At 39.0% G+C, this 121,896-nt stretch overlaps 4 protein-coding genes, 1 non-coding gene and 2 pseudogenes across 5 annotated transcripts in view; 3 read left to right on the forward strand and 4 right to left on the reverse strand.

Moving 5' to 3' along the window:
* The window catches only part of LOC143853120 (U1 small nuclear ribonucleoprotein C-like), a 10,661-nt gene extending 5,898 nt beyond the window's left edge, over positions 1 to 4,763 (reverse strand). Inside the window, exons 1-5 of the mRNA XM_077362844.1 lie at positions 4,511 to 4,763; positions 4,355 to 4,413; positions 4,204 to 4,246; positions 1,271 to 1,312; positions 890 to 1,178 (exon numbers count right to left, since the gene is read on the reverse strand). Of these exons, the coding sequence (XP_077218959.1) occupies positions 890 to 1,178; positions 1,271 to 1,312; positions 4,204 to 4,246; positions 4,355 to 4,362 (382 nt within the window). The 5' untranslated portion in view covers positions 4,363 to 4,413; positions 4,511 to 4,763. The remainder of the gene's footprint in view (positions 1 to 889; positions 1,179 to 1,270; positions 1,313 to 4,203; positions 4,247 to 4,354; positions 4,414 to 4,510) is intronic.
* A 16,547-nt stretch (positions 4,764 to 21,310) lies between these two features.
* LOC143853297 (Rho GTPase activating protein with PAK-box/P21-Rho-binding domain-containing protein) lies at positions 21,311 to 26,711 on the reverse strand. Its single transcript, XM_077363014.1, has 5 exons — positions 26,274 to 26,711; positions 23,528 to 23,648; positions 23,284 to 23,403; positions 22,295 to 22,525; positions 21,311 to 22,207 (listed from the first exon to the last, which is right to left on the reverse strand). The coding sequence occupies exons 1-5, from the start codon at positions 26,582 to 26,584 to the stop codon at positions 21,584 to 21,586; spliced, it is 1,407 nt and encodes a 468-aa protein (XP_077219129.1). The 5' UTR covers positions 26,585 to 26,711; the 3' UTR covers positions 21,311 to 21,583.
* Positions 26,712 to 55,348: 28,637 nt separating this feature from the next.
* On the forward strand, positions 55,349 to 56,578 carry LOC143853209 (peroxidase 3 pseudogene; annotated as a pseudogene).
* Positions 56,579 to 58,851: 2,273 nt separating this feature from the next.
* LOC143853210 (uncharacterized) lies at positions 58,852 to 86,777 on the forward strand. The gene is made up of 11 exons (XM_077362949.1): positions 58,852 to 59,195; positions 59,829 to 60,020; positions 60,325 to 60,490; positions 61,108 to 61,541; positions 68,049 to 68,249; positions 68,526 to 68,946; positions 69,028 to 69,175; positions 83,853 to 84,072; positions 84,382 to 84,573; positions 85,241 to 85,406; positions 86,271 to 86,777. Exons 1-11 carry the CDS (start codon positions 58,986 to 58,988, stop codon positions 86,675 to 86,677), a joined length of 2,757 nt encoding a protein of 918 aa, XP_077219064.1. The 5' UTR covers positions 58,852 to 58,985; the 3' UTR covers positions 86,678 to 86,777.
* Positions 67,092 to 67,198, reverse strand: LOC143853654 (small nucleolar RNA R71). The gene has a single exon (XR_013237264.1). It is a non-coding gene; the product is annotated as a small nucleolar RNA R71 (small nucleolar RNA).
* Positions 86,778 to 89,785: 3,008 nt separating the features above from the next.
* LOC143853211 (uncharacterized) lies at positions 89,786 to 116,653 on the forward strand. The gene is given in 13 exon segments (XM_077362950.1): positions 89,786 to 90,088; positions 90,555 to 90,746; positions 90,926 to 91,097; positions 94,112 to 94,299; positions 94,301 to 94,474; positions 97,408 to 97,472; positions 101,659 to 101,993; positions 102,104 to 102,551; positions 102,686 to 102,953; positions 113,358 to 113,567; positions 113,865 to 114,056; positions 115,077 to 115,242; positions 116,125 to 116,653. Coding segments are annotated over 13 exon segments (3,120 nt in total). The 3' UTR covers positions 116,532 to 116,653.
* On the reverse strand, positions 95,929 to 108,930 carry LOC143852735 (cyclin-L1-1-like; annotated as a pseudogene).
* Positions 116,654 to 121,896: the final 5,243 nt, after the last annotated feature.

The following is a 121,896-nucleotide window of genomic DNA, read 5'->3' on the forward strand; positions in this document are numbered from 1 at the left end:
CATCACGAAGTATGTTAGATCCGTCATCAGTAAATCAATCCTCTGACTCAAACCACCTAAGTACAACGAGTTCAAGCTCCTTCACAAGTGCGTCAAAGATGACGATGTTATATCTATATATTCTGCTTCAGGATCTGTTCTCCGTCGACTCTTTTGGCCAGCTGAAGAGGGTCACCATGGTCGAAGATCTAGGACATGCTCTGGTCTCAAACCCAAAAAAATCTACCCAGCAATGCATGTGCTTGAGGCACATGCCATAATGGCTGGGAAAAGGATATAGAAGAAGAGGCCTATTAAGAGAAAAACACGAAAAGGGGGTGAAATGGAAAGGAAAAAGGTATTAATAAGCATACTGGTAAATAGTAAAAAAATAATAAGCATAACGGCAATTTAAAAATAAGGGCTTTGTAATAATTTTAAGTATTATAAGGATTTAATTGCTATTAAATTGGTTTATGAGAGCTACATGATATTAAGAGGCCATAAAAATATGCTTAACCAAACATTTTTACTTACCATTCAGAAAAAAAAAAAAAAACATTTTTACTGTGTCACTTGTTGAGTGACTGCCTAGGTGACCAAGGGGAGGTTGCACACTTGGGCTATCTTTGGTGCTTTAACTACCTTGTTCAGACCACTTACATATTTCAGATATTTTTTCTTATTCCTTTTTGCGAATTCAGGTAATAAAAACTCCAAACCATGACAAATGTGAGTGCTAGTCACGTTCAAAGGAAGTCCGGTATCTCGCGCGGAAAAAAAAGGAAACAAATGGCTAAGCACGAACAAATGTGCATTTGTTTGGAAGCACCACACTCTCCACACAGATTAGCTATGACCAAAATAAAATATCAGTGAAGTAGTAAAGAGATCCACATAATTGATATACCTGGGCCACCAGCAATAGGCCGTGGCAAAACAGGGGGCCTCATTCCAGGCATTAGTGGTGAATTGAGAGGGGCCTGACCTGATACACCGATAGGCATACCAGTTGGCGGAAGGATGGGGAGACGGGGCCTCTGAGGGTTTGATTGTAGAGAAACAAGATGCTGGTGGAATGTTGCACCGACTTGCTGTTGGAATGCTGCGGTCTGCCCAAGGTGCTCTTTGATCCTTTGATCAATCAAACTTTGGGTTTGCTGCTCCTCAAATTGCTGATAGTACGTACGCACATTTGCCTAAGTGATGAAAAGGATCAGAAATCAAACCACAATGGTAATAACAAAGGTTAAAGGAAATTTGAAAGGGCTATATATATTTAACATAATACCTTGTGCTTGTAGCCAGCATTATGCTGCTTCCTAACAGAAGGCTGAAATAAGAAAATCGAAAAAGTTAGCAACATTAAAGACTGATTTGTGAATAAAGACTTTAAATTATATGATTGCTTGAGCAAGTGATAATTTTAGAATATTCAATAAAAATCAATTCATGGTAGCTAAACTAAAGTGTCTTCAACAAAATGAAATGAAACATTACTGATATATGCAAAGATAACAGAATGAGAAAATAAAACAAACAAACATGACAATTAAAGAATTTGGCAATCCAGATCCAGTGGGTATATATGAGGTTTTCAGGGATGCAAATGCTGCACTCCTTCATTCATATTCTGGTCCAATTGGTAGATTGGGTACTGTAAGTCCATCTCTTCACATCGGATTGTGAATCTTTGTGAGCAAGCTTGAAGGGAGCCTTATATAGGAGGATGACTCAGAAAAAATAATATAGTGAGGGAAAATAAGAAGAGTGTTGGCCCCTGAAGGGCCTCTTCTATTATTGTGGACCGGGTTAGATAATTGGAGGAAATGAGATTTGTTCTGATCACACCCCAAGGAGAGCGGACGACTTGAAGGATAGATTAGCCAAGGCTGGTATGTAGGGCAACATCTGCCAAAGCCCAAAGTTCTATGTAGTGGCTCTAAGTCCATGTGGCTTAGTTGCTAGTTGAAAAACTCTATATGATATTCTTACTCCTATTAAAATCATTAATTCAGTCAGTAGTGATGGGTAAAGTAGCATACTACTGAAGCTAGATCTGGAAAAAAAGGCATATGAGTGAAGTTCAGTTCTTATTGGTGTTTTTTCAACCATCTATGCGTGTAATGCAGGGTATGATTTTTGTCAGTTGTCATATGGTGCTACCCCAGTTTGAACCAAGCATGTGTCCTGTGACTCCTATCAGTTCATAATTTGTGGATTTTTCATTCTGTGGTGAAATTTAAGTGCAAACCAAATAATGTCATAAATTCTTCCTAGTGGGCAGAGCATTAGACAGAGGCATCTCCTGTCCCCTTCTAATTTATCCCCTTTGTAATATAATTGTTTTTTTTTTTTTTTTCAAGAAAGAAAGGTAGCATATTTCATCTTGCACGCATCCTATTCATACTTTGGGAAAATATCTTCCATTGTGAAGTTTTTTGCCCTTCTAAGTGCGTGTTTGGCGTACCGTTTAAAACACCGTTTGGCGTTTGAAACACCGTTTTGGGGCCATACGGCCGTTTGGGAGTGTTTGGGTGCGCAGCCACCGTTTGAAACGCCGTTTGAAACACCGTTTTGAACCCTCAAAACGGAGTTTTTGGGCTGTGGGTTTTTACATGTTTGCCTTCACCAAAACCCATTTTTACGTATATGCGCGCGATTTTATGCGTTACGTCAAATACCAAAAAAGTGGGGGTGTTAATATCATTCTTGAGGACACAAATTTGTTAAATTGTTAATATTTAATTCAAAACAAGGGGCTGCTAATATCATTATATGATCTCTTAATTTTGATTTTCTAAAGACAAAAGAATTAAAAGAAACCCTAGTTTCTTACTTTCTTCATCTACTTTGCAAAATTGCAAACCCTCTCACGCCTCACTGCCTCAGCGCCTCCACTCGTCCGTCAAATCAGGCAAATCCGGCTGTTGAGAAGAAGAAGGAGAAGAACCCCAAAGGTATAGCCATTTATTTTTTTGGCAATGATGTTTAATTTTAATAGTGTTTGAATGAGATCCTAATGACTTTTTAATATTGGGCCTAATGAGAGAGTAGTTGAGTTACATTGAGGCCAACCAAACAATGCCCTTTTTGGTCATTTTACCACTAAAACTCCGTTTTGGGGCATTTGCAACCAGACACACAATACCTCCGTTTGCCGTTTAAAACGCCGTTTTGATCTGGCCAACCAAATATGAAAATGCCGTTTGGCAAAACGCCGTTTTGAACCAAATGCCGTTTTACAAAACGGCGTTTTAAACGCTATTTCAAACGGTACGCCAAACACACCCTAAGTATTCTTGCTTGTTCTCACCCTTCAACATTTAAAAAATTGCGCAGCCCACAGCATTGCTAGTTATCATATGAAACTTCACCAACTCATTTCCTACGGCCAACTGTAATTAGACCCCACCCACATTTCATACATAGCCAATCGGCACGAATGGATAACTAAGGCCATGTTCGTTTCAGAATGTGACAAACGATGTCAAGGGCCCCAACCGATTATTGGCCCAAAATTATGTTGATTTTGGGCCAATAATCGGTTGGGCCCCTTACCATCGGTTGTCATAATATGAAACGAACAGGGCCTAATCTATAATAGCTGATTATGGGTCTCCAGTTTTGAAGCACTCTTTTATCGTCACTCTTTCTGGATAAATCGAACAATGCCATTGTTGATAAAACTCATAAAAGTCCCAGAGATCTCAACTATTGCTTGACCAGACTAATCCATACAAACGAAACAAAAACAAAAAAAAAACTAATGCTTTGTACATTGTGCAGCTAAAGAAGTTTTAACACAAATGGATTCAATTCCATTTTAATAACCACATTGGATGACAAATAACTTTAAGAAAGATCATCACAAAAGCCCCACCTTCTTTTTTGTATTTATAACCATGGTTTTAAATTTCGACCGAAATCCGAAATTTCGGACCGAAATCACCCAAAACCGAAATGGTCATATATTTTGGCCGAAATTTCGGTTTTTCCGAAATTTGACCCAAAAAATCTGTTTTTTTTTATAATTAATTTAACATTAAATTTTGACCGCTTTCGGCCGAAATTTAATAATTAATAAAATATTTGTTTCGATTTTTGTACCAGATTTCGACCGAAATTTCGAAATTTTAAACCTTGTTTATAACAACAAAGAACTAAAAATGCATAAAAAAAAATCAACTACACTGATGATATCATGGGAATTAGAAAACTCACGGAGTCGTGCGTCAAGTAAGTATCACAATAGTCACAATAATACCTGGATTCAACAGAGGAAAAAAAAAAACCCATCAATACTTCCAGACCAAAAAACAAAGAGTTAAACCCTAATGGAAGTATTCATATTGTTAGGGTTTGAATGACATACCGAGGCATGACTGGCCTAAATATCAATGAATTTACAAGAATTCCAAGTGCTTATAACTCCTGCAGGAAAAATAATAATAATAAAGAGTCAGTCCTAAATAGAGAAAATTAGAAAGAAGTTAGGGTTTCTCACCAAATTAAAAATGAAGAAATTTACCTGAGAGACGATGGGAATCAAGGAAATGTGAAGGAAGTGAGGATCAAATACTATTAAGAAAAGAAATTAAGAGATCACAAAGATGGGAGAGCAGAAATGAAATACAGAGAAAGTTGGGAAGCCCTAGTTTGGAGAGGAGAAATGTTTTGTTCTACAATTTCAACGGTCTCGATTGCACATATCATGTCCTTCTGTGGGACCCAGAATTTGTTTGTGCTGATGCTCCAGTTTTGTATCAGGGCGAAGCATTATTATGATGCACCTAGTCTGATGGATTTATTTATAATTGTTGTCCTCCCACGACGTAATGGCCACAGCTTTGACTGATCTGACCCGTCCATCTGAAAATCAATTACCCAAGATTTTGATTGGATTTATAGGAGTTATATCTAGGGCAGTGATAAATCGACCCCAAATATCTTAAATCGACCCCATATCTCTCTCCAAGGACTGCCCTATATGGGGGTCGATTTAAGATAAATGGGGATCGATTTACCACTGCACTATTCAAGATCACTATGGGGAAGTTTGGATAAGCGGATTTTAGAATCCATGGTTTAGTCTTAAAACAGTGTAAATGAGGGTTCATGATCAAGCTGTTGTATGCTGTCCTGACCCCACAACACGTTTTTTGGATTTTAAGTAAGAAATCTAGGTTATGAAAATTTCTCCCCCATCTTGAGATTTCAAAAAACCCTGAAACAAGGGACAATCACCTGCTCTTTTGCTGTCGGAAAGGGTGAGAAATAAAAAAATGACGTCCGGTCTCCTTTTTCCCATCTCCCACTCATGATTTTGATGAAATCCAAGATTCTAAAATCCGCGTATCCAAACGGCCCACTAGATGATTCCTTTTTAGGCTGAGTGTAGGGTGGGTGCAGCACCGTTGTAATTGCACTGCATAAAATAAGGTTTTCACCAATGAACTTTTACCCACGGTCATTAAAACTACCCTTGAATGCTGATATACATACATACACCAGCAGTTTCTGTTTAACCAGAAAACCCCTTGGCTCCAAACCGGTCTGGAGGTACCTCCTCGAACCACCTGCTAAAGTGCTAATAGCTCAAATAGCAAGGGGTGTGGAAATATCAATTCTTTCTTAAAGTAAAACAAGTAAGCATCGAATTTATATTTCCACACCCCTTGCTATTAGAGGGGTTGGAGGAAGTTCCTCCAGGCTGGTCTGGAGCATAGTTTTGTTCGTTTAACCACTCATATGAAGGCTTAGTATTGGGCAAAAAAATGGAACCGGAAAAATTGGAGTTTAATATGATATTTGTTAAAGAAATGGCAGCCAACAAATGGAAACACAAAAAAATGCTTTTAAAATTGGGAAGTGATAAATCGACCCCATATATCTTAAATCTACCCCATGTGTCTATCTCTCTCCCCTTTCTCTCTCTAACCCAGATGAGAGAGAAAGACACATAGGGAGTCGATTTAAGATATTTGGGGGTCGATTTATCATTGCCCTTAAAATTTTCTCATCTACAAAATATAGTGGGAAGTGATATTTACGCCCCGTTTGATCATGAGGGACACCTAGCGCTAGTGTACGTGGCAATCAAACCCACTAGATTCTTCTGACATCAAGTACATTTAGCCCCCCTATAGTCATTGATATACTGATGCTGGGTGTCCCTAGTAATCAAAAGGGGTGTAAATATCACTTCCCAATATAGTGGGGGTAAAGTTAGAAAGGTGGCCAAAAATGCATTTAATATGTCTAAAACGGTTTTTAAACGTGGTTAAAACATTCTCCCAAAAAGCTCTCGAAAAAGACGAGGTGAGTTAGAGCAATTATCAAACTATCGACGCTGGCAAATCCACTATAAAATCTAGGTCATTCTATAAAAGCCCGCAATAAAGGATAGCGTTGTCATATCCTTTTTCTAAAGGATTAGTAATTTGCCTGTATCTACAAAGATTTCAAAATCTTATTACATTTCCCATAAAGCTCTCGGTATTTAATTAAAAAAGAAAAGACAAGGTCAGTTAGTGCAATTATCAAGCTATTGAATTTTTATCCTATAAAAGGGATTGGTTGGAATGATTAATCTAAATTTTATAGGGGGGTTTGCTAGGGACCATCACGTAAGGCATTTCATGGACCGGCTTTTGCATGAGAGAGCAGCCACATAAGATGAATTAAAGCAATAAGACAAAAAGTGAGCCTATGTGGCTGCTCTCTCATGCAATAGCCAGTCCGCCAAAGGCCTTCTGCAATGGTCCCTAGCAAATCCCGCTATAAAAATTAAAATCATTCAATAAAAGCACACAATAAATGATAGCGTTGTCATATGCTTTTTCTAGATGCATGATTAGTAATTTGCCTTTATTCAAAGATTTCAAAATCTTACTACAAAAGCACGCAGAAGATTCTATACAAGTATAGACTATAGAGCTAACACATGAGCTGTCTCATGCATAGGGGTGTCAACGGATCCACCTATGTCACAGTCATGATCCATTCAAATTCCTTATCGGTCGGATCGGATTCAGATTGTTCTTCGGATCCTACTTTCCACGTCATGATCATGATCTATTTTAATTTGGACCGTCCATTGGAGTGTCCTATTATGTCCCACTAAGCTAAGTACACAATTAATTTGTTTTTTTTAAAAAAAGAGTTGGAATGCCAGTCTACTCTTAGTGTGTCCATATGCAGTTTCTTCAAATAAATTAAAAAATTATTTATGTTTAATCTATGAGTAAAATAATGCTTGTAAACAATAAAATTAATCTAAATTACATACACAAATATAATGTATAACAATTATCAAAGAATATAATGTATAATAATAACATTCAGTAATAACAAAATGATGAACTAATAATATATTCATGATAGCATATATGTTCAATAGACTAGCATAGTGAAAGCATAATTAAGGGTGTCAATTTTGGCTCGGGCTCAGAAGCTCGCTCGAGCTCGGCTCGAAAAAAGCTCGGCTCGAATCCTTAATGAGCCGAGCCGAGCCGGCTTGCTAGGCTCGTTAAGCTTAACAAGCCGAGCCCGAATTAGGCCAGGCTCGGCTCGGCTCGGCTCGTTAAGAAAAACAGTAATATATATATAAATATAATACAGTAGCAGCTGAGGCATAATCATGACTTTTTTCAGTAATTGTCATAACTACGTTGGTTGTATTTTTTGGTAATTGTCATAATTTCCTACTCTTTTTTGGTAATTTTTCATTTAAAACTATATACATTCAGATATTTACTTTTTCGTAATGATGACTTCTTTTTTATTATTTCGCTTTTGCTAGCAACCTTTGCTACCCACCTTGGCATGTGCGAATCTCGCACCTTGATAATCCAAACCGTGATAATCCACTGTGATAATCCAAACCGTGATAATCCAAACCGTCCATTTGATACGTATATTTCATAATATAACCCAAGCTCGATAGGCTCGCGAGCCTAGCCGAGCCTGACCGAGCCTGGTTCGAGCCGGAGCCTAGCCTTTGAGCTTAACGAGCCGAGCCGAGCCTGGCCAAGCTCGGCTCGGCTCGTTTACACCCCTAAGCATAATGGTGGTGCTGCGATTTTGAGGTGATTATGGAGCAGTGGCCGGGACTTAGAAGAGGTGGTGGAAGTGGCGTATGGGGGAATGGTGGAGGGGATCGTTGGTCGGAGGAGGAGCTCGAAATTTCTTCTTTTCCTCTCCTCTCTCTTCTTGAAATCTCACAATAAAAGAAAAAAATACCCTAAAACACGAGAGGCGAGAAGTCGCTTTTGAGTCGTGAAATCGCACTTCACTTCATTAATTAGAGGTATTGACGAAAATACCCTTCAAGGAATTATAAACATTATGAAAATTTGGATGGTATTTTGGTAAAACAGTTAGGATCGTGACTATAGAATGGATATCTGTTGCAAGCCCATATCCAATCCGAAAATTTTTGGATTCCACATTTGATGATCCAAAATAGGCCCATGGGTTCTATTGATATGTTTAGATCATGTTCATTAACGTTTGGATTCGGAAGATCCATCGGACCGTCTGAATCGATGGATCTTCCGAATCCATTGACACCCCTACTCATGCACCCAAATGGCTTTATAAATATTACCCTCCCAACTTGAGAGACAAAAATCATCAGTAACAAAAGAGGGAAAGAGAGATAGAATGGAGGAAAGCTGTGGAGGAGTACGATATCCATGGCCACCTTGTATTAGTGACCCTGGTGGTTATTCTGGTATAACTTTTTTTTACACTTCTTCTTTTAGGCCATGAAGGGTTTTATTTTTTTTTTCATAGAATATTGGTGGGAGAGGAAGAGAATTGAGAGGGCGTGAGTGAGGATAGGGTGAGAAGTGGCTCAAAAAGAAAAACTCTATTCAAAATATAGTTTTTATTTTCCTTATTTTCTCTTGCTATTTTGCATCATCTCCTCACTCATGCCCTCTCAATTCTACCCCACTACCACGCTCCCTACTCTTCTCTCAACACTTGGTAAGCTCATATCCCATGAAAAAAAATTTCATGGTTGCCAAACATGACATGGGCTTAGTATATCCTTTTTAAGATGCTTTTGGATAGGGGTGCAAGTTTGGCCCTGTTAGCCCTGACCCGCCTTGAGCCCGAACAGAGTCAGGGCTGGATTTTCCAACCCTGAGGGCGGGTCAGGGTGACTCAGGTCGGGTCAGGTTCTGGGTTAATGCCTCGGTCACCCTCACCCGGCCCGACCCTAAGTTTCTATTATAGAATTGATCCATCTGTGAATGTTTCTTTTGCTAATGTTTTCTATTATCTTGGATTGATGTTTCTTTAGATTATTATTATTAATTGTCTCTGTTGCCCTTCATGTTGTTGAATTCATATTGTCTAATTTTGTTCCCTTTCTATGTTTATTGATCATTTTGTTCTATATGATAAGTGGTTGCTTTATTTTTGGCACTCTTAACAGGTTTTGCACTAGGGTCAATTAGGGCTGGCCCGGCTCAATCAGGGCCAATCAGGGCGGGCCAGGACCAGCACTGAGCCCTGTAGGGCGGGCAATGGGTTGAGGTTTTTCGGCCTTGACTCTGGGTCAGGGCGGGTCAGGGCCGAGATAATGGGATCCAGGGTTGGGCTTGGGTTTTGAAAAACCCGACCCAACCCGACCTTGTTGCAGCCCTACTTTTGTACATGTATAGTTTGCTATAACTTTGGTAAGATATGGGTTTCTAAGAAATGCTATTTTGTTGTTGAAATGCAGGGTGTAAACTGCGTTGGCCAGAGCTGGTTGGGAAAAATGGAGAAGAAACAAAGGCGATAATTGAGAAAGAGAACCCATTTGTGAATCCAGTGTTCGTCCTGACATCTACAAGGATTATTGCACTAATCGAGTCTGGATTTGGGTCACTTCAATTAAGCCAATGGGTACTGTTGCCATCGTGCCAATTATTGGATAAAGAACAAAATTAGCCGTACATGATGTTGCATGCTGTTTATGACCATCTAAAATAAAACAGCTTTATTATGAGATTTTATATGCTCTGGGAGTGTAAATTGCATTATTTTTCAAAAAGTCATTGGGGCTGACTTCATAGGATGATCCAAACTGTTCATTTGCTGGGCCGCAACGTAAATAGGTTACACCACAAAAATCATCTCCGTAGGATGATCCTAACCCTCGGATCTATAGAGGTATCTATAATGTTGTGGGCCTCTTCAGATTAGATGGTTAGGATCATCCTATGAGCTATCTCCTCATATGTCTTGTATTTTTTAGTTTTAATTACAATAATGATGATTCAAAAAGTTTTTTCATACGATAATTAAATTCACATTTGGGACCACCAAAACTTTGATTATGCCTGTTTTGGGTCCAATTTATGGTAATAATTAATAACCATTACATGAGCTCCATTGTTGTTGGCTAATGTGGATGGGAGCAACCATCAAGCTGAATGAGAATGGTGAAGAATCAGATTTTCTGAAGCAAACATGCCACAATGCCATATGGATGGTAAATAACATATTCGTCCCCTTTTCTTCCCCTAATCACCCTCTTGCGGTGTAGAAAGAGTGGTCGTAAATAAATACACCTAGAGGGCTAGCCCAAGGAACAAAAGGGAGCGAATATATCACTTCTTTAGATATGGATTTTTGTTGATTAGTCCATGTAGACACCCCATTTTGACCGTATCCTAATCCCTCCATGTTTGAGCAAAACCCCATCAAATGATTGAATTAGAACCCCGAATTCTACGCTAAGCTAGGTTAGGATCCCACCAAGGTCCTTGCAAAATTTTGTTGAAATCCGTAGGCAAACGAGTCGAGGTAAGTGTCGTAGTGCAAGTACAAAAGGGGGGGTGGATTATCCTGGATGGGGCCGAACCTGGGCCAAATGGGGCAAAAGTTACGGGCGCGCCATATCAAATTTTCGCGCACCTATGAAAAATGGTAGTGCCAATATTGGCACCCGAAAATGCCTATAAATATCGATTTATCTTCTCATTTTTTGGAAAATCTCATTTTTTCTTTTTTCGTTGAAAAACAGAAATCAGAGAGAAAGAGAGAGACAGAGAGAGGGAGCAAAACCTTGATTTTTGTTTTCTTAGATCGCTCTTCACCTCCGATATTCTTCCGGCCAATTTTCCAGCCGGATCACCTTCTCCGGCGAGCTCAAGCTCTGGCCGATCCTTAAGATCATCCAATGCTTCGATTGTCTTCTTTCAAAACCTTCAGCCAACCCCAAATTTCGGTAAGATTCTATTAGATCTTGACATTGCTTCATCAGATCTGGTGAATCATTGTAATTTCTGGCAAGATTTGTCGGATTCCGGTCATCTTCTCCGACGAGCTCATCTTCTCCGGCGAGTACATCCTCGTCTGGATCTTCCGTTCATTTAGTTTTTTCTTTTGAATCATAGATCTTCTCCGTTTCTCTTCTTCTCAAACCCTAAGTCGAACAATTTTCTTTCCAAACCCTAGATCTGAGTTGAAACCCTAACCTCCTCTTCTTCTTCTTCGTTTGATTTTTTCCGGCAAATCTGCTGGAGTTCCGGCCAATAGCAACCTCGGATCAATTTCTTTGCTGTCTTCTTCTTCTCCAAATCTATTTTACTCTCAGCCATTACAAATCCTAGCTCAAGTTCCTAAAATTTTAGATCTGTAAAAAGGGGGAGCTCATTTTCTTATCAACATTAGAGAGAGAGAGAGAGAGAGAGAGAGAGAGGAAAAGCTTCATTCGAAACCCTAATTCTCATGCCAAACCCTAACTGACCTTCTTCTCCAGTCATTTTCCAATCCAATTCCGACAGGATTCTGGCAATTATCCGATCATCATCCTTCTATTTCCTGTTCCTCGAACCCTAAATCAAAGCTTAATCTCTTTCTTAGTGAAAGCTGGTCCCATTTTGCTTTGATTTACCAGAACATGCATTATTTTTACCTTCCTAATCAGTGTTACAGATTGATGTTTCGGATTTAAAAGTAGTTTTGTCATCATTCGATTTCTTTGGAAATTGAGGAAGAGAAAAGAAGATCAAATCATCAAGAGGTAAGTATTTTCTTATTAATTTTCTTTACGAGTTATGAAATTTATTAGTTTGTGAATTAGTTATGTGATTTCATGGGTCTTTGTGGTGCAATTCGTTTCATTATCTATTTCTTTATCAATTATATAGATGAATATGAGATCTATGTGTTTTCCTGGCACTTTGTAACCTGATCTGTAATTTTTCTTGTCCTACTCATTAATGTTCTTCTAAAAAAATCAATCATGAGATTCGCTCATTTGTGAAATAAGATGTGGTTCAATATAGTATGCTGTTATGATTCTCATCTCTGTTTTGTCAAAGTTTTAAGAAGATTAACAATAAAGAGATTCGACTTAGTAAAATTCTGAGATTTTACAGGTTTTATGGTCAATATTGTTAAGCATTTGGGGCTTTGATTTTGTCCTAACAAATTCATTCATGTTCTTCATCTTATGGGATGTCAATGGTTCCCCATTGTGGAGGTAGTTTGTAAATGCTTGTAATCTCCTCTGCCATTTTGTCATTTATATGCCCACTTTGCACTTCTAGCTATAGTTTCATCCTGTTGCTCCCATCTCTTCTCATTTTGCATTAATATCTTGAATGATAACTTACAGACCTTGGTTAGTTGTTCTTGTTTCATTCTTATCTCTAGAATACAATTGAGTTAGATGATTCAGTGGTTAAAGGGAGGGTTGAAAATTTGCCCTTACAGTTGTTTTGGCTTCATTAGCCTATTTGGAAATGTTGAAAAGATGACAGGCCATCATATCATATGGTATGACAGCTCCCTTATATAGATTGATTTTTAGTGGAATGCAATAGCAGCCCTTTTCTTAGGTATAGCAGCCCTCGCACCTTCTTGATGGTGACAGACTTTACACTCCTTGATATTTGCAGCCCTCATTGTGCTTTGACATGTGTAGTTTTTTTTTTTTTTTACTTTGATGTATGCAGTCTTCATTTTGCTTTTACGTGAGCAGCCCTCATGTGTCAGCTGAATCTTTTTGTAACAGGGTAGTGTGAAGGGTTTTAAGTGTTACAAGTGTTTAACATGTTTAGTATGCCATTTTTTTCTTCTTGAGATCATATTTTCCCAATTCACAACTGATGGACAAATTTGATAAAGGGACAAGGTTTAATCTCTATCAAACAATGCGCATCCAAATTTCATTCTTTTGATTTTCTATAGTTTAGCTCCCTATATGCTTGAACCGCTATAGATCATATGCATATTGTCCATTGAGTACATGTGCTGAATTGTTTTGAAGAGGACTATTTCAGACATATAGTAGTGAGGATTTATTTCTTGAAATCAACAGAATTTTTAGAGTAACAATTCTTGCCTGATTACTCGATTGCTTCGTGTACTATTATGAGCATTATATTCATTTCGGGGTAAGAGCAGGGAATGAAACTGATAATGTCATCTGTGAAATGTGGTAGTGATGATAGTGGTTTCCTATGTTTGAATGCTATTATGATTGGATAATTACACTGATTCAAGATTTTCTGAGAATTTAATTTAAGATAAGGTAAGTATTTAAATTAAGAAAAGCAAGCAACAATAGAATAAAAGAGGTTACTGACCATAATACTGTTTTGCTGCTTGCCAAGGGTCATCTCACACTTTGAAATTTGTTCTGAGTCATTCTCTTTGTAGACCTTGAAGATGATATTCCTTTTGCATTGCATTAGATTTGAAAGATTCACTCCATCGTGTAACTATATAGGGAATTTGGATACAGAGGTTTTGGTGGTTGCTTAGAGAAACCATGATAATTTTGGTGATTCGAGATAATGTTGTGGATGAAACATGATACATATTTTAATACTAAAGTTAAAGTATATTTGCTCAGCTTATCCCTTGCCTGTGTGGGTTAATTTGAAAGAACATTTAGATGATGTTGGGATAATTAAATATTCTCTAATGGTTAGAAGTCTATCTAGAAGAATACAATATCAAATAGTATCAATGATTACAATCTCTCTTGTTCTGGCATTTTCCATACCATAGTTCCTTGGTTATTTCTTTCTATCATTGCAAAAGGGCGATGAAGGCGTTAGCCCAAGCCTATCTTTAGAGAGACTTACCTAGTCGTGGTAGTGCTCCCTTCTTTCTTCTTTTCTCTCTATAGACTTGCATAGTCTTTAGAAACCTTTAGAATTTGTCCTTGTTCATTGCAAGGGCGATGAAAGAGTCATCTAGAGCCCTCTTTTAGGAGACAAGCTATGTCTCGTGCAGAAAAGTCAAACCTTTTTGAGACAGGCTTTGTCTCATTGGTCATAATATTCTCAGAGTTTAGGAGATTTGCCTAGTCTCGATGACACCCTTATTTGTCATCTCTTCTATAGGAGATATGTCATGTCTCATAAGCGTCAGCTGTCATTTTTCTTTTAAGAGACTAGCCCAGTCTCACTGGCATCGTTCTCCTTTTTTATAGAGCTATTGGTTTCGAGTCTCTCCTTAGCTAGAGAGTCAGTCCTTCGGTTTCAGGAGTCAGTCCTATCATCATAGGGGTTAGATTTTTCGTCCAACCTCTTATCAAATCATGTGATTTTTTATCCACTCTTGCAAGGTATAGGATGCTGTCAAACTCTTGCAGAGTCGTGATTCTGTCCAATTCCCCCGCAAAGCATAGGATGCTGTCCAACCTTTGCGGGATATCAGGAGTCTATCCCACCCTTATGATGATAGGATTCTGTCCTCTTGTGTCAAAAATTCAAAAACACTTGAAAAATATCTGAAAAACCAAAATTCCCAAAAATCTGAGTCATTAAGAGTAGTTAGGAAAATCTTTTCCGAACTACGTTGGCTTGATCCCTTTCAACAGGGTACGTAGTGCAGCGATCCCAAGTCCAGCCAAACATTTAAAAATAAACATTTCAAATCTTCAAAAAATATAAAATTCTTCAAAACTTTTTCGAAAAGATCTTCCCCTAGAGTTAGGAGTCTGTCCTAGCTATTTAGGGTGTTTTAGAGTTAGGAGGCTGTCCTGATTTGTATTGATATGGTGTGTCCTGTCGTGTGAGTGTCCCTAGAGTTAGGAGGCCTCGAGTCGATCGGTTAGATATTTAGTCGAACCGATGGCTAGACTAGGAAGCATATAATCAGCCCATGATTTTCATTAAGTTGCACAGCCTAGATACATATAGGATGTAGGGCCCACCTGCATTAGTTTAAGGCTAACCAACTTGCATTAGTTAGGGCATATAGAGAGTCCTAAAAATTACAATTCATTTGAATTTAAGCAAGCGTACAAAAAAGCTTTAAAAATCAGTTGAGTCTAGTGGATCGAGTCTAGGATAGCGGTTCTAGATGGTTAGGCATCGTAGTTTAGAATAGGTCATCGACCTACGTTGACTTCGATTCTTCTCGAGGCCGGGATACGTAGAGCAGCTGGGATGGACGGCCATCTTGGTCCGAGTCAAGTCTTGCATTAGAGTTTTAGGATTCGTCTTGTTCAGTCATGTATAGAATTGATTTGTGTTGTGTGTTTTGCTGTATTTTCTTACTTTCATGTACAGATCCTATACCTTTAGCTGTAGCATGCATGTGTTTGCACACCAGAATTTAGACACCAATTAGGTATGACACTCACAACCTAGCTATTCTTAGGCGGCACTTATTTCATTTTCTTTTATGTGTGCTTATTAATCATCTCCGAGACATGCATGATTAGCTAGACGTCTTCTCGGAGATATATGTTCCCATTTCACATGATTTTCGCCCAAAACTCTTCAAAATCAATAATAAATGGCATAAGAGATCATGTGCTTGCACTTGGACGGACGAGGTGCTCTTCGGACCTTCCAAATTCGTAACCAGGCACGAATCTTCTTTTTATATCTTTGGTTATCCGTTGCAACAGAGCATAGTATGTGATCCATGGCCCACTTCCTTGGATGATGACTCTTCTTTGTTTAAGGTACGCCTCGAATCTGGGCTAGTCCCCGAATCGAGAGGTATCTTACCTTATATCGCCACTCATGCTATGAGAGACACTTCTTTTGAGAGTTCCTTGGTAGAGCTCTCCATTCACGTGGATGATCCTGAGACTCACGTGAGGGCCCGTCCCCCGCCTCTCTCGGATAGGGGTCCACAGTCCCTATATGACAAAATAATTGCTTATTAGTCCCTAAGAAAAGCATATTAGCTGAACAGTCATACTTTAAGAAAATACTTGCTAAAAGGTCCCTAAAACTCAACAACTTCAATTTTCTCCATTTAAAAATTTAAAATGGCAAATTTACTCCAACCCATTTAATCGGTTTTAGCATTTTTTATTTCCCTTCCAATATTCTTGAAAAAAAACTAGGAAATAAGCAATAATATTATCTGTTCCAATATTGACTTTCTTCTCCTAAGATTAGAAGCCAAACCCTATTTATAATAGAGAAGATCAAAAAATAAAAAAACTGAGGAGGTTGATATTTTCACCCCCTGCAATACACATTCGCCTCCTTATAAGGTGAACAGTGAGCAACTTCAACGTTTTTTACGTCATATCACGTTATTTGGGAGGGGGGATTGGGCGATGATATTTTCACCCCCCCCTGTAATACGCATTCGCACCCTTATAACGTGAACACTGAACAGTGAGCAACTTGAATGTTTTTTTTGACGTCAAATCACTATTATATATTTTTCTTCTAGTTGGTAGGCGGAGGGGGAGAAGCGAAGGGGCACTTGGCAATTCATTAATAAAAATTCCACGTGAAGAACATGATCTTGAAAAAGTGTATCTCCTGTCCTGATGACTGATAGAAGAATTAGTAAAATAAAACTACCGACATGATGTCAGCATGATCTGGACTGTTCATCTAGTGGATCAACAGGTATTCAAACCTTCAAAGTTACACCCTTCACGCTGTCTTGACCATCCGATCAACAGACTTCAATCTGGACTATTACTAAACTTTATTTTATCTGATCCAGTCGCAATCCATGTTACCAGACGGTCGAGATGTCTCTCCCTCCCCCCCCCCCAATTCTCCTAAAGCATGTTTGGTTGTCATTTACACCTTTGACGACTAGACAACTTCTAGACATCATTATTGATTTTTATCCTAGTTGACGCCTACGTGGCGTGGCGGAGATGTCCCCCCCCAAATAATCTTTTTCCCTTTTTTCACCAAAATGGAGAAATTCTTATCTAATTTTTTCTCTCTCTTACTTTTCTCTCTCTTCCACCTATATTTTGATAATGACACCCTACATCTTCCGCTAATTTCCTCACACAACCAAGCACTCCTCGCAAATCTCCCTCATAATATTCTCCCCATCTTCCATTCTTGTCTAATTCTAACTTATTTTTCTCCTATTCTCCCAGCCTTCTGCAAGCAACCAAACATAGCATAAACTGGTGAAATCCAGTGGGGCCCATCAGTAAACTGTCTAGATAATGCACGCAAAACGCCAAATGGACGGTCGAGATAAACTCCCTGCTCATTTCCCTCGTGACCAATTTTCCTTCTAGAAGCTGATCATTTGCCCACCATTTTACATTGTTCTTATTATTCAACCATGAGAAGATTGGAATCCGTTAAAATTAGGTGGTCCTCTTGAAGAAGTTATAGTATATATATATATATTGAAATCATCTCCTTGTCAACCAAAATCCTCCTATTTTTCTACTTATTATCATTACTAAAAAGTTTCAAATCCAATGGATTCGAGACATTTTGATAGATATCCTCCCTTTGCTTTTGAAGCTACCGGAGATTCCAACCCCGACTCAGATATGATCGGTGAAGCTCGACATGACATGCCTTCCATGCCCATTATCATAGATGATGATGATGATGCTGAGTCATGCAGTGGTGACTCAAGGGGTATCATCTGTCCCAGTAAGTACTCAGATAAAGAAGATGCTTATATTGATGATGATGGTGGTGATGGTGATGGTGATGACGAGATATCGACGTGCCGGAATACGGGTTTTTCCGATCGGGCGTCCGGATCTGAGACTGAAGATCAGGAAGCTGGAAGTGGGGTTGTTAATGTGGTGGGAAGGGATGAGATTAATATGATGGAGGATAAAATTTTCTGGGAAACTTGTCTAGCAACTGGGTATTCATGATTTTACTGGCTTAGACTGCAAATGAATATTGAATGGTTTTTTTTTTTTTTTTTTTTTCCGAATCTGAGACTAGATTTTTTGTGTTCTATAGCACATTTTTGCAGATACTTGTCTGTTCTTGTGCAAGTTTTCTGTTGTTAGTAATGAATCAATGTAGTGGAATGTATTCACAAAGACTTTAATCTTGATTGATAAGATTCACACACATATGGGTGTTTCATAATTTGTTCCCCCTTGCATTTTATTATAGTGCATTTGCCCCCTGAGGAGCAAATGCCACTCTTTTGGTTTGAGAGATTGGTATTACTCTTTTGGTTTGAGAGATTGGTATTAGATCAATGCATCGTCTTAAACCCAAAGACATGTCATTAAATTCATTCCAACACCATAAGCATAACATCATTAATCTCTTGCAAGTTGCAATCTCCTTCCACATCAAGCAAACAAATTCATGCCCAATTCCTCCCCCCCCCCCAAAACCCTCACAATCATTTCTCTTCATCTGTATTTCCATTCTCACTTATGCCAACACATCGATATCCTCCCAAACGTTCGATTTATTTGCCACCCATATGTGCGACATTGTCCCCAACAATTTCACATTTCAGTTATCCTGAAGGTATCTTCTAGATCAAAACCCTCCATTCAACCCAGCCAAATCTATTCCGGCATTTCAAGGGATGCCCATCATATGTTCGATGAATTATCCCAACGAGATTTCTGTCTTGTTTAATTCTATGATTAGTGGGTTTGCCGAGTCAGAAGATATGGATGATGCATTTCAGCTTGTATTGCACAAATTCCTTCTCTGAATGTTGCCAATCGGACCACCGTGGTCCTTAGATTTTCAGGCAAAGGCGAGGTTTTGGCAGGTAGAAATTTTTTTGACAAGATGTTTTATACAGATTTGGTTTCTTGGAATGCCTTGATTTCAGCTTATGTGTACAACAGGCACCCTGTGGAGGCCTTGCAGTTAATTTTTCACATGAAGAGAGAATTTTCAAACCAATACCAGTCCCTGTTGCCAGTGCATTGTGAGCTTGCACAAGTATGGAAGTTTGGATCCTGGGATATGGATCCATGCCTTCCTTAACAAGATCCGTTTCCGGTTGGATCTATTATTGTATTCTGAGGCTTTGGAAGTATTTTGGAATTTGCTAGAAAAAATACGTGTATTTGGAATGCCATGATAAATGAGCTGGCCATGAACAGCCATGCCAAACAAGCCCTGGACTTGTTGAGTAAAATGCAGGCAGGTAGAAGCGTTAGACCACTCAAAGTCAGGTTTGTTGAGGTTTTCTTTTTTCTTTTTTGAAAATTAACAAAGAATTTCATTGAATCAGAAGGAGGGACAAGATGTCCTAGTACATAAGCAAAAAGAGAAATCTGTCAGTACAAAGCCTCCAATGACCCTGGATTTTCAATACAAATGACATTTGATCCCGTAACATACACCCCATCTTTGGCTAGAGTGTCCGCCACTGAATTGGCCGACGATCTCCTGTGAACAAGCTGCGGTCTTAGACATCTAACCAGATCTTGTATCTCGTCGATAGTGTTCTATAGTCTCCAAGGCCCTCCGCCTTGATTGGTAGCCCAAGTTATCACATTGGAGGAGTCCCCCTCCACAATCAGAGGGCCCAAATTGTTGGCAGAATACCACCGTAATCCAAATAGCAATCCCCTCGCCTCGGCTTCATTAACGTCACATGTTCCAGCTGATCCGGAGTATGACAATAAAGTTCTGCCATTATGATCGCGAAGCAACCCACCAAAACCAGCAGGCCCTGGATTACCCAATGAGCTGCCATCGAAGTTGAGTTTTAACCATCCCACCTCCGGAGCACTCCATTGCGGCGAGATTGAAGCCCGAGTCTTCCTTTTGCGCAGCACCACGTTCCATTTGCGTAGGGCAACCCCAGTGGAATATGGGAGTTTCCTTTTTGCCCTTGCTCACGTGATCAGGGATAGCTTTATATCCAGAGCTATGTGCCTCCAATTCTTAGCCTTTTCTGAAAATATCCTGTTATTCCGTTCCCTCCAGATGTGCCAAATTATCGTAACCGTTAGGGGTTTCCACAAAGCTTCACCCAAACATTCATGGAATGCCGTGTTCCAATTGAGGATAGCCTTGGATATTTCTCCCTGTATTACCCATTGTACCCCGAATGACCGAAACATGGCTTTCCATATAAAGTTTGTAAACGCCCAATGTATGAATAAATGATCAATGGTCTCCTCCGCGTCATGGCACAGGGAACGCCAGTTTGTTGAGGTTTTCTTGGCTTGGAGCCACGGTGGATTCGTAAAGGAATGAGGCATTTTTATTTAACTATGAAAGAGTATAGTGTGGACCACTAGTGGAACATTATGCTAGCATGATGAATCATCTTGGGTCGTGGGGGGGCTATTAAAGGATGCAGAAGAGATTATAAAATGTATGTTGATTACACCTGCTGTTGCTGTTTGGAGGGCTTTGCTTGGAGGTTGTAGTCTTCACAAGGATGTTGAACCGGGCATAGAGGGTTGTTCTAGAAATGGAAGCTCATGGTAGTGGGGACTGTGTGCGTCTATCAAACTATATGCGTCAATTGGAAGATGGGATGATGAGGAAGATCAAGAAGGATAGTGGGATTAAGAAGATACCTGGTTGCAGTTCAATTGAGGTCAACAACACCATCCATGAGTTTATTTCAGCAAATGTGCAGAAATTTATGAGAAGTTGTAGTTAGGAAGAGAGATGATCAGTAATGGTTATTTCGCAGAGACGGCTGCAATGTTGTACGATTTGTATGAGGAAGAGAGAGCAGCCACTTGGGCATCATAGTGAAAAGTTAGCCATTGGCTTTGGCCTCGTGAGCACGGCTTCCAGGACTACCCCTAGAATCGTAAAGAATCTTCATGTTCGTAACTACTGCCATAATGTGACAAAGTTAATATCAAAGATCTGCAAACAGGAGATATTGTGGTTTGTGATAGGATCAGGTTTCACCATTTCACAGATGGGATTTGTTCTTTCAAGGATTACTGGTAAGAGCCTGACATAAATCTCAAACAGATTGTTCTAGATGGAGAAAGTTAAACATGATAAATTTGTGCTGTTGATTCTTATCTGAAATTTGTTCACTTCTTCTAAGCTGAATGGCAATATTCATGTTCAAGAATTATATGATTATGGTTTTGGATGCCGGCACACTTCTCATTCTTGTTCATACTCCCAGAACTAATATCAGAAATCAATCATCACTGATACAAAAACAAGTACAAGTTCAGTTTGAAGCTGAACCTAAAATCAGAAATCAATCGTCACTGGTACAAAAAACAAGTACAAGTTCAGTGTCAATCTGAACCAGGTCATTCACAATCCACAACACACAACCAACCTCAAACCTAATTTCACCAAAGCCTGATTCAGCAAATCAATTTACAGACACACAGCTATAGCTATGGTTGTGAAACAAACCCAAAATGTGGAACTAAATATTTTTCAATCGTTAGGGAACTGAATATCTATTAATTAGCCAGATTCAAAAGCAAGTCAGGCAACGGGCCATTTAAAGACTCCTCCCGTGCTTCAAACACTTCCAGATCTCCGCCTTTTTCGCATCCTTTCAGAGGGCTTTTTATATTTGCATCTGCCACATCTCTCATAGCAACAACGCTTGTACCTGAGTCATCTCCATCGCTTGTGCTAAAGCTCTCATATTTACTGTCAGATATTGAAAGGCTAGATTCTACATTGAACTCTGAGCCATTCATTTGCTGTGCTGCTTGATAATCCCCACTGAGATTTCCACCCAAATCCTTGTGGTCGGCATTAGTGAGCTCTTCCTTCCCGTCTAATTGCCTCAAAAAACATTCTTCAATCTCATTCAAAGATTCATTTTCATCTCCACTTCCCTGACTGTAATTGCCATTGTCATCTTCCGAAGTATGGTCCCTCAATTCACTGCTCATGTCCACCTCTTGCTGGCTATCAAAATCGTCATCCGTTTGCTGATCTGACGAAGGAGATGAGCACGGCCAACATCCTCCCATTGCCGCCTCTTCACGTTCCCTCAGAGTTTTCAAGATAAGGGTCTTGAGCAAGTTCATTACTTGAACGGCGTGCATAAGAGCTGTCAATGGATCTGCCATCTGATAAATTGGATATGTTTCTTGCATTAGCATGGGCTTGATAACTACAAATGGTAGGAATAGGATGAGCTGTTTGATTTCAAATACCTGAGTCATGTTAGGAGCAAACACCATGGCAATGTTTCTTGCATTCATCTTGTTGGTTTCCTCCTCTTCAACAACATCAGCCATAAGATCAACAGCCCAGTTGAGTAGCGCAGACTGCATTGGAAGGAGCAGTTTCACAAGTTCAACACTCTCCTCCTCTGTGTTGCACTGAAGCACTTGTTCAGGGGAAAGACCATCAAGTACACCTGCTGGAAGCTCTCTGAACCATGCCTACAAGTGAGGAGAGAAATTATATCATTATCTCTAATCTGTCATAGTGGTTGGCTCAATGTAGGAGATCAATTTATGAAATTCTCTCTCTCTCTTTCTTGAATTTGATCTTAAAATTCTTAAAATGTTCTATTTAAGCGAAAGTCTTAAAGGATATGGTAAGGAGAATCATTTCTATTTTTCACACTAGATACCAATAAAATCATCAGACAGTTGTAGGGAAGTTAAAGGATGTGAAAAGGATAAATTGTATATGTCGCAACTGCATCGGATAGAAAGCTGTACTGCTGCATCAATGAGTTCTTCTGGAACAGTGGTGGTGTTGCAGGTGGGCCCACCACTATGCCCACAAGTAAATAATTGCCTTATCAAGTTTAACATTTCTACGGAAGGTCAAAAATTCAAAAAATGTATGAATATTACTATGACTTTGCAGATAAAATAGAATCTCCAACTCCTATAAAGCAATAGTCACTTCCCTATTGAAAATTGATTTAAACATGATCCTCTGAAAATCATTTGTAAAATGCTAACATTATTCTATTAGACATAAACCACAGGCTTGCTCATTGAATTATCCATCTTCAAACTTATGAGATTATTCAGTGTAATATTGAGTCATTCTTTTTACTCTTAAAAGGAACCTGTTGCACATTTCACAAAATTCCCGAAAAAATATTGAAAACAGCTAAAAATGATTTCCATGGATCAAACTATCTCACAAAAGATTTCTCGTTATCTTCCAAAAATGTCGATACCTTTATTAGACCTGCCAGACAGTGAACATCGATGTCATCTGGTACAATGCCCTTGTTCAACTGATTCCTAACATGCTCCTCTTGGCTGTTCTCCGGATTAATCCTAAATATTCCCTCTGCCTATGGACACAATGCAGGGAAAAAAGTTACAACATTTTTCTCAATACATATACATGGGACCCAGTACGAACTAATTTTTGCATCTAAACTGATATCTGTCTTGGGTGATAGAGAACATTTATACCTTTAGACCCCCTTGTGAGTATAACCGTTCCTGCATAAGCAAGAGAAGCGTGGGCACGCTGTTTCCTTTGGAATCATAAGAACATTGCATAGATTCTGGAGAGACACCAAACACACTAGCACTGCACAAAAGTAAAGTCCAAGCGTTAGCCTAAAACTCAGAAGACTGAAAAACAGATACATTAATGCCACCAATCAAACATGCCCTTCAGCAGTAAGATTACTTGTATTGGTAAATTATACACAAAAGAAAAATAAAACAACATACTGTGCATTGCTTAACATATTAGAAGCAGAAATGGTTTAAAAAATGAAGAAAATCAAAGAATATTTCTATGATGCTCATAGGGTTCATACACCCCATGTTTTTAAGAATTAGGCAATCTAAATGATGTGGTTTCTGTTGTGTCTTGAGACATATTGACAGGCCAGCTATGCTTAATGGTACCAAAACCTTATACATCAGATTAAGACAATTGACCCTAAATCACTGTTAAATTTATTATAACTCTTTTCTGCTGAATCTGACAGTGGATTGTCATGCTTGAAGTGTTCCGCCAGGTTTAGATTAACTAAAGGGCGATTAAGTGAAGAACTGAGAGTGAATGGAAAACAAGTTGTTGCATAATTTACAAAATGGACTTTTCTATTTACTTCATGGATATGTGTGAGGTTTCTAAAGAACTTGCACTCTTATAGTTCAATTCGAAGAAATGCTTCCATCTGCATTCTCAACTGAAAGAACTTCTATACGAAGGCTTGCCAACCAGCAGTCCTGACTAGAACTACCATCCGTTGATGTATAAATGATTAGATAACACCAACTTTAACAGCTTAAGTCTATGGAGTAATTGGATATTTCACATGGTATCGGAGCTAAGAAAAGAGGTGACACGCATGAGGGGGAGTGTTGAAGTATAACTAATTAAATAACACCAATGCTTAACATCTTAAGCTTTTGAAGTAATTGGTTGTTTCATCACTATACTTCAACACCCACTGTGAAACAACCAATTACTCCAAAAGATTAAGCTGTTGGAGAAGGCGTTATTTAATCTTTTGTACTTTGACATCCCCCTCACATGTGGCCCTCTTTTTAGGGTTGGCCTACACGTGGTACATATGCCCCTCTTTTGGGTTGGCCATTATATGTTGATTTTTTTATATCAAGGAGTTTTGAATCCAGGACCTTTGCTCTGGTACCATGTGAAACAACCAATTACTCCAAAAGCTTAAGCTGTTGGAGGTGTTATTATTTAGTGTTTTATACTTTAACACCCACTACCTCAAAAACTAACGAGAATTTATATGATGGGTGGCCGTGAAAACACGTGAAGTCTAAAAAAGTAGGTACGGCCCACTTTTTTTGATGATCTAAACCGTTCATCTGTTTGGGCACAACTTAAATAGGTTGTGCCCCAAAAATCAGTTCCATAGGATGATCCTAACCCTCCGATCTGAACTGATTTGAATATGGAGATTTCCAAAAATCACTTATGGAATCTTCTACAGATCGGAGGGTTAGGATCATCCTATGGAACTGATTTTTGGGGCACAACCTATTTCCGTTGTGCCCAAACAGATGAACGGTTTGGATCATCGAAAAATGTGGGCTGTACCTACTTTTTTTAGACTTCACGTGTTTTCACGGCCACCCATCATATAAATTCTCAAAACTAACTAGGTAATAAAGGAATATTCACTAAAGAAGGAAACAAGCCTTACAAAAATATCAAAGGACTCTCAGCTTTCAAACCCAAACGTCTACAACAGCCAAGTTTCTCATCTTCAGCTCCCAAAGCCAGTTATTTTTGAAGCTAGCAAAGCCAAAAAGGATTCATTTATTGATTTTTTTTACAGAGCCTGATCACATTTTTAATTTTTGAGAATTTCATGAGAATCTAGTCAGGTTTAGATGAATTGATGGGCAATTTAGTGAAGATTTGGGATTGGAAAATGTGAGTACTTTGCAATGTTGAGATTATATCACCTTTAAGGGTATCTGTAACGCATCCAAGAAATTTAAAAATTGCGAACTCATACAAAGATATTCCTCATATACATACTCAAATCAAAGAATTTTTTCCATTGGTAGGCTAGGAACCCAACAGTTCCTATTGGAGCTTTAGGTCTCACCGTGATGTAGGACGATTTCCTTCTCTTTTAGTCCCACTAGAATTAGGAGTTACAGTTATTTGATATTAAAATTCTTTTAATGAGAGCTATAGTTGTAATAGGAGTTATTATTATAGTTTTAGTAGGGTACGAAATCAAGCGAGAAGAAGATTTGAAAATCTATAAATATGGGTCCTATGGTATACATAGGATCGATCTTTCATCGAATAGTAAACACAGTTTAGGTTTTTTTCCCCTCTTATTTCCTTGTGGATTCAAGGGTTTTCATTGAAGAGAGACGGTGTTCTTCTTCAACAGGATGAAGAGGGCGATCTTTGCCTCCCTTTTACTAGCTTCCGGCGCGTGAAAAAAAAAAAAAAACTCAAATAAAGAAAGGGGTAAATGTAGTTCACTGGAAAGGAAACAAACCCTCCAAAAGTTTGAAGAGATCTTCAAAATTCCAACCAAAATGTGTAAGCTTTAGAACACCTAATTTTCTTTTCTAAATCTCTCAACTCACTTACTTTGATGCTAAAAAAGGCCAAAAAGACTCAATTTTCTTGCATTTTCAAGATAAACCCAGATCATACTATAAAAAAAATCCATGAGACAGAGAAAGGAAATATTTAAACCTGGCACTCGGTACTCGGCATGGGATCTCAAGCTCAAACTCGACTGGAAGGCCAAGAAATCCATTGAATCTGTCGAAGGTCACATGAGCCACATGCTGAACATTGGTGGGCCATCCAATCTCCATATTATGGACGGTGGATGAAACCTCTTCCCTTTGATCTACCCTACATGAGACCATTGATCTCCTTATAGCTGCTACAAGCAATGCAACAAGAGAGATTTGATTTTCCTCTTCAACTTCTCCTTTTCTTCTGCTTCCCCCACCATCCCCTTTGCACCCCCCTTTTGCAACCATCACTATTCCCGTCATTTTTTCACCCTCACAAACACACACTCTCTCTCTCTCAGATTCTCTATCTAATAACAGAAGAGAAGGGAGATATGCAGAGAAGGGTTTTTAATTTAAATCAGAAAGGTTTCTTTTTTTCTTTTTTTTTCGAATTGGGTTTGAACTTCGAAGTTCAAACGGCCACCCAATTCAAATTTAACGCTACTTTATCAACAACACCGTTGAAAAGTCTAAAGTGCCCCCTGTCTTTTTGTCTAAATATCGACTTCGCCTGCGTTCCTAAATTACCCTTTCTTCATTTCCGTTGAAAGGAAGGGTAACATTTGATATTTTACATGAAATGTTTGGGCTCTTTTACTTTTTTGGGGTTTTACTGTGTTTTGGGGGGCTGATGACGGGTGGCATTCTCGGTATTTCCTCGAGAGTCGTTGCTTTGTTTTTGATACATTCGATTTCGGTAGGTTCTAAGGAGGTCTTCCACGCTTCCTCGGTATTAGTCCAAATTATGCTTTTTCACCGGTCTCCAATGACCAAAATACCCCCATAAACATTTAATTTCTCAAGAAATAGTAGAATTTATTAGAGGGTACTGATGTTAGCGCCCAAATTTTGATAATTGCACTAACTCATCTTATCTTTTATTATTTAAACAAGACCGGGCTCTCCACATAACTCATAAGCCAACTAAAAAAGAAAAGACAATCTGAGTTTATGCAATTATTAAAACATGGTGGTACCAATATCAGTCGCCTATACTAGCACAAAAACAAGGGATTTAGAGTGGAGAATATAAATCGGCACTCCTCTCTTTTGATACGAGCACTCCTCACTTCAAGAACATTTTAGCTGCTACTTAGAAAATTATGAAATGGAAAATGATATGGTAACCTAAGGTATGACCAGGCTAAGTACCCGCGACCAACCGATCTCCCTAGATAGAGAAGTGTCATTATTAAAATAAGGGATACTAGAAGTCTTCCAGGGGGACCTACCATCCAGATGATATGGTGTCGAGTAATCCTATCACTTTGATTAAGGTACTTAAATGTGGACCCTGCAATTTCTTATTCGCACCCTGCAAGCACAAGGCCCCGCATAGTTTCAGGAAAAAAATGTTGGAAAAAGGGGTGGAAATATCATTTCTCTTGTCCAATAATACATCTGGGTGTTTAACTGATGTGTTAATACAAGGGTATTGTAGTAATTTAACAAAAACACAACCCAAGGACATGTTGGGGAAAGACAAGAGAGAGGAGCGGGGTAAAATGTCTTTCGCAATTATATATATTTTTTGTTTATTAAAGCGGTGGGCCCGGTAGGGGTTTGTGGCAGGCAAAGACAACATTCGAGCTTCCTTTTGTGGGTCCCACAACATCCCTCCCGTACTGTTTTGAAATTCAAACAGTTTTCCTCAATTTCCCCAGGAAAGTCGGGCCCACCCCTTCGTACTCTCTTTAAAGAGTCACATCGAGGGTCACGTGAGCTTTAAAGTCCAGCTTCGAAGTATTTTGACATGTTAGAGACCTTACCGTTTTACTGTTTGGACGCGTGAGATTTTCATCTTCGCGTCCCCTAAGTTCAGCGGCGAAAGTCATTTTTTATCTATTCCTTCTCATCCAGCAGGGTCGATTTATGATCTAAAATGGGGTTAAAACAAAATTTACACCCATTTTTAATTGAAAATTTGTGTTTTACACCCATTTTATATTGGGAAATGATATCAGCACAACCCTAATTTAATAATGGCACAAATGCAGCTTGTCTTTCCCTTTTTAATTGGTTTGTAAGAGCTTTTTAGGAACTGTAATAACCCTTGACGGCTTATTAAATGATAAAAGGCAAGATGAGTCATAGGGCTGGCAATTACACCCGAAAAAAACAGGGATCCGCCCCACCCTGCACGGGGCGGGGATTCCTGGATTTGAGAGGGATGGGGACTTAAAAAATTCCCCAGAGCGGGGATGGCCCCATCCCGCCCCTGTTCAATACCTTACATTACTCCATTATCAGTACATAATATGTATTTAAAAAAAAAATTATATTTTTAAAATTCTAAATATGCCCTTTGGCCTTTGCTTTTTACTGTGCGGAGCGGGGATGGGGATTAAATATCCCCCCTAGGGCGGGTGGCGAGGGATTCCCCGTCACCCCCGAAGCGGGGATGGGGAATTTTCCAAGAGGCGGGGATCGGACGGGGAATGCAACATCCCGCCCCGCCCTGCCCCATTGCCAGCCCTAATGAGTCAGTGCAGTTACCAAAACATGGTTCCCCTGGGTATCATTCGCCTTAGTATGGGAGAGAATTTGGAGGGCACTGGTGAAGAGAGCTTGAGAAATCGAAAAACAAAATAGTTAAAGAAAAATACACGGCTTTAAACTGGGTTTTTTCAACTCCCACCTTTCATTGGTTTCTAAACGTGCCCTTAGTAGTAAATTTGATACTACCATCCAAAATGTTTTTTTATCCATATTTTGTGATTTCATAACTCATCATTATATAACCAAGATAGAGGGCCAAGATGAGATGATCCCATCACTCAGATGAGTTGTGAGCCCCATCCGAGCCTACTCAGCACACACTACATGACCCCAGTTCAATAATGTGAAGAACCCTCAGCTAGTGTCCCTCCAGGGAATGACTTGGCTCCCTAAAACCCATCAAATCAATGGCCTCAATCACCAAATGTGGGTCCCATGTTTGGGCAACCCAAGGCATTCTTTGTGAAAGGACAATAACATATGATCCATTGCTTGGGCTATTGCCAGCAATATTAGTGTCACCACTAGTGAATCTTAGATCACTAAATGACATCCCGATTAGCACATAAACAGAGTATTCGTCGTATCATCTATTCAATATTATTGAATTATGATCTTAAAGTGCGAGACGAGTGAACTCAAATGGAACTTATTAGATGTGGGTCACAACTCAGTTAAGTTTTGGCAAAGGCGCCCTTCAGTTTAGTTTATCTTGAATAGATAATGATAGATAGAGAGTAGTATTCAAAAAATGGGATGTATTAACTAGGTGCAGTTGTGGTAAGGTTTTTGCACAGGTGCCTTCAGTTCAGCATTCCTCGTATAATATTGTGAAACGACCAATTACTTCAAAAGCTTAAGCTGTTGGGGTTTCATTATTTAACACTCCCCCTCATGTGTTGCCTCTCATTTTAGGGTTACCCTAAATGTGGCACATGTGGCCCCTCTTTTGGGTTTTAGCCATCACATGTGAATGTTTTTTTTAATATCAAAGAGTTTTGAACCCATGACCTTTGTTCTGATTAAATTCTGATTCCATAACAAATTACCCCAAAAAGCTTAAGCTGTTGGAGATGGTGTTATTTAATCTTTTATAACTAGTGGGACACCCGTGCGTTGCGCGGAGCGCTGAAAAAACATGTGTAAAAAGGACTGGAAACTATTATTTTTTGTTTTTTTGATGATTAACTGGAAACTATTATACTAATTAAATGTTAACGGAAATGATATTTCCACCTAGCATGATTGTCTTTTCCTAAAAAGAAAGAAAATTGTTTCATTTAACATAGAAGACAGTGGACATGGCAAATTGTAGAAGGGTGTATTTAAAGAGCTGGGCCAATTGGCACTAGTTTAAGAAGGAATCGAGGCACCATCTTTAGAAGCTATACAATATATGGCAAAAAGTAAAGAGGGAAATAGAGATTTCTAACTTTGTCCGGATTTGTGAACCTGAAGGGAATCGGGATAGAATTTGTTAGGAAAATGAATACAAAAAATACAATTTAGTGTAAAATGCAATGATACAAAGAAGATATGAGAGAAGTAACCAATCATTGAACTGTGTAGCAAAAAGATAAATATGGAAAAAGAAATCCATATATCTTCAACCAGATTTGCAGGCCCTAGAACGAATTGGGATATAACATATTTAAAACTGGGATATAACATATTTAAAACTTAGTAGGAAGAATCACCGCTTTAGCTTTCCTTCAAATATAGATTTAACAAATATACCCATTTATAGAGGGGTCCCTCAACGTGAGAAAGAATCACATTTAATATCTTATTTTCTAATAACCATTTGCGGGCCCCACTACAAGAGATATTGTTTTTACTGGCATACAATTACAGGCGCTTGCAGTCCACCTTACCAATCTTTTTTGGTAATTAAATGTGAAGCTCCACAACTTAAATGCTAGTTTAAGAGACAACTTAAATGCTAGTTTAAGAGGGAGAGAATCACTTTTAATTAGGGCTGTTCATTATTCGGGTTTAACCGAAATGACCGACCTAACCGAATTCGTTCGGTTATTTCGGTTCGGTTGGAAGATCAATCGGTTCGGTTTTCATGGATGCCAAATTTCGGTTTTCGGTTATCTCAAAAAACAATTCGGTTAACCGAAATAACCGAAATAATGATAAAAATCATTATTTTTTCAAAAAAAAAGTGTGATACGGGCACTCCAAAGGATGATCAAAACCGTCCATTTGATTGATCACAACTTAATTAGGTTGTGCTCCAAAAATCATTTTGATTGGATGATCCTAGCCCTCTGATCGAAACCAAGATTTTGCATTTTTCCCTCTTTTTTCCCCACTATTCGGTTTATTCGGTTATAACCGAATAACCGAATTTTTGATCGGTTCGGTTTCGAAAATTTTCGGTTTGGTTTCGGTTACCGAAATTTGATAACCGAAATTATTTCGGTTATTTCGGTTCGGTTATAACCGAATAACCACCCCTACTTTTAATATATTCACCTTGATTTTTCCTCTTCTTGTAATTTATATTTTTTTAGCCCATTTTCAATTATTTATTTGTTTTTGTCTAGTGATTCTTTCTCTATTATTCATTTGTGAGTGAATAAATATTTGTTTTCTATATGTGTTTTAGTAGATTCAAAAAGTTATTTATGTAGATTCTCAATGAATCTAATCCTAATCCATAATTACAATCTTATTAGGTGATTGGATTGTGACTAAAATTACCTGGGTTCGACTATGATAAGAATTCAATTTGACCTATGACGAAAGTGAAAATTAACATTTTCTATTTTCTTTTATTTTTCATTTCAAGCCATCTATTTTCTTCATTTTATCTATTATAATTTCTTAATCGCACGTGCATTTTTACTAGTACATCTATAAATACAAAAGCATTAGAAACAGGAAAAACAACCCTCGAATTAATGAGACTTTGGACTTATTTTTAAAAGCATTCATCTCCACAACCACCTAAAGCTATACGATACCATTCAAAGAAGAAAAACAAAATAAATTGAAAGAAATGGTTTGCCAAGTACTGATGGAAAGCACAGTCAAAGTATATTGATACGTACCTAGATGGGTCCCACTTAGTATTTAGCAATATCTAAATTAGCTTTTGATATTAATGTGATTCCTGGTAATATTTTTAGTAGTTATCTATATTTAGTAGGATATGGAGATTTGATATAACTCTTAGCATATTGGCTACTCTTAGAATAGAAAGATATTATTTAATTAGGTAGTAGATTTGGGTAGGATTCTTATTAAATGGGAAAGTTGAATAGGATCTATGGGTATGAAGAAAATTATCTTAGAATTGTGCTTCTGCACAATGGAGGATTGATCCTTCCCTCGAAGTAGATCAAAAGGCTGCTATTCCCTCTAAGAAGATTAATCACGTTACGAACCGATCCGGGTTTGTAAAAATTGGTATCAGAGAGGTACAGTTCATTATCATGTCGAAGCAAATCGAAGGAGCAATGGATCAACGGGATGAGAATATAAGAGAGATCCTAAGGCATCTAGCTTCTATGAATGCCATGTTCAACGAGATAGCATTATTTTTTGGTGTAAAGTCAGAAGAACCTCCATGTATGATGGAAGATTTGAGCGAGAGCACCGTCAAAAGCCTTACACAATAAAAAGGAAACGACGAAACAGGAAAAGAGGACAAAATAAGAAGAGCGAAAGAGATCATATAGAAGAGAAGAAGCCAAAAAAGAAAGTTGTCGTTGATTTTCAGTGCCGTCGAGTTCGTCGCCGGAAAATCCGCCATCCCTCTCAACATGTCCAACACCATCGAGAAGATCCTCATCCAAGACCATTCGTGCATCTAAATCTCAATTATTTAAAAAAAGCGTGGCAAAAGAGCTTTGATGAACGACATGATGTGATTCGTTTGAAGATGGAGCTGTCGTGACCCTTGATGACGGCATGCAAAATGATGACTAATTACAAGACAAATGGAGGAAGAAAGGGACGCAAGATCTCATTTTTCACCAACTGGTGCTTAATCTTCAACCTTGAGGACAAGGTTGATTTCAAGGCGAGTGGAATGTACGTACCTAGATGGGTCCCACTTAGTATTTAGCAATATCTAAATTAGCTTTTGATATTAATATGATTCCTGGCAATATTTTTAGTAGTTATCTATATTTAGTAAGATATGGGGATTTGATCTAACTCTTCGCATATTGGCTACTCTTAGAATAGGAAGATATTATTTAATTAGGAAGTAGATTTGGCTAGGATTCTTATTAAATAGGAAAGTTGAATAGGATCTATGGGTTATAAATAAGTTGTAATCTTCTATTTCATCAATGAAGAAAATTGTCTTAGAATTGTGTTTTTGCACAATGGAGGACTAATCCTTCCCTCGAAGTGGATCAAGAGGCTGATCTTCCCTCTAAAAAGATTAATCATGTTACGAACCGTTCCGGGTTCGTAACATATATCAAGAAACCATACCATCTCTTGCCCATAGATGAGGCTCGTGTCCGTGGAATTCTCGGAGATATATAGCGAATGTGGGATTCATGGCCGTTCATTCTTTATAATTCCTATGAACATATTTTCTAGATGAGTATTAAAAAAAAATAAAAAACCCCTACATGAGAAGTCCTAAGGATAAGGTAGCCTAAGAAAACCCACCATACAAAATCTGATTTCAATTGAAAAAACATTCAAACATAGAAGCAATGCTTTAGGGCCTCTTTGGATGCCTCTAAAAACTATTTGCATATAAAATTACAATCATCCTTTTATACCTCTGGTATATAAAAGGATGATTCAATTTTATCGCACTGGTATTAATGGGATGAAATCCAAATAAACGCACGAATGAAAGCCTAATCAATCCAAACATGAAACCCTAACCTCAAATAAAAGCAAAACCATGTAAAAAAAAAATTTGAGTTATTACCTGAATGCTGGGATCAATGGCTATTTCTAAGGTGGAAAGAAACCCCGGAGTAAAAAAACCCTAGAAACGAAGAACCCATACAGAAAAAATATAGAGATGTGAGGAGATGTGAGAGGGGCGAAAAACCCTAGGAACGTGGGATATGGGATGGAAAAATGAGAGAAGGAGAAAAACCTATTTCTAGCCTTGAAAAAATTCAGAATCTGAAAAAAATAATGCAATGAAGGGAAGATTTAGAGTTTACCTCAATATCAAATTTAGGAGCCTTCCTAGCAAAGCAAAGAGAGAGAAATGAAGATGTGGACCCCGATCCGGGACGGGGCGGAGGGACGTGCCCCCACGCGCGTCTCGGGATCATCCACGTGAAGGAGAGCTCCGCCAAGGAACTCTCGAAAGAGTGCCCCTCACAGCATGAGCGGCGATGTAAAGTGAGATACCTCTCGATTCGGGGACTAGCCCAGATTCGAGGCGCACCTTAAACAAAGAAGAGTCGCCATCCAAGGAAGTGGGCCCTGGATCCCATGCTGTGCTCTGTCGCAACAGATAACCAGAGATATAAAAGGTCCGTGCCTGATGACGAATGGGGAAGGGGTTAGGCGCCCCCAATTCGCCCAAGTGCGAGCACCTGGTCTCTTATGCCATTTATTATTAACTTTGAAGAATTTTGGGCGAAAATCATGTGAAATGGGAACGAGCATCCCCGAGAAAACGTCTATCTAAGCATGCATGACCCGGGGATGGGCAAAAGAAAATAGACATCAAAATCCTAACTCACCGCATCTACTCCTAACCCATCACATCTAGGAAAGCAGTAACATCCGCATGCACGGCTACAGCTAAACAAGCAATATCAGATATGGTAAGCAGAAAAGCAGTAAATAGCGCACAAAGAATAAGCAAGCTGAAAATAAACACACAAGGAACCAAATACAAACACACGATAAACTAAAAGATGCAAGGAAAGAAGGGATCGGAAAATAGACGGTATGCGCAAACCCAAAATGCCAGGTAAAAGAAAATGGGACATACGATAGGCTCAGAGGGCGATTCAAAGGAATCAAGCCCAGCGATCCTAATCTGCTGAAGATCGGATAAGTCTCGCGATCGTCATGACCTATCGTTGGGCTCAGCGAGGACAATCCCTGTAAAGGGGCCACGCTACGTCATCGCCCGTCCCAAAACCCGATAAAACGTCAGAAAACCGATGGAAACCGGAAAATCACGATGAAAACCGAAAATGGAATGAAAAGAGGGCTCCGAGTGACCTGGCAATCACCATCCTTGCCCATTTTTTTTTGTTTTTTGTATTTTTGGGAAAAGCTTGAAAGATATTTTCGGATATTGGAAATTTTTGGAAATTGTGGAAATATTTAAAAATGGTGAAGTGGTATAAAAAGAGTGGAAAAATAATGGTGACTGCACTCAGGATGCCAGCAGCACGCCTGAGCTGCCTACGTACCCCTCAGCTAGGGATCAAGCCATCCGTAGTTCGGACGGAAGGGTGAGAAATAATGGTAAAGTGGTGTGTAAAGGGTGAAAGAGTGTAAAAAATGGTGACTGAACTCAGGGTGCCAGCAGCACGCCTGAGCTGCCTACGTACCCCTCAGCTAGGGATCAAGCCATCCGTAGTTCGGAACAGATTTTCCTAACTACACTCTAATGACTCGAGATTTTTGAGATTTTTGATTTTTCAGATGTTTTTGATTTTTTTCGACACAAGAGGACAAAATCCTATCATCACAAGTGGAGGACAGACTCCTGATATCCCGCAAAGGTTGGACAGCATCCTATGCTTTGCGGGGGGGATGAACAGAATAACAACTCTGCAAGGGTTGGACAGCATCCTATACCTTGCAGGAGTGAATAAAATCACGTGATTGGATGAGGGGATGGACAGAATCCTAACCCCTATGATGATAGGACAGACCCCTGAAAGACTGAAGGACTGACTCCTATGCTGAAGACTGACTCTGAAAGATGGAAGGACGAAATCCTAAACTCTCTATGACAGACTCTAAAAAAAAAAAAAAAAAAAAAAAAAAAAGAAGAAGAAAACCACACAAACGGGCCCCACATCAGCGGGCCCCACATCAGCGGGCCCCACATAAACGGGTCCCACACACAGCGGGTCCCACACACAGCGGGCCCCACACATCAGCGGGCCCCACACACAGCGGGCCCCACACAGCAGCGGGCCCCACACAGCAGCGGGCCCCACACAGCAGCGGGCCCCACACATCAGCGGGCCCCACACGTCAGCGGGTCCCACACCAGCGGGCCCCACACACCAGCGGGCCCCACACACAGCGGGCCCCACACAGCAGTGGGCCCCACACGTCAGCGGGCCCCACACGTCAGCGGGCCCCACACATCAGCGGGCCCCACACACAGCGGGCCCCACACAGCAGCGGGCCCCACACATCAGCGGGTCCCACATCAGCGGGCCCACACGTCAGCGGGCCCCACACGTCAGCGGGCCCCACACCAGCGGGTCCCACACACAAACGGGTCCCACATCAGCGGGCCCCACACAAGCGGGTCCCACACAAATGGGCCCCACACAAACGGGCCCCACATCAGCGGGCCCCACATCAGCAGGCCCCACAAAAGCGGGTCCCACACAAGCGGGCCCCACATTCCCTTTTGCTCGGATTAATTTCATTCATTTTCTGCCTGACCTCGGGATTTTATTCGAATATGCAGGTTTAGGGCCTTGTCAAAATGGGGTGTCTACAGATGCCCCTCTTTGGCAGAGTGTGCTTGTCGCACGAAAGCCAAAGCCGAGCAGACAACACATTTTGACTGGCCCAAGATTTCGAACGGAAGTGATGCAAGAGGGTGACGAGATGGATCGACGAGACAGATTCTCGTCGAGAGGGAATGATAAGATGGATTGACGCGACGAGACAGATTCTCATCGAGAGGGAATGATAAGATGGATTGACGAGACAGAATCTCGAAAAGAAAACTGAGATGGACTCTCAAGGGGGAGTGAGACAGACTCTCACAAATTGCAGAATGAAATGATTAGACAGCATCTTGATCATTCCTGAATTGGGATCTGAGAAGACAGCATCTTAACAGATGAACACAGCGGAATGATTAGACAGCATCATGATCAAACCTGGATTGAGATCTGAGAAGACAGCATCTTGACAGACGAACGTTGCGGAATGATTAGACAGTTATCATGATCAAACCTGGGATCTGAGAAGACAGCATCTCGACAGATGAACGAAGCGGAATGATTAGACAGTTATCATGATCAAACCTGGATTGAGATCTGAGAAGACAACATCTTGACAGACGAACGTTGCGGAATGATTAGACAGTTATCATGATCAAACCTGAATTGGGATCTGAGAAGACAGCATCTTGACAGATGAACGAAGCGGAATGATTAGACAGTTATCATGATCAAACCTGGGATCTGAGAAGACAGCATCTTGACAGATGAACGAAGCGGAATGATTAGACAGTTATCATGATCAAACCGGGATTGAGATCTGAGAAGACAGCATCTTGACAGACGAACGTTGCGGAATGATTAGACAGTTATCATGATCAAACCTGAATTGGGATCTGAGAAGACAGCATCTTGACAGATGAACACAGCAGAATGATTAGACAGTTATCATGATCAAACCGGGATTGAGATCTGAGAAGACAGCATCTTGACAGACGAACGTTGCGGAATGATTAGACAGTTATCATGATCAAACCTGAATTGGGATCTGAGAAGACAGCATCTTGACAGATGAACACAGCAGAATGATTAGACAGCATCATGATCAAACCGAAATTGGGATCTGAAAAGACAGCATCTTGACAGATGAATATAGCGGAATGATTAGACAGCATCATGATCAAACCTGAATCGGGATCTGAGAAGACAGCATCTTGACAGATGAACACAGCGGAATGATTAGACAGCATCATGATCAAACCTGAATCGGGATCTGAGAAGACAGCATCTTGACAGATGAACATAGCGGAATGATTAGACAGCATCATGATCAAACCTGAATCGGGATCTGAGAAGACAGCATCTTGACAGATGAACATAGCGGAATGATTAGACAGCATCATGATCAAACCTGAATCGGGATCTGAGAAGACAGCATCTTGACAGATGAACACAGCGGAATGATTAGACAGCATCATGATCAAACCTGAATCGGGATCTGAGAAGACAGCATCTTGACAGATGAATATAGCGGAATGATTAGACAGCATCATGATCAAACCTGAATCGGGATCTGCAAAGACAGCATCTTGACAGATGAACACAGCGGAATGATTAGACAGCATCATGATCAAACCTGAATCGGGATCTGAAAAGACAGCATCTTGACAGATTGACAACAGCGGAATGGGTGCTCTAAGGGAGACTTTAGTGAGGTGCTCTCAGGGAGACTTTGGTTGGGTGCTCTCAGGGAGACTTTGGTGAGGTGCTCTCAGGGAGACTTTAGTGAGGTGCTCTCAGGGAGACTTTGGTTGAATGCTCTCAGGGAGACTTTGGGTGGGTGCTCTCAGGGAGACTTTGGGTGGGTGCTCTCAGGGAGACTTTAGTGAGGTGCTCTCAGGGAGACTTTGGTGAGGTGCTCTCAGGGAGACTTTAGTGCGGGTGCTCTCAGGGAGACTTTGGTTGGGTGCTCTCAGGGAGACTTTGGTGAGGTGCTCTCAGGGAGACTTTAGTGAGGTGCTCTCAGGGAGACTTTGGTTGGGTGCTCTCAGGGAGACTTTAGTGAGGTGCTCTCAGGGAGACTTTGGTGAGGTGCTCTCAGGGAGACTTTAGTGAGGTGCTCTCAGGGAGACTTTAGTGAGGTGCTCTCAGGGAGACTTTGGTTGGGTGCTCTCAGGGAGACTTTAGTGAGGTGCTCTCAGGGAGACTTTGGTTGGATGCTCTCAGGGAGACTTTAGTGCGGTGCTCTCAGGGAGACTTTAGTTGGGTGCTCTCAGGGAGACTTTGGTTGGGTGCTCTCAGGGAGACTTTAGTTGGGTGCTCTCAGGGAGACTTTGGTTGGGTGCTCTCAGGGAGACTTTAGTTGGGTGCTCTCAGGGAGACTTTAGTGAGGTGCTCTCAGGGAGACTTTGGTTGGGTGCTCTCAGGGAGACTTTAGTGAGGTGCTCTCAGGGAGACTTTGGTTGGATGCTCTCAGGGAGACTTTAGTGCGGTGCTCTCAGGGAGACTTTAGTTGGGTGCTCTCAGGGAGACTTTGGTTGGGTGCTCTCAGGGAGACTTTAGTTGGGTGCTCTCAGGGAGACTTTGGTTGGGTGCTCTCAGGGAGACTTTAGTGAGGTGCTCTCAGGGAGACTTTGGTGAGGTGCTCTCAGGGAGACTTTAGTGAGGTGCTCTCAGGGAGACTTTGGTTGGGTGCTCTCATGGGAGACTTTGGTTAGATGCTCTCAGGGAGACTTTAGTGAAGTGCTCTCAGGGAGACTTTGGTGAGGGTGCTCTCAGGGAGACTTTGGTTGGGTGCTCTCAGGGAGACTTTGGTTGGGTGCTCTCAGGGAGACTTTGGTTGGGTGCTCTCAGGGAGACTTTGGTTGGATGCTCTCAGGGAGACTTTGGTTGGATGCTCTCAGGGAGACTTTAGTGAGGTGCTCTCAGGGAGACTTTGGTTGGATGCTCTCAGGGAGACTTACACGGATGATGCCTCAGGGGTCTTACACAGATGGGATGCCTCAGGGGTCTTACACGGATAGGATGCCTCAGGGGTCTTACACAGATGATGCCTCAGGGGTCTTACACGGATGATGCCTCAGGGGTCTTACACGGATGATGCCTCAGGGGTCTTACATAGATGGGATGCCTCAGGGGTCTTACACGGATGGGATGCCTCAGGGGTCTTACACGGATGGAATGCCTCAGGGGTCTTACACGTATGGGATGCCTCAGGGGACTTTGGAAGGGATGGATATTTCTTTTGATTTTGATTGATTGATTTATTGATTCAGATTGATTCCTTTGAAATTTATTTTGTCTCTTGCCGAGAAAATGGGAGTGCGAGTTCTTTACTGAGGACCAGGCTCACATGATCTGCTGAGGTTCTGAGTATTGACCACTTCTTCTGAGAGAACTGAATTCTGCTGGAGATTGAAGGCTGCGTGAGCACATTCTAGACTTCGCTAGGGAAACTGATTTTCTTGGAGAATTGACTCTTCTGAAGAGTGGAATCAACTGAGGAGTTTAGAGGTTTGGCTTGAGATGTGCTCGTACCCCTCTTATCTTAACTTGCTGGAGGCCTTATTACTGATTGCCTTTGTGTGCTTGACATCTTTTATGACGCGAGTCATAAAAGATGCCCCTAGTATATTGTGTTTCCATGACAGGAGTTTTAAGGAGGCAGGACAATGATGGTTGAAGAAAAGATGTTTCATTTCATGAAGGCTTGAGGTTGCACAGTTTTTTTTTTTTTTGTATGGAGAGAGTAGGACAATCACCATGATGGCCGAGTCTGAGAATCCCTTCTTTCGTATTGCTAACTTTTGGAGGCTTAAGGTCTCTGGTAGGTTTGAATAAGATGTCTCTCGCCCCTTCTGATACCTAAACCAGGATTTACTCTGAATTTTCTTTGCATTTTGGAAGACACGCTCCCATTCTTCCAGCACCCGACAGTTTGGACTTTGCAAGGAAAGGGAACACAAATATGAAGGAGGAACAGATTTCTAAGGACTCAATCAAAGAAGACTCTTTTTGCTTTAAGGACTCGACTCGCTTTCGACTCACTCTTGGATCTGATGTGTTATTTTTCAAGGGTATGGCTTAGCCACTCTTAGAGTATTTCGAAGACCATGTCAAGAGGCACTACTCTCCTCTTTCGGTGTTTCCGTCATGGTTATTATCCCTTTCGGATTGCTCGGTTTCAATGCCCCTAGTTTAGAGGAATGTTAAAGTAATCTTGCTGGCACTACTTGGACTCCGAGATTTTGCCCTGGTTGAAGACTGTTTCTCCATCTTGATGATTCGCTTTTTCGTTGGAAGTCATTGCCATTGACCAGATTGCCTTTTCAGGTTTTCAATCTGACGGACCGCTTGCCCTAACTTTTGCCTGGTTCGCCCTTTCGGGTTTTCAATCCAGCGGGCTTGATACCCTAACTTTTGCCTAAGCTGACTTTTCAGTTGTCAACTTAGCGGGTGAATGACCCTAAATTTTGCCTAGACCGCCCTCTCGGGTTTTCAGCCTAGCGGGTCTTCAGACTCCGTCTCTTTTTCTTCTTGACTTTGAACCTCTGCTTGTTCACCAGAAGGACTTTTCTAGGTAGGCTTGGATTCAAAAGGGTTGGGTATTTCTTTTGGATTTCAAAGTTTCGACCGAACCTTGATCGGCCAGGTTGCCTAAAGTATCCCAAAAATGGAGGATCAGGTCCGCGTAGTTCGCTGGGGTTTGGAACACAATGATTTGGCTTTAAGCTCAAAGGTTGAAAGGGAATAATTTGACTTTTATTCCAAAGGTTGAAAGGGAATAATTTGACTTTTATTCCCAAGGTTGAAAGGGAATAATTTGACTTTTATTCCCAAGGTTGAAAGGGAATAATTTGACTTTTATTCCAAAGGTTGACCGAACCTGAATTGATCAGGTTGCCTACGTACCCTATAGAAAGGGATCAGGTCAGACGTAGTTCGAAAGGAACTACCCCTGGTTTGTGGGTGCTTGAAAATAATGTTTGATTTTGTTGAGGCTCGAAGGTGTTTGCAAAAGGATTTTTTTTTTTTAAAACTTGGGATTTTGGCATTTAAGGCTCAGGCGTCCAATGATGGCCTTCTGGTGTTTTGGCATACAAGCTTCTTGAATGGCTAAGGTTCGATGACTTTAAACTTTTTCTCTTGTCCCTTTTTTTTTTTTTGAGGAGTCTGGCGGCATTTCCTGGCAAAACTTCATCTGCACTGTGCAAGCTAGACTGATTGAATTCTCACTTTTTCTTTGGGATCTCGCACTGATATTCGGGATTCTACGACTCTGGGTCTTCTCTGAATGCTGAAGATTTTGAAATCTTTCAATCTATTTATCAGCTCTGCTTTTTGAGATTCTGACATTCTTGAGGATTTGACGTAGGGCATGCTCCCCTCTCCTTTCTTCTCTGGATTCTATCCTCCTTTTTTTATTGGATGTCGGGGAGGCCCCTACTCCTTGAATGCTCTAACTTGAAATTCCATCGAAATGTATAGCCCAAGTATTCTTTTTGGGGTTCATGTTCTATGCTCATGACTTTGTTGTCCGAAAGTCTTCTCTCAATTTTTCATTAACTTCACTTGATATCTGGTATTCTTCGTTTGAAATTTTTGCTCTTTTGACCTGATGTCTGAAGCTGAGGGTGACTCACGTTGAACAGTGTCAAGATACGCTTCCGGTTTATCCTCATAGGACCAAGCAACACTTATTTGAACCCTCTAAATAGGTTTATCGATTCTTTGCACTCTTCGGGAGATTTTGCCAATCCTTATTTCCCGAGTTTCGGATTTGGATACCACTATCCACGGTATCGATTTCATCTTCAAGTGGCTTTGCTCGACGCTCTTCCCCTCGTTTGATCAGCTTTCAAATCTCGAGGAGAATTTCATCGGCATCCTCGTCTGAGGAGGGTGTCTTAATTTGTTTATTAACATTAGATCCAAGAGTGAACATATACAAGAATACTGACGACACTGGAATCAAATGTTCGTTGCATTGAATGTTTGAAGTACATACATTGATTTTTGACGCGCCACGATAGGCTCTCCATCAAATTCAACAAAAGATTGGACATTGGTTCACAATGAGAGAGACCAATAAACACAACGTACGTAGAATTGATATTGACATGGTTAGGCTTACCAACTTTGACAGGAGGGTTGGTATACACACTTCAAAATAAATTTCAAAGATGAGACACTTCATCGGAGGCAAAGGATCGGCGTTGAAAGCTCAAGGACAACGTGCCTTCCTTAATGATGATAATGATTGGAGAGAGCAATCCTGGAGTTAGAATCTCATAAGGGAGGGCCTCTTCAGTTTCTGTTGACCCAGCTCAAATTGTTCTTTAGCACCTGACCATGGCAAGGGTTTCTCTGGTATGATGTTCTCAAGGAGTTCAAGCTCTGACATTTTTCTTTTCCCTTCCTAATCATTTTTAGCCCAGAGGTGGTACAGGTAAAGGTGGCGAGATCCATGAAGGGTTGAATGGGTGAAATGGTTCCCCTGGTGGGTGAAAGAGGTGCAACACGGTTTGGTGCAGGGTTCTCGGAAGCATTTGAGTTCAAGAAGAATGAGGGGATCCCTGTCTATCAGGTAGCGGGCTAGACCAAGCGAGTTCAGAGATGGAAGCTCTTTTTGGGGTTGATGGTAGACGAGTGACTAAGACTCCTGTCATGGACACCATAAACACTAGGCTCAATGAGAATTAATCGCATGACAATGTAATGTGCAAGTTGAAGCAAAAGGTAGCACAAACACATCCTTCCCCTGGATAAAATTCGACATCTTAACGGTTGTACATGAAGATGTGGTACGACTAGTACATGGTTTGTCAACAAGCCAAAAAGGATGATGACCACACTCAAGGTATTTGGAAAAAATTCGGCAGCATAACGGCTATACCAGGAGATGTGGTAAGGTAAGCACAAGTTTATCAATAACCCAAAAGGATAATGGTTACGCTTAAGGTTTTTGGAGAAAAATCCGGCAGCATAACGACTGTACAAGGAGGGTTCTCAGCAAGAACACACACTCTGGCAGCGATAATGGCAAGATAGACTCATAATCGACATGCGAAACACGGTCTGATCAGGATCAGTCAAAGGATCAGGCTCATGGGAGATAGATCATGGCTAAGAGAGCCAAGCATCTGATGATAATCCACAGAATGGATAGAGAAGAATAATTGATTAGATTATGAAGGAAAACTTAACTAGGAAGTAAACCCTAATCTAATAACAAATATGTATATATATATATATACATCCTAACCAGGGGCACCAACCCTAGTCTAATCTAGCGGAGCCAAGGAGGTCTCGACTCGTGACAGACTGATGAGTGTACTAGGACCGCGCTGTAGCCACGCAAGGTGAGCTACCCTAGTCTACAAATTGGACAAGGCTCCTAACTCTAGGCTTCACATGTGTAAGCAACATATGTTCGTCCTATATGAGTACAATATAGATGTATATAAACACGGGTACTTCCTAGTTGGTTTTCACTAAGCCAGTAGGTATATACATAGTATATAAAACAAAGTAGGGCTCCGAACTCAATCTATCGGGTACTATGCGTATAAAACATACTTAATATGTATAACTCAAGTGCACCGAGTGTTATACATAGTATGCTTCATTGCTCATCGGCTGCTGTAAACACAAGTGCACCGAGTGTTTTCGGCCGCAGCGCTGGCGCATAGCTTGGAAATAGATTCAACAGCACCATCAGGGTGTAATGACATCCCAGTCGGGCACGCATTGAATCTATCCCGTGGAGCCAATAATGAAAAACAAATAAAAAACAATGAAAGGAATAAAAAAATATGATAATGCATGATGTGTAGTGTGTGAATCCCATGTTTTAATTACGCACCTATCTGGTGCCCCTGGATTTCTAACGATAAAGTTCCCATTTAACTTGGTTTTGACCCAAATTTCCTCAAAATTAATTAGAAATGGCATTTTTACAGAGTTAGGCAATGTTTCAAAAATTCCCCAGCAGAGTCGCCAGCCTGTGGACCCCGATCCGGGACGGGGCGGAGGGACGTGCCCCCACGCGCGTCTCGGGATCATCCACGTGAAGGAGAGCTCCGCCAAGGAACTCTCGAAAGAGTGCCCCTCACAGCATGAGCGGCGATGTAAAGTGAGATACCTCTCGATTCGGGGACTAGCCCAGATTCGAGGCGCACCTTAAACAAAGAAGAGTCGCCATCCAAGGAAGTGGGCCCTGGATCCCATGCTGTGCTCTGTCGCAACAGATAACCAGAGATATAAAAGGTCCGTGCCTGATGACGAATGGGGAAGGGGTTAGGCGCCCCCAATTCGCCCAAGTGCGAGCACCTGGTCTCTTATGCCATTTATTATTAACTTTGAAGAATTTTGGGCGAAAATCATGTGAAATGGGAACGAGCATCCCCGAGAAAACGTCTATCTAAGCATGCATGACCCGGGGATGGGCAAAAGAAAATAGACATCAAAATCCTAACTCACCGCATCTACTCCTAACCCATCACATCTAGGAAAGCAGTAACATCCGCATGCACGGCTACAGCTAAACAAGCAATATCAGATATGGTAAGCAGAAAAGCAGTAAATAGCGCACAAAGAATAAGCAAGCTGAAAATAAACACACAAGGAACCAAATACAAACACACGATAAACTAAAAGATGCAAGGAAAGAAGGGATCGGAAAATAGACGGTATGCGCAAACCCAAAATGCCAGGTAAAAGAAAATGGGACATACGATAGGCTCAGAGGGCGATTCAAAGGAATCAAGCCCAGCGATCCTAATCTGCTGAAGATCGGATAAGTCTCGCGATCGTCATGACCTATCGTTGGGCTCAGCGAGGACAATCCCTGTAAAGGGGCCACGCTACGTCATCGCCCGTCCCAAAACCCGATAAAACGTCAGAAAACCGATGGAAACCGGAAAATCACGATGAAAACCGAAAATGGAATGAAAAGAGGGCTCCGAGTGACCTGGCAATCACCATCCTTGCCCATTTTTTTTTGTTTTTTGTATTTTTGGGAAAAGCTTGAAAGATATTTTCGGATATTGGAAATTTTTGGAAATTGTGGAAATATTTAAAAATGGTGAAGTGGTATAAAAAGAGTGGAAAAATAATGGTGACTGCACTCAGGATGCCAGCAGCACGCCTGAGCTGCCTACGTACCCCTCAGCTAGGGATCAAGCCATCCGTAGTTCGGACGGAAGGGTGAGAAATAATGGTAAAGTGGTGTGTAAAGGGTGAAAGAGTGTAAAAAATGGTGACTGAACTCAGGGTGCCAGCAGCACGCCTGAGCTGCCTACGTACCCCTCAGCTAGGGATCAAGCCATCCGTAGTTCGGAACAGATTTTCCTAACTACACTCTAATGACTCGAGATTTTTGAGATTTTTGATTTTTCAGATGTTTTTGATTTTTTTCGACACAAGAGGACAAAATCCTATCATCACAAGTGGAGGACAGACTCCTGATATCCCGCAAAGGTTGGACAGCATCCTATGCTTTGCGGGGGGGATGAACAGAATAACAACTCTGCAAGGGTTGGACAGCATCCTATACCTTGCAGGAGTGAATAAAATCACGTGATTGGATGAGGGGATGGACAGAATCCTAACCCCTATGATGATAGGACAGACCCCTGAAAGACTGAAGGACTGACTCCTATGCTGAAGACTGACTCTGAAAGATGGAAGGACGGAATCCTAAACTCTCTATGACAGACTCTAAAAAAAAAAAAAAAAAAAGAAAAAAAAAAAAAGAAGAAGAAAACCACACAAACGGGCCCCACATCAGCGGGCCCCACATAAACGGGTCCCACACACAGCGGGTCCCACACACAGCGGGCCCCACACATCAGCGGGCCCCACACACAGCGGGCCCCACACAGCAGCGGGCCCCACACACAGCGGGCCCCACACAGCAGCGGGCCCCACACATCAGCGGGCCCCACACGTCAGCGGGTCCCACACCAGCGGGCCCCACACACCAGCGGGCCCCACACACAGCGGGCCCCACACAGCAGCGGGCCCCACACGTCAGCGGGCCCCCCACACCAGCGGGCCCCACACATCAGCGGGCCCCACACACAGCGGGCCCCACACAGCAGCGGGCCCCACACATCAGCGGGTCCCACATCAGCGGGCCCCACACGTCAGCGGGTCCCACACCAGCGGGTCCCACACACAAACGGCTCACACATCAGCGGGCCCCACATCAGCGGGCCCCACACAAGCGGGTCCCACACAAATGGGCCCCACACAAACGGGCCCCACATCAGCGGGCCCCACATCAGCAGGCCCCACAAAAGCGGGTCCCACACAAGCGGGCCCCACATTCCCTTTTGCTCGGATTAATTTCATTCATTTTCTGCCTGACCTCGGGATTTTATTCGAATATGCAGGTTTAGGGCCTTGTCAAAATGGGGTGTCTACAGAAGATAACCGCAGCTTGGCATAGTTTCACTTCACAAAATCATAGCCTGTAGAGGATTAGATGAAAATTGATGAGAAAAAGCATGGTTTAGCCATTGAAAAAAAGAACTCATCTTCCCAATTTAGGAAAAAACTATCAAAAGGAAGTGAGGGACGATAATAGACCAAGAGGAACGAGATTTCTCTTGATCAAAGAGAATAGATGGAAATAGGAATAGAAGTACACCGACACAAATGAAAAAAAAACAATATATAGATATCTTCTTTTACCCTATAGGATAAAGAGAGATAATAATTCATCAGAACAAAGCGAAACCCTCCCAGAGATAGCATTTTAGATCTTCTTGGAGAGAGGAGTTAAACATATTTTTAAGTAATATAAAATAGGAAGAAATGGAAGGTAAAAGATGAAACGTTTGGAATACCAAAAAGGACGTAGGAATGGCGAACGTCCAATATAAGAAGGATATGAATCGACGAAAATCAAGGAAAAACTTATATTCGATGCTAATGAGAGAGAGAGAGAGAGAGAGAGAGAGAGAGAGAGAGAGAGAGAGAGAGAGAGAGAGAGAGAGAGAGAGAGAGAGAGAGAATGAATATTTGGTAATAAATGAGAGATTTACGTTTTTCTTAGAATAGCAATAAATCTTTTGGAATTCAACCTTTTGAAATTCCACGCACATAGAGAGGATGTGCTGCGTTTCCTTTTCTTTAGGGAGAAGTCTCTAAAAAAGGCTCTAACCTTATTGCTAAAATGGATGTTTGCACAGGAGTATTTATTGCTAAAATGACAAAATTACCCTAAAAGAAGTAGGTAATATCATAAAATCTTATTAAAGAGGATAGGAAGAATACAAATGGGATATAGATGGAATTTTTGGCAAACGGTGGAAGAAAATAATACAAGATTTTGCCTTATAAGATTAGATTTTGTTGGGAAAGTTGCCTTATTTCCCAAGGCATATGTGGGAAGGCAATAAGGATTAGGTTTATTGGCAAACTTAGGTTTATAAGTGCTTTAAGACCGACGAAGAGAGTCTAAGACAAGAGGCTTTTGGGCGTGGGTTCCTCTTGGGGTGTGTCGGTAGTTTCTTGAGAGAGAGAGAGAGAGAGAGAGAGAGAGAGAGAGAGAGAGAGAGAGAGAGAGAGAGAGAGAGAGAGAGTTTTTCCTTAAGGTTTTTCTTCTTGGGTTTTTCTCTTGGGTGTTTTCTTATTGGTGTTCTCTTGTACCGTCTTGAGTTGAAAAGCAAGGAAAGGGTTGTGGGTCTTGGGTTAAATACATTGTAAACCTTGTTTATTGTTTTTCTCATAATGGAAGATCGTGTTTCTCGAGTAGGTTTGGTTGAACCACATAAAATCTTGGTGTTCATCTTGTGGCTTGTTTATTTATTTTACTTTTCCGTTTAATTTGTCCACAATCGGATTGATTTGCCCGACAGATTTTTTCTCAACAATTGGTATCAGAGCTGTGGTTGGAGTTACCGTTGGCCGGGTGAAGCGAACATGGGTGTTGTGGTTGGGTCGTGATTGGAGAGATCTTTGAGGGTAGAAAGATTGTCCAATAAAGATTCTCGTTTGAGGTGGAGCGCTACATCGAGAAGTGTGAAGTAATCTGAGTTGACAGTAAAATCAAGTTCTACTCAGTTCAACATTGACAGATTTGATAGAAATGTTAGTTTCACTCTATGGCAGATGAGGGTGAAGGACATCCTAATTCAATAGGGATTGGCTAAGACGTTGAAGGGAAATGATGGCAAGCTGGAGAAGATGACGGATGCAGAGTGAAAAACGTTAAGTCGAAGGCGGTTGGCACAATTCTCCTATGTCTAGCAGATAGCATTATGTTCAATGTTGTGGAAGAAGAAGATGCGCCAAAATTATGTGAGAAGTTGGAAAGCCTTACAGGTCAAAAAGCTTGGCCAATCAGTTGTATCTGAAGCAGCAATTGTACGGGCTCAAGATTCTGGAAGATGAGAATCTTTTGGAATACAACACGATGTTCAACAAACTTGTGGATCAGCTCCACAATGTTGACGAAAAGTTGATGGAAGAAGGCAAGTCCATTTTGCTTCTTACTTCGCTTTCTGATTCGTAAGACAACCTGGTGACGACTTTATTGTATGATAAATATACGATAAAGTTGGAGGAAGTCACAACGTCGCTCTAATCGAATAAGATGCGGAATAAACTTGTTCATAGTGGAAGTGAAAAGCATGGGTTGGTTGTTCATGGTGGGAGTCAAAGAAGGTCGTTTGATAGGGGATCTGGAAGAGGCAGGTTAAAATCCAAGCACCTCATTAACTGATAGAAGGCAAGATGAGTCAGTGCAGTTATCAAAACATGGTTCCGCCGGTATCATTCCCCTTTATATTTTATGTAGAAAGAAACATAGGCTTAAGGCATATTCGGCAAGCATGAAAAATTACTTCCTTTGAATATTCACAGGCAAACATCAAACATGCCTAGTATATGTGATACTACCGCCCGAAATCGGGTGGTTTTTCCTTTCATTAATAACTAAGAGTAATGAATGCATTTTCTGTGATTTCACAATTCACCATTCTAGAATCAAGATAGAGGGCCAGGATGAGATGCTATCCCATCACTCACATGAGCTGTGAGTCCCATCCAAGCCTACTCAGCACACACTATATATGATCACAGTTCAATAATGTGAAGGACCCTCAGCTATTTCCTAATTGTCCTTGCAGGAATATCTTGACTCGCCAACACATGGCACTCACATCATGTGATTGAGGCCATTGATTTGATGGGCCCATCAAATCAATGGTCGCACATTAGGTGATTTGAGAGCATTGTTTTGATGGGCCCAACAAATAAATGGTCCCAACACAATGTGGGTGCTATGTTTAGGCAACCCAAGACATTCCATTTGTAGGGGGCAATGACCTAGGACCGTTTTTTGGGCTATGGCCTACAAAATTAGTGTCACCACTGATGAATCTTAGAAAAAGAAAAGAAGAATGACATAGCAATTAGCACATAAACAAAGTATTTGTTGTATCATCTATTCAATATTACGGAATTATGACCATAAAGTCCGAGACAAGTGGATCCATATGGAACTTGTTAGATGTGGGTCGCAACTTAGTTAATTGATGGGCACATCTCATTGTCTCCGTTTATCTTGATTAGATAATGGTAAATAGTGTGTATACAAATATGGGATGTATTATCTGGGTGCACTTGCAGTTAGGTTTTTGTAAAGGTGCCCTTCAGTTTAGCATTCCTCCTATAATATACCTACTTGTGAACGTGAGAAAGAATCACTTTTAATATCTTATTTACTAATGACCAATCTTTTTCAGTAATTAAACGCGTGAAGCCACACAACTTGCTAGTTTAAGGTGAGAGAGAATCACTTTTAATATACTAGTAAAAAAAGCACGATCCATCTACATATGAAAAATAAACACATGTTCTTCAGAATTTTACATCCACAGAGGATTATGAAAATACCGTTCTATGGTTTTGTTCCAAAGATGATAATTGATCATCTATCTTAAATTATGACAAGACTGACGAGGGTAATTAGCAAAAATCACTAACAAACTAAGGGAAGTTGAATACTCATTAAAAAAAAACAGAGTGCATTAGTTTCAGTGCAAATCTGAGGCATATGATATTGTACTAACAATTTAAAAAATGTGCACGACTCTGGCCATTGAGAAGACAATAGAAGTATTGGGCAGCTAATGGTCAGTTGAAATTGGCAAGGACGAGCAACTGCATCATGGGTACTTGGGTAGATGCTTCATTGAATAATGAAATGAAAGGAAATAGGATGCTAGTTCTCACATTTATTTTATAAATGTTCAAGAGTTCCGCAGTTGCGTTAATCCTTTTCAATTGTCAGCTCATCTATACAAATATCATATCAATGCATTGGCCATTGGTGCTGATGTTCCAACTCTTCATCATCACCTTCAACGACAATTGGAATATTTATTTGAAATTCAACTGAGCAAAATTAATATGCAATGTGGCATACTTGTAAGTGAGGCAACACCTACTTAGATTAGAGAGTTCATCTGAATAACATAGTAACAAAAAGAGGATGAGCATACATACTGAGTAAACAAACGCAGAAATGGGAAGACTGCACTTTCTATAATTATGTGGTATAAATGGTAATATTCGTCGACATGATAGCTTCAGTTTTAGATTTGGCTCCCCTATAACAATACACCCGATCAGAATCAATCCAGATGGGCAAAAGTAGAGTAATTAAAAGAAAGAGATGATTCTATACAAGATTAGCATACAGCAATATTGGCATCATAGATTGTCCATGCCCTTAGAAATAGAGCATAATAGGTTGAATGCTGACAACTCAAGTTCCAGCTCCATGATGATATATCCTGATCAGCAGATTTTCTGAAACAGAGAAACAAACTCATAGTGTGCGTACAACTTGTTGTATATGCATACATGCATGAATAATCTAATTCAAATCAATGAAGTAACTTTAAGAAAAAATTCTAATTCATACATATTGGCAGCATAGTGTGTTCAAATACCTTCATGAGAGCTAAATCTAAGCGCAACAAAACTACTTGTAACAAATAACATCTTGCCGTTGCATCGAAACATATGAATGCTGACTAATCTGGGTAACGTTGAACTTCATAAAATGAAATGGTTGAATAATTGAAAAATGAGATTGATTTTCTTTACAATTCTTTGACATATTGTTTTCTTTAATCAATAGTAAAAAAACAAGAATAACGTATTTAAGCTATATATTGATAAACTTCAGAAATTTCACTAATTCTTAGATGCAATTACAGTAATCAAAGGGTGCTTATATAAAGCACTTACATGATAAGTATAGAAAGTAAATCAAGATAATTGTAGAAGGAAATAATCCTAATCAAATCTACTTTCTAATCGCTCTTGCTTTCCCTTTCTAATCTACTTGCCTAATTTATTTAGTTGCTTCATTTAGCCAACTTACCCAATCCACCTCCAAGATGATCCAACGGTGAGATCTTAACCCAATCTAACCATTGGATCCCACATATTCTAACATATATCGATCAATAGATAACTGTAATATCAAACGACCAGTGGCGTAAAAAAAAGTTTGCTATTTGCACCCAAAATCACCTAAAATTCTAGTATTGTTACAGACACTACTACCTCATCAAATATGCCTCAAAATTACAAACATCAATCTAAAGAATTAATTGAAGGCAATAAAGTGAAAGATATTTCAGTATCATCAACTGAAGACAAAGATCAACAATATACAATGAGAAGTAACAGGTACAAACAACACTTTTTTGTTTTGTTTTTTTGTTTAGGGATAGTAATCAAATATTGTAGATGAGGTAGTAATCAAATAATGTACCTATTTAAAAAGAATTTCTATCTAGGTTGTACTCATGTAATAGGGAAAATAGTTCTTATGTTTTTTGATAAGAAATTATGAAAAAACTATCTAGCAAAAGAAGCAGGGGCAGAAAAAAAGGCTGTCAGTAGAAATTAAGGTTGAGAGGAAAATAAAACTCATTTAAGAGAACTGGTACCTAGGTCTTACTTATATGAAATTTTATATGGTGTAAGCCCTTATAGTCGCGTATATTTCAAAAATTACTTTACGGAGCATATCATAAGATGATCCAAACCGTCCATGTGATGAAACACAATGTAAATAGGTTGTTCCCCAAAAATCATTTCAATAGGATGATTGTAGCCGTACGATCTACAAGGGTTTCCATAATATGCAGTTCCTCTATAGATCCGAGGGTTGGGATCATCCTATAGAAATGATTCTTTGGGCACAACCTATATACGTTGTGGCCCATCACGTACATGGACGGTTCGGATCATCCTATAGACTGATTCAGAACTTTTTGAAATAATACAGGACTATAAGGCGTTACACCATGTAAAATCTCCTATTTATATAATAAGGGAAACGATTTTAGGAGAAAAGAAATGTGAAATTGGGATTCAATAGATATTTCATTACCAAGTTAATTTATTAATTAAGTTAATAGAAGGGAAATATAAATGGGTTAAAAGAAATGATGCAGGTGCATCTCCCCGTCCGCAAGATCAACGGCCCACGTTGATCAAAAGATTAAATAGAGTTTTTTTTTTTAAATTTTAGAATTTTACTTTATTAGGAATCTTGGACGAATTCCAAATAGTGGTCGTTCAATTAACTTTGTGTTGAGAAATTTTAGGAAAAGTAGAGAGAATTTTTAGGAGTTTAGGATTTTTAGGAATTTGATTTAGTTTAGGAGTTTTATAGTTTTAGGAAATTTCTTTTAATTGTTTGAGTCGGATTAGGAAAAGTCTTTGCCTATAAATATGGCACTCATGCAATCGTTTATTATCTATGAATAAATTGAAAATTTTGTTGCCTCACCCGTTAATGCAAGCCACCTGGTGCTTGTGCATGCCGCCTAATTCAAGCCATCTACTGCTTGAATGGTTGAATGGTAGCCGTATCCTTTATAACTAATTTTCATCACTTGTTCCAAAATCAGCCCTTGAGTGCTCCATGCTTCAGCCGCACTACATCCAATAATATCCCTTCTTGATTCTTGAGTTTCACCACCAACCTCAAGAAAATCTCTACTTCTAAACCAAAGATCTCAGGCAAGGTGATCTTGACCCTCCGTTTTGTGAAGCAATTTTTAAACTCTCTAAGCTGCCCATCTTCCTTCCAACTTTAAGAACGGTTAACACCATGCATCGGAGGATTGGTGGGCCACTGCCAATCTATGATGGGGACCAACAAATTAATGGTTATGATCATTTGAAAAGTGGTCCCCATCCGTACTTTCTACCCATCACAAATTGGTAAAAATAATTTCACTCTTTTTAATAATATGGGGAATGATAAGATGAGAAGCCTGATCTGGGACCCAACACATGTCATTGAGTCCTTCATTTGTGGGTCCATCATTTGACCTAAGGTTCAACGCAAATGCAAAATAAAACTGAGAAATTAAGGGTGCGTTCAGATCGAGTAAAAATTATGAATGAAAGAAGGGGATGAGAGAGAGACCTGAGAAGGAACGATACCAATTTCTAAAAAATATGGTAAGTGTTTGGGAGTTGTACTTCCATAATGGAAGGGAGTTCTGGGTAGTACATCGTTTGGGGTAGAAGATGAAGGCAATAGTACAGATGGAAATGTGAAACACCAAAAGCTAAAACAAAAAATTATATATATGGTCGAATTAAGATAAGCTTTGCTTTATTGTAATGCTAAAAATAAGGCGACCTTTCCTATTCTCGAGAAAAACCATCTAATAATAAATTAGTAGCTACCATATTAGTAGTTATCCCAAATTAAAAGTGGCGATAAACCCAAATTAATAGGGAAAATTAATTGGGCAACACGCCTAATTTAAGGAGGTATGAAACGATAATGTGAAAGTAGGAAATAATGTGAAAATTAGGAAATAATGTCATAGAACTGAGGCCCATACACGGAAATATTGTGTTATGTCTTCTGTGTGTAGAAAGGTTAGACTTGAATTTTGGCGATTTATTGAGATTTATAACGTAATTTATGGAGAAAAATCTATGGAGATTTATAACGTAATTTAAATCTATGGAGATTTGTATCGTAATTTATAACGTAATTTAAAACGGACGCAAAGGGGGGTGCCACGTGGCACCACCAGGGCTTAGAGGATTCCGCTTTACTTATATATATATATATATGAGAAAACGGTTCCTACACATATGTGTAGAGAGTTCTCTACACACTAGCTTAAAATACAGTGGGGGCCCACATTATTTTGGTGATCCAAGCCATCCATTTTAAAGGCCCTCACATAGATAGGGTCTCTGCAAAAAATCAGATCCATAGGATCATCCCAACCCTACGATTTGTGGAGGTAAAATGGATGATTTAAACCTTCACAAATTAGTCCATTTTTTGCCTCCACAGTTCGAATGGTTAGGATGATCCTATGGATCTAATTTTTTGTGGACACCCTATCTATGTGAGGGCCTTAAAAATGTATGGTTTAGATCACCCAAATAATGTGGCCCCCACTGTATTTTAAGCTAGTGTGTAGATAACTTATCTACACATGTGTAGGAACCGTTTTCTCTCTCTCTCTCTCTCTCTCTCTATATATATATATATATATATATATATATATATATATATATATATATATAGAGAGAGAGAGAGAGAGAGAGAGAGAGAGAGAGAGAGAGAGAGGATTCAACAGCTCCCTTTTTGAGGAGCTGTTGTTCGATCAAATGTCAAGTGTCATACTTCCATCATACCACCTATACGTGTTTATAGGCCCATTCATCGTATTATTTCTCCTAGTGTAAAAGAATAGTGGGCCCTACATGAAAGATACACTAGAGGGAACTGTCCCAAGAAAAAAAAAATTAAGGAGCCCATACAGCATTTCCATTTAAGAAATCTTAACACGGTTAACCATATCTTTATCTGCTAATTTTCCCAAATAGAAGTTTGACTCGAGTTTATGGGATGCAGTTCAATAGATCCATATGGAAAGTGCTGACTGGTAGAAGAGATGGCAACATTTCACGTGCCTCGGAGGCCCTCGCCAACTTACCTGCGCCTTACTTCAACTTCTCCACCTTGAATAGTAGCTTTGCCAGCAAAGGCCTCTCCATCAAGGATCTCGTAGTCTTATCAGGTATAGTTAAACAATAAGGGCGGCCCAGTGCATGAGGCACCTGCCACTGCGGGGTCTTAGAAGGCTAGATGTAAGCAGCCTTACCCCTGCTTTGCAAAGAGGCTGTTTCCGTGACTCAAACCCGTGACTACCAGGTCACAATGGAGCAACCTTACCGTTGCGCCAAGGCTCGCCCTATATAGTTAAACAATAACGTATATAAAACCATCTTAACCAATATAGACTAAAAAACATTTCCATGATAAAAATGGGTATGCTCAGTGTCATTAAATTACTCACACCAACTTTGGATCTAAGCAACTTATAGATCACCCCCGATTTGATCGGCCGGTTGTAACATGTGGGACCTCTACTTTCTTTCTAGGTTGATGGACACCATAATAATCGATTTCATATTGGTTTTAATAACTTATGCCAGATGCTCAATGAAAGTGGTTACACTAGATCAGAAACAAACTTCCCCAAAAGGTTTTTCCCAAAATCTCTTTAATTAAATAGAGAACAGATGAATATTTTGGCACCCATTTTGATTAGGGTTAATCACGGATTATATTTATATTACTACGAAGCTTATGTATTATATTACAACTGAAAAACTCTCTTAATTATAACTTTGGGCTTGGGCAGGTGCACATACTATTGGAGTAGGGCATTGCAATTCATTCAGGAATGGACTCTACAACTTCACTGGAAAGAGGGATGCAGATCCTTCTCTAAACTTGACTTACGCCGATTTCTTGAGAACTAAATGCCCAAGCCTTTCGGACACCAATGACACAGTACCCATGGACCCTAAAACCCCTCTATCCTTTGACAACAACTACCATCCAAACTTGAATTTGCACCAAGGGCTCTTTACCTCTGACGCTGCACTCCTCACTAATGATGAGTCAACCGATATCGTCGATGACTTGCTCGACTCGGATGATTTCTTTGAAGCGTTTAGGAAATCTATAAAGAAGATGGCAGCGATCCAAGTTCTTACCGGGGATTCTGGAGAGATTAGAAAGCAGTGTGGCATTATAAACAGTGTTGCAGACTTTAGTTTGATTCAATGAGTAATGCATGATTTGTGAGTGACTTGTGTTACTAAGTATGTTAATAATGTGAACCTTTATAGTGGGTGACCAAGGCATGAATAAAAATTTCCATTAACTATAGAATTTCACTCTTTGTTAAACCCTAAATTTCAGTTGCAGTCAATCAAAAATAGAGATTTAACGGTTGATGAATATATCCAATGGGTTAAAACAATCAATAATAGGTTCATGTTTGTTTGATTGCGAGTGAGCTTGAGATGGATATTGCAGTTTTTGGAGCGTTTTCTTTGGTGTTTGATAGAGAATAAGATCAGATCTTCTAAGATTTGACCATTGATTTTGATTGAGTGGTAGATTAAGATATGTAGGCTTGATTAGGTCACTAGATTAGATTTGATTTATCTCTTTCTATTTATTCTCTTTCTATATTTAACCCTGTGAGAGTTTATATAAACACTCCAAGGGCTCTCTATAAAGAAATGCAAGTTTAGTGAAATTCCTAAACTTACCATGGTATCAGAGCTGACAAAGCAGGTAATGACATTAGGTTTATTTTTCCAATTATTTCTCCATAGATATATATTTTGGTCATCTTTCTTTTTCCCGTAATTAATTAACTCTCTAAAGCCCCTTGCCTTAAATGCTAATTTAATGCAAAATTTTCTTCAAATGGAGTCAGAACATGCCACATCAAGTTATGGCTTCCTTACATATTACGTAAGATAAAAAATGGATTGAATAATCTCTTCTGACCCTTCATTTATATTATAATTTTATTCTTTCTTGAATAATAAGAAGATAAGATTAGGTCACATTACAAGAAATTCAAAGTCATTATTCCACTATTCCTAATCCTGAACAACTTGGAGGACATTATACTGAGAGATTTTATATGGTGTGTGGCTGGATAGGATAGTCCAATATTCTTCAAAAAGTACTGTATGCCCCACTTCATAGGATGATCCAAACCATTCGTTTGTTGGGTCACAACGTAAATAGGTTGTTGCCCCAAAAATCATTTCAATAGGGTGATTCTAATGTTCTGATGTATAGAGGTTTCCTATGGAAATGGTTTCAGGGCAACAACCAATTTACATTGTGACCCAACAAATGAACGGTTTGGATCATCGTATGAAGTGGGCAGTGCAATACTATTCAAAAAATACTGAGAGTATATGAAATGGTATTTTCACCTCCTTTTCATACACTTTTCATTATTTCTTGTTTGAATTTTCTTGAAAAGTTAAAAAAAGGAGCCGGTCTTGGGAGAGCAATACATGTGCCGTGTTACTAGGAAAGTGGTGGAGTGAAGCAATCTATGGTTAGAGTCCAGTAGCCGAAAGCATCACTAAAACATGGAGATGTTCTCTGTTTAATAAACGAGGTCTCCATTTTGAAATCCCCCACCCTAAATCCATCCAACCCCGAGTATCATGACGATTGGGTCAATAAAGTTTTGGGTGACAGAATACCAAGAATACCAACTATCGATCATATGTATAAAAAAAAAATGCAAAAAAGACCGTGTAACATTCGTCGTGGCTTCCTTGCAATCCATTTTCAAAGTGTACGTTTTGTTTTATTTTATTTTTTAATTCCACCACTTGACAATGAACAACTTTTTTATTAAATTAAAGGGAAGTGATATTTACGCCCCTTTTCATCACCAGGGACACCCAGCGCTAGTGTACGTGGCAATCAAGGCCACTAGATTCTTCTGACATCAAATACATTAGGCCCCCTTTAGTCATTGGTATACTGGCACCAGGTGTCCCTGGTGATGAAAAGGGGCGTAAATATCACTTCCCAAATTAAAACCTTAGAGCTTAATATTTTATTAGCTTCTCTTAAAAAAAGCCTTGGTTTAAGATTATGAGTCTCCCTTATCTAAATTTCTTCATTTCCAATGTAAATAAATAACTGGTGACTCACGTGTTGTGCACATGGATACGACATAAGTGCAACGTTCGATATTTGATGCAACGAGGGATGCCTCTTAAAAGGTCCTCTATCGTTGGATCAAATATCAAGGGTTGCTCCCTAATTAGGTGCACCAATAAATGAGCACCATATAAAAACTGATTACGTAATGGTTACAAATGGGAGCTGATGCGAGTGCCCACGTGGGCGTCTCATTAATAAATCAAAGGCGAGAGGACTTATTAGCTGGTTATTGATAACATTTCAGGGTTTTGCTCATGAAGTCTCTCTCTCTCTCTCTCAGTAGAGGTTTTGACATGTGCTTATAAGAAAAATATGCTTGTTTGAATAAGAGGATAAATGTTTAGTTTATGTTCGAGGAAACAGTATTAAATGTGTATAAAAGGAAGACTTCGTGGGTTGATATTGCATTGTGGTTTAGAGGATCACAAACCCTCATCCTTACTTGTTAGAAGAGAGTGATAGTGAGTCCAGCTTGTTAAAGATGAGACCAAGCTTTCTTCAGTTAGTTTTTGTAGTACTTTTTGGAGTTTTAGGGGTTTGTCATGGAGGTCACTTGAAGAAAAACTTCTACAAGCACAGTTGTCCTGATGCTGAGGAGACTGTGAGGAACATCACTTGGAGCCATGTTGCAAGCAACCCAGTGTTGCCTGCTAAACTCCTGAGGATGCATTTCCATGATTGCTTTGTTAGGGTATATATTCAAAGTTCCAAACATATGAAGTACTCAATACGTACTGTTTAAGCTTTTACATAATACCTTACGAAAAATTAGAATGTGTCTCACTATGATGTTGGTTATGTTGGCCTTACTTTGATTTCGATTCTTGGTTCTATTTTTTATTCTGATTCTAATTATTTTGGCATCTGACATAAATTTTTTTTTTTTTTTAAATTTTTTTAAAGTAGAATCATATTTGGTTGATAGGATTGATGAGATATGGGTACTTTGGTCATTTTCTGATGTAGGGGTGTTTTGGTCAATTTCTATGAAAAATGAGTGCTTTAGGTTTTTTTTTTTTTACCTCTTTTAGAGTTTTTAATTTTTTTAATTTTGTCTCAAAACATTTTTCTCGAATATATCCAAATGCAACCTTATATGTTCGCCCCTCTTGTTCTTCTTTCCCTAAAAAAATAACATTTCTACCTCTTTTTGTTATCTTTCCCTGAAAATGATGGGGTGAAAGATCATGTTCCTAAGTTATTATTATCATATACACATAAGTTTAATTTATGAATTATGCACACAATTTGTAAATGTGTATTTATGAATATTTGGTTTGGCCGGTATTTGTACTAATTACATTTTGTTCAACTATTTTTTCAGGGTTGTGATGCTTCTATATTATTGAATTCTACTGCGAATAACACGGCAGAAAAGGAAGCAATTCCAAACCTGACTATAGCTGGTTTTGATTTCATTGATGAAGTGAAGTCCCAACTGGAGGATCTATGTCCCGATACTGTTTCATGTGCTGATATCATTGCTCTGTCGGCCAGGGATGCTGTTTCCTTTCAGGTAGGTTGAACCGAGTAGGAAAAAATCTCATATTTTGTGCACACAATATTCACAATTGTCTAATCAATTTAAAGGTGGTACTCCCATCATACCACCTTTAAATGTTTATATACCCATTCATCATATTATTTCTCCTAGTGTAAAAGAGTAGTGGGCCCTACATGAAAGATACACTAGAAGGGACTGTCCCAAGAAACAAAGGAGCCAATATATAATTTCCATTTAAGAAATGTTAACACGGTTAACAATATCTTTGTCTGCTAATTTTCCCAGTTAGAAGTTGACTCGAGTTTATGGAATGCAGTTCAATAGATCCATATGGAAAGTGCTAACCGGTAGAAGAGACGGCAACATTTCACGTGCCTCGGAGGCCCTCGCCAACATACCTGCCCCTTTCTTCAACTTCAGCACATTGAATAGTAGCTTCGCCAGCAAAGGCCTCTCCATCAAGGATCTCGTAGTCTTATCAGGTATAGTTAAACAATAAGTGCGGCCCAGTGCACGAGGCTCCTGCCATTGTGGGATCTTGGAGGGCTAGATGTACACAGCCTTACCCTTGCTTTGCAGAGAGGCTGTTTCCATGACTCAAACACGTATCCACCAGGTCACAATGGAGCAACCTTACTGTTGTACCAAGGCTTTCCATCTATAGTTAAACAATAATGTCTGTAAAATCGTCTTAACTGATATAGACTCAAAAACATGTCCATATTCATAAAAATGGATATGATCGGTGTCATTAAATCACTTGCACCAACCTTTTGATCTAAGCAACTTATAGATCACCCCCGATTTGATCGGCCGGTTGTAACATGGGACCTCTGCTTTCTTGCTAGGTTGATGGACCCCACAATAATCGGTTTCATATTGGTTTTGACAACTTATGCCAAATACTCAATGAAAGTGGTTACACTAGATCAGAAACAAACTTCCCCCCAAAATCTTTTTAGTTAAATAGAGAACAGATGAATATTCAGATACCCCTTTTGATTAGGGTTAATCACGGATTATATTTATATCAATACAAAGCTTATGTATTATATTACAACTGAAATACTCTCTTAATTATAACTTTGGCCTTGGGCAGGTGCACATACCATTGGAGTAGGGCATTGCAATTTATTCAGCAATAGACTCTACAACTTCACTGGCAAAGGGGATGCAGATCCTTCTCTAAACTCAACTTATGCCGATTTCTTGAGAACTAAATGCCCAAGCCTTTCGGACACCAACGACACGGTACCCATGGACCCTAAAACCCCTCTATCCTTTGACAACAACTACTATCCAAACTTGAATTTACACCAGGGGCTCTTTACGTCTGATGCTGCACTCCTCACGAATGATGAGTCAGGCGATATCGTCGATGACTTGCTCGATTCGGAGGATTTCTTTGAAGCGTTTAGGAAATCTATAAAGAAGATGGCAGCGATCCAAGTTCTTACCGGGGATTCTGGAGAGATTAGAAAGCAGTGTGGCGTTATAAACAGCGTTGCAGACTTTAGTTTGATTCAATATGAGTAATGCATGTTTTGTGAGTGACTTGTGTTACTAAATATGTTAATAATGGGAACCTTTATAGTGGGTGATCAAGGCATGAATAAAAATTTCCATTAATGGTAGAATTTCACTCTTTGTTAAGCCCTAAATTTTCAGTTGTAGTCAATCAAAAATAGAGATTTAACAGTTGATGAATATATCCAGTGGGTTAAAACAATCAACAATAGGTTCATGTTTGTTTGATTTCAGGCAAGTTTGAGATGGATATTGCAGTTTTTGGAGGGTGTTACTTTTCTTTGGTGTTTGTTAGAGAATAAGATCATATCTTCTAAGATCTGACCATTGATTTGATTGGGTGGTAGAGTAAGATATGTAGGCCTGATTAGGCAACTAGATTAGATTTGGTTTATCTCTTTCCATATAAACTCTTTCTATATTTATCCCTGTGAGAGTTTATATAAACATTCCAAGGGCTCTCTGTAGTTCATCTACGAAATGCAAGTTTAGAGAAATTCCTAAACTTATCATGGTATCAGAGCTGACCAAGCAGGTAATGACATGACATTAGTTTTTTTTTTTTTTTTTTTTTCCGTAGATATATATTTTGATAATCTTCCTTGTATCAAACATATGGGGAATGCATGTGATTACGGGGAATATTTGGACTTCTTCAAAATATTCTAAGTTTTTTAATGTAATTTAGAGACCCATATGATATTGTAGACACCCCATTTTGACCGTGCTCTAAATCTTCCAATTTTGTGCAAAACCCCATCAAATCAATGAGTTAGGGTCCCAAACTTTACCCTCAGCTAGATTAGGGTCTCACCAAGATCCCTGAAAATTTCGTCGAAATCCGAGCGCGTTTGCATAGCAAACGAGTCAAGCAAGGTCGTAGTGTAAATACATATAAGGGGGGTGATTTATCCTGATTGGTGCAGAGCATGGATTGAATAAGACAAGATTTCTCCGCACGCTCATCAGAAGTTCACGCAACCGCGCGCTTATAAAAAATGGTAGTGCCAATATCATCACCTAAACATGCTTATAAATATGGATTTAAGCTCATTTAAAAGAAAAAAAAAAGAAACTTATCAGAGCTTTTGCAGAGAGAGAGCGAGAAAGAAAAATCCCAAACCCCTTTTTCTCTTTCACCATTCTTTCTGGTCGTACTCCGATCAGACTCCGGTTGAGCATTATCACCTTCTTCTCAAGGTTTTGCTACCTTGCGTTGTTTTCAAACCTTAAAATTGAATATTTTACCTTGCAAGCCTCAATTCTAGCGGAAGAGATAGATTCTAGATCTAGAATCTCAGATCTGAGAAATAAGAAGCAAATCTTGAAAATCGGAGTTTCGTTTTCTCTAAGCTAGAGAGATAAAGCGGGAACGAGAGAGAAAAATCCGATTCAATCCCTAAACCTTAATTTCTTCTTCTCCGGCAAAGTCTCTACTGGATTTCTTTATCCGTGCATTAATTTGAGAAAGCGATCTTATTTTCACTTGAAGAATCCAGGTAATCTTCTTTCCTTGTTATTTTGTTCGTGATTAGAATATATTCAAGCTAATTAGATAAAGTTATTACTGTATGTCTTATGAAAATTGTTTAAGGTTATATCTGGAGTGGAATAAGTAGTCAACATGTTATGATTGTTACTATAAAGTTTTGTTTGAGTTAATCTGCTGAGTTATACTCTTTTGATCCTGGATTTTGATGCTATGGGGTTTTGAGAGAAAATGAAAATCTATCCAAATGTTATATTTAGTTCATCACATATGTGCAAGATAAAAAAAAAAACTAAAAATTAAGATCACTCTGTTTAGTAGCTATTTCTGATCATATTGTGTTCATCATTTTTACAAAGCGTGAGCTGTTGATATACTAGTAAATGTCTTTATTAGGGAAAATAATTAAAATAATTCATTGAAAGTATCCAAAAGTTTTGGCATATGAGATCATTTGCTTGCTTAATCAGGGGTGCTAAATGTAGTAGAACTGATGATTATAAGTTGCTTACAAAGCCATTTTTTTTTTTTTGCATAAGGTAATAATTTTTTTTTTTCTGGACCTAACCTATAATGTCCAAATGATCATTATATAAAGGGATATAATTTGAAATTATTTTGAATGGTATATAATAGTCATCTTGTGTGAATAGAGTTATATGAGCATAAACTGGAAAAAGTACCCTTTATATTTGATTAACACATTTATGTGTAAATCTTAGGTAAGAAAGCATGCATATTCCATTGTTTAGAGCGGTACTATTAAGGTATTTGTTTGTTTTTGGTGTTTCAGGGACGTTTCTGAATTTTCACAGAAATTGGAGCTAAAAAGATGAAAATTCAAAGAAAATAGCTATTCACACATGTACCATTCTTAGATGTTCACACCAATGGGCCGATTGTGGGTGTTATAAAGTGGATGGTTCGGATCATCCATTTGATGGCTCACCAAACGGACCGTTTAGATCATCTCATGCTTCCTATGGAATGATTTATAGGACATGTCCCATTTATCTTGTGGCCCTAACAAATTGAACGGTTTGGATTAGCTCCATGATGCCCAGCTCTCACACACACTCTCTTTCTCTTATTTTCATAGTGGAGCCCATGAGTAGCTAACAAATTGGACGGTTTGGATCAACCAACGAAAATAATTTGAGGGCCATACCCAATTTACATTGTAGTCCAACAATTTTGACCGTTTGGATCAGCTTGGGAGAATATGTTTGTGCATAGAGGGGCAGTTTTGCCATTTAAGATTGAATTGGTTTGAGTGGGCTGTGCATATCAATTGAGAGTGGGTTGATGGATTTCGATTTCAATGGATGGGCTGGACAAAGTGGTTCGGATCATTGTGGGGAGTTTCTTTTAGGAGAAATAACATGTTACGTTGTGGCTCAACAAGTGGACAGCTAGCATCATCCTATCTAGCTGGTTCGAGAGCAACCTATTCACATCCGTGTGGCTCAATAAATGGACGGTCAAGATCATCATATGAAAATTATTTTTAGCACCACCTACCGACATGTGCTTAATTAGATGGTTGAGTTAATACCATAGTGTGCATAGTGTGCTGTATAGTCCTTTAAGAAAATAGAAAGCTCGGTCCATAAATGATGCCCCATGTTAAGAGTGCTAAGTGTGTGAGCATGCCAAGTGTACAATTTTCCATCTAATATTTACTTCTTTGGGCTTAGGGTGCAAGTTAATTTCTGTTTTAAAGAGCCACAAGCATACGGCTCGTTGCTATCTTGGACCCGGGTATAGAGGCTGAGAATCATCCTAACCTTAATAACATTGAGCGGCTATAGTGGGAAGTATCTGAGCATAATTAAATACTATTCTATAAGGCAAACCTGCTTCTCTCTATGCCTTGTTTACAAAATTGAAAGTGTTATTTTTAGAATCCATGGAAAGGCGATGACAGGTTTCTCTCAATTGTGGAACGTTGAATTCCTCTCTCTCCAATAAAAAGAAAAGAAAAAAAAAGAAAGTGGCACAGCTCTTTCATCGTAAAAAGAGATAGTCAATCTTGGAAGGTGAGGTGGCTGCTGAATTTTGGGCAAGCATAATCATCCGATTCTAATTGGGAGAGCTCTAATTTGTCCGTGGGGAAATGTCTAAGTTAGGAAATTCTCATTGCTGCTAATATCATTTTATAATAGGAAATATTCTAAGCAATGAAGGAAGGAGGATGAATGGAGAATAGCAAATTGCCATTTCGGAGGAGGTGATGATAATTGTTTTCGGTTGGGGTGCAACTAACTCTCTCCTCATATAAAAAAGAACCGAACAATACTCTTTTTTTTTCTACACTCTATTTTAATCTCTTGCTCTCTCACTTTTGCTCTCTCTTGGCTCTTATTCTCTCTACCACTCTCAAGCACTCTCTCTTGTTCTTTCTTGTTTTCTTCCATCTTTTTATCTCTTCAACCAAAGATCAACCATCCAAGGCTCCACTCCAAGGTGACATCAAGAGACGGAGAAGGACAAGTTGGCCGTTGCTTGAAGGAGAAAAAGAATAAGTTTTTCTTTTATTTTGTTCTTTATTTCAAGCTTCAATTTGATGTATTTTTAGTTTATTTGCCCATTAATGAAGAAGTTATTTTCTTTTTCTTTTTCTTTTTAAGTTCTTATATGGCACTTCTTCCCTTCTCTATCCCCTTTATTTTTGTTTCTTTCGCCTTCTCCATGAGTAGCTAAACCCACTATACTTAGGGTTTAGATGAAGCCATGGGGAAGGATCAAGAATGAGAAGTAATTAAAACCAGTGGCTTATCTAACAAATTATGTAGGGTTTTGTTTCTGTACAAATCCCAATCATCCATGCCATTGGCTTTCCCCTTTCGTATGGATGATTGTTGATTGACAAAGATTAAATTCTATATAATTAATATAAATTAGAGGGTTAATTCGATTAAATACTCATAAATAATGACATCTTTTAGATCTTATTATTTATTGACTGTTTAGTTGGATTTTCAACCTAATTCAAGAATTGTTTTAATTAATCAATCTAATCCAAACCCATGGTGGATTCTAACCCTAAGTAATATTTTATATTGAATTAAGATTTTTACATTATTCCAAATTACTTTTGCAATTTTCCAATTAACTTAGGCCTTTAGAATTTTAGTTTTCTAATTAAATTAGATAAGTAGTTAATCAAGATCATTAGAATTTTGGTACACTTTGCCTAAATTAAGATTTCTAAATCAAGATCGTAGTTGAATTTGATTCTTAGATTGAATAGAATACACGCTTATATATAGTGTTGGCTCCGAGGTCTAAGTCCACGGAAATCCTGAGTCCATTCCAGGCAACATTATATCATAGCTAGTATTCTAATCGGTACAAGAATAGGATTGACAACTAGATTTCTCTTCCCTGAGTTCGACCCGTATTTACACGATCCGTGCACTTGCGGTTATTTAATATCTCAAACAAGTTTTTGGCGCCGCTGCCGGGGAAGAGAGTTGCATTAGAATCTTAATTATTCGAAGTGTTAGATTAGTAGTTATTTTTATTTTAGTTATATTTTTTGGTTTCTTGGCTATCTATCTCTCTTACTTGGTTTTCCTGTGTTTATGAGTGAAGGTTGGGTGCGGAACTCGGCCAATCGACTAGAAAGAGCAAACCGGTTAGAGACGGAGGAAGACATCGAACCAAATCCAAATCAAGTAGCCATGGCGGAAGAACAAGAGCCGCCAAAGAGTTTACGCGATCGCTTCTATCCGGCCCGAACCGCGCAACCTTCTTGCATTAGATTGCCGGTTGCGCAGGGCAATAATTTTGAGCTAAAATCGCAATTTATTTCTTTGCTTCCTCATTTTCATGGCCTCCCTTCGGAGGATGCTTATTTATTTTTGCGTGAGTTTGAAGATGTATGTGCTTTAATTAAGATGCAACAACTTACCGATGATGCGGTAAAGTTGCGGTTTATTACGTTTTCACTCAAGGAGGGAGCTAAAAAGTGGCTCTATGGCTTACCAACGAACTCCATCACCACTTGGGAGGAGTTCGCCGTCGCTTTCCTAAAAAAGTTTTTTCCATTACATAAAACTAATAAGCTTAGGAACGATATTTTACAATTCAAACAAAAGCCATTAGAGTCATTTTCTAAGTTTATGGAGAGGTTCAAGGACCTACTCCAAGAGTGTCCTCACCATGGAATTGATGTGTGGCATTTATGCCAAATTATTTATGAGGGCATAGATTACCAAACAAAGCAACTTCTTGAGTCCATGTGTCCTAACGGTTTTACATCTTTCACAGATGAGGCCGCGGCATGGAACTTCTTACTTGATTTGGCGGAAAAAACAAGAGAGTGGGAATCCACTCAAGAAGGTGAGAGAGCCAACACAGGTAAGGGATTTCTAATAGAGGGTGCCGTGGCTAAGGAGGCCCATCTTGATAGCCTAATCAAAAGGCTAGAAGCAATAGTTGTCAAAGGACCTTCACAGGTCCATCAAATTGCACATAGTGTTCCTATGTGCAATTGGTGTCAAGCCACGGACCATGGCATGGAAGAGTGCCCAACTCTTGCTAAATTTGGTAATTCTAATGAAAATGCAAGTGCCATGGTTTTAAATAATCCATATAGTAGCACATATAATCCGGGATGGAGGAATCATCCCAACTTTTCTTGGAATCAAGGGAATTATCAAGGAGGGCCATCAAATTTCCAAGGTCAAGGCAAATTTGGCCAACCTAGGCCCACCTTCCCTTCTATGAATGTTCGACCACCCCTAACAACACCTCCACCTTTTCAAAACCCAATTTTAAATAATGTTTCAAATCAGCAACCATCGGGTTTTCCAAAACAAGGGGAGTTGGCACGCATAACTTCCTTAGAAAAGAGCATAGAACTTCTCACTAGCACTTTCATGACAAGCCAACACAATATGGAGAAGCAAATCTCCCAACTTGCCATGGCCTTGCATGAAAGGGAAAAGGGGAAGATGCCAAGTCAACCAATTCCTAATCCAAGGAATGTGGCCATAAATGGGAATCAACAACCACAGGTAAATCAGTTGAATCCCATGCAACCAAACTTGCCGCAGCAGGAGCCCTCCGATCACTGTAACGCTGTATTTGCTTTAAGGAGTGACAGAGAATATCAAAGGGAGGAGGGCAGATCCGAACCTTCTAAAGATGCTCAAGAATCTCCAATTAAGGTAAGTAAAGAGTCATCCTCCATTGGTTCAGAAGAAGAGCCCGAACAGGTAAGTACAGAGCAGGCAGTTTCTCCACCTGAAAAAGAGTATGTGCCTAAAGCTCCTTTTCCAAGGAGACTTGCTAATAATAAAAATGTGGCTGCTAAGGAGAAAATTTTAAATATGTTTAAACAAGTGCAAATTAATATTCCATTGTTAGATGCGATTTCCGAAGTCCCGACTTATGCCAAAGTTTTAAAAGACTTGTGCACACAAAAGCGCAAGTCTAATGTACCCAAGAAGGCATTCTTGGCTGCAAACATTAGTTCCATCTTGTCTCAACAGATGGTGGCTAAGTACAAGGACCCGGGATGTCCTACCATTGCATGCACTATTGGAAATACTCATATTAATCATGCTCTTTTAGATTTAGGGGCCAGTGTGAATTTATTACCTCTTTCTGTTTTTAAACAATTAGGATTAGGAGAACTCAAACCCACCACCGTCACTCTTCAGTTGGCGGATAGATCAATGAAGAAACCGAAAGGGATGGTTGAGGATGTCCTAGTTAAAGTAGGAGAGTTCTTATTTCCTGTAGATTTCATTGTGCTAGAAACTGAGCCCGTTGCTAATATCAAGGATCAAATTCCTATAATTCTTGGTAGGCCTTTCCTTGCTACGAGCAACGCCTTAATTGATTGTAGAAATGGTTTAATGAAATTAACTTTTGGGAATGCTTCCATGGACTTTAATGTTTTTAGATTAGGTAAGCAACCTAATTTACAAGAAGAAATTAATATGTTGCACTCCTCTCCTGAGACTAATTGTGAAAATATTTTGAATGCAGGATTTGAAGAAGCTCTGGATGAAGAAGGCTTGGAGAATGCAAGAGATATAGGGGACTCCTTTTCTGATGACCTTAGCATCCAACAAATAGAATTTGGAGCATCCCTATCTCCGCCCCTTCCCAAGCCTCCACCCAAAAAGGCCCCACAGTTAAATTTGCCGCCTTTGCATTCAAATTTAAGAAAAGCATATTTGGGTAAGACTTGCACATCTCCTGTGACAATCAAAATGGACTTAAACTCGACCCAAGAAGAAGAGTTAATTAATTTTTTAAAAGAAAATAAGGACTCTACTTGGAAGGACAAGTTTCATTTACTCAGATTGAAGTCCTTTGTTGAGTTACCAAGATCTAATTTAGAAGAGGTCATGGATCTTCATGAGCCTCTTTATTCAAATCTCTCTTAAAGAAAAAGGTACGCCCCTCTCTTCTCTTTATTGTCCTTGTTTCTATTTTTGCATGCATTGAGGACACTGCATGATTCAAGTATGGGGGGGGGGGTAGCTTTTAGAAACTTTCTTTTCTAATCTTTTCTATAGTTAAAGTTAGAAAATTTCCTTTCTTTTTTATTTTTGGTAATTTTTCGCAAATTAGAAAGAACTTGGTATTCTTAGAAAGAAAGTTGTTCTCTTATTTTAAGAAATAAAGTTAGTGGATATTTTAATTTTGGAATTTGAAAAATTAGAAAGAATACTTTCCTTTCTTAGTTTTGTTTGCTTTTGGAATCTTTCTTTTAAAAGGATTTGAATAAGAAATAGAAATAGAAACTTGCTTTTTATATGGTATGGATAAAAAGGAAAGAAAGGTTGAAACAAAAGAAAGAAAGAATGATTTTTTAGAAAGTTTGCTTCTTGATTATAGTTTTGATTTGTAGCCTTTTTGACTTGAGCTATTAAGTCTGAAGGGTTTTTATGCCTAGTTCCTTAAAGCCAACTGGCTTGAGAGCAACTGACTGAAAACTCCATACATGGGTCAATTAGAAAGCTTAATGAATCAAAGCATTGCACATAATCAAAGGTAAAGCTTGAACTCATATGCATCAATGTCTATGACATATGCAAATCAAAGATTAGTCGGACACTGCTTAGTAGCCTGGGTGTCTGGTGCATGCCCTGCATGTCATTCACGCCAAAAGCAGCAGAGGATTACAAAAAAAAAATGAGTTCTATTCTTAGAAACTATGGAAAAAGTTGAAAGAATGGTGGACCATATAAATTTGTAAGTTTTCTACGAAGTTTCCGAATCAAATTTCTTTTATGGTACGATTACATTAGAGGCAAGTTTAAGGGAGCAAAGTACGACAAATTCAAAAGAGGATTCCTTGATTAAAATATTTTTCTAATTTTTTCCAACTTGGGATAGGATGCAAAGTTTAAGTATGGGGGTATTCTTGTTCTTCTATTTTGAGTAATTTATCAAAGAAAAATGATTAGAAATTTTTGGATTTACTCTATAGTAAGATTGGGAAAGAAAAGTTTATTTTTAGAATTTTGTGTGTATATTCACTGCAAACACTCACGAGACACAACTCGTCCACTAGGGTAACCTAGGGGTTTAAAGGCTTGTTGCACGTGCTAAGTGCAATCGTGATTCCTACGAAAGTGAGTTAGGATTTTATTTTTATTTAGTTTTTGTGTTGGTTTTAGTTTTTGTCCTTGTTTGCTTGAGGACAACCAAACCTTAAGTATGGGGGAATCTGATTAACACATTTATGTGTAAATCTTAGGTAAGAAAGCATGCATATTCCATTGTTTAGAGCGGTACTATTAAGGTATTTGTTTGTTTTTGGTGTTTCAGGGACGTTTCTGAATTTTCACAGAAATTGGAGCTAAAAAGATGAAAATTCAAAGAAAATAGCTATTCACACATGTACCATTCTTAGATGTTCACACCAATGGGCCGATTGTGGGTGTTATAAAGTGGATGGTTCGGATCATCCATTTGATGGCTCACCAAACGGACCGTTTAGATCATCTCATGCTTCCTATGGAATGATTTATAGGACATGTCCCATTTATCTTGTGGCCCTAACAAATTGAACGGTTTGGATTAGCTCCATGATGCCCAGCTCTCACACACACTCTCTTTCTCTTATTTTCATAGTGGAGCCCATGAGTAGCTAACAAATTGGACGGTTTGGATCAACCAACGAAAATAATTTGAGGGCCATACCCAATTTACATTGTAGTCCAACAATTTTGACCGTTTGGATCAGCTTGGGAGAATATGTTTGTGCATAGAGGGGCAGTTTTGCCATTTAAGATTGAATTGGTTTGAGTGGGCTGTGCATATCAATTGAGAGTGGGTTGATGGATTTCGATTTCAATGGATGGGCTGGACAAAGTGGTTCGGATCATTGTGGGGAGTTTCTTTTAGGAGAAATAACATGTTACGTTGTGGCTCAACAAGTGGACAGCTAGCATCATCCTATCTAGCTGGTTCGAGAGCAACCTATTCACATCCGTGTGGCTCAATAAATGGACGGTCAAGATCATCATATGAAAATTATTTTTAGCACCACCTACCGACATGTGCTTAATTAGATGGTTGAGTTAATACCATAGTGTGCATAGTGTGCTGTATAGTCCTTTAAGAAAATAGAAAGCTCGGTCCATAAATGATGCCCCATGTTAAGAGTGCTAAGTGTGTGAGCATGCCAAGTGTACAATTTTCCATCTAATATTTACTTCTTTGGGCTTAGGGTGCAAGTTAATTTCTGTTTTAAAGAGCCACAAGCATACGGCTCGTTGCTATCTTGGACCCGGGTATAGAGGCTGAGAATCATCCTAACCTTAATAACATTGAGCGGCTATAGTGGGAAGTATCTGAGCATAATTAAATACTATTCTATAAGGCAAACCTGCTTCTCTCTATGCCTTGTTTACAAAATTGAAAGTGTTATTTTTAGAATCCATGGAAAGGCGATGACAGGTTTCTCTCAATTGTGGAACGTTGAATTCCTCTCTCTCCAATAAAAAGAAAAGAAAAAAAAAGAAAGTGGCACAGCTCTTTCATCGTAAAAAGAGATAGTCAATCTTGGAAGGTGAGGTGGCTGCTGAATTTTGGGCAAGCATAATCATCCGATTCTAATTGGGAGAGCTCTAATTTGTCCGTGGGGAAATGTCTAAGTTAGGAAATTCTCATTGCTGCTAATATCATTTTATAATAGGAAATATTCTAAGCAATGAAGGAAGGAGGATGAATGGAGAATAGCAAATTGCCATTTCGGAGGAGGTGATGATAATTGTTTTCGGTTGGGGTGCAACTAACTCTCTCCTCATATAAAAAAGAACCGAACAATACTCTCTTTTTTTCTACACTCTATTTTAATCTCTTGCTCTCTCACTTTTGCTCTCTCTTGGCTCTTATTCTCTCTACCACTCTCAAGCACTCTCTCTTGTTCTTTCTTGTTTTCTTCCATCTTTTTATCTCTTCAACCAAAGATCAACCATCCAAGGCTCCACTCCAAGGTGACATCAAGAGACGGAGAAGGACAAGTTGGCCGTTGCTTGAAGGAGAAAAAGAATAAGTTTTTCTTTTATTTTGTTCTTTATTTCAAGCTTCAATTTGATGTATTTTTAGTTTATTTGCCCATTAATGAAGAAGTTATTTTCTTTTTCTTTTTCTTTTTAAGTTCTTATATGGCACTTCTTCCCTTCTCTATCCCCTTTATTTTTGTTTCTTTCGCCTTCTCCATGAGTAGCTAAACCCACTATACTTAGGGTTTAGATGAAGCCATGGGGAAGGATCAAGAATGAGAAGTAATTAAAACCAGTGGCTTATCTAACAAATTATGTAGGGTTTTGTTTCTGTACAAATCCCAATCATCCATGCCATTGGCTTTCCCCTTTCGTATGGATGATTGTTGATTGACAAAGATTAAATTCTATATAATTAATATAAATTAGAGGGTTAATTCGATTAAATACTCATAAATAATGACATCTTTTAGATCTTATTATTTATTGACTGTTTAGTTGGATTTTCAACCTAATTCAAGAATTGTTTTAATTAATCAATCTAATCCAAACCCATGGTGGATTCTAACCCTAAGTAATATTTTATATTGAATTAAGATTTTTACATTATTCCAAATTACTTTTGCAATTTTCCAATTAACTTAGGCCTTTAGAATTTTAGTTTTCTAATTAAATTAGATAAGTAGTTAATCAAGATCATTAGAATTTTGGTACACTTTGCCTAAATTAAGATTTCTAAATCAAGATCGTAGTTGAATTTGATTCTTAGATTGAATAGAATACACGCTTATATATAGTGTTGGCTCCGAGGTCTAAGTCCACGGAAATCCTGAGTCCATTCCAGGCAACATTATATCATAGCTAGTATTCTAATCGGTACAAGAATAGGATTGACAACTAGATTTCTCTTCCCTGAGTTCGACCCGTATTTACACGATCCGTGCACTTGCGGTTATTTAATATCTCAAACAATATTCTTTCAATTTTTCGATATATGTACCCATGATTTATTCCTGAATGAAAGTATAGAGTCAGTCTTTTGATCTGATCCTAATTGATATCATCTTAAAATCTTTGAGTTTCATATTATACGAAAAAGCATGCCTAGCTGATTCATTTTGAGGATATATTTTGACATTTTGGACAAAATCTGGATGTTCATTAGGGAGTGGTTAGAATCTTATAGGTCAATGTCAGTGGTTTGTCATTTTAGAGCATGTTCTCAATCTATTTTGCATGAATTTTGACCCAATGCTTTTCATTCAACTTGCGCTTTATACATATCAATCACTAGATTGTAGTGATCCTTGGGTTTTAGTCTTTCTTGACTCTTTTGAGCTCCTAGTTTTGAAGCAATATTATATATCCACTGCTTTATAGCTGATTCATTTCCTTTACAATTACTAACTCATTAGTTCTGAGACCTCATATGATTTTCTTTTGTTGGCTAGTGTTGTTTTCCCTGCCATGCTTATAATGGGACAAGCTGAGATGAATCCTTACTTTTAGTGGTAATCTTAATAGTCATAAAAGAACTCCAGCTGAGAAAGCTATCTATATCATTTTGTAGTAAATTTTTTGGTAGAAGAGAAGTTAACAGGAGTAATTTCATTTAGCTCATGATAGATATTTAGTCACTCTCATTTAATTCCATATCTTTGTTGCTTCTCTAATTGACTCATAAAGCTACGGAATTATAAGGTTGTTCTACTTTGTAGTCATGAATATGGGAAAATATTATTACAGTTATTTCATTTGTAAAGTTTTAAATGTTATTTATGAGCCGGTCTATGTGATGTTTGATATTGAGCTCTCTCTATTTTAGCTTTGAATTGTGAGCATATGAGGTTTTGATAAAGTAATCATCAAAGATAGCTGTCTTACTTAGAAGACCATTTCATAACTTTGATTTTTTTTTTTTTACTTAGGATTAATCCAATTTTGTAGTTAACTGCTTAGACTAATCGAAACAGTTTTGATACGGTTGTCATTAAATTACATATTTTGTCTTGATTTGGGCTATATGCTTGGGTAGTATAGCTGAAGGATAAATCAAATGTTTGAAATGAACATTATATTTTCAATTTTTTAAGAATAATTAGGGGTGGTTGATATATATATTCTTTTGTTCTTGAAAATTTCATCTTCTCAGTGACTATTATCGTGTCCCTTCAATTGATATTCCCTTCCTTATTTGGACATGTCAAAAGTTTAGTATTTGTCAAACCATGTAAAAGTTTAGTATTTGTCTATATTCATGTGTATTCTTTCTGTGTGGGTTATTTTCAAATTTATTATAAGTTAAGCTAATTTTTTTTTTTTTTTTATATATCATGAGATTTTACAGGTAAGTTCCTTGTTGAATTTATGAGAAACTCATGAATTGTCTTTCTTGTTTCTTATGTTTTTTTTTTTTTTTTTTATGGTTATTGTTTTCAAGGCTAATGATAGACAAATTATATAAAGTTAGCACTATATCATTCCTTTTACTCAATAGTTCAATCTGGATTAGTGTTTTATAAAGTATATAATGATTAATAAACGAAACAGTATATATACTTGATACATGACTCATTTGAGTAGGTTGGAGATAGTGGTTTAAACATAATAGAATTTTCCCAAATCTTATTATTGAGTAAATGATTATATATATATATAAATATTTTTAAGGAAATGATGCTTGATAAGATAATGCATAGCCTGCAACTTGTTTTCATTTCTTGTTTGAAGATATCATGTTCATTGAAGTCATTTAGGATTTAGTTCACCCTTATTTAATTTAATTTGCATTATTAATAGTTTGACTTACCCACTTCTGGATGATAGTACATAATGTTATTTAAGAGAACTCTTTTGATGACTGAGACAAAAAGCTAAAAACTCGGATTGCTTGCATTGTGAAAATTATGATATATATAAAAATGATTTGTCTTGGCAATTTTATATTCTAGTATAAGATAATAATGTTTAAGGAAATCATTATTGATGTCCACAAGGTACGTAATGCAGCTTGGGATTCATATCCCAAGTCCAGCCAAACCTTTAAAAATAAACATTTCAAACCTTCAAAAAATACAAAAATTCTTCAAAATATTTTCAAAAAGATCTTCCCCTAGAATTAGGAGTCTGTCCTAGATGTTTGGGGTGTTTTAGAGTTAGGAGTCTGTCCTGATTGTGTTGGTATGGTGTGTCTTGTCGTGTGAGTGTCCCTAGAGTTAGGAGGCCTCAAGTCCTGGTCGGTTATAAATTTAGTCGAACCGATGGCTAGAGTAGGAAGCATATAGTCAGCCCATGGTTTTCTTTAGGATGCACAGCCTAGTTATACATAAGATGTAGGGTCCACCTGCATTAGCTTAAGGTTAATCAACTTGCATTAGTTAGGGCATATAGAGAGTCCTAAAAATTACAATTCACCTGAACTTAAGCAATCGTACAAAAAGCTTTAAAAATTATTCGAGTTTAGTGGATCGAGTCTAGGATAGCGGTTCTAGATGGTTAGGCATCGTAGTTATAATAGGTCATCGAACTACGTTGATTCTGATTCTTCCCGAGGCCGGGATACGTAGAGCAACCAGGGTGGATGGCCATTCTGGTCCGAGTCAAGTATTGCATTAGAGTTTTAGGATTCGTCTTGTCGAGTCATGTATAGAGTTGAATTGTGTTGTGTGTTTTGTTGTGTTTTCTTACTTTCATGTACAGATCCTATACTTTTAGCTGTAGCATGCATGTGTTTGCACACCAGAACTTAGACACCAATTAGGTATGACATTCATAATCTAGTTATTCTCAGGTGACACTTATTTTATTTCTTTTATGTGTGCTTATTAATCATCTCCGAGACATGCATGATTAGATAGACGTCTTCTCGGAGATATTCGTTCCCATTTTATATGATTTTCGCCCAAAACTCTTCAAAATCATTAAGTAAATGGCATAAGAGACCAGGTGTTTGCACTTGGGCAGATGAGGTGCTCTTCAGACCTTCCAAATTCGTAACCAGGCACGAACCTTCTTTTATATCTCTGGTTATCCATTGCAACAGAGCATAGTATGGAATCCAGGGCCCACTTTCTTGGATGACGACTCTTCTTTGTTTAAGGTACGCCTCGAATCTGGGCTAGTCCCCGAATAGAGAGGTATCTCATCTTATATCGCCACTCATGCTGTGAGAGACACCTTCTTTCGAGAGTTCCTTGGTAGAGCTCTCCATTCACGTGGATGATTCCAGAGAGGGAGACTTCTTTCTGGGGGGGCTCGTCCCCCCGCCTCTCTCGGATCGGGGTCCACAGATATTTTGGGATGTCTTATCGAAAAGTACCCATGGGTCTTTATTTTTGCTTCTCTCTCTCTCTTAAAAAGAACATGTTATTTTATGGTATTCCGTGATTATAGGCATTCAAATTTTGATGTACTTAACTGAAAACCTATGACATATTGGTTTACCCATGTGTTGTTTTGTTTGTAGTTGGGATTGTATCTATGAGTCATCCGTTTTCTGCGAATATTAAAAATAAATTAATGAAACATCTTCCACCACTTCCGTCTCTCTTTCTTGCCTTGTGCATTGCACGGTGGTTCTACCAAGTTTTAAAACAAATTAATGAAACATGTTCCATCATTCGAATTCTTCATGAATTCATACTGGGCAGGCGAGTTATGAGTGGGATCATCGCAGGGATCCCACAACTCATCTTGTCGGACTCAAAGATTACCCCTATGATCAAACTCAGTAGTCTAACAACGATCGCATTTAGTCAAATACCAGCAGAGAATAGCCCTGAAGATTAATGTGATATACCTTTTATGATGGTTTAAAATTTAGGTTCGGTAACCGTTTCGGATCCCACCAAAAATCGAAATTTCGGTTTGAATTTTCGTGATTTGGTTCGAAATTCTGGACCGAAATTCCAAAATTTCAGCCAAAATTTTGTAACACTTTTTTTTTAAAAGTAAATAATGGCATTTAATCGAAATTTAGGACCGAAATTACCGAAATTTCAGACCGAAATCCAAAATTTGGTAAATGGTGAAAAATGAAATTTCTGTAAATTTCAGTTTCGGTCCCCACCGAAATCCAAAATTTCGGATTTCGGTCGAAATTTAAAACCATGCCTTTTATTGATCAACCTAGATAGACACAAATGCATTAGCTAATTCCATTCTAAACATAAATGCATTATGGGTGGCTATTCTCTCATGCAAAATATGTTGGATATTCCTTTAAATTTATCCAATAAATTTCACAAAATCAATCAATTAATAAAGGTTTATTAAATAGATATTGCTTTTAGGGTATTTACACTAACTCCATGTACTTCTTAAGTTTTGAGGCGACGTTTTCCCACTCTGGTTTGCTCTTCAGTCAATGGAAATATGTTGTTGATCTTCTTGAAAAGATGAACATGCCCAACGCTAAACATTTGTCGCCACCAATTTCCAATTGTTCTAAGCTCTCCGTATATTCGGGTACTACATTTCTTGACGGAATAAAATGTAGCCAAATAGGTTGTGGCTCTCCAGTATCTTCTTCTCAGTGCCAAATATTATGTTTCAGTGAAAAAAGTAAAGGAAAAATTGCCAATGGGGGACACCAAAATATGAGAATTGCCAATGGGGGACACTCTTTTGACATATTATGAAGGGGGGTCGAAAACGGAATTTGCAGGAAAACCTGACCAAAATGCCCCTAGGGGGTATCAAGTCCAATACAGATCCTTCCCTTGCGGCTGTCAAAAAGTTGAGCGAAATTCAAAGAAATGATAGCTGGCATACTAATTTGGATAATTGCTCTCTTCACGAAGAAAAAAAAAATCCTAGCCAGAGGTATTTTCATTAAGGAAAACAAAAACATCACCGTATGGAAGCCTACTGTGGACGGTGTCTTCTCAATAAGAAGTGCTTGCCATACTCTCCGAAGTCACTATCCTCATGTTCCCTAGGCTAAATCCTGCTGGTTCATGGGTCATGTCCCAAAGCATGCGATGGTTGTTTGGAAAGCTCTCCAAAATAAACTCCTTACGAAGGACAAGTTGCTCATCTTCCTCCCTCACATCGATACTAGATGTAATCTCTGTCATGCCCATATGGAATCAGTTGATCACTTATTCTTTCAATGTGGGTACTCTTGTTGGATTTGGAGATCAGTCCTATGGATATTCAATAGTCAAAGAAAACCTCAGAACTCCCTACAACAAGAAGAAGCTTGGATCCGTATTAAATGGCAAGGGAAGAGCCAAGCTGCAATTGCACTTTGAATTGCACTTGCATCAGCATTATGTAGAATTTGGAGTGCAACAATAGGCACTTTGAGAACAAAAAGCTACACAAGCCAGTTGTTCTTAAGATGATCATTCAAGATGTAAAAGATAGAATCAACTGGCTTCAACTACATGACGAAGATATCTCTGAAAGAAAGAACATTGCTTCCCTATTTGGAGACAAGTTCAGTGTAAAACAATCACTAACCAAGCAATGCTCCTAGATCCCACCAGACCCTAGAGAATTTAAGCTGAACACTGATGCGTCCCTGGATAGCGAAGAAGGAGGGTTGGGAGAATTAATCCGTTATGATAAAGGTATGCTTATATCAATGTATTCCACGAACATCAACAAGAACGAGATTTATGAGATGGAGATTATGTTTATCCAAAAAAGAATTGCCCAAGCCATTACTATGGGAATTAAGAATTTTTTTTTTGAAATGACAAATTTTATAAAAGAATCAGAAGGGACACCCGAAAGGGAATACCCAAAGTTACAGAACAAAAAATAAAAAACTAATTACACAATGAATACGACATCAAATAGGTAATTATTCAGGCCAATTCATCGAGTTGCATACCACCCCTCTTCTAGCCAACGCATCCGCCTTCTCGTTAGCAGACCTTCTAACATGAATCAACTCAATATCTGATTCCGCCTATATATCTTCCATTTCGTCAAAAAGATCCAAAAACCTCCAAGGTGGAGCCACCCCACCCCTCAGCCACGGATAACATTAAATGAAAATTTGGATTGAATCTGAATCTGTGGATGTCATTAATGGCAAGACAAACCTCCTTGGAGGAGGTTAGACCTCATTAATTAGATTCGAGACACTCTTCCTTCAACTCGTGGAAAATCACCCATATTTGGAGAGAGGCCAATGCTGTTGCTGATATATTGTCCAAAAGATCATGGACGTGGAAGGGTGGGCTTATTCCTCTTGCTCTCTGTCCCCAAAACCTGTTAGAATGCTTGACGTTGGATAGAGAAGGTTCTTTGTATCAAAGATTGTAATTTCCTTATATTTTCTTGTATTTGTTCTCTGGTGGGGGTTTTTGCCTAAACCCCAACTTATCAATAAAAAAAGGTAAAAAGGGCTAGGGGTTATCAAGTACGTAAAAAGGGATTAGCAAGTTCATGGAGATTTGATAACCCTTGTTCAGACTTGATAACCCTATTGAGAACTTGATATCCTCGGGCGAGATTTGATAACCCTGTTTAGGTTAGAGTTGTTAAATCATGTTTAGACTTGTAAACCAGTTGATAACCCCATTTTAGACTTGATAACCCCTAGGGGCATTTTGGTTAGGTTTTCCCGCAAATTCCGTTATCGACCCCCCTTTATAAATTTTCAAAGGAGTGTCCCCATTGGCAATTCCCGTATTTTGGTGCCTCCCGTAGGCAATTTTTATAAATTCATGCATCGTCCTACCACAGAACATTGGCCTACTGTCAAGTTGATTCTGTAGTATCTTAATCACAGCATGCATTTTTACGTGTTGATTTACTGAGGCCGCGACGACCGGTTTCAAGACTAATCCGATGCTAACTAGGCTAGATTCCCATATGGTTTTGGTCTTTTCCTCACAACTTATTTTCTTGCAGCTCTCGTACGTAAATAATTAATGGCAGCGCAACAACCTAGCACACTGTAATACTGAAGAGGAAAACCACTCCTTAACTAAAACGTGTGTCAAACTTATTTGGATACAAGTACTCTTATGTAAGCTCGAAATCCTTCTCATTCCCCCAATAATGTGGTGTGACAATGCATGCACCACATATTTGATAGCAAATCTTATGATCCAGTGTCGCATGATTCATAGGGCTGCAAATGAGTGCGATGTTCGGGCTCGGCTCGTTTAGTTTTTATAAAGGCTCATGTTTGGCTCGGCTCGTTTAGTTTTCGAGAAAGCTCGGCTCGGCTCGGTAAGTGGAACGAACTGAGCTTAAGCTCGGCTTGGCTTAAGGCTCGTCTCAAGAATGATAAAAACATACATATGTGGGATTTGAACCCAAACCCCCTCTAAACCCATCACCTTAACCACTCGACCAAGCTTTCATTTGTGATAAACAACCCACATTCTTTTATTTTATATATAAAAAGAAAACATAATTTAAGCTTTAAAGCTCGGCTCGGCTCGTTTATGAACCGAGCCTAAAAAGCTCGCGAGCTTTTCCGAGCCAAACTATACAAAGCTCAAGTTCGGCTCGTTTATTTGGCAAGCCTAATTTTTGGGCTCGAGTTCGGCTCGTTTAATAAACGAACGAGCCCGAGCCGAGCTTTTAACGAGCCGAACCCAAACATGTTCGCAAGCCGGCTCGGTTCATTTGCAGCCCTACGCATGAAGCATGTGAAAATTGACTTTTACTTTGCACATGATCATGTGGCCGATGGTTTGCTCCATGTTGGATATGTTTCAACCAAAGATCAGCTCATTGACATTCCGACTAAGGCGTTCCCTTAGGTCTCTTCAATCTTCCCTCCGACAAATTTTAACTTACTGATGGTGTGCTTCGTTTGAAGGGAAACAACCAATTTGGTGAAGAATTTGGATTCTTTCCAATCTCTTAGATTACACTAGTTGCTATCAAAACCACTGGTAACTATTTTTGTCACCAACCACATTTGCAAACATGTATATATAAATCTATATAATATATGCTCACACTTCTAGAGATATTTGTCAATCGTGTGATCGAGAGAATATCTTAATATGTTTTTTGTCAATCACCTTCGCGGGCCTGCAGATTGGGACGAGTCACCAATCTTTTCTCGTGATTAACTCATTAAAGCCCCTTCCCTTAATTGATAATTTAAGCCATAATTTACTTCGGATTGAATAAGAGCATGCCATAGGTTAGCTAGTAGTTTGTCTACTTCACCTACAAGATTCCACACCAAGTAATGCCGTCCTTACATTTTAATAAAATTGATAGATGGAATAACCTCGTCCTACCCTTCATTAACATTTAATTCTTTCTTAAATAATAAGATAAGATTAGGGTCACATTGTGATCTCACTTTAAATATATGATTACAATGGAGAAACTCAACGCCAAAATATATATATATATATATATATATATATATATATATATATATATATATATATATATATATATATATATATATATAAAGGGGTAAGGTGGTTATGGGTGAGCAAAACAAGTGTAAGAACCAAGCGCAATATGGTTAGAGCCCAGTAGCCGAATGTATCACATGATCTTAGTGATTTTCTCAATCTAGTTAATTAGGAGCATGATTTGAAATCATCCACCCCTAAGTCTATGCTTCAACGGGAATCACACTAGGATAGGGTAGATTGATACAATAAAAACTTACGGAAAAATGCCGGCCCGCGGTCACCCATCATATATGGAGTAAATTACTCGCTTTAGGGGAATGGCAAATTTTTCATTTACTCTTTTTTTTTTTGTCTTCTCAAGAAAAAAACAAACAATTATGTGGTCAATCCTCTCCAACCAACGATGTAATTTACTTTAGTCAATTATGTGGAAGGTGATAAAATGGCCTAGTCTCATTTCTCTTCAATCGAGGGGTTTATGGATATTATCTCACTCAACTTATGTGGCCTGGCCCTATGATGATATGTTCAAAGCATCCAGACTGTATATTGCGATTTTCGTCACAAAGATTGGGTCAATGAATTTTTGTATGATTCACTCTAGGGTTTTGTATTCCCCCCCTCTTTTGTTCTCGAGGCAATTAGGTGGTTAGTCCTCCTCCTGACTTCTTAAATCGACCTATAATATTTTGAGGTCTGCCCGGGCTGCATTCTTTTCCAAGTTAAAAAATGAATTTTTGTATGATGAATGCCAACCGTCCATCATTTGTATAAATATGCAGAAGATACCCAAAATCACGTTCTCTAGCGTCACGGAACCTACGTTGTTGTTTCCTTGCAATCAATCTTCAACGCCCTAGTTTTTTTTAAATCCACTTCATGAGCAAGAAAAGCTTTTCATCTAAAGTAAAATCTTAGAGCTTTCTTAATATTTTATTAGTATTTGTCTAGGCAAAATGTATATGGAAAGCTTTGACTTCATGACCATGAAAGCCTTTTCTTCTAAATTAAAAATATAGAGCTGTAATATTTTATGGGATTTGCTAGTGACCAACGCAGAAAGGCATTTCCCGGCTGGCTGTTGCATGTGTGAGCAGCCTCACAGGCTCATTTTTCAGCAGGTCTTGTCATATTCATTCAAAATCATCTGACGTGGTTGTTCTCACCTGTAATAGTCAGCCACGAAATGCCTTTCTGCAATGGTCCCTAGCGGCCCAATGCACGAGGCTCTCACCATTGCGGGGTCTGGAGAGGGCTAGATGTACGCAGTTTTACCCTTGCTTTGCAGAGATGTTGTTTCAGTGACTCGAACCCGTGACCACCAGGTCACAATGGAGCAACCTTACCATTGTGCCACGGCTCACAATGGAGCAACCTTACCGTTGTTTCCGTGACTCGAACCCTCCCATATTTTATTAGCTTATTTCTAGGCATTTTTTTAGGTCTCTCTCTCTCTCTCTTGCGCACGCGCCCCGTGAGGGGTTAGAATATATGTAAATATTTAGATTAGATAGTCCGAAAATGATGCTCCACCTCCTATCTCATCACTTCCACTCTCCTTAATTTGCTTGTCTTCTCCTGAAAATGAAGTCTTTTTCTGGAAAAGTCAATGAAAATGGGGTGGAAATGCTGGAACTATCATTTTCCAGAGATGTTACATAATAATTAAAAATGGGAGCTAATGTGAGTGTCCATGTGGGCTTCTCCTCATGGATAAATTAAAGGTTTATAGCAGGTTGCTGTGTATTAAAAAAGGCACTTTCTTATGAATTATGCCTCCCCCACCCCCAAAACCCTCTCTAGGTAGAGGGGTTGACTTGTGTTCAACAAAGACGGTTGCCTAGCTGTTTTCATAAGAGTATCAATGTTTAGTTTATGTGGGAGGAAAAAATATTAGATGTGTATAAAAGGAAGACTTTATGGGTTTCCATTGCATTATGGTTTAGTCTCTAAAACCCTTTTCATTGTCTGTTGCAAGAGAGTAAAGTGAGTTCAGCTTGTTGAAGATGAGGCTAAGCTTCCTTCAATTAGCTTTTGTAGTAGTTTTTGTAGTTTTAGGGGTTTGTCATGGAAGTGGGTTGAAGAAAAACTTCTACAAGCATAGTTGTCCTGATGCTGAGAAGATCGTCAAGAAACTCACTTGGAGCCGTGTCGCCGTCAACGTGACTTTTCCGGCGAAACTCCTAAGGATGCATTTCCATGATTGCTTTGTTAGGGTACTAAAATTTTCAAACATATATATGAAGCATTCATCATTGTTTAAACTTTTATATAAGCTATAATAGCTTAGGGAAAAAGAATATTTCCACCCCTTTTGTTCATCCTTTCCTAAAAATATTATATTTTTACATCTTTTTATTAACTTTTCTTGAAAATGATTTGAGTGGAAATATCATTTCCCAAAGATATTATTATTACATACATGTATGTCTAATCTATGTGCTGTAAACACAAGTTGTGTGTATATTTATGAATATTTAGTTTGCTATTTGTACTAGCTACATTTTGTTCATCTATTTTTTCAGGGTTGTGATGCTTCTATATTATTGAATTCTACTCCGAATAAGCCGGCTGAAAAAGAAGCACTTCCAAACCTATCTGTAGAAGGTTTTGATTTCATTGATGAAGTGAAGTCCAAATTGGAGGAAAAATGTCCAGGAGTCGTTTCATGCGCAGATATCATTGCTTTGGCTGCCAGGGATGCTGTTTCCTTTCAAGTGAGTTGAACCAAGTGGAAAGAACATAACACTAGTAAAAATGAACCCTAGAAAACATACAATGACTTATATTTTCAATGCATAATAACTATCCTAGAACACCACAATGACTTTTCACAAAACAAGGAACATTAATTTTGATTTACAAATTCCAAAAAAAGATAGCCCTGTGACTAGAGTAATACTATCCACTTGGTCTTGATCAATGATTCAATATATAATAACTATCCATCTTTGTTTATCACCCACTTGGTCTTGATCTATTTCATATTGGGGTGTCCTACATCATACTTATATTTTACACAGTTATGACATAGGGTTATGGGAGGGCAAAGGGAAGAAACCCGAGAGATAGAGAGAGTAGAATCGTAGTAAAAAATGAAAAGTGGGTAAATGAAATTTTGTTTGTCATTTGGAGTAGGTTTTTAAAATAATCCCATTGTCCATTGCTTGAACTATTGGGAAGAAAAAAAATCTTTTGCAAGCTTATTTTTGGTTCTTGGGAGTATTTTTTTCCCCTTCGGGTTTTGTGAAGGGTTATTTTGGTTCCTGGAATTATTTTGGTGCCACCAACCAAACGTGGGTTTCCTGCGAAAATTCCACAAAAGTCCCAAGAATCAAAAAAATTCCGGCAACCAAAACCTCACACTCAGTTTTTGGATTGCAGTTCAAAAGATTTTTATGGGAGGTGCCGACCGGTAGAAGAGATGGCCACATTTCACGTAAGGCGGAGGCCCTCGCCAACATACCGTCCCCTTTCTTCAACTTCACCTCCCTCAAGCACAGCTTCGCTAGGAAAGGCCTCGATGTCAAGGATCTCGTGGTCTTAGCAGGTATAGTTAAATAATGAGATTTTGTATATAATGTGTGCCTAAAGTGCAGTATCTTTCAAAAAGTACAGTGGTCCCACTTCACATGATGATCCAAATTGTTCATTTGTTGGGCCATGACATTAATAGACTCTACCCCATAGATCATGTCCATAGGATGAACCTAACCCTCCTGTCTATAAAGGATTCATAATGTGCAATCCCTCTACAGGTTGGACGGTTAGGAACATCCAATAGAAATGATCTTCGGGGTACAGCTTATTTACGTCATTGACTTGCAAAATCGTTCTCTTTAAAGGTGCATTGTACATGCATGCTTAGATAGTTTAGGTGTGAAGTAGTCCAGCTCCCCAAGTGAAAATTCCTGGCTCCGCACCTTTGGAGGGGGCAGGATTTTAAAACCCTGGTAAAACCAAGAAAAGTCATTGTTTGGATGCAAAGTTTCCAGAGAGAGAGGGGAAGGGATGTTGGGGGGGGGGAGGGGGATGAGAGAGGATTACCTATGAAATTTCTTCCTTTTCGGTTATTTCATATGGCATGTGATGCTATGTCACCAAACAATCAATTGTTACACCTGTCTCTTGTCTGGTAGTTTTTAGCAGTTTCCATGCTACATTGGAAACCAAGCACCATAAAGTTGAAGAAAAGTGATTTTTTTGTTTGTTTGGAAATTGCTTGAGGATGCCTTGCATGTGGCATCCAAACAGAGAAAACATAAAGCTTGAGGAGTTCTGCCGCCCACCCTCAAACCCTAAATGAAGTATCACTCTCTTGAGTAGGCTTCACCATAGATTATATCTATATTACTACAAAGTTTATTTATTAGATTACAACTCAAACAAGTCTCTTTATGTATTGCCTTGACAGGTGCACATTCCATTGGAGTAGGGCTATGCAATTTCTTCAGCAATAGACTCTACAACTTCACTGGCAAAGGGGATATGGATCCTTCTCTAAACGCGACTTATGCTGCTTTCTTGAAAACGAAATGCCGAAGCCTTTCGGACAACACCACCACAGTATTCATGGACCCAAAAACCCCTTTTTCCTTCGGCAATCATTACTATCCAAACTTGAAGATACACCAGGGTCTCTTTCAATCCGATGCTGCGCTCCTCACGAATAGAGAGTCAAACAAGCTCGTCGATGACTTGCTTGTTTCGAGTGTTTTCTTTCATGATTTTAAGATTTCTATAAAGAAGATGGGAATGGTCAGAGTTCGTACAGGGGAGTCTGGAGAGATTAGAAAGAAGTGTACCGTTGTGAACTCTTAAGAATGAACTGGTTTATGTAATGCGTGGTTTCTGAGTGATCTGTCTTATTGAGTTTGAATAATGTGAACCTTTTTAGTGGGTGTTTGGGGCATGAATGAAATGTTTATTCCATTGTTTGTTAATGGCATTCCTCTCTTTGTCAAAAACTTATCTTATTCTCTCTCGACTGATTTTTGAGGATTTTAACAACCTTTAATAGATAATTGTGAGTCCAAATAAAAGGAAGAGTGCCATAATTAAAATAAATGATTGTGGATGTAATTTTACTTTGGCTATTCGTATCTATCAGTTTGTATCCTTTTGGTCTTTAGAGTTATTGGAACTGTAGATTCAAATTCGAGTTAAAATGTGTAGGAATCGTAGAATGAAATGAAAAGCCAAGAACAAGTTTTCGTGCCTTCTTGCCCACTCCATCGTAGCTTTCGAGAGTTTGGAGCAATCCAGCCCCTCCAAAAAACTGTGCATTTGGGTGGATAGCGTTTCTGGACAAAATCTAGACCATTGACCACCTCCACCACTGCCACATGTTCATCATTGATCACTTCCCATGTGCGTGGCTGCTGGTGAATCTGTGGACAATATGCTTCTCCATTGCAAGTACTCTCGATCCGTATCGGCTAAAGTTCTTAACTTGTTTGGGATACATGGGTCTTTCTTGCCCACTTATGTGACCTCCTAAACTGCTGGTTCTTTGTGACATGGCCCACAAAGGGTATGATTCTCTGGAAGCTCATTCTGTTGGGCACTATTTGGGTCTTACGTAAGGAGAGAAATGCCTGCATTTTCAAGAATGTTGTTAACCACCACCAAATTCTTGAGAATCTTTAGTCATTTCTTGGGCTAGGATTCTCCCTTACTTTAAGATGTATTCGGCTACTGATATAAGATGTTTCTGGACGAAGGTTTGCGTGAGTCAAGGATCGAGAGTTCATTATTTGGACTCCCCCTGAGCCGGGTTGGTTGAAGCTTAACTTCAATGGTTCTAGTCTAGGAAACCTTGGCCTGGCTAGAATTAATTAGAGGTCTTCTTAGAGACCAGACTGGGTAAACAAATGGACATTTTTTTTATCCAATTGAAGTCAAGACTCTAATGAGTCAGAAGCGAGAGCTATTCTTCAGGGCATCGGATTAACTGTTAATAGAGATCTGGATAATCTTATTGTGGAAGGTGATTCCCTCAACATTTTCAAATGATTGGATGAGAGATACCCTCACCCTTGTAGACTCTCAATGTTGATATATGAGATCTTGGATCTTGTGGAGGGTTACTAGGTCAGATTCTAGTACATTTGGAGATCGACTAACGAAGGGGCTAACCGTCTTGCTCCGGATGGAGTGAATTGTCATTCGTTAGAAATCTTCAACTTTCTACCTTCGATTGCTATTGTTCTTGTACTTTCATGTTCATCTTTGTGCCAATTGTGTTTCTTCGACCTCCTCGGTTGAGGCCCCCTTTATGCTTAAGAAATCCCATCATTTTCCCAAAAATAAAAATAAAAAATCTTGCAATCCAAACAGGGCCTAAGGGAGTTATTCTATTACAACCCTATCTCATTTCATCAGTCATGGAACTTTTGGAGTATTGGTTAGGCACTTAACATTTGGTATCTGAGACAACACTACATTTTATGATTGAGTCACAGATGGGGCAAACTATGAATAGAGCTTCTTGGAGATGAACCAGACTGAAAGCTGTCATAGAGTTAGCATCCAAAGACGACAATTCAAAGAGTGATGGAATTAATGTCGTACGATCCTAAGTGCGTGTCTAGTAAGAGGAAGTGACAGAAAAATAAGGAGAATGAAACCTAAGCATAGGAAAGGTGATCGTGGTAAACAAAATGATGAATCACAAGAAAAACGAGATTTTCATTGCTATTATTGTCGCAGGTCAAGTCATATTAAAAAAATTGCCGGGTTAAGATTAAGATCTATAATGGGAACATTGTCACCGAATTGAAAGATAATGATGATGCTGGCGAATGGGACATGAAAGCTTCCTTTGCTTGTGATGTAGGAGTGCAAAAGACTGTTGCGGTCTCCTTTGCTCTGAATGTTTCATGCTTTCCTAATGTGGAGAGTCATGTGTTTGCAACAAGCTCTTCGGCTCATTATCAAACATTATTGTGTTAATATCGGTAGCCTATATGTATCAACACTCCTTATTTTATTAATGTCACTCTGGCCTTTTCTTATTTTACACTTTCTAATTAGAGCTCTTAGAGGTTTCTTCAATTTTTGTAAAAAAAAAATATAAAATCAACAACCAATAAAAAGGATGTTTAACAAAGTGAGGAGTGAACCTGCCATTAAAAAAAGAAAAAAAATTGAGTGGCAATATCATTTCGGCAAGATCATGAACTAAGATAGACAATCAGTTATCAGTATGTGACCATTAGAAGCAAGCCAGCCATTGCCTATATGTTAGCTGTCTTTCAATTAAGTAAGCGTAAGAAAAGCAATCTCCAATAAGAAAGCAAACGACTGGGATGTGTGTGTGTGTGTGTGTGTGAGAGAGAGAGAGAGAGAGAGAGAGAGAGAGAGAGAGAGAGAGAGAGAGAGTTAAGGGATTTGCTAGGGACCATCGCAGAAGGCATTTCGCACCTGGGCTGTTGCATGTGAGAGCGGCCACATCATCTGAATTAAATGAAAAGGACAAAACCTGAGCCTATCTGGCTGTCTCAAATGCAACAGCCCAAGGCAAAATGCCTTCTGTGTTGGTCCCTTGCAAATCCCATAAATTTATGGAGGTGATAAATGGAGGCTTTTTTTATTCTCTCACATGGAAATGTCAAACGTAGGTTTATTCCAAATGAAGTTGAACAAACATGGGGTTTTAGCAACATTATCTTATTCTCATCACCCCATCATCTTCTTCTATTTTAACTGAAGACATTATCCTCTTCTTCAATATTTCCTTCATATGGAATGAAAATGGGAGTATTTTAGTATCTGAAACTAAAAGGAGATAAGGAATGATAACGACACCCATTATAACAAAGTCAAAACTGATGCCTGGCTATAAAAGGAAAGGTGCTCTATTAGTAGTTCTACTATACATCACAACTTCATTCCCCTCAAGTCCTTTGCTTCTTCTTGTCTAGTAACATGATTAGGGTGAGCTTGCTTATCTTGTTGGTTGTTATTGGGGTTTGTAATGCAGATGGGGAGAGATCCCATAGAGGTGGAGATGAGGGAGAATTACATGGAGGTGGACATGAGGGGAATTTTCATATAGATGGAGATGAGGAGGAATTCCATGGAGGTAGGGGACTGAGTATGAATTTCTACCATGATAGTTGCCCTAGAGCTAAGATGATAGAGAGGAATATTACATGGACCCTCACTGCAGCTGACCCTGGTTTAGGAGCAGATTTGCTAAGACTGCATTATCATGACTGTTTTGTTAGGGTATGATTCATTCATCCAAAATATATCCACATATATAAAATCCATGTATTTATTTGCTCATATGATTGTTAAAGTACACATAGAAGTTGGAATGTGTCAAGTTCCTCATATATCACATATACATATCTATCTATACACTATATATCCCCCTACTACTTTTTATATAAGGGGGCTTATTTAAGCCGATTGGGGTGGACCGACTGACCCTCTCACATGAGAGAATTTGTAAATCAAAATTCATGTTGTCTTAGAAAGTGGTGTTTTGAAAAGTGGGTGTAAAGAATATCTTAGTATTTTTCTTAGAATAGAATTTTCAGGAAAAGGCAAACAAAAGGGGGTGGCAATATCATTTCACTACATATGTATTTACTGTACCTAGAATATATGCTTTGTTATACATGTATTTCTTTAATGGAATTAGGATCTTGATGGTTTTGTAATGGCCTACACTGACTATCTCAAGCAGGGCTGCGATGCGTCCGTACTCCTGGACCCAACAGGAACCACTCTACCAGAAAAGGAAGCACCACCCAATCTATCTTTGCAAGGTTTTGATGAGATCGACCAAATCAAGGCTCAAATCGAGCAGGAATGCCCCGGAATTGTTTCATGTGCAGACATTCTTGCTCTCGCAGCTCGTGCTGCTGTTTCATTCCAAGTAAGTTCACAAGTAAAAAGAAAAAAAACACCCCATATCAGAACTACTTCTAGTCATTTATAAAGAGAGAGGAGCAAACCAACTCTTTAATGGATCTTTCACTCTAATGCCTGACAAATCAAGCATTTCAACTAATCGGGTGTGAAAAATATAACACATGTCACCTTTTTTTGGAACAGTTTAAAAAACCCATGTGGGAAGTATTAACTGGGAGAAGGGATGGTACTGTCTCTCTTGCATCTGAAGCACTAATTGGCTTACCTTCAGAGTTCTCAAATTTCACCACCCTGCAGAAACTCTTTGCTGAAAGTGGACTCAATGTTATGGATCTTGTGGCATTATCAAGTAACAATCTATGGACCTATATATCCATGGATCTATAAATGAACATGCATGTGTGCATGCAGCAAGTGCTAGTGGATCATGCAATATTGATGTAGGACGATCTCTTTAGATTTGTTTTTCAGTTAGAACTTCTAATTAAAGATAAGTTAGAATCCTTTTTAGATTAGGATTAGTTAGCAATATTTTAGTACTTTAGTTGAGAGAAATCAGGAAACATGAAAAATCTATAAATGTCGTCGTGTGATGTATTTTGAGAGATCTTTTCAATGGAATAAACTCGTTTAAGGTTTTATCTTATTTCCTTGTGGATTCAAGGACATTTTATGAAAGAAGACGTGTTGTTCTTCTATCGGGTTGAAGACGATGATCTTCGCCTCTTTTCGCATGCTTCGGTTACGTTATTTGGTATCAAAGCGAGGTCTCTCCTCGGATCGAACTCACTTGTGTCCACCATCAAACATCATCGAGGCTTGGATTTATGATGCGGATTTCCCGCACAAGCAAGTTTTCTTAATCTTTACCCAGGTATTTTTCCCCAACCTTTAGTCACCAACACTGAAGGCCATTTTCCGGTATGTTTGCCGCCTATCTAAACACTAGTTTTCCTAGTTTCTGCGACATCCGACAACCACCCTTTATATGTGTGTTATTTTTCCACAACCATCAGCCAAAGATCCCGCAACATCCTCTGGACTACCTTCCATCTGATCCGACATCTCCTTCTAACCATAAATCCCCCCACCCCTACTTATTAAGCTCTCTCTAACTCGTCACCGAGGACCCCCCCAAAAAAAAAATCACCCTCTTCTGTTCTGTCTTTGCCTCTAACCCAAGGTAGTGTTGAAGGTTTGTAGCTCGATCGGAACACCACAGATCCCTATACCAGTAAAAGTTTTTCTTGTTCTTTTTTAACTAAAATTCCCTAGGCCAAAACCACTTGCCCATACCACTCAGGAACCTAAAAATCAGCCACTTGATCCCTTGTTTTTAGTCTCTAAATCCTTGTTGTTAAGTAAACACCTCTTAAAATGAATTCTAAATTTCACCCCGATAAACCCCAAACACCTCCGATCTGTTAAGAGAAACTCTACCTATTTTCTAGCAGAGACATTAACCACTCACCCACTTAATTCTTCAAAAAAAAAAAAAAAAACAGAGCATCGCAATTCTCCTAAATAATAGCGGCAGCCCACTGCAATTCACCCCTCCTTGAGTTACCCGAAACACCCCTTTCTTTCCTTTTTCTAAGCCAAACCTTTTTTCCCAAAAAGACCTTTTGCCTTCTTGAACCCCATTATTGAAGCCATCCTCAACCATTTTGTTCCAGCCACATCTTCTCACTGGTTTAGTGCCACCAACGCACCATCTTACTCCTTTGCAAGACTTCCACCCCAATATTGATAACGACACCCATTTTCCTAGTTTTACTCCTTTTTCTTTCTTAACCTCTACATGGACCTATGTTTTGTCCCACCTTTCTTTGGGTATGGTTCTTGCGAAGCTGCTTGTTTGAATGGATCGATGCAATTGAAGATTGCCGAGAGAAATACGACATGAGCGACGAAGAGACGATTAATGTGTCAGACCCACCATAACTCTTCATCTCAAATCCTTCTTGGTAAAGTTGGAACGTGAGCGATACAAATTGGGGCAATCACCCTTCAGTTGTTGGTATGAAGTTCGTGATCTCTTTATCAAAGAATTTGCGCCGATTACCTATCTAGAGAGCTTAAGGATCCAAGCCAGACTTAGACAGGAGAAAGCTCGAAAGACCAAAGATCGTGCAAGGAGAAAAGTTGCGTGTCTTCTAATCCAAAAGACATGGCGCATGTACCGGGCTAAAAGTGAATACAAGAGGTACATCAGTTAAGCTTAAGGATCCAATCAAAATTCAAAGCTGGTGGCGTCAAATGATCGTCCGAGTTGATTACTTGTGTACAAAATATGCCTCCAACGTCATTCGGAAAGCCTGGAGTGCTCGAATCACTCGACAGAAAACCTTGATAAAACTATCAGTTGGAGCACACAAGCCGGAGATAGCAGCAAGAAAATGGCCCCACCTCTATGACAATGCCATTCATATCGAGCGCAATGAAGGATACTTTTTGTCTCAAGTACCTCAGATTGAAGATTTTATCAAGGGCCTGATTTCTAATCGAATCAAGTGCTACCGCTGGCCCACACATGTCAAATTACTAGGCCGAGGGAAATACTTGATCAAATGGAAAGGAATGAAATTCGAAGTTGAAGCGAGCTACTCATCAACAGAGATCTATTTCGCAACGAGCCTAAGTTTAAGTCTGTTCTTTTCATTTTTATCTAAACTTGAGGACAAGTTTCTTTAAGTGGGGGAGATCTGATGTAGGACGATCTCTGTAGAGTTGTTTTTCAGTTAGAATTTCTAATTAAAGATAAGTTAGAATCCTTATTAGATTAGGATTAGTTAGCAATATTTTAGTATTTTGGTTGAGAAAAATCAGGAAACATGAAAAATCTATAAATGTAGTCGTGTGATGTATTTTGAGAGACCTTTTCAATGGAATAAACTCGTTTAAGGTTTTATCTTATTTCCTTGTGGATTCAATGATATTTTATGAAAGAAGACGGTGTTCTTCTTCTATCGGGTTGAAGACGATGATCTTCGCCTCTTTTCGCATGCTTCCGCTACGTTAAATATCCCCTAACCTAGAATTTCCACCCCTTTTGTTTGTCTTTTCATGTAAATGAAATCATTTCAGGAAAAGATATACAAAATGGTTAGAAAATGTAGTCATGTTTAGGAAAATACAAACAAAAGTGGGTGTAGATGCTATAGAAAAGGGGTAAAAATATCATTTCATACCTATACGGAAGTCGGTGTGAATGCTGAAAATCACCTTCTCTAGTTCTTTAAAAATTTAAAACATAGGGTTTATTGTCATTTTTGCTTTTCTGTTTTTCATTCTACCCTTCATCTTCCTTATCCTCTCTAAATGGAATATTAATGTTAATTTTTGAGAGACTGAATTGGGCAAGTTCACATACAATTGGAGATGCACATTGCAGATCATTCTCAAAGAGGCTATATAATTTCACTGGAAATGGTGATGCAGATCCTTCTTTAGATCCAGCTTATGGAGACACATTGAGAAAACTTTGCCCCAAGCCCACCGACCTGTCGATCATCGTACCAATGGACCCTTAGAGCTCCCTCTCCTTTGACCCTAGCTCATTACTTTGAGATCCTCTATCAACACAAAGGCTTGTTTCATTCCGACGCAGCACTTCTAACCGACACGATTTCAGCAAATATAGCTAAGCAACTACAAAACCCTGAATTATTTTTCCCAGTGTTCGCCAATTCAATGCTGAAGATGGGAGCCATCCTAGTTCTCACTGGAGATGTCAGATAAATTCGGACCAACTGTCGCGTAGTGAATTCCTAATCACAATTAGCAATTGTTGATTACCATAGTTGAATAAGTACCTCCCTCCATTATAATAAATGGGAATATTGGGGCTTGTCAATGTAGTTGGGATACAAAATTTGATTTTGTTAAACTTTGTGGTCGGTAATCTAGGATCAGTTTTTAGCTAGGTACAGAATGTACCGTCAAATATTCAATAAGACATCATTCACATCATTTCCATACTAATTGTAATTGGACCTTGTTCCAAGAAGAAAATTTCAAGCGAAAGACTCTTAAGGTCCCCTAGACGATTAGTTAGGAATGTGTTTTGACCAGCATTTGCTGCAATTGATCCTGTGAACTAACAACTTATTAATATATACGAACACATTCCCATGAGTTTGTAAAAAAAAAGTACCAAAACAGCATCATAAACTTAACAACGACTATTAGTACTACTAATATTAAAGAGTAATTCAATACAAATCTCTTGATCTCATGTCGAACATCATAGCAATTGATTCAATGTTGGTTTACTTCCCACATGCACAAGTCTATTATCTGACTAGAAATTGCTGTGAAGATTTCGGTCTAAGGTAAGAAACGACCCCAGCACACTTGTCGATAGCACAAGAAATCCACATGATTTGTTACATTTTCTAATCACCTCTACGGCGAAGTTGATCAAAGAACTTCAACCAAAAACTCTATATATGGTGGCCGAGCGTCAAGTCCTACCCTTGATATTTGATCCAACAGCAGTCTCTTAAAAGGGTGGTACTGTTTTCACCTCGGGCACCATATAAAAACTTTCAAGTACAAGATATAAGCTACAACCAAGACTTTATATAATATAGAAAAACATTTTGTAACAACCTCAGTTTTCTAGATATAAATATTATGAGATTTCAAAGTTGAAATAAATAGAAAAATAGGAGTGTCCTAATCTTGAGGCTGGGTTGCAACAACCACACTTTAATATGAGATTTCAAAGTTGAAATAAATATTACAAAATAGGAGTGTCCTAATTTTGTAACAACCTCATAATATAAATATTTTGTAGCAACCCCAGTTTTCTAGTTACATATAATATGGAATTTTTACTTAGTATTGAAGATTTTGGGTTGCTTCCTTTTTACTTAGTATTCAAAGTTCAGATGAATAGGAAAATGTGACTTTTAATTCTTGAGGCTGTGGGTAGAGGATGGCAACCCCAATTTTCTGGTTATATGGTACAGATATTCCAAAGTTTAGATGAATAGAAAATATAACTGTTTTAATGGCAACTCACTTTTCAGCGCATATATAAATAAGAAAATTAAAAAAATATATATCGTGAAAGTGCCAATCTTCATCCTGCTACTTTTTCTGTAATATTTTAGATAGAATATTTGATTTGGCTTTGAAAATAGTTACAATCACACAACTTATGAGATTTTGGCGGTACAGTGCTTTCTCAATATTGAAGAATACAAGAGAGAGTCTCTCTTCATGAGTATGGATGGTGTCTAACCCGATCCTTTTCACGGGATGAATAAGAGCAGTGGTAATCGCCACGATCTGCAAAAGGTGTGATTATATCAGATAACAAGTTCTCTTTTGGACAAGGAAAAACTGCAATGAAATAATCAAGCTAATAAACATACCTCGCGATGGGTGATGCCTTGATTTCTCGGAATGACCTGCATTGATAGAGGGAATAAAGAAATCATCAAGAGCAAAGCAGTAGAATGTTTTCAAATTCAGACTTGGGCATGAATCAGAGAGCAACAAGTTCATCGTTGACTCGGTTAGGGCCAAAATAGTTGGCTAAGCCGAGTCGCCGATCAATTTTCAAAATCAAATGAAGAATAAAATGAACAACCATTCTCAACTCAACTCAACAAAGCCTTTGTCCCAAACTAATTGGGGTCGGCTAAATGAATCCTTTAGAAAAAATTCACGAAGAAGGTAAAAGGAATCTACCCGGCTCTAATCCTAGTTCTAGTTGTGTTCTTCTACGTTGATCATTTTCTTCCTTTCTATCCTGTCCAAGGTCAAGTTCTCTGTTATGTTCCTAGCTATCAAATCTTTCCTCAATGTTTCTACCCAAGTTGTTTTCGGTCTATCCCTACCTCTTTTTACTCCATCAATTTGGCACGAGTCGCCTCTTCTCACCGGAGCATCCAAAGGCCTACACTGGATATGTCTAAACCATCTTAAACGGTGCTCTTTCATCTTCTCCTCAATTGGAGCCACCCCCACCTTCTTTTTTCTTTTTTTTTGAAAATGAACAACCATTCAAAAAAAAAGGAACACTAAAAAAAATGACGAATTAAAGGAGAACAAAACAACTATAAATGAATTCATACCTAAATCTTTTCCTTTGTCCTTGGCCCTGTGACATCTCTCTTTGAACTTGTCTCTATCCCTCTCTTGCTCCTTTTCTCGCTCTATATCCCTGTCAGAGTCCCTACCCGTATCTCGTTCCCTAGCCTTCAGTCTCTCCCGCTCTCTCTCCCTAATCCGTTCTCCACTTCCATCTGTTGTATGATCAGCCTTAGGTTTTGTCCCACTCTCTTCTTTTAAATCTCATTCAATGGGCATGCTTTTGGTATCATCATCGCTCTTCTTCAACTCTTTCAGCTTGTCTAGCTCTAATTTTACCAATGCATCTTTTGATGCAACAATATCTGGATTAGCTGCCGCCTTGGGAGTACTGGTATCACTAACCGCACCATTCATCGAGCTTTCCTGAGCAAAAGAATTGACGGTGTTGATCATCAATTGCTAAATCATTTAAAAGGAATGTAATGAATTTTAAGGAGGGTAAATGGAGCATTTACCTTTGGGGCTTGAGTTTGAGATTCCCATGCATTATTGGTTGAAGTGAATGAATCGGAGTATTTACATACGTTCTTATATTGTGCCTTGGGGAGACTATACAGGTGTGCAACCACTCTACAAACTTCATCAATGCCAGATTTCTCTGCTTCAAAAGCTTTCCACCAAGGTAGATTTTCAGGAAAGGGGATCTGGAATCTCCGAGCGGCTGCATATACAACCTCACATGCCACAACTTCGCTTTTGAATCGAACACATAACGTTGTTCGTAAACTGAACAGAAAATTATGCAAGTCGAACATCTAATATAAAAAATGAAACAAAGTGAAGAATGCAAAATGCTAACCCATAGAAAAAGACAGTAGAAAGCTCTAGCAAGATAAATTCCTGAATGAAAGCAACAAAATTCAACCCTTGGCCATTACTTGGTCTTTAATCATCAACAAGGAGTGTAGTAAATTGTAAATAGTTACTGGTATTTACATGGTCTTTAACCATCAATGCGAGTAGATTAAAAAGACTGCCTAAGATGGCCTCTGGCAGTGGTCCATCAGGGGCAATGAAATGGAGCATCACATCCTAGATGGCTAATAGATGACGCAGCATGCAATTAACATATACCTTTAGGGGTTTCCTTCACGCATGCATGTTGCTTTATCTACGAGTAAGAAATTCTCTGCCAAGGCTATTACTTGTATTTTTGCGGAATATAGTAATGATCACAAGGGTTATCAGTGTTAATATCATCTAGAAAAGTTTAGTCTGACGTCATGTATTGTTCAATGAGTCACACCTCTGTGACCATCAAACATTGCATCTGAGATCACGGCAGAAAAAGAGATGTGGATACTACAATTGTGCTCAGTGATGCAGACATCAAAGATTGATATTTTTTTATGACATAGGGTATCCCCACCCCATTTTAGGGCAGGACTAATCCCTATGGATGCCACATCAAAGATTATAGTCCATCATTTGGGTCAGCTTTTTCCAGGCACTATCAATCGCATTATATGGTCATATGAGAAGCACTATGTTTGCCAGAAACACAAACAAGACCCAACAACTAAGTTCTAAAGCCAACAGATGAGTCATCAACTTCAATTAGAGCTTCTAGCAACAGGTGGATAGAGGCCAAGGAAGGAGAAATGGGGCCCAATATCACAATGACACATGGGAAGGAAGGCAGGAATATAGTAGTCTGTAAGTGGGTTTCCAAGTTTAAGCAAAAGCACAATGGTATTATCGACAGATACAAGGCAAGGGTCGTGGTTAAGGAATATAATCAAAGATAAGGACTTGAATATGATTAGACATTCAATACAGTAGTCAAGTGCGCGACATTGAGATTCATTCTTGCTCTAGCAATTATAGTTGGCTGAACTCTCAACCAGAAATATATGAAGAACTAGTTTCTTCATGGATATCCAAAGGAGGAAATACACATGGAAGGAATCATTTTGTTTGTAGACTAAGGACCATAAAATATGAGTTAAAAAGGCTTCGAGTGCATGATTTGACATGTTAAAAGTGGTCTAAATTTGTACTAGAGGCATTTGAGTCGCTGAACATTTACTTGTACAAATACCAATGTATTGCACGCATATGAAATCTATGAAGAACAAAGTTTAGACTCCGCAACATTACTTCTTTCTATCTTCTCTATCTTTTCAGTACTACATATTATAATCATTTTTTACAAGGTATGAGATGAAGGAGAACAATAAGACTACGATCAAATGGCTCATATCTTGAAAAAAAGTACTTCCCATCTATTTCTTCCTCTTATAGTTCAAACTAAAAGTTTTCTCTTTCTCTTCAATCTTCATCCTTCTTTTTATTGCACAAACGAGACCTCAACTTCACTTTTCTCTCTTCCATTAAATCTAGAAACTCCATTATATTCGTCTTCTCAAAACCCGTGATCTCTCTAGGGTTTCCTTTCAGATCTCATGAGCCCTTACGTGCAATTTGACTAAAAGTAAAGAATTCAACTTGTATATAATCCCAGTTAAATTAATGACTGATGAGTTGGACCATTTTTCTTGGAGATATTACAAAATAAATAATGCATGATCCATGTTAAGTTTTAATGGTTGTAGCACATGAACATTGGGAATTATAGAAACCTATCTTAAGAAATCAACTTGGGAGCATGCTTACATATCTCAGATTTATAGGACCCATATGAAATCCTTGGCCAACAGACCAAAGTAAGAATAGAAAAGGAGAAACCCCACAATAGATTCAAAAATAAGAAACGAGAAAAAAACTAGATAGAGGGAAGTTCCACTTAGAACTTACCTATCATTGGCTAGATTCCAAGCTTCTTGTCTTAACTCGAAACGGGTTTCAAGGGTCGCAAGGTAATTTGATATGAACTTATGCGGGTGCTCCACATGACAAATGAAGCCCATTTCTTTTAGCAAATGTCGTTCCGTTCTATTAAAGTCCAAATTCACTTCTGCATATTTCTGTCACAAAAAAAAAGGAAAGACAAACCATTCAAAAGAAAAAAGAATGCAAAGACCACAAAGAAATGCTAGGGCCACTCTCATAAGCAAGATTTCTTTCCTCGCTCACAACCCACATACATGTTGTACGGGTAGGGCGGTAGCCATTGACATAGTAGGCCCCAGACATATGGACAAACTGATACCATACCAGTTGGAAGATCCTAACCCCTCAAATCAGAAGGGTGATTTTTAGGAGATTTCCCAACTTAGGATCTCCATTCAGCATGGAGCCAGTTTACCGATGCGGTATGGAGGTGGCCCACTAACAGCTACATATTTAATCAATCGCATCCCAACACTGTTGCTAGATAACCGGTCCCCATATGAAATTTTGTTTCAGTCACAACCTCACTATGACCATCTCCGCGTTTTTGGTTGTCTGTGTTATGCCTTCAACATACAACATCGTGATAAATTTGACCCACGTGCTCGTCGTTGTATATTTGTCAGTTACCCATTTTCCCAAAAAGGTTACCGGGTCTATGACTGTAAGCCCAATGGTTCTCACCTTGGCAATCTTCTATGTTTTGATGATTCCAAACACAAGTTGAATTGTGTTGTATTTCTAACGTGTTTGATGTTTAAGTGCATGTATTGAAGATTCAAGCTTTTCAAACACTTAGATCAAGGAAAACGGCATGGATCGAAGCTTGTACATCCTTGAACACCATTTGAAGCCAAATGATGATGAAGGCTTGGAGCATTCAAGGAGAGATCTTGAAGAGCCAAATAAATGGAGGTGATCCTTGCAAGAATTCAAGACTTGAAGATGTGCTTCAAAAGAAGAAGATTTGAAGGCTTAAGTCTTGTGTTAGATTGTAAATCTAATCCCTATTAGGTACCCCACCTTGAGGCATAATGGAGTCACCAAACAAGTGACCTTAATTGAATAACAATCCCATCTATGACAAATTTGGAAGCCCTTGAAGCCCAAAAATGATCAGCATAAAAAATATGGAATATCGGCTGATTTAGACTTCTCGGAACTCCGAGAAATTCCTCAGAGCTCCGAGAAATTGTCCAGTAGCTATTTTTCAAATTTTGTTTGTATTCCCGGAACTCCGAGAAAATCTCTCGGAACTCCGAGACCACTGTGTCGGGAACAAAATTATGACCGTTTGGGTTTTTGCCAGAATTACAACTATGCCCCTGTAACGGTCATATTTGGGTTTTCCCTATATATATGTGTTCTCTATGCCTTAGAACACATCTCTCTCATTCATAAACATGTTCTAAACATATTAGAGAGTGGTAATCACCCTTGTGCCTCAATTTGGGATATTTAGAGGGATTAGAACTAGGCTTGAATTTGTACATCATTTCAAGAGTGGAATTAGTGTGAGCTTGAGAGCTATCTACCCTTGAAGAGGGAGTTGTATTTTTTTTATTTTTTTCTTTGATTGTATTTGGGCGAGTGTTCGGAGAAGCGTAGCCCACTCTTCGTGGTGAAGATCGCCACCAAGGTTAAAGGCGGTTGGAATTGTAATCGGCACCGGTCTTCGCCGAAGTTAAGAAGATCAAATAGTGAAGCCATCAACGGGTTTAGTTGGTAGAGTGGAGTAGGCCTTGTGTGTTTGAGGACCGAACCACTTTAAATCTCGGGTGCACTCTTTCTTGTCTCTTGCTTCATATTTGCATTGCACTTTAGATTTAACTCACTTGCTTAAATTGTTTTATTCTTTGATCTCTTAATCCTTCATTGGAGAGTTTAAATAATTGGGTTAAAAATTTTCAAAAGGTAAATTTTATTTTTATCAACCTAATCTCCTTTTAGGTTGCCGATTGGGCCCACCCTTGGATTTTCAATGACCTTGAGACTCAAACTATCTTCACCAGCAGGGATGTTCGCTTTCATGAGCACATATTTCCTTTTGACAATGCCCAACCGCCAACCGAGAATCCCACTCGCGTACTACCATTACCGGCACCCGACCATGGCCCTGCACCTCCACCACCAAATCTCAATCCTCCCACCTTCACACCTCCATCTAACCCCTCTACCATTTTAGAAGAACCCAATACCACCACCCAACCTCCAACCTCCACTATCCCTATTGCTACTCGCAAATCTACCCGCTCCCTCAAACCACCATCATATTTGAGTGATGATCACTGTGCTCATTCTTCCTCCATGCCCAATCCATCTAACCAGTCTTTAATGGCAGGAACTGCAGGTACTCCTTACCCTTTGTCCAGTTGTTTGAGTTATCACAATTTCTTTCCATCCAATCTTTCCTTTCTTGTATCCTTGCAAAATGTGCCAGAACCAACCACCTTTTCACAGGCTGTCAAAGTACCTTATGGAGAGAGGCGATGGCACAAGAGATCCGCGCCCTTGAAGAGAACAACACGTGGACCATTACTTCTTTACCTCCTGGCAAGTATCCCATTGGGTGCAAATGGATATATAAGGTCAAATATAAGGCAGATGGAACCATAGAGCGTTATAAGGTACGGCTTGTTGCCCAAGGCTACACTCAGATGGAAGGTCTCGATTATCATGAGACCTTCGCCCCAGTAGCCAAGCTTGTCACTGTTCGATGCCTCCTTGCTCTCGCTGCCACTAAGCAATGGCCACTTGAGCAACTCAATGTCAATAATGTGTTTCTTCATGGTGACCTAGATGAAGAGGTTTATATGAAAATTCCACCCGGATTTCATAAAGAGGGGAAGGATTTGGTTTGCAAACTCAATAAGTCATTATACGGCCTCAAACAGGCCTCTCGTAATTGGTTTACCAAGTTCTCTCATGCAGTTCATCAGATAGGTTTCATCAGTCCAAAGCCGATTGTTCTCTCTTCACAAAACATCATGGTAACTCATCCACATTTCTCCTTGTTTATGTCGATGATATCCTAATAATTAGCAATGATGAAACCGCCATAGAAGCTACAAAGGCTTTTCTACGGACCCAATTTCATAGTGAAGAGCTTGGTCCACTGAAGTACTTATTGGGTATCGAGGTTGCAAGATCATCTAAAGGCCTATTTCTTTCTCAAAGGAAATACACTTCAGAGATTCTCAATGACATGGGATTTACTGGAGCTCGAACTGCTGCATTTCCCATGGAGCAACACCTAAAGCTCGAAAATTCTGGCGAACTGTTGGAATATGCATCCATTTATCGGCGTCTCGTTAGAAGGCTAATCTATCTCACCATCACCCGGCCTGACATTGTTTACTCCGTGCACATATTAAGTCAGTTTATGCACCAACCACAGAAGCCACACATGGACGTCGCGCTCCGCCTACTCCGTTATCTTAAGAGCACACCGGGCCAAGGCCTCTTCTTACCCTCGTCTAGCTCTCTACAGCTGACTACCTATTGTGACTCGGATTGGGCTAGTTGTCCTATGACGAGGAAGTCCACATAAGGATATTGCATCTTTCTTGGCAAATCACCTATTTCTTGGAAAAGGAAAAAGCAAAGCACGCGCTCCCTTTCTTCACCAGAGGCATAATATCGTTCCATGGCAAAGGTAACCTGTGAAGTTCCGTGGCTACAATACTTGCTCACTGACCTTGGTATTCCTCAACACCAACCAGTCACCTTACACTGTGACAATCAAGCCGCTCTTCACATTGCTGCTAATCCCATTTATCATGAACGGACCAAACACATAGAACTTGATTGTCACTTTGTCAGAGAAAAGATCGAGAAAGGGTTGATTCAACCAAGTTTTATTCCATCAAGATATCAACTGGCAAACGTTTTCACTAAAGCTTTGGGCAAAGAGAATTTCCAGCGAATTATCACCAAGCTGAGCATGGTGAATCCCCATGCTCCACCTTGAGGGGGAGTATTAAAGATAGAAATGCGCAAGATTTACACATCTCTCAAAACAGCAAGCAAAACTCAAAAAGGGAGAAAATTTAAAGATAGAAGCTTGCAAATATCTCAAAATGGCAGTCAAGTCTAGTACAGTGGCTAAATACAGCTGTTATGGATATAATTTCGTATCTTCCTTTATTGTATAGTTCCTAAAAGGCTAATTGCCTAAACCATAGAATTTAGAATGTTTATAAATACAACCTCCCAAGCCAAGAATGGTTGTAAGGAGTTTCCCACTTTTCTCCATTTTTGCACAACGTTTTCCCATTGTAACAAATGAGAACATATAATTTTAGGGACCACATCAGGAATTTCAAAAGAGCAACTTAAGAGTAACCAAATATTTCAGATAATAAAACATGCCTGAATGACAAAAGAGTCGGAATATAACCATGCAAATGCCAAAACCCAATAAAAAAACACTCAAGTTTCAAGAAACAGAAAGATGTCCAGCAGCAGTACCAGCCAAAATAGTGTCTCGGCCTAATTTTCACCATACATGTGAAGCTTTGTTAGCCCAAGGTTCCCCATGGGTTCAACTAATCACCTTTATCCTGTTGTTTTGATGCTAGCAAACCTAAATTGATTAGTCTTAATGGATTAGTATTGTGCCTTAGACAGGAAATTCAAATGTCAATCCAAAGTTAGCACATTTTTTTTAGATGACGTAGGATGTCCCCACCCCCTTCGGAGTAGGACTAGTCCCTACGGATACATGCAACGACCCACTCACCATGTGTATCAGGTAAGTCGGGGGCGGGATTCAAACACTCGTTAACAGGGAGCAAACCCGTGACTTTATGCCAAAGAGCCCATACCTCAGTGGGTGCCAAAGTTAGCACATAACACAATACAAGTCAACATATGGCTTGCGGATCAACATGCACAATGAACTAAACGAGCTTGTATATACATTACAGACATCATCCTTGGAAGATGTTTATGTCAAGAGTTCAAGTCAAAGATCCCACAAGCATGCCTTCCAAAGTGCTAAGAGAAGCTTGGAGATGAACTAGCATTAGTGACCACCTCATGTACCATTGAAGATGTTCAAAGCATGGAGAAAGTCACAAGACCCAAGAAAGTTGAAGAGTTCACTCACAAGTTGAAGATGTCCATGAAAGTGCTAAGGAGCTAAGACAATAAGAAGACTCAAGGTTCTATATTTTATAGATTGTCTTGGAGTCCTCTTGTCAAATATATTTGCACTTTCAAAAGGTTTTCAAATGATTTTCATAACAAACTTGACATCTGCGAAAACCATCTACACAGCCCAAAATGTATTTGAAAACCTTGGACAAAAGCCCAAAGACTATGGTCCAAACCCCTAAGGATTCAATGTTTAAAATCAAGTTTTTAAAACAGGGCCGGTCGATCGCGGCACCTCGGTCGACCGCAGGCAATGTGCTGGAACCCCAGTACCTACCCAACAATAGTGGGTCGGTCGACCGAGGCACCCCGGTCAACTGCGGATGAGCTTTTGGAAATCTAGAGGCTATCCAGCATAGTCAACCCGGTCGACCGCGAGAGGGTCGGGCGACCCCTGAGAGGCTTCTGGACCAAAATTAAAATGCCCAGAAAGGTCAAGGCGGTCGACCGCAGTACCCCGTTCAACCACGGCAGTTTGATATTTCAAAATGAAAAAAGGTAATCGCCCAAAGGGCGGGCGACCGCGACACCTTGGTCGACCGCTCTTGCGAGAAAAAGTATCAGTTGGGGCTCGAACGACTATTTGATTTTTAGCCACTTTTTTATGGTTTTGCCCCCAAACGGTCATATCACTACTTGAGCTATATATACCCCATTCTTGACCTTCTAAACAACTTTTTGTAAGATCATTTCACATCTTTTTGAGCTTACACTTTCAAATCTAAGATTTTTCTTAAATTTTCTCTTATGCTTTGATTTGTGCATTTACATTCAACAAGAGGATCTTCGTAGGGTTTCATTGGTGTAATTGTAAGCCCAATGATTTCCACCTTGGCATTTCCTTCTTGTTTTGATGATTCCATATACAAGTGATTTTATATCACTAATGTGCTTTTGGTTGTTTAAGTTATAGATCTCCTTAGTGTGCAATCAAGGAAGCTTGGATCAAGGCATTGAAGCTCTTGGAATGTTTTTGGTGTGCCCCAAAGCTAGGAAGATCCAAGAAGCATGGTGGACTTGAAGCCTTGAAGTTCAAGAGAAGATTAAAGTGATTTTCAAGTCAATTTAGTTTGTACTCCTCTCCTTTGTTTTTAGAGATGTCAAAGGCACTTAACAAAGGTTTAAAATGAACTTGAAAATGTATTTGAAAATGTAGGACAAAATCCCAAAGACCATGGCCTAAGTCCCTGAAATTTTTATATTTAAAACTGAAATTTCAAAGCAGGGCCGGTAGACCGGGGTACCCCGGACGACCAGGGTAAGGTGGCTGGAAGTCCAGCTCCTACCGAAACTTAGCGGGCCGGTCGACCTTCGTGGTCGACCGCGGATGTGTTTCTGAAAATCCAGAAACAATCCAGCATGGTTGGGCCTGTCAACCGCCATAGGACCGGGCAACCGCGGATAGGTATTTGGACCAAAAATATAAAGTCCAGGAAGCCTTCGCCGGGCGACCGCGACAGGCTCGGTCGACCGCGACGGTAAGAAATTTGAAATTAAAAATAGGCGCTCGATAAGGGCGGGCGACCGCAGAACCTCGGTCGACCGTGACAGTCTGAAAAACTAGCCGTTGAAGCCTGCGGGACTTGCTTTTTCTTAGCCAGTTATTTACCCTTTTGCCCTCAAACGGTAATATATTCTTACTTGGGCTATATATACCTTATCCAAGACCTTCTAAACATCTTTTAGCAACATCTTGAACATCCAAAAAGATCAAATCAAAGTTCTTTTAGTGCCTCTCTCATCTCTAAGCAAAGAAGTGGATTAGGCTTATATTTATACATCTTTCATCCATCCTTAGTAACCCTCTTGAAGGGATTTTAGTTTTCTATTCTTCATACATCTTTGTAATTTGGCAAGTGTGCGTGGAGTCGCGGAGCCATCTCCACAAAGGCAAGTGAAGGAGACACGGAGCTTTTCTCCGAGTTGGTGAGTCTTGCGAGGCGGAGCCACCATCTTTGTAATTGGGTTGATTCCCCTCCGTTAAGGGAATCCGTAGTGAAATTACCAAGAAGTCTTGGTGGAGTGGAGTAGGTCCTTGATAGAGACCGAAGCACTATAAATCTCGGGTGCACTCTTTCTATCTCTTTGTGCATTTGTGATTTGTTTTCATTTGTGTTCCAGAGGTTTTAATTTGCCATTTAGTTTTAATTCCACAATATTCATTTTTGGCAAAAGTTTTTTTTAACCCAATTCACCCTCCCTCTTGGGTTGCGATCACGCCTGGGTTTTCAGTAATATTTTGGGGAGATTGTGAGCTATTGATTGTTTGTATTAGCCTATCAAGAGGTATTGAGTGAGCTTTCATCTTCTTCATTTCCATTGTAATCAAGGTCTACGATTCGGCCCAACAACAAAGTTGAATCCGGCACTAAGAGGAGTGACTCCCTTGGAGGAGCTTTGTGAAGAGGGTTAGTCTCCTTGGAGGCGATTCGCGAAGAGAAGTGATTCCCTTGGAGGAGGCGTGCGAAGAGGGTTGATATTCTTGAAGGCATTTTTGTAAAGAGGGTTTGTTCCCTTGGAGGCGATTTACATTGTAATGCTTGGAGATTCAGCGTGTGGAGTCTCATTTTAGTGAAGAAAAATCCCATGAAAAGACCAAGCACTTGGGTAGTGAAGTAGGTCCGTTTATGACTGAACCACTCTAAATCTTTGTGTGGTTTCTTTGCTCTCCTCCTTGCCTCTTTTGGGTGTTTGGTAACATCTAACCTTCATTTATGTTTACGCTTAATTGAACAAGGGTTAGATTTAAACTTGGAATGTTTTCTAAACCTTAATTAAATTTGATTGAAAATTTTAATTACCCAATTCACCACCCCCCTCCCCCCTCTCTCTCGGGTTGCCTATTGGTATTTCATGCTTGTACAATTATAGAAACCAAATAGCATGGTAAAACCACTTCAATCAGGCAATCTTAACTGTCTAATTTATTGCCTGCAAACATATAGTACAACCATGGTTTTAAATTTCGGCCGAAATTGGGACTGAAACCAAAACCACATGAAACTGAAATTACGGTCAAACTCCCAAATTTCGGCCAAAATTACGCCCGAAATTTCGGCACAACTTTGAAATTTGCTTTTGTTTTGCAGTTGTCTTTTCAATTGCTACCAATTTGCAAATGATTGAAAATTATAATTCCCCATTCGGTGCCATTTTTTGCATGACATTCAGTTCAGAATCTCCATATTGGGCTCAATAGGTGATCAGTTACAATCATTTTACATGTTTTTAATGGAAATTGGGATATGACTAGGGGTGGGGGATGCAGCGAGCAAATTTGTCCCAAATTTTGAATAGATATCTGTTAAATTAGCTCAAATAAAATAAGAGAGAATATATGAAGAATTCAAATCCTTCAACAAAGCAATAAGTAGAACATTTAAAGAAAGGGTACACTCTGACCATAGAGAAGGGATCCAAATGCTCCACATGTAAGTTCTCTCTCCTGCATTCCATTCTATGGAAGACAATCAAGATGTGCTTTGCTTTTCTAGGTCTTTCCTCTAATTTTGAATCCAGCCAAACACAACTCGCAGCAACCCTTTGGAGAGCATTAAAACAACACATGATGTAGATGCAAACAAAAATCAACAATTAGTATCAAAGAAAAACAGAAATAACCGAGTTTTTTTTTTTTGAATGGTCCCGGAGAGATACTTAAAAATTAAAGTCGCAGAGAAATTATGGCTGATAGCCATTTAAAAGAGACTGCTTTTCACTAATAACACAAAACCTTAAATAACTAAAATTGAAAGCAAAAGAAGAATGTTCCAGGAATGTGACCTTGACATTAAAGCGCGCGAACGACTTCTTACAGTAGAATCGATGGAAAAGAACCTGACTCATAGCCATTACAGCTTGGGGTCTATGGTGGTCAAGATTAACAGGAAAAACAAGTAGAAAAGGAAGAAAAGAAAAAATTATTGAAGAGTTCCCTAAAATTCAAAATTAATAAAAAAAAAGTGAAGGATACAATTTGAGTAAGATGCCACTTTCTTGTATGAGATCACAACCATAGATTCGAAGTTCTGTTTCTGTATTTTCATCTATGCCATCTTTGCTCGAAGGTGAGTTCTTTAGCTGCTCATCTGTCAGGTAGAAAGTATTGATCGCCATGTAAATCATGTTAGTGAGAAAAAAACCCAGACTAAGTCTTACTCCTGCAGAAAGAAAGAAAAATAAAATCATGCTTTCAGAAATTGAGAAACAAACACCAACCAAGCAGCATTTACAATAAAAAAAAATGATCGATTCTTGCCTACCTACGCAACGTGAAAATAAACAGTAATAACAACAATGCAATCATGGTGCAAAATGAGAAAAAAAATATGAAAATTGACAAGTGGACATGGTTTTAAATTTCCATTGAATGGTGCAAAATGAGAAAATACGTATGAAAATTGACAAGCGGTCATGGTTTAAAATTTCCATCAAATCCGAAACGAAACAACCGAAATGTTTCCATTTCCATCTCCACCAAAACGATACTGAAACCGAAATGCATACCAAAACTAAAATCGTAAGTGCATTAGCGGTATACTATATTAATATGCGTTAAATAATTATATTTAGATGAAATAAATGTGAAATGTGATGTATGTATTATGGATAAATATTCATAAGAATTACATATGAAATGTGGTATGTACTGAATCATCAAATATGCACAACATGGCATGTCACTAGGTGCTTGATATTATTAAACCATTATGGATGGTGTTTCTCAATATGTAAGGGTTTCTAAGTGTGTATTTGTGCTTATTCTAGCATTTCATGAAGTTTCATCTTAAAATCCTATAATTTGCACCATTACAAAAAAAAAAAACCGATAATTTGCATATATTTCAATCTGTTTTCGTGGTTTTACATGATTTCTACCAAAATTTCCAACTAAAACTGAAATGTTTTCATTTCTGTGGCGACCGAAACCGAAATTTAAAGAGGAAGAAAAGGCAGCGAACATCATACGATACTAGAAGAAATATGACCATAGCAGAGATAGTGAGGACGTTGTCATCCCTAAATGGAAGCCTCCTGATCCCGGATGGTTAAAATTGAACTTTAATAGATCCTGCTTGGGTAACTCGGGGCCAGTAGGTATTGGGAGTGTTCTTAGGGACGAGAATGGCTCCATCAAGTAGGCCTTCTCGGGGCTGATTGGTATTAAGGATTCAAACGAGTCAGAACCTAGAGTGGTTCTTCAGTGTGGAAGGTTGGTGGTGGACAGAAACTTGGATAACCTCATAGTGGAGGGGGATTACCTCTACGTCATCAAATGGTTGTGTGGGAGTACCCCGTCCCCTTGAGATTTTCAAAGTTTATTGATAAGATACTTGATCGCTTGAACAATCGTTTTGTCTAATTTCATCATGTCAGGAGATGGGCGAATGAAGAGGCGGATAGGCTAACTCGGTCGGAAGTGGCTAGACTTTCTTTAGAGAGTTTTTATTGTCATCCCCCTTGATTTTTGTTCTATTGTTTGTGTTCTTCCACTATTTTTCTCTTTTACTCTTTGATGCCCCAACTTCCTCGGTTTCTGCACCTTGCCTTTCTAATAAAATTTCACTATTTAAAAAAAAAGGCGGAGAAGAAAAAGTAAAGAGACGGAGAAAATAAGAGAAATAACGGGTGCTCTTTCTCCTTTCTAAACACATTGTTAGACTTACCACATTTATAAGGATTACTTATGGACCCCATGTGTGCCACATGAACTTGATCGGCTACTCTAATATGATCGATGAACACAAGTATAGCTTATTAGATCCTGTAACCAATGATTTGAAAATCGGAATTGAAACATAAATCGTAAAAGGAGTCAAATTATATCATGTGTGTGTATATACACCAAACAATATAAAAAAAATGAATCAAAAAATAATAAAATAGCCAACTATATATTTTTCAAACAAATCCATTAATTTAAATAAGAACTACTGTGATTAGTTATTTAATATTGTAATACGAATTGTTTGTTAAGATATGCTGAATCTCTTGATTTGGCGAAGGTGATCTTGGATGGCGATTCGCTAAATGTCATAAGGTGGCTGAAGGGAAATAAGCCCTCCCCATGGAGATTGGTTGGGTGGATCTATGAGCTAAGGGATCGGTTGGGGGAATTCAATGTAGTATTTCAGCTAGTCAAAACTCAAAAGTTCTGCCAGTATTATGGCAGATACACTCGCTAGAGCTGGAGTGGGGCGTCGGGAGCTAGAGCTCTTCGATTTTCTGCCCTCTTAAGGGTTGCGTTAGGCATGTTGTTGAATTGTATTTCTTTGTTTTTTTGGTCAACTTCCTCGGTCGGCTTTACTTTGTATTATGTTCCTCCTTTTATTTATGAATCTGTTACCTTTAAAAAAACGAATTGTTTGGTAAGAAACTTCTCACGTGTTGATCATCTATTTCTCAACTAAACCCATGTATATGGGATAATAATCTTAAAAATAATAAAAGACACAAGATCATAACAATTCTCAAAGTCTCAAAACATCAAATGACAATTATCAATTATAAAAAATCGGTAAGCCAAACATTCATTATAGTCATCTCCTTCCACGATTTAAGTAATTCCCTCAAGCACATGCACTATTCTTGGCTAGTTCAAACTGGTTAGATTCATTCAAACTCCTCCTCTCCCTCCTCCTCCTCCTTCTACCTTATCACGAGAGAGATTTTAAAGGCTTCTTCTAAAGCAGAAGAGAAAGGTCTTTCAAAAGAAAATCTTATTTTCAAGGATAAATCGCATGAATCGTACGATTTATGATAGAATCGTAAGATTTAATTGAAAATCATAAAATTCATACAAATTAAGATTCAATCACGGTATTCAAATCAAAATCTATAAGATTTGGATTGAGTCGTAAGAATTGTATCATAAATCTTAAGATTTTCAAAACAATGATCAGTCTGAATGACTTTTTATTGGAAATAAGTTTCACATGAATTTGTTTGATGTAATTTACAAGCTCTGCTTCATCCGCTCGTGAGTTCAATTCCATATACAAAAATGGACAGACCAGGTCATATGAAACTCACATGCATCTTTGCTCCCAGGACCCATTCATGGGAAACTATAGGGGGGCTGTAGACTAGGTTGCCTAAGTTGGTAGTTTGAGTGCCCTTTTATGAAGTTTGTTGTGTTGTTTAAGAAAAGAATGAATCAACCTCTGGGCTTTGACTTAAACTTTCACCGCAAAATTTCACTTCTTCCGTTTTAGTCGACGAACATCCGTGAAATTTTGGGTCAATGAATTTTTGTATGATTCACTCTAGGGTTTTGTTTTCCTCCCTCTTTTGTTCTAGAGGCAAGGCCGTTCGTCCCCATCTTGATTTCTTAAATCTACCTATAATATTTCGACGTCTGCCCCGGGCTGCATTCTTTTCCAAGTTAAAAAAAAATGAATTTTTGTATGATGAATGCCAACCGTAGATCATTTGTATAAAAAATGTAGAAGAGACCCAAAATCACGTTCTCTAGCTTCCTGTAACCTTCTCTCTTGTTTCCAAGCAATCCATCTTCAACGTCTTAGTTTTTTGTTTTTTAATTCCACTTCATGAGCATGAAAAACTTTTCATTTAAAGTAAAACCTTAGAGCTTTCTCAAAATTTTCTTAGTATTTGTTTAGGCAAAATATATATGGAAAGCTTTGACTTCATGACCATGTGGAAAGCTTTTCTTCTACATTAAAACCTTAGAGCTGTCTTAGTATATTTATAGGCTTTGCTAAGGATCATCGCAGAAAGGCATTTCGCGGCTGGCTGTTGCATGCGAGAGCTACCACAAAGGCTCATTTTCAGCAGATTTTGCCTTATTATTTAAAGGGCTTTAAGAGTTTTTTGAGAACCGCAGTATCCTCTAACATCCCTTTAAATACTACACGACAGACAAGTGGAGCACATGTTTATATATATATATATATATATATATATATATAGCGTCCATTGCATAGTGTCCATCGCAGATGGTCTGTTGCATGTGAGATGAGCCTGTGTGGCTGGTCTGACATGCAACAGATCATTTGCGATGGACGCTAGATAGTCTGAAAAAATGTAAATATTTAGATTAGATAGTCCGAAAATGATGTTCCACCTCCTATCTCATCATTTCCATTCTCTTTTGTTTGTCTTTTCCTGAAAATGAAGTCTATTCCTGGAAAAGTCAATGAAAATTGGGTGGAAGTGCTGGAAATATCATTTTCCAGAGATGTTACAAACTAATTACAAATGGGTGCTAATATAAGAGCCCATGTGGGCACCTCCTCATGGATAAATTAAAGGTTTTCATCAGCTTGCTGCGTATTAAAAAAAGACACTTTTTATGAATTAAGCCTCCCCCAACCCCCAAAACCCTCTCCAAGGAGAGGGTTTGACTTGTGTTTAATAAAGACGGTTGCCTAGCTGTTTTCATAAGAGTATCAATGTTTAGTTTATGTGGGAGGAAACAATATTAGATGTGTATAAAAGGAAGACTTTATGGGTTTCCATTGCATTATGGTTTAGAGTCTCTAAAACCCTTTTCATTGTTGTTGCCGGAGAGTAAAGTGAGTTCAGCTTGTTGAAGATGAGGCCAAGCTTCCTTCTGTTAGCTTTTGTAGTAGTTTTTGTAGTTTTAGGGGTTTGTCATGGAAGTGGGTTGAAGAAAAACTTCTACAAGCATAGTTGTCCTGATGCTGAGGAGATTGTGAAGAAGCTCACTTGGAGCCGTGTCGCCGTCAACGTGACTTTGCCGGCAAAACTCCTAAGGATGCATTTCCATGATTGCTTTGTTAGGGTACTAAATTTTTCAAACACATATATGAAGCATTCATCATTGTTTAAACTTTTACATAAGCTATAACAGCTTAGGGAAAAATAATATTTCCACCCCATTTGTTCATCCTTTCCTAAAAGTATTACATTTCTACATCTTTTTATTGACTTTTCTTGAAAGGAAATATCATTTCCCAAAGATATTATTATTACATACATGTATGTCTAATCTTGTGTTGTAAACACAAGTTGTGTCTATATTTATGAATATTTAGTTTGCTATTTGTACTAACTACATTTTGTTCATCTATTTTTTCAGGGTTGTGATGCTTCTATATTATTGAATTCTACTCCGAATAACCCGGCTGAAAAAGAAGCAATTCCAAACCTATCTATATCAGGTTTTGATTTCATTGATGAAGTGAAGTCCAAATTGGAGAAAAAATGTCCAGGAGTCGTTTCATGTGCAGATATCATTGCTTTGTCTGCCAGGGATGCTGTTTCCTTTCAAGTGAGTTGAACCAAGTGGAAAAAACATAACACCAGTATAAAGGAACCCTAGGAAACATACAATGACTTCTATTTTCAATACATAATAACTATCCTAGAACACCACAATGACTTTTCACAAAACAAGGAACATTGATTTTGATTTACAAATTCCAAAAAAAGATACCCCGGTGACTAGAGTAATACTATCCACTCGGTCTTGATCAATGATTTTTCACTATATAATAACTATCCATCTTTGTTTTATCAAGATAGACGAGATAGGCCTATTACCCATTGGTCTTTGTCTATTTCATATTGGGGTGTCCTAGGTCATACTTATATTGTACACAGTTAGGACGTAGGGTTATGGGAGGGAAGAGGGAAGAAACCTGAGAGACAGAAGGAGAATCGTAATCAAAATGAAAGGTGCGTAAATGAAATTTTGTTTGTCATTTGGAGTAGGTTTTAAGTATTAGGTAAATACCTTTCATGAATAGACATAATCACCGAAAATATGAAGGAAATTTTCGAACATTCGTACCTTAAAATTCGGATTTAGGACTCTCCATCAGATTTTGTATATCCGTCTGGCACATGATTCAAAATAATTTTGAAGCTTAGGATATGGATCCAATGGACACGGTTTGGATCCAACTGTTGTGCCCATATCCATCAGACCGTCCGTGTCCATTGACACCCTAACAAGATTGAATAGATGATAAATGGACTACTTGGTGTAAATGTTGTATCTTTTAAGCATCGAGTACACCTACGAAATTTCAATACTCAACTCAACTCAACTAAGCCTTTGTCCCAAACTAGTTGGGGTCACCTACACGAAATTTCTATACTATAATAGGAAAATATCCTCGAGTTTTTATGGAGTCAGCAATCACTCGTTGGAGACTTGTCTCACCTTACTTTCGAGTCTAGACGAGTTTTCAAAATTTTGAACTATGGTTTACCCTGATGAACCCTAACAAGGTTAACCATAGTAATTTTTCCATTATAGAACCTCACTAGAGTTTTTGGATTGCAGTTCAAAAGATTTATATGGGACGTGCGGACCGGTAGAAGAGATGGCAACATTTCACGTGAGGCGGAGGTCCTCGCCAACATACCTGCCCCTTTCTTCAACTTCACCACCCTCAAGCACAGCTTCGCTAACAAAGGCCTCAATGTCAAGGATCTCGTGGTCTTATCAGGTATAGTTAAATAATGAGATTTTGTATATAATGTGTGCCTAAAGTCCAGTATTTATCAAAAAGTACAGTGGTCTCACTTCACATGATGATCCAAACGGTTCATTTGTTGGGCCATGACATTAATAGACTCTATCCCATTGATCATGTCCATAGGATGATCCTAACCCTCCTGTCTATAAAGGTTTCATAATGTGCAATCCCTCTACAGGTTGGACGGTTAGGAACATCCAATAGAAATGATCTTCGGGGTACAGCTTATTTACGTCAATGACATGCAAAATCTCTTTAAAAGTGCATTGCTGTACATGCATGCTTAGGTAGTTTAGTGGACATGGCCCCCCAATGACCAATGCATGCAAGTGTAAATTAGTCCGGCCCCCCAAGTGAAAATTCCTTGCTCCACACCTTTGGAGGGGGCGGGATTTTAAAACCCTAGTAAAACCAAGAAAAGTCGTTGTTTGGATGCAAAGTTTCCAGAGAGAGGGGGGGGGGGGGGGGGGGGGAGAATTACCTATGGAATTCCTTCCTTTTGGGTCATTTCATATGGAAAGACATGTGATGCCACGTCACCGAACAATCAATTGTTACACCTGTTTCTTGTCTGGTAGTTTTTAGCGGTTTCCATGCTACATGGGCAACCAAGCACCATAAAGTTGAAGAAAAGTGATTTTTATTTTGTTTGGAAATCGCTTGAGGATGCCTTGCATGTGGCATCCAAACAGAGAAAACATAAAGCTTGAGGAGTTCCTCCGCCCACCCTCAAACCCTAAATGAAATATCACTCTCTTGAGTAGGCTTCACCATAGATTATATCTATATTACTACAAAGTTTATTTATTAGATTACAACTCAAACAAGTCTCTTTATGTCTTGCCTTGACAGGTGCACATTCCATTGGAGTAGGGCTATGCAATTTCTTCAGCAATAGACTCTACAACTTCACTGGCAAAGGGGATATGGATCCTTCTCTAAACGCGACTTATGCTGCTTTCTTGAAAACGAAATGCCGAAGCCTTTCGGACAACACCACCACAGTATTCATGGACCCAAAAACCCCTTTTTCCTTCGGCAATAATTACTATCCAAACTTGAAGATACACCAGGGTCTCTTTCAATCCGATGCTGCGCTCCTCACGAATAGAGAGTCAAACAAGCACGTTGATGACTTGCTTGTTTCGAGTGTTTTCTTTCATGATTTTAAGATTTCTATGAAGAAGTTGGGAAAGATCAGAGTTCGTACGGGGGAGTCTGGAGAGATTAGAAAGAACTGTGCCGTTGTGAACTCTTAAGAATGAATTGGTTTATGTAATGCTTGGTTTCTGAGTGATCTGTCTTATTGAAATTTAATAATGTGTACCTTTTTAATGGGTGTTTGGGGCATGAATGAAATGTTTATTCCGCTGTTTGTAAATGGCATTACTCTCTTTGTTAAACACTTATCTTATTCTCTCTCGACTGACTTTTGAGGATTTTAACAACCTTTAATAGATAATTGTAAGTCCAAACAAAGGGAAGAGTGCCGTAATTAAAATAAATGATTGTGGATGTAATTTTACTTTGGTTCTTTAGAGTTATTGGAAGTTGGGTGTACTATAGATTCAAATTCGAGTTAAAATGTGTAGGAATTGTAGAATGAAATGCAAAGCCAAGAGCAAGTTTTCTACCTTCTTGCCCCCTCCGCGGTAGCTTTCGAGAGTTTGGAGCATTCCAGCCCCTCCAAAAATCTTCGCATTTGGGTGGATAGCATTTTTGGACAAAATTTAGAGCATTACCACCTCCGCCACCACCACATGTTCATCATTGATCACTTCCTTTGTCCGTGGTTGCTAGTGAATTTGTGGACCATATGCTTCTCCATTGCAAGTACTCTAGATCCATGTCAGCTGAAGTTCTTAACTTGTTTGGGATACGTGGGTCCTTCTTGTCCACTTATGTGACATCCTAGGCTCCTGGTTCTTTGTGACATGGCCCACAATAAGACATTTCTGGAGGGAGGTTTGCGTGAGTCAAGGATCAAGAGGTCATTGTTTGGCCTCCCCTGAGATTGGTTGGTTCAAACTTAACTTCAATGGTTCTAGTCTGGTAAACCTTGGCCCGCCTAGAATTAATTGGAGGTCCTCTTAGAGACGAGACTGGGTCAACAAATGGACATTTTTTGGTCCGATTGAAGTCAAAAGACTAATGAGATGGAAGTGAGAGCTCTTCTTCAGGGCAAAAAATTAACTGCTAACAGAGAACTGGATAATCTTATTGTGGAAAGTGATTCCCTCAACATTTTCAGATGATTGTATGAGAGATACCCTCACTCTTGGAGACTCTCAGAGTTGATATGAGATCTTGGATAGTGTGGAGGGTATAGGTCAGATTCTAATACCTTACGGAGATTGACTAATGAAGGGGCAAACCGTCCTGCTCAGGATGGAGTGAATCGTCATTTCATTAGAAATCTTCAACTTTCTACCCCCTTGATCGCTATTGTTCTTGTACTTTCATGTTCATCTTTGTGCCGTTTGTGTTTCTTCGACTTCCTCGGTTGAGGCCCCCTTTACTCTTTTTAATAAAGCCCTATTCTTTCAAAAAAAATTAATTAAGAAAATTCTTGCAATCAAAACAGGGCCTAAGTGAGTGATTCTATTACGATCAGTCATGGAACTTTTGGCGCATTGGTTAGGTACTTATTTGGTATGTGAGCCAACACTACATTTTATGATTGAGTCACAGATGGGGCAACCTATGAATAGAGATTCTTGGAGAACAACTAGACTGAAGCCGTCATAGAGTAAGCATCAGAGGACGACAATTCAAAGAGTGATGGAATGTTATATGATCCTAAGTGTGTGTAGTAAGAGGAAGTGACTGAAAAATAAGGAGAATGAAACCTATGTATAGGAAAGGTGATCGTGCTAAACAAAATGATGAATCATAAGAAAAAAGAGATTTTCATTGCTATTATTGTGGCAGGTCAGGTCATATTAAAAGAATTTGTCGGGTTAAGAATAAGACCTATAATGGGAACATTGTCACTGATTACAATGACAATGATGATGATGCTGGTGAATGGAACATGCAAGCTTCCTTTGCTCGTGACATACGACTGTGAGAGACTGCTACGGTCTCCTTTGCTCTGAATGTTTCATACTTTCGTACTGTGAAGAGTCATAAGTTTGCAACAAGCTCTTCGGCCCATTATCAAAACATTATTGTGTTAATATCGGTAATGGTTTGTGAGCAGCTGCTCAGATAAGCTTATCTGAGCAAAGCTCATGATACGTGTGTGAATTTGGGTAGACTTGTGAGTTTATTAGTATGATGAGGTGTTAGGATGTAGAGACTATTATGCTATGATGAGGTGTCAAGAAATAGAAATAAATTGGAATGGGATACTTCTCATTTCGTTAGAATTAGGTTGGTCAAAGAAGTTGGTACGTGATAGGGTTTGTGCCTTCTATTTAGGAGTTGATGTGGTTGGGTTGGTTTCCAAATCTCCAAGTATGCCTTTTATTTAGGAGCTTGTGAAGTTGAGTTAGTTACTAACTCTCCAGCTGTCCATGGAGAGAATCAGTTAGTTGTTTACAAATTCATGTATTTATTATACTGCTATGAATAATGGAGAAGCATCTTTTGAACGAAAAACAAACTTTAGTTCTTTGTGTTCATTATGAGCACTTTGTACCCTTTGGAGGACTGACCCTTCCCTCGAAGTGGGTCAAGAGGCCATCTTCCCTCTAATAAGATCAACTCCGTTGGGATCCGAATCGGGTTCGTAACAAAATGGTATCAAAGCGGTCGATCCTGCGCCATGGCTACGTCTTCGAAGATTTGGGAATCAATACGTGGAGATCTGCAGGAGATTAAAGCACTTCTTTTGGAAATGATGGAAGAACATCGACGATTTGCGGAAGGCTTGAACAAAACCGGCACAACGGTCGAAAAGGCTTGCACGATGAAAAAGAAACGTCGAAACAGAAAAAGAAGAGAAAAGAAGAAGGGAGAAAAAAATCAGCAAGAAGAAAAGGCGAAAAAACCACAAAAGAAAGTTTGTCATCGAAGAGTCTGTTCTCAAACTGTCCGACGTCATCAAAAAAATTCTCGCCCACAGCCATTCGCTCGTCAACATTCAAATCGTTTTAGAAAAACATACCGCAGGAGCTTTGATGAACGCCGCGATGAGATCGGTTTGAAGATGGAGTTGTCTCGACCATTGATGTCAACTATGTTTTTCGTGAAGATGATGCCCAATAAGATTTGCGACCTCGGCGGCATAAATTATCTGCTCCAATGATCCAACCTTGAAGACAAGGTTGATTTAAGGGGGGAGGAATGTTACATGCTTATTTGGGTCCCACCTTGGCTGAAATAAGTTAGTTGTGATATTTGTTATTTTCATATTTGCTTTGTAGTTATTTAGTTAGTTAGGAGTCTTAGAGATAAGGCGTATCTAGATTATGGATTTTTAATAAGTAACGTGTAACCAGTCTTTTGGAGGGAATGAAGAAAGTTATCCCAAATTTGTATTTTTTGCACAGAAAGGAGGAACAACCCTTCCCTTGAAGTGGGTCAAGAGGCTGATCTTCCCTCCGAGAAGATCAAATCCGTTGCGATCTGATATAGGTATGGATGATCCGATATAGTGGTATCAGAGCCAGGTATGGATGATCCAAGGATCAGACGGTTGGAAGCTGGAGTTCTCTTGCATTGGGACAAGAGAGGATGATCAAGGAGATGGAGGTGATGTTTTCTGCTTTGAACGCTCAGTTTGATGAGATGACGGCTACACATACGCGCGGCCCGAAGGAAAGCTCCAACAACCAAGACCGTAATGGTGGAGGTAGATCTTATGGCATCTATGTGACAAATGTTTCACATTTAATAAATTCTTGTCTTCCCAAGTACAGAAAAGGAAAGGAGAAACAGCCACAAAAGAAAGGCGTTTGTCAGCCTTGTCAATTCCGACAAGGTCATCGTCAGAAAATCCGTCGTTCCTTGCAGCATAACCAACGCCAAAGAACAGAATCTCTCCCACGACCATCTTTGTGTCGAAATTTCAAAAAATTCCGGCGATGGAGCTTTGGTGATCAATACGGTCAGATTATTTTGAAAATAGAGTTGGCTCGGCTCTTAATGGCGCCATACAAAATGGAGACTAATCGTAAGACAAAGAAAAGAAGAAAAGGAGCAAGATGGAAAAAAGAAAAAAGATAAGAGAGAAGACTTTCGAATAGTCCTGTATAAGACATTTTTCTCCAATAGGCTAGCACTTCATCTTCAACGTTGAGGACAAGGTTGATTTCAAGGGGGTGGAATGATACGTGTGGGAATTTGGGTAGACTTGTGAGTTTATTAGTGTGATGAGGTGTCAGGATGTAGAGACTATTATGCTATGATGAGGTGTCAAGAAATAGAAATAAATTGGTATGGGATACTTCTCATTTCGTTAGAATTAGGTTGGCCAAAGGAGTTGGTCCGTGATAGGGTTTGTGCCTTCTATTTAGGAGTTGATGTGGTTGGGTTGGGTTGGTTTCCAAATCTTCAAGTATGCCTTTTATTTAGGAGCTTGTAAAGTTGAGTTTGTTACTAACTCTCCAGCTGTCCATGGAGAGAGTTAGTTAGTTGTTTACAAATTCATGTATTTATTATACTGCTATGAATGATGGAGAAGCATCTTTTGAACGAAAAAATGAACTTTGGTTCGTTGTGTTCATTACGAGCACTTTGTACCCTTTGGAGGACTGACCCTTCCCTCGAAGTGGGTCAAGAGGCCATCTTCCCTCTAAGAAGATCAACTATGTTGCGGTCCGAATCGGGTTCGTAACAGCTCACAAACATAGGGGGCTACATTGTTTGGATGATCCTCAACATTCATTTGATAGGCCCTCATATAGATAGGGTGTGCCCAAAAAATCAGCTCCATAGGATCATCCAATCCTACGATTTGTGGAGTTAAAAATGGACATGTATAAACATTCACAAATTTGTCCATATTTTGCCTCCGCAGTTTGAAGGGTTAGGGAGAGCTGATTTTTTGGGCACACCCTATCTATATGAGGGCTTATCAAATGAATGCTTTGGATCATCCCAATAATGTGGCCTCCTATGGTTTGTGATCCCTGCTCAGATAAGCTTATCTGAGCAGCTGCTTACAAACCATTCTCTCTCTCTCTCTCTCTCTCTCTCTCTCTCTCTCTCTCTCTCTCTCTCTCTCTCTCTCTCTCATATATATATATATGGCCATATGCCAATGGGATAATTTTATTGAGAGATTTATAATAATTCGATTTTGAATTAAGCTAATGCCTCATTAAATATTTAGCTTGAGAAGACAAAGAATTTCATCAAGCTATTCCTGCTCTTGCTGTTTTCTTCATGGGTTCACAATTTTTATTTTTGGCTGAGGTAGCTAAATGGGAACTTTTGCCCAAATTCTGCATACCCTCGATTTTTATACATTAATTATTCATGTGTTTTGTGTTTTCTCCATAGGATACATTAATTATTCATTTTAGTTTATATTTTAATTTAAAAGAATTAACAGTATTTTCTTCATTTATTTTTAAGCACAAACCAAAATTTCCAAATTGCATTTAAAAATAACATTTTCAAATCATACATTTCATTGTCGCCCCGTGCATCGCACGGATTTAATAAAGAGCAAGG

Source organism: Tasmannia lanceolata, unplaced genomic scaffold (genome assembly GCF_043159265.1).
Source record: "Tasmannia lanceolata isolate RefF3 unplaced genomic scaffold, GAP_Taslan_0.1 ptg000019l, whole genome shotgun sequence".
Lineage (NCBI taxonomy): Eukaryota > Viridiplantae > Streptophyta > Magnoliopsida > Canellales > Winteraceae > Tasmannia > Tasmannia lanceolata.

What these genes read in the sequence shown, in the direction of transcription:
- LOC143853297 (XM_077363014.1), bottom strand. Translation starts at nt 26,584, where the DNA reads ATGACGGGAATAGTGATGGTTGCAAAAGGGGGGTGCAAAGGGGATGGT. An exon ending in TGCCGAGTACCGAGTGCCAG is followed by an intron (nt 23,649 to 26,273) that starts GTTTAAATATTT and finishes ACTTTTGTGCAG; the next exon opens with TGCTAGTGTGTTTGGTGTCT. An exon ending in ACTCACAAGGGGGTCTAAAG is followed by an intron (nt 23,404 to 23,527) that starts GTATAAATGTTC and finishes TTGTGTCCATAG; the next exon opens with GCAGAGGGAATATTTAGGAT.
- LOC143853210 (XM_077362949.1), top strand. Translation starts at nt 58,986, where the DNA reads ATGAGACCAAGCTTTCTTCAGTTAGTTTTTGTAGTACTTTTTGGAGTT. An exon ending in GGGATGCTGTTTCCTTTCAG is followed by an intron (nt 60,021 to 60,324) that starts GTAGGTTGAACC and finishes TATGGAATGCAG; the next exon opens with TTCAATAGATCCATATGGAA. An exon ending in GGATCTCGTAGTCTTATCAG is followed by an intron (nt 60,491 to 61,107) that starts GTATAGTTAAAC and finishes GGCCTTGGGCAG; the next exon opens with GTGCACATACCATTGGAGTA.